General features: G+C 39.5%; 2 protein-coding genes across 2 annotated transcripts; both read right to left on the bottom strand.

Moving 5' to 3' along the window:
- Positions 1-36,651: 36,651 nt before the first annotated feature.
- Positions 36,652-105,134, bottom strand: ptgfrnb (prostaglandin F2 receptor inhibitor b). Its single transcript, XM_047355668.1, has 15 exons — positions 104,737-105,134; positions 97,730-97,842; positions 97,271-97,529; positions 89,046-89,453; positions 85,104-85,529; positions 71,524-71,670; positions 71,265-71,425; positions 71,002-71,122; positions 69,953-70,166; positions 69,688-69,875; positions 63,650-63,757; positions 41,465-41,651; positions 41,272-41,387; positions 41,122-41,172; positions 36,652-39,907 (listed from the first exon to the last, which is right to left on the bottom strand). The coding sequence occupies exons 1-15, from the start codon at positions 104,780-104,782 to the stop codon at positions 39,795-39,797; spliced, it is 2,658 nt and encodes an 885-aa protein (XP_047211624.1). The 5' UTR covers positions 104,783-105,134; the 3' UTR covers positions 36,652-39,794.
- A 4,778-nt stretch (positions 105,135-109,912) lies between these two features.
- On the bottom strand, positions 109,913-121,044 carry LOC124861904 (T-cell surface antigen CD2-like). The gene is made up of 8 exons (XM_047355871.1): positions 120,835-121,044; positions 117,277-117,549; positions 116,908-116,996; positions 116,338-116,512; positions 116,130-116,174; positions 115,001-115,078; positions 114,226-114,470; positions 109,913-114,065 (listed from the first exon to the last, which is right to left on the bottom strand). The coding sequence occupies exons 1-8, from the start codon at positions 120,953-120,955 to the stop codon at positions 113,976-113,978; spliced, it is 1,116 nt and encodes a 371-aa protein (XP_047211827.1). The 5' UTR covers positions 120,956-121,044; the 3' UTR covers positions 109,913-113,975.
- Positions 121,045-121,896: the final 852 nt, after the last annotated feature.

A 121,896-nucleotide genomic window follows, 5' to 3' on the forward strand; every position in this document is an offset into this window, starting at 1 on the left:
AAGTCCCACAGAATCTTAGCCCTATCATTGTCTTACACTATTCCTGCCACCTGGTTATGGCGTTCCATGTGAGCTTTACATGCCAGCATCTTGCACCCGGCAGTTCTGGACTGTTTCAGAGGCATCTTTGCACAGTCTTGTGCCACATCTTCAACCTATCAGTAGTAAGTGCCATGCAGGGGCTTGTGTTTCCCCGATGGTTCCTCCTGGTCCTTTGCTTGTACATTGGGTCTCTGCTGCCCAAGACATTATTTTAGTAGATTATCATTGGGGACCATCTTTGTGATATATTCCAGAATCTTTGAGGTGTCATGCTGGATGGTGGTTCTAACACTCACTAGACCTCGGCTTCTCACCTTCCTCTTAGCATACAGTCTCAGGGTGCTGTATGGTGGGTGAAACCTTCCATGCATTGTGAGGAGCTTCTACCTCTTGAGATCACTGGCTTCTATCTTCTTTGGGCATGTTAGTACTCCTCCGGGGTATCTGATGACTTACAGGGCATAGGTATTGATGGCTTGGACTTTGTTTATACCATTCGACTGGCTTCTCAGGTTGTAGCTACCTTACTCATGGCTTCATCAAGGCTGCTAATTGCCTGTGGGATCCTAAGGTATTTATAACTGTCTTCAACATCTGCAATTTTGTCTTCTGGAATTTCAACCCCTTCAGTAGGAATCACCTTGCCTCTCTTTGATACCATCTGACTACACTTATCTAATCTGAATGAAACAGATGTCCTTGTCTTATCTGCTGGTTAGATACAGGACAGAGCAATATCTTGGTATGCACCACACTTTATGGTAACTTTGTGTTGATGATTACTTGTACAAGTTCCTGACAGTACTGCAGATAGGTGCTGATTTACATCTTGGTCTGTAGATGGCGATAATCTTACACTGAATAAACAAAAATGTTTTCAGGATGATTTAGACTCCGTAAGACTGATTACTCCTATACAGAACAAAACTACAGACTGACAGTCCAGAGCTTTGCACTTGAGGATTGATTGGAAAATATAAGCCAATCTAGATCTTTTTTTTCCATTTCAGTTCAGACTTTAAACATCTTGTAAAATGCCGTAGAAAGAGAGACTAGGCTTTTTCCTTCACCCATCAAAAATTCATGGACATCTTTTTTTGTTGTGGTAAAAACACTGATTCGAAATGTAAGGAGGTTGCCGTGTCAATCAAATCTGCAGAGACAGCCTTCCCTGCTGAGGAAAACAAAAAAACATCACATTAAAAACAGTTGCATCCTTTAGCAACCCTGCAAGTTCCCAACGCTTCTGTTAGGATGACTGACAGACACAGGCAAACAGCTAAACACAACAATATTTTTACTGTGAGCCGATAGCTGTCGACTTCAGACAAATAAGACTTTGTATTACTGCTTAAGAAATAACTGTAAGGTCAGGAATAGATCCGTGAGGAGTCTTGCTTTATATTATTGTAAATGTCATACCTTAAAGGGGGGAGGGGGCAGAAGATATTTCTTGAGAGTTAGGAACCAATGCATCATTCTTCAAACAGAGCTGTGGCTTGAGGAGTTGCTGGCGACAGCAGATGGCAAAGGGAATCAAAGCCAGATGGAAAAATCACTCCCAACATGTTTATCATCATCAAGGAGTGAGCATGTATGTGTGTAAATGTGAGTGTTAGCGGAAAGATTTCCCCGGGGTTAATGAAAACGTGAATTTAAATTAGAAAAAAAAGGAAAAATATGGAAGTGCCGACAGTTATGTTGGTGCAGAATGAGGTTCTACATTGTACTCTGTTTAGGATCTCTACTAAGAGTCAGTTTTTGATGGAAACATGACATTTGGACATGTTTTACCCTAGATTGTAAAATAGTATGCCTACATGCAAAAATATCCTGGCTATCACTCTGTTAATATGTTATTTTGAATTTAAGTCTCTTATTTTATGCTTCAGCTTTCTATAATTATTGTATAATCCAGCCATATCCCATTAGAAAGCCCATTACAGCTTGTGATATACACCATTCTGGCCAAATGTTAAACGCTAAGGGATGCAACCAATTGTTATTTTCATTACTGACCCAAAATATTGCCACAAGAGAGCAAGATTTTCTTTAACTATGATACCTCCACCACCATGTCTCATGCTTGCAGTCAGGTTTTTACTTTTCCAAACAAAATGTGTCTTTTTTAAACCATCAAGGGATGCATGTTTAGATAATTGTCCCCAAAATGTTCTTTTTCAATGTCCTTTTTTCAAAATGTAACAGCATTGCCGTTTAAGGATTTACCTATTTTTTTTCTCTTCCTATCCCCTTGCACAACATTGCTACCTTCTAAAACAGTTTGTTGATATTATAGGGACTTCCTGATGGTATAAAGAAATGAAGTACATTAAAGTTCAGTGTTCTCTTGAAAATCAAAATTTTTACCAGGACTTTGGGCGGATATTACTGTACTTGTACCAGTCCACACTTCCACTTCCTGCCATTAATGAAGCTACTTCTGCCATTATTGTTGTGTGGTCTGTTTTATACATAGAAAAGCACCATTTGTTTTAAGAGTTTTGTTGAGGAACATCTCCTTTCTGGACAGAGCCAATAATGCTCTTGTTTTTATTTTGTGGAAAGGACCCCTGGCCTTCCTGGGCAGAGCCACTGACAGAGCTATTGCTCATATTAACTCTTTGTTCCTTTTTTGAGAAGGCCCTCATGCCAAGCCTGGTTCTGCTGGAGGTTGCTTCCTGATAAAAGAGAGTGGGTCCCTTCCACTGTTGCCACATGCATTTTTAGGATGATAGAAGGCTGCAAAGTCAGAGTCTTCATGCAATTGGCTGAGCTTCACTAGAAATACAACTTTTTCCAATTAGTAGAAACTGAATCTGACTGTGTGACTAGATTACATTGGAATAAATTGTTTTTAATTAAAATGACTTTGGAGTCAAGTCATTTAAGCAGTTCAAATTCACTGCAAATTCTATCTGAAATCATTGTGAGAAAAGAAACCAAGTTATGTAAAGTTCAGTTAATGTAGAATCCAAATCCATTCAGTCACATTTATTATTTATTGTTTGGATATACATCAATCTAAACTGGGCCCATAGAACAGCATTAGTTCTATTAAGTACAACTGTAAGAGGGTGGTGCATGCTACATTATTCAAATAACTGATTATAATAAATATGTTAGTATGAATTAGAGCAACAGTTTCATACGGTTTGGTTGGGATGGGATTTAAAACACAAACTGAAATCAGTAGCTTCATGTAAAGCAAAGCAAGGAATTTTCACACCAACAGACACAGATTTATTTGTAAAGAACTTCAGGAAGTCATCACTGCTTAAAGTGAACTGAATACGCAGACATTTTAAAAATCTTTATAATCTTATGTCTCTATTACTGCATTGTCACCATGGTAAAATGTGTGAGAAAGCATGAAGTGGACAGCGGAGAAGACAGTGCTGAGGAGACAGCACAGGTATTTTGGTTTGGTGTGTTTGACAGAGAAAAAAAGCCAAACACATGTCCTTGTGACCTCAGCAAATAAACCTCTGACAGATTGAAGCAGACACTGTGAGGTTCTCTCACAGTCTGAAGCAAAAGTGGAGAGAGGACTCAGAAGAGACTGAGACAAAAAAGGAGCATCCACACTGTAAACCTGGATAAGTTGATTGTACTTAAACCATTTGTCTCAAGTGATTGCCTTGGATGGTTTCATTTTTTGAGTGTAGAGAAAATTTATTTGCTCACATATAATCAACTTAAATATAAAATATTCAGAAATGAACCTTTCAAGGGAAACGCACTTAAATTATTTAAGTAATCAACAATAGTAACAAATTGTTCTTTCTACCTAAAAGTAAAATATTCAAAACTTAATATTATAATTTTAATACACATAAAATACACACACAAATATACAAAAAATATGAAAAATACCAATACATTAAATACTTTTTTGACAATGACCACACAATGCAGGACACTTTATATATTTTGTTGACATCCACATCAAAACATTTCATTAGCATCCATCTTCTTACTGGGTTGCAAGAAAGCTGGTGTCTATCTCCAGCAGTCTACAGACGAGAGGCGGGTACACCCTGGACATGTTGCCAGTCCATCACAGGGTAACACACACAGGACAAATAACCATATACATCTCAAAGTAATTTAGAGAGACCAATTAGTTTTTGGACTATGGCAGGAAGCAGAAGTACCCAGAGAGAACCCTCGCATGTACAGGGAGAACATGCAAACTCCAGACTCCTGGCCAGGAGTTGAACCCTGGACTTTCTTGTTTTCAAGAAATAGTGCAGTCCAAAACTCACCTCATTCAGGCAGATCATGAACTCCATCCTCTTCTGTTGGTGTTTCTTGGCTGTTGGCAAAAAACTGAAGGTGCGCGTTAATGCCACCAACTGATATGGAGTGTGGTTCATCATTGAGTAATATCAAAACTGTATGTCTATATGTACTATATAATCAAATTTATATGTTTACTCCCGCAGTTCCTTTGCAATTTGTCTATTATATTAAACTTTTGTTTAATCCTATTAAATTTTCTCCTCATAAATCTTCCTTTCTACTCATACTTCTGACGTTTCAATATAAAATGATCTGTTGTTTCATCCTCCTCTCAGTTGTCACATTTGTACTGCAGGCAAATGTCCGTTAAACGTGTCCAAACTTGGGAAAATAGTATTATGCAGCCGGATGAAAAATCTACTGTCCAAAAAGCATGCAAAGGCCTGACATTTCTCTGTGAAAATAAGAAAATACCACACCAGATAAGCCCAACTTGTTTTCCATAAGCTCTTCACATACTCAAACTGCTTAAGTACTGCAACAAAAGTTTTTATTAAGTAGTATTAACTCAAGAAAGAACCTTTGGGTTAACAGTGCACAGACATAAAAAACTAAAGTCAAACTTCTCTTCCCTTTGTGGATATAAATAAACATATCCTTTATTTTATTAATGAATTAATTCACTGCAAGCATCCCAGATAAAAAAAATCTTCAAAGATTACCAACCATGTTTACTATTTAAGCTTAAAATGATAGCTCACACCTTTTAAAGCAGGGTTATGTTGTTTGGTCATTAGCAGTTAAAAGCTTACCATAACTCCCTCAAATGTTTGCTTTGTAGAAATGTGGATTATTTATTCCCTTGGCTAAATCTAACAGCTAGTCAGACCTAAACAGATATCTACCAGATGAAAACAACTCTTTGAAGCTGTATTGGACAATGCCATGACATAAACAGTTAAACTGCAGCAATGTTTGCATTAGGGGGCTATTTACATTGAGAATCATCATGATAAATTGTACAGTTTACTTTTAGACAGCACTTCTTTTGTTCCTTGGCCAGGATACACTTAATACCATCTACAGTACATGTTTCACATGTCCTGTGACCACAAATGTTTTCAGTCTTTTAATTTAAAGATAACACATCCTTTTGATTTAAGATGCTCTACATCCTCTTTGATCTTTGCCCATCTTTAACTAACGGTTAGCATCAGCCGTCAGGAACAGCTAGCCATTATACAAAGTGCATACGGGAGCCAACTCCTCAGTAAAGAAAGTAGCATTCAGCTGTCCAAAACGTCCATGAAAGACACTAAAATTATGTTGACACCAAATCTGCTTATTAAGCTGTCTGCACGTAACTGTAATGGACGCTGTAGGAGAGAAGAAGATCATGTGTGTGAGAACATGTGAGTAAAGAACCAGTGGTGGAAAGTAGCACCCGCCACTGGCCAAATACAGGTACATTAATGAAGTGGCAGGTAGATTTGAGCAACACACAATGCAATTTGAACTGTAATAACTGCGTTCAGTTTGCACAACTGATCTGTCGGGGGCAGCAATACGCCTGAATGGCTGCTTGTCCGCTTTTTATGCCATTATAAGTAAAAGAAGACAAACCAAACAATAAATTTAGCAATGTGTCGCTACATTCCGGGTGTAAACAGGCAGCAGGAAACAAAAGTTGCACAACTTTTTTTAAACGAAAAATAGAAGAGAACAGACAATAGCAAGTTACACGACGGATTTATGCTTATGTTTAAAGAAAGCAGCCAGTCAATGTTTGTTCTTACTGTTGGCAGCATGTGCCCTTGAACAGCAAGACTTTATTTTAGGCACAAAAGATAAAAAAATGGACGCTATCAAGGACCACAAATCTTCTAAATGCCACAAGGAAGTGAATTGCATCGTTCAAGGAATTGCAGCTCTGGAGAAAACTGCTGACATGAGGCACAGTGCAGCCTAAAAACAGTCTAGCAAGAAAAGCTGAACGTACCGTTTAGGAGTGCTTACGCCATCGGTAAAAAAGGAAGACCCCTCAGCGATTACCAATAGCTCTGCAAGTGAATAATGCGTTTACTATTGAGCATTTCTCATAACCACGGTGTTAAACACAAAGAAAAATTGTGGTTGGTAAAATGTTTCAGTGGCTGGTGAAAAATGTTCAGCCACATTGGCCGATGAAGAAAGTTTTTAAATTCCAGCCCTGTAAAGAGCACCCTACATATGTTTAGAAATAAATGATTTCATTCATTTTACATGTTTTAATACAATCTACATTAACTCAGGGGTGTCCAATGCGCAGCCGGCAGGCTATTTACAGTCCACAACTGCAGTTCAGGAATGGTACGCATTTTCCCTGCCAGCACAGATAAATGGTAAATGGACTGAATTTATATAGCACCTTTCCAGTCATACAGACCACTCAAAGCACTTAACACTAGAGCCACATTCACCCAATTGCCCTCACATTCATAGACCGATACACAGATCGGTAGGCAACTTGAGGTTAAGTGCCTTGCCCAGGGGCACATTGACATACAGCAGGAGGAAACTGGAATCGAACCCACAACCTTCCGATTGCAAGACAACTACTCTTCCAACTGAGCCACAGGTTTTCAGAGATGTGATATAGATATTCTCAACAAGCAAAAAAAAGTAAGTCTTCTTGAAATGGAAAATGTCATGTCCACCACAAAACACTCTGCTTTTCCTTTTTTTGAATGTCCTAATCTTGCTGCTGAGAACTGACTTATTTTCTTTCCTAGACTAAGAAAACAAAAAACAACCAAATATATAACAAATTGTCTTTCCTTTATTAAGGCAAATGTACAAGACGCTTTTTATATTTTGGATAAGTCACAGATCTCTCTTCGACAAAGTCATACCTTGTTATTATTGCATATTTAATTTGAATCTAACTTTAAATGGACTAAAAAGAGAGAAAAGAGATTCAGTTATTTATTTTAGTGCAGTGCTCTGACTGTAAGGAGATCAGCTAATGTTAGCTTCATGCATGCATCACTCAGGCTGTGACTGGAGTTGCGCTGGGACCGGGCTGTAAGTGAGCGTGTTGGGACTGGAGAGGAGCCCACAGCAGCAACCACAGTTTAGTGAGAAGGCAACACACACATTAATGTCAGAGTCTCCAGAAGTCTCCAGTAACAAGAGAAAATGTCACTAGATTTGGTGGCTCTTTTTTTTAATCTGAAGATGAACTTTTAAAAAAAGTTGTCCACTGGAGGTAAGTTAGTAACTGGTCATTGCCTCTCAGCAGAACCCCACTTTAAAAAAATCTAAGCTTTCCCTTGAATGTTGACAAAGAGAGGACAAAGCAGGACATTTGCAGAAAAAAACTGTAAAAATAGCTAAATGGTTGAAGCTGGCAGGCTGCAATCTCTGCTTCTCTTTAAAAAATATATAATTTTGCTTTGGTTATAACTGACAGAAAAAAAGTCTAGTTTCTAAAATATCTGTGTCAGTGTGGACAGGACCTCAGGTAAACAGAGGTAACTAAGTGCATAAAGCATGTATGACCTTGGCCTTTGAGTTTCTCTTCGAGGCAGCACTTCATGGCTAACCCACCATACCACAGCCATCAATATAGCCACATGAAAATGAAAGAATCTTGGCAAACCATTGTCACTCAACATAGTCGGCTATTCCATGCACCGATGTAACCTGAAACTGCACAATGCAAAGAGGAAGCTGTTTATCACTTCAGCACAGCAATGCCGCTCAGCTCTCTGGCCTCTAGCTTGGGTGAGAGAAATAAAAGACATGTTCTGTGGTCAAATACAGTCATGTGGAATTATGGATGGGTAATAACATTTAAAGAAAAAAATCTATCTACATAAACAATATAAACTGAAGGAGGATGTTTTCCCTTTATAAACCTTAGACATTTAGCTTGGAGCTCCAGACCGTTGAAGTTGGAGTGAACATTATGGTGAGCATCCAAAGAGCTGCCTGAGGTCAGAAATAAGTTTTGTTGCTGCGTATGAGTTTGATAAGGGATTTAAAGAGGTCTTGACATATTTAGAAACCATTCATTTTAAAAAACAGAAATTATTTACAAGTGGAGGACATTCAAAACAACTACTAACATGCTCAGGTCTGGCCATCCATGCAGGTTCCCCCTAAATACTGAGAACAATATGCAAAAAGAGGTCTCCAGAAACCCTAAATCATATCATGGGACCTGCGAGGATGGATGACAGTGCATGTCAGAATAAGCTGCACAAATTTAGGTTTAATGGGAGGTGTGCATGGAGGAAACCGCTGCTCTCTAAAGAAAACATGAAGGCCAGGATAAAGTTTGTCAGAGAGAGGATAGCCAAAGGACCAGGATTTCTGGAAGAAGGTTCTTTGGACAGATGTGTTTAAATCATTTGGACACCAGAACAGGGGACATGCTGGCATTAACCAAAAACAGCAAGAACATCATACCAACTGTGAAGCATGGAGGTGGACGTTTGATGGTGTGGGAATGTTTTGCTGCAGCAAGACCTGGTCAGCTCACCATAATATCATTATATCCACCATTAAGTCTATTGTGTATCAGAGGATGTATGAGGAAAATGACCATCTGTAAAAAATTCAAGTTGAAGCAGAAATGTGCCCTGCAACATGACAATGACTCAAAACATACCCGTAAATCCAACAAGAAATGGTTAGAATAAAAAAATGGAAAGTCCTGGGTCCTTGTCAAAGTCCAGGTCTTGATCTCCCCCAGGGTGCTGTGGGGTGACTTGAAACCGACTGAACATGCAGGAAACCCAAACGTCTCACTGCTGAATGTGAGGAGTGGGACAAACTTTCTGACTGGTATCAAAGACTGGTAGGCGGCCACAGCAAGCATCTTAATGAGCTTTTTTATCTAAAGGGGAAAACACTAGCTATTATGGAGTGGGGAGTCCAAACTTTCTCCACAGCTAGAAATTTTGTTTTTGTTGATACTTTTTGTTTAAAAAGTAGAAGGTTCGAGTGGACTTGAATCATTTTCTTTCTTAGGAATAAAACAATAAGTTCGACATTGATATCTGAACATTATTTAATAAAGGACTGAATATTTCAAGGGGGTCGTAATTTTTTCACAGGTCTGTAAGTCCATGTTTCGGCTGGTTATTAGAAAAGGGCAAGTTTGGGTTTTACATGTTAGAAAAGAGACAGAGTATGGTATCGTCAAGCTGACTTGTAGAGGGATCCTGTGGTTATTTCAGCAGGACGTTATTAGACCTCCTTCTGCACGACCTACAGCAGGGTGACTTCATAGACATAAAGTGGGTTTGATTGACTGCCCTGCCTGCAGGCATCATGAAGAGTAGAATGAAACAGCAGCCACCCCAGAGAGTTGAGCCATGGAAATCTTCTCGTCAGCAAGTATGGATAGTTTCCTTTTGAAAAACCGCATCCGCAAAGACATTAAAGTCTTTCCTTTCTACTTGTTTCTTTTTTAAATTAAATTTCAAACTCTATAGCGACTTGCAGGTTTAGGCTATCCATTCTTTTTTGCATAAAAAAACTCTCCATCAGTTGCAGAAATAAAGGTTGTCAATGGAAGGAAGTTTCAGGAAGATGTCCAAACTAATAAACTTTAATATTGAATTTGTGCAAATTTTTTAATGAAGACTCAGAGAGAAAGAATGCAAACACTGCGATAGGAGGTTTCGGTCTATTGTTTCTCGCTTTCTCTGTTTCGACTTTTGAAACTTCGTCCTTTTCCTCAGTCTCTCTCTCAGTTACTTTAAATATAGTCATCTTATTGTCTGGGGAGCATCTGATCCTATCTCACACACCCTGACGTTAACACACACGCAGAAATATGCTGACACCAAATGCTAACGCAGCATTTTTCCAAGAGCCAGAAAAGGACTTGACAGATGGATGAGGGGGGATACATCAAATTCTTTTCCTCTTTCTTGTTTTTATGTTTTCGTCTTTAACCTCATAGCTGATACCTTGAACCAGCATCCAGAACTATTTCATAATATCTGCGTGGGTGTAGTTTTGATCCATTAAGCAGAAGAATTCCTCAAGCAGAAGGATGATCAGACCGATGGAGGTCTGGACAGAACCAATGAACTGAACACATTCTTCAATAGGTTCAGTTCAGAAACAAGCTTCACATCCTCCTCTCCTGCTCACAGCCAAACAGACATCCCACCTTCCTTTGACCCACAGCTGTCCAGTAACACCTCACATTTTTTATCTTCTACCTCAGCCCTAGACCCTTCTGCTTCTACATGTTTACCTTCAACCATATCAGAAGATGCTGATGCTTCCTTTGCTTCCCCCTTCCACCTGTGTGTCTCAAGAAGTCAAGTGAAGAGACAACTGGAGAGACTGAATAGGAATAAGGCTGCAGGTCCAGATCATGTCAGCCCTAGAGTCCTGAAGGCCTGTGCAGAGCAGCTCTGTGGGATTCTGCAGCACCTCTTCAACCTTAGCCTGGCCCAGAAAAAGGTTCCGGTGTTGTGGAAGACCTCCTGTCTTGTTCCGGTACCAAAGAAAACTCATCCATCAGTCCTCAATGACTATAGACCTGTTGCCCGGACATCCCACATCATGAAGGTCCTAGAGAGACTCCTGTTGGCCCACCTGAGTAAGCAAACAGTAAACCATCAGGACCCCCTTCAGTTTGCTTATCGCTGTGGAGTAGGAGTTGAAGATGCCATCATACACCTGCTTCAACAAACCCACTGTCATCTGGACAAAGCCAGCAGCACTGTGAGGATCATGTTCTTTGATTTCTCCAGTGCATTCAATACAATCCAACCTGATTTGCTTTGTCAGAAACTCCAGAAGACTCAGATGGAGGCCTCAACAATCTCCTGGATCAAAGACTACCTGACAAACAGACCACAGTTTGTGAGACTGAAGGGTTGTGAGTCTAACCAGGTAGTCAGCAGCACAGGAGTACCACAGGGGACTGTACTCTCACCATTCCTTTTCACTCTGTACACCTCAGACTTCCAGTACAAGACAGACTCTTGTCATCTGCAGAAATACTCGGATGATTCTGCAGTCGTGGGGTGGATCAGAGATGGACAAGAAGTTGATTACAGGAAGGTGGTGGACCGCTTTGTGGCATGGTGTGGAAACAATCATCTCATTTTGAACGTGACTAAAACAAAGGAGATGATTGTAGATTTTAAGAGAAACAGGAATAAGTCAAAAACTATTTCTATCATGGGAGAAGAAGTGGAGGTGGTGGAGGAGTAAAAATACCTCGGTGTTCATCTGGACAACAGACTAGAGTGGAGATGCAACTGTGAAGCCATCTACAAGAAGGGACAGAGCAGACTGTACTTCTTGAGGAAGCTTAGGTCCTTTGGTGTTTGCAGCAAGATGCTGCATATCTTCTATAAGTCTGTTGTGGAGAGTGTGATCTCTTCTACCATCATCTGCTGGGGAAGCAGCATCAGAACCAGGGACTTAAAAAAAACTCAACAAGCTAATAAAGAAGGCTGGCTCTGTTCTGGAGACTCCTCTGGAACCTCTGGAGATCATTGTGGAAAGAAGGATTCTTCATAATATGAAGAACATTATGGAGAACCCTGAGCATCCTCTTCATGAGACTGTCCTACAAAAACAGAGTGTCTTCAGTCAGAGGCTTCTTCAGATCTGCTGTAAGACGGAGCGCTACAGGAGATCCTTCCTGCTCACAGCCATCAGCATCTACAACGGCTCTTTGAGGAAACCTGCATAATATGAGCTACAACAACATTTAATTTCCCTTTGGGATGAATAAAGTATTTTTGAATTGAATTTAATTGAATTGAATTAAGAGCAAATTATTAAACCAACTGAATGTGAAAAGCTGTATAATGATGCAGTGCAAGATTCCCCTCCATAGAACTACAACTTTATTGTAGGGAAGGGGTTTGGTTACAGCTGTGATTCCCGGGGGCTACATTGTCTGTTGGGTTGGCTTCTGGTAGGCTCTTCCATGACAAATTGGTAAGGGAGAGGTCAGACTGAGAGAAATCCAACAATCTCAGTGAAAGTACACAGGGCCCATTGTTGAAGATACCCTCCTGGAGACAGAACAATGGGGTGAAATCCCTGACGAGTGCATGGCAGTCAGGCAAAGCGTTCAGAAGCCCTCTTCACAGGGCCCAGCATCAGTGGAGAGGAAAGTCAGGGTGAGGTGAATTGCAAGCCAGGTGGAGCGTTGTGGCATGGATATGCTGATAACTGCTGTAATTCTCTAGCTTTTGAAGAGCCATTGGGGGGTTGGGGCGATGCTCACAAGCCCCCAGTGGAGCACCATGGAATTTGAGCTTTCTTTAATGAGAAAGTTGCCTCCTTGTAACTTCAAGAAGTAAGAGGGAAAGCTCTGACTGTTATCCATGATTATGCACTGAACAGCATCTCAGATCATCCAGCCTTCTTTGACTGTACTGGAAAGGATACCATCTGGGGGACTTCAGCTACCTGGAAGGGCGTGATTCGGAGGAAAAGCCTCCTCAATCTAATAGCAGTGCTGTGTTGTTGATGGATAAAACCCATGTTCAAACACAAGGTGATTCATATGTGAACTTAGTACCAGGCTGCTTTGGGACAAAGGTTGAAGATTGATTTTTGTAATTCTTAATCATAAGACCCAGCATTGTTACATCTTGGACTTTCTGGTAAAGAGTGGGGCAAGCCTGTCAATTGATTGCCACCTTGAAGTGAGTTGGCAGTCATTGGCTGGGAGTGAACGCTGGCATGTTTTGCTGCCACTGCTCTCCGGGACTTTTGGATCATACTTTGGAAGATGTGGATGCCAAGAGAAGATTGCCTCTTTTTCTGGACAAAATTGACAAACCTGCCTTGAAATCTCTGAAAATTCAGTGTAACATATCTCTCAGATGCAGCTGAAGAATTGATCTGTTTTACTTAAACTGAAGGGCCCCTTGTAGTTACAAACCATGCAGAAAGAGCCCAGCCTGGGACTTTAACCCAAGACCTTTATGCTGCAACAGTGCTGCCACAACTTCACCACTGTGTAGCCTACTGAACAACCTTGATTTAAATCTAAAAGATACTAATTTAACTCTGTAACTAGAAAGGATTTGGCTAAAATATTAACAAAAGAACAATATTCAGGACTGAAATGGGTCTTGTTGTTGCATTTTTATAATAATTTGTTAATTTTTAAGCCATGCAGCTATGAAACTGATTTACGTTCAGATTAGTCTAAACTTTCACACCCTGCAGTGTTTTTATTATAAATGAGATTATCTGTAAAGTAATAAAACAAAAATCTAATTCCTGTTCTAAATCAATATAATTTCATCGCAGCACGTCTCCTCTGGTTCCTCCTCCCTGTGGAAACAAACATCTGCCTGTTTTTAATTTTTATTAGCTCAACTATTTGGGAGACAAAAGGCACTCAGGGGGAAAATTAATAGAGATAATGAAACAGAAATAAAATATTAGATAAATATTTTTTTAATCTATTGGGAAATCAAAGAGAGGCTGCACGTTGCGATTCAAAAAAAGAAAGAAAAGATAGAAAAACAGAGCATTTCAAGAAAAAAAGGTTGTTTTTCCTAAGTAAAACATAGCCAGAAACTGCAAGCAGCATATACCTTGCAGGGGGAGTCAACCTCCAAGGCATTAGTGAACTCTGTGGTGCACAAAGTGAAGATTACAGTCACAAAGATCAATGACAAAAAATGGAAGCTATAGTTTCACTTTAGAGCAGGACTGGATCCCTGCTAACCCTCCACGACCTCAGTCTGCGAGGTTAATCTAGTCATTCCTGGGTGCGCACAGTCATCTGGACAATTTGAGTGACGAAGGGCAGTCAGCTGCTGAATGTGGACGAGCTGACCTCAGTGACAGTGAATGTGTGTGGACCTAAATAACCTCACTGCACTGTTGGAGTGGTCATGTTCATGCTCTTCAAGGCAAAGAGTAAATGTCAAAACTTTGCATCCAATTTGAAAACGTTTGGGCCTGCTGTGGACTTCTCTCGATATAACTAGGAGATTTGTTAGTTTCTAGGTGCATATAGGCGTATGTTAACACAACGCCAGGATCGAAAGACATCAGCTTTTCCCAAAACACAGCAATAACCTAAGAAAAGCAACTGTTACTGTAGATGGTGCATTTTATTGCTTTTTTCATGTTTTTTCCCTTTTATTTTTTGACCTGTACAGCACTTTGGTCACTTTCGGTGTGTAAAGTGCTCTCTAAATAAATTTTCATTGGTTGATACAGCTGCAATATTATTCACACAAATGGAAACCATTTAAAACAGCTGCTAATCTTAACATCACAGGATCCCTTCACAAAATCAACCCAACACCTCAGAAAAGTTGCAAAAAACGTAAAAAGTTTATCTCAGACTCTACAGGCCTTACTTAACATCAAAGAAGAGATGTTTAGCTGAAAGGAACAGTATCACATTTGCCAAAAAAGAAACAAAGCACATCAGCACTAATACATAGTAACAACAGTTGAGCACGATGGTGGAGGGGTAATGATTTGAGCTTGTCCTGCAGACAGAGGATCTGAGCACAATGCAGTCATTGAGTCAGCTGTATACCAAAGTGTTCTAGTGTCAAGACATGCTATGAACATAAAATCAATTTTAGTTTCTAGGAGCTAAAAATTAGGGTGATGGTAAGGAGGCTTTCCAACATCAAAGACTTGGAGCTCAAACATAATTCATCAAAATTCCAGTGGAAACATTCAAAAAGCTGGTCAGCAATTACAAAAAGGGTTTGACGGCTGAAATGCTAATAAAGATATTTCCACTTACCACTTTCCTTCCTGATAAAGACAGGACCACACATGAACTAAAACCCAAGAAAAGATGGAAAGTGACTTAAAATAAACACCCAAACTGACCTTGCTTTTCTTTTTGTTTTAGTAAGAACATTTAAGACTAAAGCTACTTAAATTATGATAACATTTAGAATGTATTTTTATAATAAGCATACTGAGGAGCTATAAAAGCAATGTGGTTCACATGGTTCCAAAATGCTTCATTTCTGCTTTAAGAACCACCAACTGAGGCACTAATTACTGAATAACTACAGTCAAACTAAAAAACGCAGCCTTCTTTACACTATTTGCACCTTAACTACTGTTCTGACTGGATGTTGCCATGGTGTAGGCTTTTCTTCATGGGGTACCTTTAAGTGCAGCACCTGCAGGAAACATCTCAGTGATTCACACATCTTAGATGTTTAAATTTAGCATTCAGAGCCCTAATGAATCATTACCGGCAAAACACCACAGCTGCAGGGAGTGTTGAGGAAAAACATCCTCATCTCATCACCGGAGTTATGTTTAGAACAGGTCCTCCAGTCATGGAGGCAAGTTGTTGAAAAGTTGCAAACATCCAGCTGTGAGTGAGCTGAGACTGGTTTTACTGGGGGGGCTTCCAGTTAGAAGCGCGTGTGCAGTTGTCGCTCCTGGTTGGAAATTCACAGCTGGTTTGATGAGGGTTAGGAAGACATCTGTTCAGATATGCACAGAAAGCGGTTTGTGTTCTAAACCACAAAGAAGCTCACCTTTATGTCCACAGACCTGCAGGGGCTGTTCTTCGTGGGAATAGGCATCACGACCCAGCTTGTTTTGTCCTCGGCGAGGTCTCTAAGGACGTTGCACCACCAGAAATCATAAGGTGTCAAACCTGACACAATGGAAGGATGCTGCGACAGGTTAGAGCAGGCACCGGCACCATCCGCACAGTAAAACAAAGCTTTTTTTTTATTTCTTTAGAACATAGCTAGAGGACGTATTGATGCTGTGTTGGAGGAGATGACCCAGGAGAATAGGAGCTGCTCAGGTGGCACACAAAGAGGATGAAGGTTTGAATGAGAAAGGAGCTCAGAGTCTCCTGCACCCCCAGGCTCGGTTTGACTTTTACTCAGATGTGGGAGACCCAAAACACAAAATCTATCAGAGAGAGATCTCAGATGCTGCAGTGGATCAATTTGCAAAAAGTAGATAAAAGAAACTCATTAATTTCTCCTTATTAACGTGGAATAAATCCGTGCTAGTGAAACAGTTTCTGCAGAAGGAAAAAACAGAAAGGTTTTGTAAAACAGATGCAATAACACGATTATCAATTTCAGCATTCAGTCTTCGTTAGTTGGAGTCCATCAGCACCTCACGCCTGGATTTCACCACATTTTTCTCTGACTCTACCTTGAAAAGGTTCTTCAGATTTTGAGGGCATATCTTGTTCACGCCCCTCTTTGGGTTTTCTGTTAGAAATCACATGTAGAACACAACCAGATGGAAAACCCTGCAGCTCCTTAATTGTATTCAATGTGACAACGTGTTTACACAATGCTGTGGATTTCTTTTGTATCTTTCTCCTGATTGATACCTTTTGTATGATTAAATCCTTTATAAACTTTCGGCAAACTGTGCCTTTGGCTAAACGATGGAAACGAATAAATGTCAAGAAACTCCTACTTGGACAGCTGAAATTTATTTCAGGCTCATTGGATGGACTCAAGATGATTGAAAGGTCAAATTGAATCAAATGGTTGTTTAACAAAGTTTTGGTTTAAAGGTTTGAACATTTATGCAACCAGGTTTCTTTTTATCCACAAAAAAAAAAAAAAAAAATCGCTTTAATAATACAGGATATGTCGAATATGTGGAAAACGTGTTTTTTTGGCTCTTTACCATGGTTTATTTTATTGCATCAAAAACACTTAGTGGTATCTGAACTCATTTCTGCTGGAAGAGCTGTTTTTTAAAGTAGGACTGCAAGCTGGGTGAATAAAATCTTAATTCACTGAGCTGCTATCTAAAGTCTCTGGAACCAATTTAATGGAAAGCACCCCCAATTTAGATTCCTCTTCACTTCTTGGTTTGTTTGAGGAGAATTCGAGAAGCCTCCATAATCATCTTCAGGTTCTTAAATTGACACCTTTTCTTGATCTAACAGTATCGACCTTCATTGACCTCTTCGTAGGAAGAGGAGTGTGAGACTGGCTTCCAAAATATCCTTATCGATTTCTTTTACAAATAGTTCTCAGATATTTTCCAGTAAGAAACACATTTCAAGGCCACCTTAAAATAAATCAGGTTTTGTGAAGCTAGAAAATGTGTGGATTCTATCACTGGTTGGATCTTTTGCAGGCTTTACAAAGCTGATGTAAAAGCCAAAAATATTGACTACCTTATAGTTACCTTCCAGTAAACATGAGAAGAATAGACTTTAAACAGGAAAGTGTTCATTAGTTTAATGCAAAATTACTGGAAGTACATTTATATTTTAAGCAATATGAGAGTAACCAAACATTTATTCAAACAAAAAGGCCATTTAGTGAGAAAATTAACCAGGTTAAACCATTTCAAACAATGTGGTGAATTGTTAAATTAAATATGTGAGTATCTTCAACCTATTTCAATTATTTGTTCCAGTTTCCAAATAACTTGGATTATATAGGTAAAGAATGTGAGATGTTTTACACCTGGAAAGGTATGTATAACATATTAACAGTTTAAAAAGTAACACCTTTAAGAAATATGAAAAACATCTAATGAATACCTGACTAAGGAAAGGAGATATAAATAATTCCTCAGTTGATCCTTCAGGACAGCTTCCCTTCCCAGGGGAACTTACAGGGTATTTTCTTGGAAAATACAGGTTACCTTTGGTAAACTGACAGGGTACTTTCCTGCAACTTACTGGTCATTATAATGGAATTCACAGGTTACTTTGAAGAGTTTTACCATTTTTTGTAGTGAATTCTTACTGGTTAAATCCCGGGACTTATAGTTCAGTTGTACATTTCCATTTAAGTTTACTGTATATATATTATTTAAAATTATGTTTGGACTGTGATGGTGATCTGCTCCTCTTTTCCTGAAGCAATCTGTAATAAAATGAGGTATAGCTAAAGACTTTTGCTTATATGTTTCCCACCATGGGATGCAGTGGTAGTTACTAATTCTAACTATAGTCTTATTGTCAAGTAGTTCTTACGGCAATGATAAAAAGAGTTATAAAAAATAATGAGATATAACTTCATTGACTTGTTCTACCAGATGATAGAAATATTTGCGAAGCATGACTTAGCAATCATCCACAGTGCATTTGAAATTTCAGAGTAATTATGCAAATACTCTGAAACAAGTTGACTTTGCTGAAGAGTGGCACCCTGATGTGGCCACCATCCACCCTTAGACCCTGCGCTCCTCATTGTGTGATGAAATAGGAATGCATCAGACTGAGTGGAAAAATGGTTAATGCACGCTAGCCTCAGGCTGCAACTGAGCAACAACGCATCATTGTAACAAGCAGGATAATGATGGGCCACAATGATACTTATTGGTTCAGACTCTCTATATAGCTTTATATAATTTATGAACAGTGATCTGTATTGTGCAAACTGGAGCGGATTAAGTGTGTGTGCAAATAACGTGTTCAAACGTCAAAGATTTTTGCTTTTTAATGCTAAGCACTCAGTTTGAAGATTAAGTGAGCTGCACTACTTGTTTTATTACAACAAATAATGGTCAGAAATGCAAGGGAAGGGGCCGAAAGCCATCACAATTTAAGAATTTTAACTGTGCTTTTCTCTTATATAAGAGTTTAAGGTGGGTAAATAAATAAATAATTGCTACAAATATCAGACTGGTGATGGGTAGTAGAGGGACCAGCAAATAAACAGTGGTGACAGAAAAGTAGTCACAGTAGAAAGTCTCCTCTTAAAAAAATCTCTTGAATTTGAGTTCATAAAATAAAGATTTATATGATGATTTATTCAATGAGGAGGAGGAAGTCAGGAGAAACATTGTCTGAGCGTAAAGGCTTGGAGACTAAAACTGGGCCCCTACCCAGAGGTTTTAAGAACATTCTGTGGTGAGCCAACTCTGCCTGTAATTCACCACAGAGGGGAATGAACAGTGGAGACAAAAGGCTGTAATTTGAAAAAAGAAAACCTCTGGCATCATTCAGGTTGACATGGCAATTTCAGCTCCAGTTCTGACCAGCATTGTTAGAAATTGTGCAAGTCTTATTTTTCTCCACATAAGATTGTGCTTTACAGCACTACAGTATTGTAGCTGGCAACACATTATTCTGAGGATTCTCAGGAAGTCTGTAGTTAGGTTCCCCACGTGTGTTAGAAGCATGGGAAGCTAAAATACTCAGATAGCATCTGCAGTCAGATGTTTTCTCCTTTATTTGACTCACAAACAGGGAAAAAGGTAAATGTTCAGGCAATTATTAATGATAAAAATGCAGGAGGACAATTTGGCTATCATTTGATTTAATTTAAATGGGAGGGGAGTTTAGGGATTTGGGTATGTTCGAGTGAACAGTAGAGGCCTGTAGGCTGGGAGCCCCTGCTGGGGCCTGCATGGTGCCTGCTGTCCCGGGTGGGCTGGTGGGTCATGCCGCCAGGGATTGGCCGGGTTGTACCGGCTCCTGGGCTTGGCCTGTGTGGCTAGGGGTGCCATTGTGGCTGGGTTCGGAGGCTCAGTGCCTTGTGTCTCACCCTGTGCCTATTTGGTCTGGGGCAGCTGTTCCTGTGTCTTTCAGGCGACCTACTTCTGTGATGAATGTATGGCTGACCTGGGATAATGCTTTATGTCTGACTGCCTGGGACTGCTGTGGCCTTCCAGAGCCGGGTCCACCTGCCCTTTGCTGCTGTTAGGTGCTGTGGACTGCAGCACCGGTCTCGCCACACCCACATTAATGTGTATACATTATGTACATTAGCAGGTGACACTCTCACTCACATACACACTCAACACAAACACACCTATTTCTAAACATTTGCTTGGCGTAGCGTCATAAGTGCTTCATATTTTATAGGACTTCACTCAAAAGGTTGTTTTTGTAAAATTATTTATCCTCTACAAAAAGCAATGCAAAATCCAAGTGATTTATTCCTATTTCATACTTTTAAGAATGTAATGGTTTTCTGGCTTTCTATTTTGATGATTTGGGATCCTTAAACACCAACATCAAACGCAAGCGGTAGTTAATGCACTAAGAAATTAGTAATATATCTCAGATTATACATGTGAGGATACAGAGAGATGACTATTAAACAAAACACAGCAGAATCTTAAAATTCACCAAAGATTTTATGATTGTTAAAATAAGAGGGAGGAACTTTGACCCATTAAAATTCATGCACTAGTAAGTTGTATTTACACTGTGTAATGTGAAGTGTGAGCAGTAAGTGTAAATGAGGTGCATTCTTTAAGGGCTGTTCCTCTGTGACCGAGATTTGCTCATTCTGCCATGTTTGGATATAGAAACGAAGATGTGGGTCCCTGCTACAAGTGTAGAATCTGTAAAGTCATTCGGAGCTCCATCAATCTCTACATTTCACGGAAATATAAATCCTGGAAGTGGAGCGGGGTGGGGGCGGCAGAAAACATGTCACACTTCAAACACCGTGTTAATTGTCACATTTCACTGTAGCCCCCTCCCCTGGTGCAACCATCGGTGCCACCTTTACACATGGCACCGATGTTGAAGTCACTCTGACTCATAGAGAATTAACTCTGATCCCTGCAGCCATGGAATTACAGCTGGGATGTCAATACACATTATACACAGCGATTAGTGTGCATGTCTAAAACTTCTCACTGTTACTCCAAACTACGGTCACATGTCGAGGCTAAAACTGACAATGAACCAAGAAGCGCACAGTTAGGCAACAGTAAAACTGTAAATGATGACATTATAGCCATGACTGCTTCATCCTTGATGCAGAATCAAAGGGATTCACTGATTCTTCAGAGTATGTTGAGGAACATTTGGTCTACTTTAGATCTTGTAAGCCACACTGTAGAACCCTACTTGTCAAATTACCAGAGCCAACTCAAGGTGTATGGGGCCCTACAGATAATTTCATTGGGGTCCCTTCCAACTTCCATCACAGTTTGGCTGAGATCCCCTTTATATCGGACATATTAAAACGTTCCTTGGGGGCCCAGGTATGTTAATTTGCACCTGTCATGACAATCTGGCGCCACGTCAGGGGTCTCAAACTCTGGTCTTTGAGGGCCGATGTGCTGCAGCCTCTAGATGTGTTTCTGTGGTTAATCCGTGCAGCTGCAGCCTGGCTATCTACACTAAAACTAGTCTCTTCTTAAATCAGAAGCCTTTAGGCCAAAGGTTCTTTATCAAGCATTATTTCCCACGTTTCCTTTAAACCTGTCAGCGATCCCTGAGTTTTATTCACTACTGCTGTGTAAACACTATTTGCAGCATCGAAACGCAACAGTTGGCGCCGCCTCATCTTTCAGTGAGAGTCTCACTGGCTTTGTGCCACAGACACAAACAGAGAGAGGGGGGAGAGAGTGACAATGCAGAGAGTGATGACACCACTTATTTGTGTATACATGAGAGGATGTACTAGCTGGTGGAGAGATGGAGCAGTGACATGCTGTAGAGGCACAGCCATACAAGGAGATGCCCTGCAGGACGACTGGTCTGTCTCTGCAGTGATTTTGTGTAATATAAGCCAGTAATGACTTATCAATGACAGTGCATTCATATCTGTCATGTGCTTTTTTTGTCCAATTAAAATGTTATAGATCCTTAATGAAATACTAATATCAGACCGTTGAAGGTCATATTATCTCAACTGGATATACGCCCAGACTTTGACTGTGCACCCCATATGCTTCAGTTTGTTTTTCTTTGGAATTCAGAGGTGTTTTGACTGGTGTGCTTTGAATTATTGTCCTACTGCATAATTCAAATCTCATTGAGTTTAAGGTCACAGACTGGAAATTCTCCTTCAGGATTTTCTGCTAAAGAGCAGAACTAATGGTTATATCAATTACTTCAAGTCATCCAAAACAAGCTGCAAACACAAAACTAGCTGCAAACACCTAAATGATGCAAACACACAAACACAAAAAACAACTGCAAGTTATGAAGCAAATGCAAAGGAAAACGCTGTAAAAAGCAAAAACAACTAAAGTTCAATTCAATCACAACATGCGGGTTTCAATGAAGATTGCATTTCTCTATAATCTGTAATAGTAACATTAGTCACTGTAGCAAACTATTATAAATCAAAATCTCTGGAATGCTAATAGTAAGGGCGTAAATATGCTGCTGTTCATAGTAAGTGCAGTGCGCTGTGCTGCTATAAATGTTACTGTGTGACATTGTCACATTAAAGTTATCTGTGTGAAAAGATAAAAAAATAATTAAATAGAAAATAAAAACATAAATAAACTAAATACTAATAATGCTTGTATTATTGTATATGCAAGAATGTCTTATATACGTTTTTTCATGTATAAATTGATCCACTGGGATAATTATCTGATATGAGGGGTTGTGGCAGGAAAAGCACAGAGAGGGGAGAAATCTTGGCCTGTGTATGTTTCTTCTTATTCTTCCATATTTTTGTGTCTCTAAGTGTATTAGATCCTTACTGTGCATTTTAATGTTTAATGAATCGACTGAGTGAAAGTCTACAGAACATAAAAGTGACTAAAAATGATTGAACTGCTCCGAAGTTCATTTCTGATTTGGCAAGCCAGTGAACGCACCAGAGAGGGATCTGTAGAGAGGTGAGGTCAAATATCTCCCAACTAATAATACATCTCTCTCTCTCTCACACACACACACACACACACCTCCCAATTCATATAGGATTTTTCCTTCATCTACCCAACCTAGTCGTGTGTTAACATAGTTTCCATGGTGAGACGAAGGGGGCTGAGAGCGGTCGCTGCATTCCTGCGAGCGCACACACACATGAACATTTACTCTGAGGGGTCAGTTAACACTCTCTCAGCCCTCCCTGTCCAATAAGTGGCTGCCGCCGCCACTGTCACAATTAAAAGGAGACATTTTCAGTGTCCCTGAGGCCTCCGTCCTTCCAGTTCCACCACGACACTGTGGACCCAGGGTTAATTCACAAACAAACTGCAGAGCCTGTGTGCATGCAGCCCCAAGATGAGGGATTGTTTATTGCACTCCATAATTCATATGCTTTACGTCTGACAACATGCAGACAATTTCACCTCTTGAGTCTAAGCAGGACTTTCAGATAGGAAGCAGAGTAAAACCACATCAGCTGCAGCATTTTTATAATGGATGTAAACTGTGTAACGTCCACTTTTTACATCGACAAACGCAAGGTTCAAATGACGCATTTGCTAACCGTATCTTATAAATCTTTAGTGCCTTGCAAAAGTATTCATAGTCCTTAAACGTTTGTCTTGTTACAACCACAAAGCTCAATGATTTTGGAGAGATTTCTGTAATTAACTAACACAAATTGATGCATAGTTGTAAAGTGGAAGGAAAATTAGAAATGGTTTTCAATTTCTTTTGAAATTTAAATCTGAAACATTTGGTGTGTATTTGTATTCACCCCCGTTTACTCTGATACCTCAAAATAAAGTGCGACCGGTTACCTGGATGTTAGAGACCTCGTGATCCTCTACATTCCATTTGAGGAGATGCCCAATAGGGTTTAAGTCTGGAGACATGCTTGGCCAGTCCAGCAGCTTTACCCTCAGTTTCTTTGTAAGGCTGTGATCATTTTGGAAGAGTCTCTCTCTCTTTATCTATACACTATATAAAGAGCAATTAAAACAAAATTTCTAAAACCTAAAGTCACCGCTTGACCACAAGGGAGTAGAAAAGCTTAATTCGATCATAACAGAATTGTTAAATCAGTCTTATATTTCATTTTTATGTGTGTGTGTTTAGCTCGAAGATCATTCATTTCCATTTTGGCTTCACTTAAAACAATTTCAGTCTTAGCAGGAAATATGAAGGCTCAGAGAGTGCAGAAGAGTTTGCTATCTGGCTTATATTTCCTGTGTAAGTAACTAATGAGTGTTCATGCAACGAATTTTGACCTGCGGACCAGAAACGTGATCTTTGTGGACTGTGCTGAGCTCTGATTGTTGGTGACTAAGTGCTCTGGGAATTAGTCGATAAAAGCCAGACTGCAGACACACCTCCAATGAAATCTAAATGAAAGGCTTTGGACCTTTTCACACCCATGTTTCGCTCACAAGCATCATTTCATATGCATTTTTTTTTTTATCAAAGTGACCCACGTTTAATACAGAAGGAGTCTCAGCTTAAGTCAAGTCAAGTATATTTATATAGCGCTTTTCAGCAACAAGGCACTCAAGGCGCTGTACATATGGAAAAACATTACAATGATGATACAGAAAATCAAACAACAGAGGTGATTTAAAAAAAAAATAAAATAAAATAAAGTGAATATAATGATGGTTAAGAAAATGAAAGGAAAATTGGACTGAAAACGTAACTAATAATGTTTAGATGGTACAGTCAAAGGCCACTCTAAACAAATAAGTTTTTAATCTTGATTTAAAGCAATTTAGGGCTTTGCACTTTTACAGTTTTCTGGGAGTTTATACCAGATTAGTGGAGCATAAGAACTAAAAGCTGCTTCTCCATGTTTGGTTCTGGTTCTGGTTCTGCAGAGTAGATTTGAGCCAGAAGACCTGAGAGGTCTGGCTGGTTGATACACTGACAACAAGTCTGTAATGTATTTTGGTGCTAAGCCATTCAGTGATTTATAGACTAACAAAAGTATTTTAAAGTCTATTCTCTGAGCTACAGGGAGCCAGTGTAGGGACTTTAGAACCGGGGTGATGTGCTCCACTTTCTTAGTTCTAGTGAGGACGCGGGCAGCAGCGTTCTGGATCAACTGCAGCTGTCTGATCAACTTTTTAGGCAGACCTGTGAAGACACCGTTGCAGTAATAAATTCTACTAAAGATAAACGCATGAATTAGTTTTTCATGGTCCTGCTGAGACATTAGTCCTTTAATCCTGGAGATGTTCTTTAGGTGATAGAAGGCCGACCTTGTTATTGTCTTTATGTGCCTCTGAAGGTTCAGGTCTGAGTCCATCACTACACCCAGGTTTCGAGCCTGACTGGTGGTTTCTAGCTGTATTAACTGAAGCTATGTGCTAACTTTTAAATGCTCTTCCTTTGGTCCAAAGATTATTACTTCAGTTTTGTTTTGATTCAGTTGAAGAAAATTTTGGCCCATCCATGCATTGATTTCTTCTAAGCATTTACCCAGTGCTTGAATGGGTTCATGGTCACCTGGTGATATCGTAACGTATAGCTGAGTGTCGTCTGCATAGTTATGATAACTTACGTTGTTGTTTATTGAAATCTGAGTTAGGGGGAGCATGTAGATATTGAATAGGAGGGGCCCTAAGATGGACCCTTGGGGAACGCCACATGTGATTTTTGTGGTCTCTGATGTAAAGTTACCTACTGACACAAGAAAGTCCCTGTCCTCCAAGTAGGATTTAAACCAGTTGAGTGCTGTACCAGAAAGGCCGACCCAGTTTTCCAGGTGCTCTAATAAAATGGGGTGATCAACAGTGTCGAATGCTGCACTAAGGTCCAATAATACCAGCACTGTGGTTCTTCCACAGTCTGCATTTATACGGATGTCATTGAACACCTTGACAAGAGCAGTCTCTGCACTGTGGTGAGCAGGAAGTCTGACTGGAAGACATCGAACCGGTTGGTCGTTGTTAGGAAGTTGTTTAACTGTTGAAACACAGCTTTTTTAATAATCTTACTGATGAAGGGGAGGTTTGAATATAGGCCTGTAGTTCTGTAGTAGCAGCTTGTCCAAGTTGCTCTTTTTCAACAGAGGTTTCATAATTGCTGGGGGAAAACACCTGACAAAGGTTTATTTGTGTTAAATCAGATGTTATTACAGGCAAAGCTTTCTCAAGGAAAGCTGTGGGTAAAAGATCGAGACAGCAGGAAGAAGAGCTTAGTTGGTATACGATTTCTTCTAAGATTTTGTAGTTTATTTGGTGAAATTGGGAAATTTTGTCAAAATCAGTTCTAGTTGGAGACAACATTGGTACTGGAATTGATGTGGATGTGCTGACTGCCCCTCTGATCTTTTGGGTTTTTTCAGGAAAAGAATTTAGCAAATTCATTGCAGGCCCTGGTAGAATGGAGTTCAGATGCTACAGTTACAGGAGGGTTTGTTAACCTGTCGACCGTGGCAAATAATGCACGAGCATTATTAATGTTTTTGCTGATGATCTCAGAAAAGAAAGATTCCCTTGCATTTTTCAGTTGTAGGTTATATCTGTATAGTCTCTCTTTATAGATAATATAGTAAACCTGGAGTCCAGTCTTTCGCCACCTGCATTCAGCTTTTCAACACTCCTTTTTTTCACTTCTGACTGGTGGAGCACTTCTCCATGGAGACATTTTCTTCCCAGAAACGACTTTCACTTTAATTGGAACAATTAAATCAATGATGTCCGAGATTTTAGAATGAAAGTTATCTACCAGCTCATCTACAGTGTTAGAGGGCAAAGTGGAGGTTGAAGAGTAAATCTGGTTAAAGGTTTCAGCAGCAACGTCCTTAAAGATGCGTTTTCTAATCATGTCTCTTTGGCAAACTGAGTCATTGCAGATGATGCTTTCAAAAATAACAGAAAAGTGGTCAGATAGAGCAACATCAGTTACAGACACCTTGGAAATGTTTAGACCCTTAGTGATGACCAAGTCCAAAATATGTCCCTGTTTGTGTGTTTGCTGTTTAACATGTTGAGTCAAACCAAAATTTCTAAGAGTGTCACATAGATCTATTGCACTTCTGTCTTCAGGATTGTCCATATGAATGTTGAAGTCTCCCACAATAATTAAACAGTAATAATCAACACATATCACAGATAAAAGCTCATTAAAATCACTGATAAAGTTTGTTTTGGACTTAGGAGGCCTATAGATATTCAAGAACATGGTTCGGGCCGGGCTCTTTACCTGGAGAACCAATTATTCAAAAGAGTCAAATTTGCCCAGAAATACTTTTTTACACTCTAATAAATCTTTAAACAAAGTGGCCACCCCTCCACCTTTTCTTTGCTGTCTGCTCTCACAAAGAAAAATGTAGTTCGGAGGCGTCGCCTCTATCAGAATGGGAGCTTCATTAAATTCATGTAACCATGTTTCTGTTAAAAACATAACATCAAGATCGTGGTCAGTAATGAAGTAATTGATTAAAATTGATTTTCCTGACAGAGATCTAATGTTCAATAAAGCCAGTTTATATGACTTAGTTGCTGATATTAACTCTGTGTCTGGTTGTACCTGTCAGTTTATGGCTTTCGTTGATTGTTTATTACTGTCTCTTATCCTTTTGGCTTTGCTCTTTCTGTCACGTATAAACACAGAGATTTTACAACTATCTCCTATTAGGGGCCCGAGTTTTTCCTGGACATGCTCATTTCTGATAGAGTTACCACTGGGGCCCAGACTGTATCACAGATAAATGATTTGAAGCTTCTGATTAGGAGGAGATAGATTAGGAGGTGGTGGAGGTCTGTGGCATTTGGAAGATATTGGTTTAGTAGCAGGGCCTCGGCCACGGGGGGTGTTGAATGGAGAAGAGGTCAGAGCCATTTGGGTCCCGATTTTAAGAGCTCCTTTCATGTTATCAGAATCCTGTAAAGCAAAAAGCGGGCTCAGTGGGGAGATGGGAGAGTTCTGTGCGGTCTGGGTCTGGGTTTTGAGGTACGGGGGTATAACGGGGGGGTCCACCTCTCCTGTGGATTTCGACAGGGAGACCTTTTGTGATGACCTCTCTTTCTCAGCCAACTGGCTGATTGTTTCTGCTGGAGCTGTTGGAGGCAGCATTATCATTGTTGTTGATACTCCATGTTCTCTGCTGAAGGTCGAAGCTGCTGGTGAATTATTTACTGAATAGAAAAGATTAGATGTGAGACGTCTGGATCCTGGCTTGTTCAAACGGAAACCATCTTGCTTGAAGAGTTGTCTTTTTTCCCAAAAAATATTGAAGTTGTCGATGAAGTTCACAGGTGTGGTGGCACATGTTTTTTCAACCACTTATTAATCATCAGAAGTCTGGAAAAAATCTCATCTCCACAGAAAATCGGTGCAAAGGGTCCACTGAGAAACACCTTGATATTGAGACCTCCAACAATATTCAGAAGACGAGTGAAATCCTCCTTCAGTCTTTCTGATTTTTTCTTAGCCACGTCATCCATGGCTCCACAGTGTATAATAAGGTTTTCTAGAGACGGGCGCTTTTCTGTGATTGCAAGAATATTCTCTGAGATATCAGACACCACGTTACTGGTACCAATCATAAAGTCTGTGTTTTTCTTGTTGCAGAAGTTTTTAATCCCATCCACAGCTTTGTTGCCCACTATTAGGGTTCTTGGTCCGGTGGGGCGCTTTTTCTCTGGCAGCTTAGGAGAAGACTGTTTAGAATGAAGGTTGTTCTCAAACCTTTTATTGTTAGATGCTTAGATAAGTACTTTAGTGTTCAAGTCTCACCAGAGGTTATGGGGAATTTGGAGCTACTGTGGGTGAATCTGAGTTAATTACAACCAGGATCGATGGACCAGTAAGCCGCTGTGGGTGCAGAAAGAAGAGTGAGATGGTGCAAAGAAGCAGAATCAGAATCAACATGACGATGACCCAAACATCCCAGTAAATCCACCAAGAATTGGTTGAGAATGAACAAAGAGAAAGTTTTCCTGGGTTGTGTCAAAGCCCAGATCCTGGACTGGGGTGAACTGAAATGGGCTGTATATGCAGGAAACCCATGAAAAACCGATAGATGGCTACAAGAAGCATCTCACTGAATTAAAGGGGGTAAAAATAGGTATTAGGGAGTAGGTTGTCCCAACTTTTTGCTACGTTAGAAACTCATTTTTGGATTTTTTGATTAAGGAGTAAAACATGATTAATGTTGTTCTTTAATTTGACCAAATTACTCTCTTTTCCAGGTATATATATAAAAATATAATTATACATCAATATCTGAATATGTTTTGACTCCATTCTGCAAAGACTGCTGGGCTCGGTCCGCTTTCTATGGATATGAAACACAAAAATGTTTGGGGAAATAGGCTTGTCAAAAGATCTGTCCTGGAAAGAGACTGAGCTAAACACACAATGCTGGGTCAGGAGTAGTTTCTATGGACAAAGAAACAAGTTAATGGCATTAAAATTGCAAATAATACATAAATGGAGAGGAGCAAAACAGCTTTGGCCCAGAAACAGTTTTCCACAAAAGACATATCGGAAATAAAACCACTAAAAACATGTCATGTATCAGTAGAACACATTAAACTAACCCATATGGTTTGAGACAATGGAAAGGTACAGAAACCTGATTTTACCATTTGTATTTTGATGTGCAATATATCTGGGATTTAAGCCGAATGGCATAAACACCTGGTTTCATTACCAATTAGTTATTCATTTCTCCCATCTGAAGACGCTACATCTGAGATGTTAACAGCGTGTTTGGTGTGGAGCACAGGAGGTTTACAGGCAACGACATGTTGTGCTGGAGATGCTTTTGACATCAGCGCTGATTAAAATGAAAACCAGAAAACGTGTTGCCTCTGGTGGGCTCTGGGGAGCACGCCCTGCTTACTCGCTTCCATGTGCTGCTAAATTTTTCAATTTTTCCATCTTTTTTTTTTTTTTTTGTCTGTTGTTTTGTATGTGAAGCATCCCTCAAAGTGTGACACAATGAAGCCAAAGTGAGGCAACACCTCCAAAGCAGCAGTACAGTGAGGCAAAGATGGAGGTCTCTCCCGTGATGGTTGTTTATTCTGATCATGTGCCTCTCGAATTCAATTAAAGAAGATAATGCTTTCAGTTGTGACAAGGCCGCATTAACAAATGATCCATGAACACGCACACGCAGAGACAAGAAAATGGGTCAAATGGACCCTGAGAGAGAACCAGTGCATGTCAGAAAAAGCCTGCAGCCAATCAAAAAAGGAGCTTTCATTCCTGTTAGCTCAACATGAGATGAAGATGAGAGAAAAAAAGAGGTGGATGGAAAGAGGTGTAAAAATTAAAACTTAGGAAGGTGGTCGGGGATTCAGCTCATCTGCATTTTAATCAAGAGGGAGAGCGACAGAAGGAGCAGCGAGTGAAACAGGAGAAAAGAAGAAGCACTGATCAAAAAAGAGGGGTGACAGAGAATAAACATAAAAATAGAAATCCCACAGGACCAAAATGATGGGAGACAGTTAGAAACAGAGACATATAGCCGTGGTCTAAATGTTTTACTATAAAACTTTAATCCTGCCTCCAGTTTTTCAAGTAGCATTTTTCCAGTAATTTCTCCAGTGTGCCAAGAGAAGGAAACTAAACCGGGGCCCATGCCTCACAAGTCTGTGAAAACGAGCAGTGATGAGGACCACATCAGATCATGAGGAAGAAAAAAGGCCAACGTGGGTCAGCTGAACAGCTTCCTAAATAACCTGTCTGTTCACACTGGAAATGAGTTCTGGCTGCACCGAACAGATTTTACTTAAAATAAATATTTTAAAATGAATCCTTGTGTAGTACAAAAACATCATTCTGTTTAATTACCAGTTGGGGGCGACATTTTGTGCTCATTAATTATTTCTGTTAGATTTAGAGTTCAACAGAACTGTATTCTTTAAAATGTTGCTTAAATGCACAACAGAGTCTTTAACTGTTATCTGGTTACAAAAGAACAGGGGGGAAATATGGGTTGCTAAAATTAATGAATAATAGAAAGTGGAAGAAAAGAAGAAGAAAAAACAAAGAATGGTCAAAATGACAAAGACTTAGCCAATGATGAGCATGAGAACGGTTAAAACCAAAAGATTTGTGAAGCCAAGGTATCGGCTGAATCCCCCTTTAAACTCCAATGTTTGACATAAATGAAGAAATAAATGATTAACATATGCTAAAGAAGTTAGCCAAAGACACATTAAGTGGCCTAAAGAGAGATGGTGGAGCATAATATGAACTGATAAAAGCAAAATGTTTTTTCTGGTCTAGTCCCAAACCCTGAATTCAAGCAACAGTACACTGTGAAGCACGGTGGCTCAGTTATCATGGTATGAGGATGTTTCCCATATTATGTCTGACCTATTTATCCTATACCACAGATCAGTTTGAAGAGGTCCTGTTGGCAAATGCTAAGGACAAAGTGGGCGTTTCAACAGGACAACCAAACACACAAGTAAGTGAGCAGCATCTTGGTCACCATTAAAAATGCTGTTTCTGAGGCAAACTGAGAAATTTAGTGGATCTGTGGAATGTAGGCCAATCATTCTGGGCTGGAATACCCGTCCACAGGTACCAGAAGCTGGTTGACTCCCTCCAGAGATGTGAAGCAGCTCTCAGAAGCAGTGGCTATACAACTAAATGTTAGCTGAGTGGGAAAAGCAAAATATTTAGTATATATAGTAGATGTTTGAGATTATAAAGAACTACGCTGACACCACTATTTTTACCAGCCCATCAAAATCAAATAAATAAATGTTCTGAGTGTAATGATCAATATGTTAGACTGTTTAGTTAGCAGATCAAATACCTGTGTCTTTTTCAGTAGATTTGATCATGTAACACAATCTTACTTTTAACTTTTTATGTAAATAATGTGGAATTGTGTTATTTTACAACAACCCCCCACTAATAGGAACAAAGGCACAATTGCCACCAGCAAGACTCAACATTTAAGCAACAATGACAGTATTGCCAAGTATATATATATATATATATATATATATATATATATATATATAGATATATAAATATGCTCAAAAAAATAAAGGGAACACTTAAACAGCACAATATAACTCCAAGTAAATCAAACTTCTGTGAAATCAAACTGTCCACTTAGGAAGCAACACTGATTGACAATCAATTTCACATGTTGTTGTGCAACTGGAATAGACAACAGGGGAAATCTTTGGCGATTAGCAAGACACACTCAAAGGAGTGGTTCTGCAGGTGGGGACCACAGACCACTTCTCTCGTGGTAGCATGAGACGGACTCTACAACCCACACAAGTGGCTCAGGTAGTGCAGCTCATCCAGGGTGGTACATCAATATGAGCTGTGGCAAGAAGGTTTGCTGTGTCTGTCAGCGTAGTGTCCAGAGCCTGGAGGCTCTACCAGGAGACAGGCCAGTACACCAGGAGACGTGGAGGAGGCCATAGGAGGGCAACAACCCAGCAGCAGGACCGCTACCTCCACCTTTGTGTAAGGAGGAACAGGAGGAGCACTGCCAGAGCCCTGCAAAATGACCTCCAGCAGGCCACAAATGTGCATGTGTCTGCACAAACTGTTAGAAAACGACACCATGAGGATGGTATGAGGGCCCGACGTCCACAAATCGGGGTTGTGCTCACAGCCCAACACCGTGCAGGATGCTTGGCATTTGCCAGAGAACACCAGGATTGGCAAATTCACCACTGGCGCCCTGTGCTCTTCACAGATGAAAGCAAGTTCACACTGAGCACATGTGACAGACGTGACAGTCTGGAGACACCGTGGAGAGCGATCTGCTGCCTGCAACATCCTTCAGCATGACCGGTTTGGCAGTGGGTCAGTAATGGTGATGGGTGGCATTTCTTTGGAGGGCCGCAAAGCCCTCCATGTACTCGCCAGAGGTAGCCTGACTGCCATTAGGTACCGAGATGAGATCCTCAGACCCCTTGTGAGACCATATGCTGGTGCGGTTGGTCCTGGGTTCCTCCTAATGCAGGACAATCCTAGACCTCATGTGTGTCAGCAGTTCCTGCAAGATGAAGACATTGAAGCTATGGACTGGCCCGCCCGTTCTCCAGACCTGAATCCGATTGAGCACATCTGGGACATCATGTCTCGCTCCATCCACCAATGTCACGTTGCACCACAGACTGTCCAGGAGTTGGCGGATGCTTTAGTCCAGGTCTGGGAGGAGATCCCTCAGGAGACCATCCGCTGTCTCATCAGGAGCATGCCCAGGCGTTGTAGGGAGGTCATACAGGCAAGTGGAGGCCACACACAATACTGAGCCTCATTTTGACTTGTTTTAAGGACATTACATCAAAGTTGGATCAGCCTGTAGTGTGTTTTTCCACTTTAATTGTGTGTGTGACTCCAAATCCAGGCCTCCATTGGTTAATAAATCTGATTTCCATTGATGATTTTTGTGTGATTTTGTTGTCAGCACATTCAACTTTGTACAGAACAAAGTATTCAATGAGAATATTTAATTTATTCAGATCTAGAATGTGTTATTTGAGTGTTCCCTTTATTTTTTTTGAGCAGTGTATTTATGTAGAGGGAGAAAAACATTTTTGGATTAAAAATGAGGCAAAAACAAAAAGTGGATCATTGACTTAAACTTGGCATAATAACTAAAGCAAACCCAGTTACTCAATCAGCTCAAACACAACTTCCACGGAAACCCACGAACAACTTCTAAGTAAACTTTCATCCAGCAACAGCACAGCAAAGGAATGTGTAAACATTTGCCCTCTTTTCTAAGTAGTATCAGTAGCACAGTCTTTTGGCAATGTCAGAGCCGCTACAGTGGATATAAAAACTCTACAGATCTTTTCAAATGACAAGTTCTTGTGATGTTGCAAATGCGACACCGATAAATCCAAAACGAATGACAAAACGGAGACAAACTAGATAAGGAACAACATTAAAGCTTTCTTTCAAACAGTAAAGCTTACGCTTCGGCATTATGACTATCCAATCCTAAATACATTTTGCAAAAACACATTATTAGTCTTCAAAAGTATGTGGGGAATGTTATAGTCTCACGAAATTACGGTTTAAAGTAGGAATAATTCTTAGAAATTTATGTTTTGGCTGAAAATCGCCGCGCTATCCACAGTACAGCACAGTGGTGGCAGTAACATGCTTTGGAGCAGTTTTTCTTCAGCTGGGACTTGGGCTATGAGCAGTTCGAAATATCAGTGAATGTCGGAGCAAAACATTCAGGCTACGTCTTTCAGTTCAACAACAACCCAAACCATACATCAAAATCGACAAAAGAACAGCTTCACCAGAAGGCGATCACGTTCCGGAGACGCCAGCGACAGCTCTGTCCAGTGATCTGAGGAGGGCGTTGCACAGGAAATTGAACCCGAGCTTCAACTTTCTGGTGATTATAATCAAACACTTCAAATTTGGTTTCATTGCCCCACTGGAGATGTCTCCAGAATGTTGTCTTCAGAATGTTTAAATCCAATGAGGGCAGTCAGACGTATTTGACCCCGAGTGCTTTGAAAAACTGCAATCTGGCTTTTTATGTCGCTTTTGCAGCGATGGCTTCTTCCTCACCAAGCGGCCCTTCAGCTTATGCTAGTACAGGTCTTGTTTCACTGTGGATCGTGACATAAGCTTCAGTCAGCATGTTCACAAGTTCTGCTTCTTTTCCCCCAGGGGCTGATTCACATTTTTAACACCTAAACGTTAATTTCTGGGACACAGAACCCATCTCCTTCCAGAACCTGATGCCTGGACATCTTCATGGTGTTTCTAGAATTGTTTGAACACATGAATGTGGAACCTACAGGGATCTGGATCCGGACGAACAGGACTCTTTGACGTCCAGAATTCTCTTCCTGATATCTTGGCTGGTTTCTTTGGATTTTCCTATGATGTCAAACAAGGAAGCAGCATGTTTGAGGTGTTGCCTTAAAATACATCCACAGGGGTGCCTCCAATTACCTCTATTGTTACTCCAAAGCTCAGAAAGCCATGGCATCATCATCACTGTTTAAAGGCATAGTATTTCAGTGTATACAGGTCCTTCTCAAAAAATTAGCATATTGTGATAGAGTTCATTATTTTCTATAATGTAATGATAAAAATTTAACATTCATATATTTTAGATTCATTGCACACTAACTGAAATATTTCAGGTCTTTTATTGTCTTAATACGGATGATTTTGGCATACAGCTCATGAAAACCCAAAATTCCTATCTCACAAAATTAGCATATTTCATCCGACCAATAAAAAAAAAGTGTTTTTAATACAAAAAACGTCAACCTTCAAATAATCATGTACAGTTATGCACTCAATACTTGGTCGGGAATCCTTTTGCAGAAATGACTGCTTCAATGCGGCGTGGCATGGAGGCAATCAGCCTGTGGCACTGCTGAGGTCTTATGGAGGCCCAGGATGCTTCAATAGCGGCCTTTAGCTCATCCAGAGTGTTGGGTCTTGAGTCTCTCAACGTTCTCTTCACAATATCCCACAGATTCTCTATGGGGTTCAGGTCAGGAGAGTTGGCAGGCCAATTGAGCACAGTGATACCATGGTCAGTAAACCATTTACCAGTGGTTTTGGCACTGTGAGCAGGTGCCAGGTCGTGCTGAAAAATGAAATCTTCATCTCCATAAATCTTTTCAGCAGATGGAAGCATGAAGTGCTCCAAAATCTCCTGATAGCTAGCTGCATTGACCCTGCCCTTGATAAAACACAGTGGACCAACACCAGCAGCTGACACGGCACCCCAGACCATCACTGACTGTGGGTACTTGATACTGGACTTCTGGCATTTTGGCATTTCCTTCTCTCCAGTCTTCCTCCAGACTCTGGCACCTTGATTTCCGAATGACATGCAGAATTTGCTTTCATCCGAAAAAAGTACTTTGGACCACTGAGCAACAGTCCAGTGCTGCTTCTCTGTAGCCCAGGTCTGGGGAATGCGGCACCTGTAGCCCATTTCCTGCACACGCCTGTGCACGGTGGCTCTGGATGTTTCTACTCCAGACTCAGTCCACTGCTTCCGCAGGTCCCCCAAGGTCTGGAATCGGCCCTTCTCCACAATCTTCCTCAGGGTCTGGTCACCTCTTCTCGTTGTGCAGCGTTTTCTGCCACACATTTTCCTTCCCACAGACTTCCCACTGAGGTGCCTTGATGCAGCACTCTGGGAACAGCCTATTCGTTCAGAAATTTCTTTCTGTGTCTTACCCTCTTGCTTGAGGGTGTCAATAGTGGCCTTCTGGACAGCAGTCAGGTCGGCAGTCTTACCCATGATTGGGGTTTGGAGTGATGAACCAGGCTGGGAGTTTTAAAGGCCTCAGGAATCTTTTGCAGGTGTTTAGAGTTAACTCGTTGATTCAGATGATTAGGTTCATAGCTCGTTTAGAGACCCTTTTAATGATATGCTAATTTTGTGAGATAGGAATTTTGGGTTTTCATGAGCTGTATGCCAAAATCATCCGTATTAAGACAATAAAAGACCTAAAATATTTCAGTTAGTGTGCAATGAATCTAAAATATATGAATGTTAAATTTTCATCATGACATTATGGAAAATAATGAACTTTATCACAATATGCTAATTTTTTGAGAAGGACCTGTATAACCCTTTGAATTTGAGGAAATTATGAACCAAAGTCCTCTAAATAAATTATTTCATATTTTTCTGCCATTTAGCAAATATAAATAATTTTAGTAATCATAACTGACCTGAAGCAGGGAAAGTTTAGTCTGGTTTAACGTCACAGTGAGGAAAGAAGGTTATGAGTCTTTTTATACAGTCTATACATCCGATTTTAACTGTAGTTACACTTTAAACAGGAGAGTCAATAAAAAAAATCCAGATGTACATATCACAAATCTATTTATTTAAAAAAATCATGATTTATCATATTACCTGCTAGAAAAACAGAAAAGACAATATGGAAGCCTTCCTTGGACAAGTGTGCTTCAATGCTACTTTGTGTGGTCTAAAGTTGGGAAGTTTTGGCACAAAGCACGATTGTCCACCTGCATGTTGACGATGGTACACCTAATCCTGAAAACTAAGAGAGCAGCAAGAAGCACACCACACATCTGCAGTGTGTTTCAAGTGAACTTCCAGGTAATAAAAATCATCATCAGGCCAAAAAAAACAACTGTGTCCAATATTTCTCCAGTTTCATTCCTTGGAGAAGGATGTTAGGAACTGATGCAGAGATCCAGGCTCCATTTGGTTTTCCAAAATCAACTTTCTCCGTCTTGGATCCGGGTCAAATCCAGCCTTTCAAGACGTTTGGCAGAATATTCTTACTGTGTTGTGGTTGGAATAACACTTCTAATGGATAATGGCAAAAAAAAAAAAAATCTATAATTTCCTTATCTTGCAGTGTTGTACAGCTCTGAACTGTAACCTGATTTATTGCTCTGAAAGATTTGATTATAATTCACCTAAAACAATTCCTTCAATCAATGTCCTTTCCCTGCCCATTTAGTTCAGGAGGAAACGGTTTGGATCCTGGTGGTTTGGACTGAAACTCCATCATTCAATGTTGTTGGTGGAGCTGTGAGAGCGTGTTCACACACCATTCAACATGATATCCCAATCACAAGTTCATTCAACTGCTAATAATAATAATTAAAAAAAACCCAGAAAGCACACTCTCAGCAGATTTTGTTTTATAAACTGACTTTCAACCAACTGGCTAATGCATTTTCCTTATTTGCTCTTATCTCAAAAGATTTATCACAAAACATTTATTTCACCTTTTCCAAAGCAAAGAATCACTCCATGCCAACTAAACAAGATGTTAATGTTTATGTCATCAATTTATGAGACTTTAATACATACATATTTTTGGTTTTTAACTAATTAAATAATAATTAGAAATTTTGCCAAGTTGTATGATTTTATTTGAAAGAATGTTTCTGAAATAAAATCTGTTATAATGAACAGTAATGGTAAGATTAGCTTGGCATGGAAATCACAACAGTAGAAAATGAACATGTTAAATGATTTAAGAAAATCTTACCAAGGTAAAACTTTTCCAAATCCAAAAATGATTTCTGGTTAGCTTTCCAACTAGTTACCATTGCTAAAGTAAAAAATTGTTTTTCTAAATATATGTTTTTGGACAGATTAAAGCAGGATATAGCCTAGCATGGAGTGGGATATAGCCTAGCATGGAGCAGGATATAGCCTAGCATGGAGCGGGATATAGCCTAGCATGGAGCAGGATATAGCCTAGCATGGAGCGGGATATAGCCTAGCATGGAGCTGGATACAGCCTAGCATGGAGCTGGATATAGCTTAGCATGGAGCTGGATATAACCTAGCATGGAGCGGGATATAGCCTAGCATGAAGTGGGATTTAGGCTGTAGCTTAAAGTAGGATGAGGCCTAGCTTCAAATTGGATAAACCATACCTCAAATTGGTATATAATCCTGCTTTAAGTGGGATATATATATAGCTTAGTTTAGCATGACGTCAAAAAATACTAGCCGAGGTAAAAAGTTCTAGTTTTGAAAAGCAAAACTTTCCCAGTTTTGTATGTGTTGATTACAAAAACTAAAATGAGGACCAAAAGTGATTTTTTGGTCACAAAACAAAACTAGGTAGTCCATAGACAATAATATATATCTTAGCAAGCAAAGTTAGCATTTTCCCCACTTCCTGTCTCGGTGCTAAACTAATCCAGGTTAAGCACATTTGAAAAAAACTGTAAAAAGTTTTTTTAAACATTTAAAGCAGATAAACATGCAAAATTACGAACTATGATTAATGCAAACCAAAAAAGCAATTGAGTTACTTGTGTCATCCTGATTTATCATCATCATGTGCTTGCGCTAGCTAACTTTGCAGCAGCCAGTTTTTACATTTTGAGTAGCGGGCTTTTAATGGGAAAGGAGAAAGATTTATGTCACTTATGAAAAACATCATACTGTTACTAAACAGTACATGCAACCCTTTGTCACACAGCACTCACACACTGTACAAAACACACACAAGACTCAGGCAAAAAAAACATCTGGATACATTTCTGAATACTTATAAAAGAGAAGTGCTTTCTGCCGCCACTGGTAGCGACAGTTCAAGTGTCAGTCCGGAAATCTGAACTAACCACACTCAACAAATATTGGCACCGTGTACAGTATATCTCACACACAAACACACCAACTGCATATCTTTTTGTAAAGCTTAAAAATGTCTCTTTAATGTCACTTTAAAATCTCTTAATTTTCAAAAAAAACCCAAAAACGTCTTGACAATAAAGTTAGTTATTTTCCTTTTGTTAAAATAGGAACACTCTGGGGTGGTAGACCAATGCTTCTCATTTGGAAACCACATGAAGCACTTTTAATTTTAATGGTTACTCCTCAAACCTATCTATGGCAGAAGGAAGGCTCAGGCTTAAAACTGAAAAAGGATAAATCCAGGTTCAATAATCCTGAAGAAAATGCCCAGCCTCGGACAGTTTTGTGGTTCACTGATGCACCGATGAACCAATTAGCTATCACATTTTAAAAAAGGTACTTGTACTTGCAATGAGCCTTGGCATCTGAGAAAGCAATGAAAAAACATAATCCAGCCTGAGTGCTTCATTTGTTATTCCTAGAGGCTAGAGAGGCAGCTGATCTCTGTAGATGTCTTTAGTCCCTGCGGGCAGTGACATCTCAGAAGCTCTGGATTCCTCAGAGTTTCTCATATGGACAGAAATCCTATTGAGAAAACAAATATATTCAAAAAAGAAACAGAAGTCTGAAAGGCTATTTCTCCATTGGCTAGCGTGAAGATCCCCTGCACCTCCACTGCAGAGCTGAGAAGTCCCCAAGCACCTTTTTAAAAGCACTGTGATCGGTCGGTCAGGCTTCCAAAAGACAGATTCACTCCCAACGCCCATCGGCGGCAAACAGGTGGGTGTCCCAGAAGTCGTCGACGGGCGTGTGTCTGTTTTGCGTGTGGTGCTTTTTGTGGGCGCTGCAGCTTGTGGGTGCAGGGGAAAGTGTTTGTCAGTCCATCTCGAGGTCCATTAGTTTGTTGCGTGAGCGGGGAGTGTGTGCCGTGTTGCGGCAGCAGCACTGGGCGCAAATCAGACCCAGGACCAAAGAGAAGATGCCCACACCTGAAAACAGACGATATGATAAAACAAAGTTCTTCTGTTTAGGTTTAAGGTTACTTCATTAAACAAGCAGAAACTAGAGCATTGATATAATTAAAATACAATTACAAATATACAGCAAATACCTACAGCAACAACCACTGAATTTGATGTTTAAATTCAATGAGGGCAGTAAGTGCAACAAGAGTATCCTAACTAAGTGTGATGTGCTACTGAAGTGGAGACGAGTGCCAAAGAGATTCGGTCAGCCTGCAGTCTAAGATGTGAGCAACAGTGAGCGAAATGATCTGAGCTCGTCTCCCTTTCAACCAGATTCTGTTGCATTTTTCAGCTGTTGGCTGCATTTATATTTTCCTCAGGCTGCCGTAATACTTCAGCTGCCCAACTTATACTGACTCATTAGAATAGTTTCTTTACATTGCGAAAGCAACCAGTCAGATTTGTATGAACTGGTACTTACGCAAGACAAAAATAACGTTTGGGAAAACATAGATAAAGAGTTCTGTTTAAGATTTAGCAAATACTGTGAAAACTCAGCAATAAAAAGAATAAATAAAAACCAGTGAATGATTAAATTATAAATATGGGAATAAAGACAAAATAAGAAAAAATAGAAATACATACAATTATAATAACCATTTTGACTAAAATATGTAAACAATCTATAGCAAAAATTTGGATATTGCAAAATATAAAAGTAAAAAAAAAAACAATTGTAAAAGAATTAATGTAAAATGCAAATTTTAACATCTTTATATAAGAAGCAAACTCAAACAGGCAATATATTTTTTATTAATTTAAACTTTTTAAAGCTTTATTTGCATTTATATTTTCTTTAATTCCCCCCTCTAATCTTTTTAAAACGTTAACATTTCTTTTTAATCCCATGATTGTTTTATGATAAATCTTAGATTCTTAATACCAAAAGTAGAAATGTTTTTAACTTATTTCAGTTTTATTTAAAATTTTAGAATTGTTGGAATATTACTTACTAAGATATTTTTATAAATAATAACTCCCATAATTTTAATAATGTTATATTATTTTATAATCGACATTACAGAATGGTCTGCAGCAACTATTAACCAATGAACAAATCATCCTAATCTGGTCAGTAAAACATACTGGATTTGACAACTGATTGCTAAAAATGATTTAAGCATTATTTTAAAAGGAAAAAAACATGAAATGTCTCTGATATTTAGTGATCTTATTACCCAGAGAGGCCGAGGCACCGTAAAGGAGAGGTAGCTTTAAGGAGTCCCAGACTGCAAGAGAAGAGAGAGAAACCGGGCTTTTTATGTTATGCTGCACATTTCTTAAAGGCAAAAACAAGACTATGCAATTTGCTTTTAATGTGTCTTAACCTGCAAATTTGACAGAGAGGAAGACCCTGCTGGAAGTCAGCTCTCTAGTTTGACTCCAGTCTCCTGTTGCCAACCTGTACCACGGAGTGACTACGCAGTGGTACTCACCGCTGTCACTGGAAAGCACAGAACACACTATTAGAATCCAAAACTGAGACTAAGGGCAGAATAATCCTCATAATCACCCACTCACCTGTCCTGAGTGCCAAAAATGTTCAGCAAGTAGGTGTTCTTGTCTTTGCGCTCTATCGAAACGTCACTGGATGAGTTGCGGTTCATTTTCCTCACGAGGCCAAAGCGGTCCAGGCTGGCCACCTGACTCATGGTCTGTCCGCCGCGCAGCCGGGTGAAGAACCAGCTCACGTCATACGCTAGGTCCTCTGCAGGGACAAGCAAAGCACAACGGAAAAAGAAAAACCGTTGGTGACGAGAAGAACTGCTCTGGTTTTCAGGAGAAAAGCTGTAGTTTTTGTGTATTCATTAGTCTTTGTGTTAAGCTGCTCTCAACCAGCGATGGGTTGATAATATCACCACCCAGAAAACAGGATTAAAATTTAGCGTTCAAGCTGAATGCTAAACTTTATTTCTTTTAGTAGCCATCAAGCATTTGGGACAACTTGAATCTTTTACATACTCCCCCCTTTGTTAAACCATTGATTAATGGTGATTTCCAATATATTTAATTTTAAACTTTATTCACCTGATTATTGACAGAGTAGAACCTGTATGATGACATGAAGCGGGCTAAAAGATCCAGCATTTAGTCATGAGTTCACACCTCCCATCAGTTATAGTAAATCTGATCAACTAGAAATAAGGTTCAGCTGTCCTTGGAGGATTTTCCTGACAGATACTGATTTGCATCCTTCAGCTAAAGCCAGAGTTTGCAGAAGGTTAAGAAAAGGATTGAAAGTTTATTGATGGGGCGACAGTGGTAGATGTCCGGTCACTGGTGGGTTGCCAGTTTGAAGCCTCACTCTGTCTGTCACAGTCGTTGTGTCCTTGGGCAAGACCTGCCATGCCTGCTAATGGTGGTGGTCAGAGGTCTCGGTGGCACCAATTGTATGGCAGCCTCACTTCTGTTTGCCCCAGGGCATAAGTGGCTACAATGTACAGGGGTTGGACAATGAAACTGAAACACTTGTCATTTTAGTGTGGGAGGTTTCATGGCTAAATTGGACCAGCCTGGTAGCCAGTCTTCATTGATTGCACATTGCACCAGTAAGAGCAGAGTGTGAAGGTTCAATTAGCAGGGTAAGAGCACAGTTTTGCTCAAAATATTGAAATGCACACAACATTATGGGTGACATACCAGAGTTCAAAAGAGGACAAATTGTTGGTGCACGTCTTGCTGGCGCATCTGTGACCAAGACAGCAAGTCTTTGTGATGTATCAAGAGCCACGGTATCCAGGGTAATGTCAGCATACCACCAAGAAGGATGAACCACATCCAACAGGATTAACTGTGGACGCAAGAGGAAGCTGTCTGAAAGGGATGTTCGGGTTCTAACCCGGATTGTATCCAAACAACATAAAACCACGGCTGCCCAAATCACAGCAGAATTAAATGTGCACCTCAACTCTCCTGTTTCCACCAGAACTGTCCGTCAGGAGCTCCACAGGGTCAATATACACGGCCGGGCTGCTATAGCCAAACCTTTGGTCACTCATGCCAATGCCAAACGTCGGTTTCAATGGTGCAAGGAGCACAAATCTTGGGCTGTGGACAATGTGAAACATGTATTGTTCTCTGATGAGTCCACCTTTACTGTTTTCCCCACATTGGGGAGAGTTACGGTGTGGAGAAGCCCCAAAGAAGCGTACCACCCAGACTGTTGCATGCCCAGAGTAAGCATGGGGGTGGATCAGTGATGGTTTGGGATGCCATATCATGGCATTCCCTTGGCCCAATACTTGTGCTAGATGGGCGCGTCACTGCCAAGAACTACTGAACCATTCTTGAGGACCATGTGCATCCAATGGTTCAAACATTGTATCCTGAAGGCGGTGCCGTGTATCAGGATGACAATGCACCAATACACACAGCAAGACTGGTGAAAGATTGGTTTGATGAACATGAAAGTGAAGTTGAACATCTCCCATGGCCTGCACAGTCACCAGATCTAAATATTATTAAGCCACTTTGGGGTGTTTTGGAGGAGCGAGTCAGGAAACGTTTTCCTCCACCAGTATCACGTAGTGACCTGACCACTATCCTGCAAGAAGAATGGCTTAAAATCCCTCTGACCACTGTGCTGGACTTGTATATGTCATTCCCAAGACGAATTGACGCTGTATTGGCCGCAAAAGGAGGCCCTACACCATACTAATAAATTATTGTGGTCTAAAACCAGGTGTTTCATTGTAGCCTACCCCTGTCAGTGTGTGAATATGTGTGTGAATGGGTGAATGACTGATTGTAGTGTTTTGGGTCCCAGGGGACTTGATAAAGCGCTTTACAAGTGCAGGCCATTCACCATTTTATTGTTGTACAAAGATTTCAGAAACAAATCCCAGCATTATATGTAAACATAATCACAATGCAGAGAGGCATCAATAATTGGAGACAACATATGACGACAGTGATATTACAGAAAGAGGACTTTTCTCCAAAAATGATGGAAAGACCTGATTGAAACTGGTCGGGCAGGCTGCCAAGAGGCCGTGAGCAACAACAAAGAAGCTGGAGGTTGTACTAGTTGTGCTCTACATAGATGTATCTGCTGTATTGTACACATGTCTGAACTAAGGAATAGGATTTCAAAACAAAAGAAAACATCCAAGTTTAACACATTACTCTAAAAAGAATCTTAAAAAGCACAGTACGTTCTTTGTCTTCGCCACCATGCTTGTTGTTTCTATCGTCTCCAGGTACGTCCCGCCCACGGGTGACGTCAACCAAGTATTACGTGATGCCCGAGTTAAACCATGGTTTGCGCCCTGGGCACTTTTTTTTTTTTTTTTTTGGTGGAAACAACACTGGTTTTACCGGAACAGGCTCTGAATCCGGTTTTCAGTTTAGATGTACAGGATTTATGTCAATTTACGTTTTGAAATGACTCTTAAGGTATTTAAACTAAAGAATGCAAACAATAAAGCCTGTTTAAAGTGTCTCAACATACGCTATTTTAATGATTTTACTGTCTCTGCTTAGCTTTTCAGTAGTATAAACAATCACATTTGAGTCAAACATTTACACAACGGTCTACTACTCCTCTTTCTTCAATGTAAACTGGTCCTAACTTGCTGAAATTCTGCTAAAAAACATCAAAAATTACCACATTAACCAGCTGCTCCTTATACTATAAAGAAGACGGAGTTGCATGTGGATCACAAGAACCATGACAGCCATGACAATAGAGAGAAAAAAGGAGAAATGAATTTGAAAGAATTTGTCATATTAGGTGTACTCTCTGGAAAGCGGGTGTGAGTGAGCTCATCATTTCCAAGAGCCAGAGGTAGGAAGGGAAACGGAGAGCGCAAGATAGACGGGAGCCCAAACTACTCATTAGTCTGTCAGGGAGAGAGGGACTATTAGCACAGCACCTCCTCCATGCACACATATACAGAATAAAACCCCACGGAGCCTGAGTCATCCTCTGTCATTCGGGTGACAAATAGGCGAAACGGTGGAAAAAAAATTATCATAAAAGGAACAATTGCCAACAACAATCCAGGAAAAATAAAACCTGACAAAATGATCATGAAAAACAATTATGAAAGAAGACAGAGATGGAGAAACGAGGGGGAGGAAGAACGAGTACAGAGGAAGGGACAGATTGAATGTAATGAAGAGAAAGACGGAGTAGAGGAGGGGATTCACCCAGAGCAGAATAATAAATCACACTGCAATTTTTCTCCTCTCTCCTCGCCCTCTCTCTTTCATAATGGTTTTAATATTCAAGAGCGACATCATTAAAAATCAGGAGTAGCAGCAGCTGCAATAACCGCCTATTTGTCTCGCTGCGTGGCAGCAGACCCGAGGAGCAAAGGGTCTTCCAACATGACCATCTTCTAAAAGTTCCAACAAACCAAAAAAAGTTTTGCGATTTGCTCATTAGAAGCTAATCTACTCAAACAAAAATATTCCACAATCTGCCGGTTGTCTGGGTGGGAATCTCAGCATAGGAAAGGTCACATGAGATCAACATCTTCAATCCGATGGGAGACAAACGGAAAAAGAAGTGAGCACTCGATACAAACATGGTCAGAAGGAGAGGATGCATGAGGGCATGCCAGATGGACCACAGCAGGAGGACCGATCCTTACTGATGACGGCTCATATCGACCCACAGAACCAACTCCATTTTCTTCAGGTCATCATCAATGAAATCTATCCTCATTGATAATTCTTTACATTTAATTAAATACTTTTCCATACTCAAATTTCCAGAATTTTTCAAAGACAAAAGCAAAGTTATACTGGTATTTCTCCAGTGTTCAGGCTGGTCAGGATGGATGGATGGTCAAATTCAAAGATGGACAAACAGGTGGATGTACAGATGGGTAAAAACGCAAATGGATAAATGAAACAAGTCAAATAATGGAGGGACACATGGACAGAAGAAAAGAAGAAATGATGGAGGACTGGATGAAAGGTCAAATTGATGGATGGCCAACAAATATATGAGGTAGACGGACCAATTAATGGACACATGTCTGAACAGACGTCAGGACAAAGGTATGGGAAGTAAAATCTGAAAATCCAACATTTATCCAGGCTAAATTCAATATTTTTCCAGATTCTGCTGGAACCCAAACCAACCAGTCTCATTTAAAGCCGAGGCTGACCGTCATATAGCTGCTGAGCTTCTGCTTTGTTTTAGAACTTCTAACTGTTTTTCTTAGAGAAACAAAACCAACCTCTGGTCATTAATCTAATCCAGCCTCTTCACAAGAGGGCGCAAACCATCCATCTTCCTCAGCTGCTCCATAGCACCAATTTATTATGAACAATACCACTGAGGTACTTGCCCAGGTACATTCAAAAAGTTTTAGGTTTAGATGTACAACAAGCCTGGTTAACATGAGCCCAAGAAAGGCCTTGTTTCCAGCTTTAGACTCTTAAGTCTAAATGTGCCATTTTCTGTCAGAGCCTGCCCGATTAATCCAAAAGGAGAAGCTCCAATAACATTTAAAACAAATCAAACTAAAAGTTCATACTACACCTCTTGCCTGAGGAATACAACAAAAACTTAGCTGGAATTGTTGGAATCCGACTAATTTGTTGGCTACAGTGATGAAAGTGGTGATGGAGATGCGTTGGGACAGCACAGAGAGGGGGCACAGTTTTCCTCCATAGAGGCCAGTAGCCAAGCGCTCCATCCAACCAAGGAGGAGGAAACAAGAGGCGACACTAAGAGGGGAGGTGAAGGAGGTCAACTGACCAACACACACACACACACACACACCCCTCCAGAGCAAATGAAGAGGAGCGCTCTGACACCATCAAGTTCCTCAAAGCTACGCTGAAGAACATTGCATAAAAATAAAGCGACCCACTTTATGAAATGCAGTGAAGGACAAGTGAGCTAACATTGTCTTACCCAAACTTCTTCTTTTATACTAATAATCTGCTGCTTAAGTATGTTTTTTTTGCTTCACATTTTTCAATAAAAACTTTCAGTTGTTAATCATATTTTACGGTGGTTATACAAATAAAACTAAGCAAAAAGATCCATCTGGAAATTCCAGTTTACGGTTAGCCTCTCTACTGGTCTTCATCACAAATAACAGAAGATGCCACTTCTTGACCTCTTGAAAGTCAAAACACCGACCAAAGCCCAGTGTGGACGAGTTGGAACAAACACTCAACAGCCACTTTGCTAGGTGCACTTTGCTAATACTATGTTGGGCCCATTTTCCCCCAGAATGACCTTAACAGTTTGTTGCATAGATTTAAAAAGGTGTCAGAAGATTTTGGTTCATATTGACATGATTGTATTTAATGGTGTTAATTTTCCACCACCTCCCAAAGGTGCTCTGCTGGTTTGACTCTGGGGACTATGAAGGCCACTGGAGTACAGTGACGTCTTTGTCATGTTCAAGAAACCAGTTTGAGGATTATGTTAGCTTTTTGACATGTTTCATTATCCTCCTGTAAGCAGCCATCAGAAGATGGGGACAATGTGGTCATAAAGGGATGGACATGGTCAGCCAGCATACTTAGATAGGCTGTGGTGTTAAAAGCATGCATCGCCACCAGGCTGAACTGTCAATGCAAGGCACGATGGATCCATGCTTTCATGTTGTACAGGTCCTTCTCAAAATATTAGCATATTGTGATAAAGTTAATTATTTTCCATAATGTCATGATGAAAATTTAACATTCATATATTTTAGATTCATTGCACACTAACTGAAATATTTCAGGTCTTTTATTGTCTTAATACGGATGATTGTGGCATACAGCTCATGAAAACCCAAAATTCCTATCTCACAAAATTAGCATATTTAATCCGACCAATAAAAGAAAAGTGTTTTTAATACAAAAAACGTCAACCTTCAAATAATCATGTACAGTTATGCACTCAATACTTGGTCGGGAATCCTTTGGCAGAAATGACTGCTTCAATGCAGCGTGGCATGGAGGCAATCAGCCTGTGGTACTTCTGAGGTCTTATGGAGGCCCAGGATGCTTCGATAGCGGCCTTTAGCTCATCCAGAGTGTTGGGTCTTGAGTCTCTCAACGTTCTCTTCACAATATCCCACAGATTCTCTATGGGGTTCAGGTCAGGAGAGTTGGCAGGCCAATTGAGCACAGTGATACCATGGTCAGTAAACCATTTACCAGTGGTTTTGGCACTGTGAGCAGGTGCCAGGTCGTGCTGAAAAATGAAATCTTCATCTCCATAAAGCTTTTCAGCAGATGGAAGCATGAAGTGCTCCAAAATCTCCTGATAGCTAGCTGCATTGACCCTGCCCTTGATAAAACACAGTGGACCAACACCAGCAGCTGACACGGCACCCCAGACCATCACTGACTGTGGGTACTTGACACTGGACTTCTGGCATTTTGGCATTTCCTTCTCCCCAGTCTTCCTCCAGACTCTGGCACCTTGATTTCTGAATGACATGCAGAATTTGCTTTCATCTGAAAAAAGTACTTTGGACCACTGAGCAACAGTCCAGTGCTGCTTCTCTGTAGCCCAGGTCAGGCGCTTCTGCCGCTGTTTCTGGTTCAAAAGTGGCTTGACCTGGGGAATGCGGCACCTGTAGCCCATTTCCTGCACACGCCTGTGCACGGTGGCTCTGGATGTTTCTACTCCAGACTCAGTCCACTGCTTCCGCAGGTCCCCCAAGGTCTGGAATCGGCCCTTCTCCACAATCTTCCTCAGAGTCCGGTCACCTCTTCTCGTTGTGCAGCGTTTTCTGCCACACTTTTTCCTTCCCACTGACTTCCCACTGAGGTGCCTTGATACAGCACTCTGGGAACAGCCTATTCGTTCAGAAATTTCTTTCTGTGTCTTACCCTCTTGCTTGAGGGTGTCAATAGTGGCTTTCTGGACAGCAGTCAGGTCGGCAGTCTTACCCATGATTGGGGCTTTGAGTGATGAACCAGGCTGGGAGTTTTAAAGGCCTCAGGAATCTTTTGCAGGTGTTTAGAGTTAACTCGTTGATTCAGATGATTAGGTTCATAGCTCGTTTAGAGACCCCTTTAATGATATGCTAATTTTGTGAGATAGGAATTTTGGGTTTTCATGAGCTGTATGCCAAAATCATCCGTATTAAGACAATAAAAGACCTGAAATATTTCAGTTAGTGTGCAATGAATCTAAAATATATGAATGTAAAATTTTCATCATGACATTATGGAAAATAATGAACTTTATCACAATATGCTAATATTTTGAGAAGGACCTGTATATGCCAGTTTCAGACATAACCATCTGAATGCTGCGGCTGAAATGAAAACTCACTGAACAAGGGAACATTTTTAGGCCATCGTCCAAGTTTGATGACAGGTGTGATCTTCTGCAGCCCCTTTCTTGCCTATTCCGATGCTCAGGTTTGGTCTTCATCATGTCTAGATGCCTAAATGCAGAGTTGCAGCCATTTGATCGTCTTATTTTATATTTCTGCCAGTGAGTTTAATAGTTGAGGAACCTTAAAGAGTGAAGCCAAACAAAACGTTATAGTATGGTTTTTAAAATTCAGCTTAGTTCTTTATTGTTATTGTTTTCCACCAGGAATTAAAAGGCTGAACCAAATCCTTAAAAGCCCCAAATTTTTGTCATATTTCAACCATGATCACTTTATGTAAACTTCTGAACCTAAATAAAAAAGAAAGTAAGTACTGTTCTTACTGTACATACAAAATACCGTTAATTAGAATTTTTGCTGTTGATTCAGGTTCTGCGACGCTTTCCCGCCCAGTTTTCACTGCTTACTGGTCACACTAGATAATTTCTGATGGTTTATGTGAGAAATAATGGGCAAACTTTCTCCTAATTATATCATTTAACTGCTCCGCTAACAGTAAAAAGCATTTGCCTTCTGACGATTTTACCAGCGAGGTTAGTTTCCGACTTTGTCCCCAAATGATCAAAGAGACATTTTGCATAATTCCCAGGACTGACGTGTGAACTCCAGTTGCTCGTGTCAGTGACGACACCGATATTCGAGTTATTATTAGAAAGCTTCTGCCTTCTCACCGTAACTTTCTTTGTTCTTGCCGGCGAACCAAACTGAGAGTGAGGGGAGGGGATTGAAAGAGCTTACAATGTCAGAGGAGATTATTTGGTTTAATACGCAGCTATAAATCAACAGTGAATGCAACATCTCAGGCTGGAGAGCATGCATCACGAAAAAAAACACCCCCACCCCTTCTCCTTATGGGAGGTGCAATATCTGAACCCCACACAGCTGTTCCTTCCCTCTGTCGGACCTTTCCACCATCCTCTGTGCACTCATGATTTTCCATCTCAGCAGTCATTTAATAAGCTCCAAACTGCAACAATAAGCCAGGACAAACTTAAATTATTGGTTTATTTCTGCACAAATGCATGCAAATGTTTTAACGTTTAAAGCATCCAAAGTGGCCTTTTTGAGGTAGCACCATATGCAATGTGTAAAATATTTTGCAGCAGGAATCCAACCATATCACGTAATAGCTGCTCTGCAGTCAGACATGTTACATGTCAACATAAAAGGGCACAGCATGCTCAGAAAAAAAGGATCGCTATCTGAACATCTCCCTGAAGCACTCGTTTCTCAGGCTTCACACAACTGCTTCCATCACGTTTCATGTGTGCAACTCGGTGCAACAGAGAAAAAAAGGGAGGGAGAGCTGGTCCACAAGATGTAATCATCCCTCACGTCGGGATCTGCAAGAAAACAACCCGGCATGCAGCCCTAGACAGCTGGCCTCTAGTGCCACTCGTGTAATCTCTGTTGGCTTTAAACGTAGGCTTCAGATTTGCTAAAACGGCCCCATATTTCAGCCCAAGTTTAACTGGTGCAGCAGCTTCATTAAGCAGGAAGAGGAGGGGGGGCTCTCTGTTGAGAATCTACACTGAATCTCTAATAGAAAATTTGGCTAATAAAACTAAAATGGCCGTCGGTGGAAATGAAGACAGTCTGATTGGATTTCTTTGGATTAATCCCTTGAGGAGGGTCTGAGGAGTTTAAAACTGCCTGACACACCAGCACAAAAGAATGTCAATTTCCACTACTGCATCTAATGAACCCATGTGTGTGTGTGTGTGTTTGTGTTCTCCGCTCCATAAAGCAGGACAGTGCTGGTAGAGTAGAATACTAAACACTATAAAAACACCATTTAGCTCCACAGAAACAAAGCCTCTGGGAAAGTGAGTTTCCCTCGTTACTCGCAGCATGCTTAATGAGAACCCCAGCAAATGAAGGCAAACTTTGCTTCATATTTCGGATATTTAGCATCCGGCAGCCCTTTTAACAAATCACTTCATTGATGTGGGTTTCACGAGGCAAAGACCTACATTTTTAGATTTCCCAAAATGCTGACAAGCTTTTGAAAATCTAGCTTTTAAATTGTTTCTCTTCAAAAAAAGGTCTCATTAGCAGGATAAGAGTTTCATTATTCAATTTTTTCAGGGAAGAAACGAATAAAAAAAACCAGAATAATCAACATTTCTTTCAAGTTAAGATTTCTTATGTTTTCTGTCACACTTATATCTTACCACAGCATCTCAAACAGAATAAAGCCTCGACTTTGACTAGGCCATCTCAAAACCCTTCAGATGTTTGTGGTTCTATTTAATATACAATTAATAAGGAAGGCAATGCAAAAAAGGGGCGCAGTGCAAGAGGTTGAGCAACCCTGGTTGACTTGGTTTGGGGGCCTGACTTCTATGATTTCTGAAAGTTTGGTTGCTTTCTGACATCAGAGTCACAGATCTTGGAGAATTTCAAATAATCATCTCCGGTTTAAATTCAGGATTTTGACATGATGGACATTCAGTATTTAACCTGAAATATTTGAGTAAAAAGTAAATAAGATCCCTTGTTTGGTCTAAGATTAAAGAGTCCAATGAAGCAGCAGCTGCTGAATGATGCTGTTTAGGAGGTCAGAAAAACTCGTTCTGCTTAGAGAAACGGATTATTAATTTAAGTGAGCTGCTTTATTTTGGCTAAAGGATAAAATCCAGCTGGCCGCTGGAAGTGGAGAGGAGAGCAGAGAGTCTTTGCAGATGAAAGGTCCAAACCCAAAGGTTGGATCATGCTGCAGAAAACTACCATTCAATGATAAACGTGAGACTCTTGCTTGAACATCCTCACATTTTTCTGTAACATTGCTCTCTAAAGAGGCGAGCTTTAATAGTCCTGTATGCTTCCACAATGGTTCACCTTTCTGCTTTGAACACTTCATTTAAAAAGCACAGTGTTTCCATTCTGCTGCCACTGAAACTGGCCTTTTAAAAAGGCTGCATCTCCATCTCCCTGTTCTGTTTAACTCAAACAACTAATGGAGTGAAAATGAGTGTGGTGCTTCGCCGCTGCTAACGACTACATTTTCAATTTGCGCTTTATTGTCACTTCTCTTTTTTCACTCTTGGTTTGATGCTTTTATACTCTTCATCTGTGTTTCTCTTTAAGGTTGGTTGCTGGCAGATGTGTGGTACTTTTATCTTCTCTATAAAACCATGGGGAGCCATTTGATGTTTGCAGTCTAAATCCTTTCTTTGATTTTGTTAAAAACACAAACTAAAATCTTCCAGGAGACATGACTACAAATTAATTTTTAAATACTAAATACAAGTAAAGCATGACTTTATATGGGAATTTTAAATCAGAACTTTTTTTTAACAGATAGCTACTTTGTAAACTGTAATCCGGCTTTTTAAGTTGCTAATGGAGTAACGGCTTCTTCCTCTCTGAGCGGCCTTTCAGCCTATGTTGGTACAGGACTCATTGCACCATTAAGGGACACAATGACCTTGATTTTTTGGCTGGTTTCTTCAGATTTTTTCATTTTGTTACACAAGGAAGCAGAGTGTTTACACTCTCCCACATGTAAACCTCTGAATGTAAGGAAAATGCCATTTAAAATAGAAATAAATGTGGTCATCTTAACACACCCAAAATAGCAACAGTCAATAGTAGTTAGCAACTGAACTATTTTTCTAATCCCACCAACTAGAACTTGATCCAATCGTCCCCAAGTCCGAGTTCTGACTTGTCTGGCAAAGTGAACATGGCTTAAATTGCATTAATCTTAACATTTGAATTCTAATCTCTGTTGTGGCTTTAAAACTAGATTTATTTGGTCTACGCAAAACATTGAAAGCACCAGGGTTTTAAAATTGAAATTCAAGTTGCTGACAAAGAAAGACAGATTTTCCTGAATCTTTTCTATTCTGATCCAGATTCAAATTCTTGCTTTCTTTAGTCCATTTCAAATATAAACGGTTTTACAGTAAAGTTGTAAAGTTATCAAACTTTAAACAGATTGATGCTGTTTTTGATGCTGACCCAAGTGAAATAAACATCTTTACAGGTAAAGTGCAATATTAAAGCACATCAGCAACTTCTTTCTCCAGTCAAAGCAGACACACTGGTGGCCTTCACAGCATAGCATGAGCAAATATTAAACCTACAAACTGTAACATGAACTGACAGTTCTCGAATTAATTCAGGTCAAGCTTTTATTCCCAGCTGTTCTTGGTTCAGTGGGAACCGTTAATGGAGTGAGAATCATTTTCTGTCATCCGTTCTCACCACTTCAACCCTCTCTTCCCTCCCCACTTCAAATTCACTCCTCTCCCCTCTTTCTTATGTCTCCGGTTAGAAAACGGTACGATGTTCTCGAGCCTCTCTACTCCCCATTTACTGCCTCCTCTTTTCACTCTCTTTCCCTTGAATGCTCTCACTAGGTCTCTTTCCTTTCCTCCAACTTACCCCAACCTTCTCTCCAACTTGCCATATATTCTTCCTCTACCTCGTTCAGTCTCCTCGACTGGCTAACGGAGCGTGAGATTGGCTAATTAACGGCTGCCTGGCGGCCTTGCAAAGAAAGCTGGGTAATTTGGAGAGACTGAATGTGGAGAGAGGAGTGGAGGAGCTAAAAGAGGAGAGAAGGAGGCATTGGTATATCTATTACATCACATCACATCAACCTTCAACTTTTTATGTGTTCCATTTATTCGTCTCTATGTTTTCTAAAGTACTTCTTCTTCTTCAACTCACAAATGCTTTGATGCCATCTGTATAAAAGTATTATCTTATGCTGTATTTAAAGATGGGATCCTTAAAAAGCCAACTCACCAACAATGATTAATGCACATTTGCAATAAATACCAACAAGGGATTCATTTAATGAAAACTATCATTATGAGCTCCGGACGTGAATGCGACTGCTTTAAACTAATACATTATATCTACTTTTGAGACTCTTATTTTGAAGTCAGAAAGGAAGTAGTTCGAGTTGCCCTGGTTCGCTGATGAAGTCGACTATGAAAAGATTTCTCATTGGGCTAGCTGTAGCTCTGGGTTACATGAGAACCGAAGATGCCTTCATCATGGTTATAACTGTTTGTAGCAGCATTTAAAGCACTTGGAAAACATGGTAACGGACAATTTGTTCTCCCAGGGCTGCAGGAAACTAGTTCTTGACATATCAATTGCTGTGAAATCTGAAGTAGGAGGGGTCAATGCTCTCAAGCTTGCTGCTGTGGGAGGGGCCTATTAAGACCTCCAAGGAGTTCTGGACCCAAGTTTCTTGTAAAGTATGAAATATCGTCTTCTTGCCTCCTTACATAACGGAACAGAAGTCTCTGTTATTGAGGAGCATGTAAAGGCCTTTGGTCCTTGATGCAGCCGTCCAGGGTTCTACTCCTGATCTCAGGTCCTTTGCTGAATGCATTCCCCTTTCGTTTTCTGAGCCTTTTCTTGTATTAACAACTGTGGAAAACACCCATACGCATCAGAAAATCCTTAGAAAACTAGATCTGAACAATTTGAAAGCACAAAAAATACTTTAATGGATGGTTTGATATTTACGAAACCTTCATTATGGTTTTGGAAAAATACTTTTTTCAATGTTATTTTCCACAGAAAACAACGTAATAAAGATTTCAGTTGATAAAATACAACTGAATAAATTACACATCAGACTTTATGTAGGTAGTTTATATATAAAATACAACTACGACAAATCAACTAAAGGTAAGAAATTGTTTACAGATAGTAAAAGTTACAAGGAATGAAATAGCAAGTACTCAATTAGGGGAATAAATTCAATCAAAACTGACAAGACCTGGGCCCAAAGTTGGTTTTTAATTCTGTAAGAAACCGAGAAAGCAGGAATATGCTGTGTTGCAAAATAAAAAAAGACAAATAAAAACTGTACTTTTATTGTTTGAAATAAAAATGGTTTTCCAGCTACAACCGTTTGCGAAAATGCTTTTACAGGAGACCTTTGGTACACACACACAGAGCTTTGAATGCTGAGCCAACATGGTTGAATGCTGGGAACTGAGATCCCAGAATTAACCACAAGTTCTCTCCAAAACTGCCCCCCTTTCTCTTGGAAGCATACCTTATCACATTTTATATTTGGATACAGACCAAACAAACCCTAAGTCCAAATATGTGGTACTATAGATCCTTTAGATGCTTGATAATGGTTACTATCAAATATTTGTTCTACCTCTCCTCTGTTCCTCGTATAGCTGCTGCTGCTTTCTTTGTAGGCTAAGAAAAAACAACATTAAGTCTGTGTCTAAAACCCAGCAAGCAACAAAGCCTTATTTCTTCCCAGGAGGAACAGGGTGGTATGCTGTTATTTTTACAAAAGAATTTCTGAGTGGGAAAAAAACTGTCACAGTGTCAGAGGCAGTGCTTCAAAACCGAGAAAAAAAATGCATCTCTAATGGTGATGTCATCCCCCCACCGCTGATTTCAAGTGTGCAGCGTTTGACAGGCTTCTAAGGCTGCAACAGATGCCATTCATTCCACTCTGCAATGATTGTTGTGGGTCCGCGTGTGGCTGCATGCTGAGAAACTCAAAGTAAAAACTACTGGAAAGATGAAAGATGGCAGCATTGTGATTATATATACCATTTATTGCACATAGGTCCCACTTAAATGTTTCAGATCATCAAAAAATCTTATCAGACAAAGATACGCTGAGTTAATACAAAGTGCAGTTTTCAAATGAAGATTTCACTTATTAAAGAGAAAAAAAAGCTATCCAAAGCAGCTACTCCCAGGCCTGATTGCTGCCAGATGTGTAGAAAAATCACTTAGGCAGAACCTGTCTGACAACATGAAGTAGGCTAAGAGATCTCAAAAAGCAACACATCATGCATGATCTAAAGAAATGCCTCAACAGATAAACAAATTTATTGAGATCTATCATTCTAAAGCTTTGGGACTCCGAAGAATCACAGTGAGAGTCATTATCCACAAATGTAGAAAACATGGAACAGTGGTGAACCTTCCCAGGAGTGGCCGACCTACCACACTTACTCCAAGAGAGCATCAACGACTCCACGAAGAACCCAGAACATCTAAAGCTCTGCAGGGCAAACTTTCCTCAGTTAAGGTCAGAGTTCATGATTCAAAAGAAAGAGACATGGCAAAAACAGCCTCCATGGGGGATTTCCAAGGAAATCTAAAATTCAGTGAACTCGCGAGACAAAAGTTGAACTCTTATGAAGTTATACGCCGGATGTGGCCGGATTTACAACTGACACCGAATTTCAGAAAAACGACTTCATACCCACAGTCAAACGTGGTGGTGGTGGTGTTGTGATGATCTGTAGCTACAGCACCGGGTGGCTATTAAAATCACTGCACAGTCTGTGCATCAGTTTGTGATCCGAAACAGACCAATAAGTCCACCCCTAAAACCAGTTTGGTTTGGATAGTGTTTTTCTCTTAATAAACCCAATAATTTGAAAGATGCTATCTTTGTCGGTTATTACCCTAATTGTGTTACATTAGACACATATAACACAGTAAACAAAATCTGTATTCTGTAGAGAATCTGCACAAAAGCCAGCTTTAATTTTCAAGGAGAGAATATCAAATCCTCAGTTAATGAGTCCTTATGACACATTTGTCTACATTTCACTCAGTGTGCAGACTTCTCTAGACAGAAGGCCATGGACGTAATGGATGTAAGTAGCGGCCAAAGCTAATAATCATGTCTTACCTTCTTTCAGGCACCCACACAACACAGGATTCAAGAAAAGCACCAGCTGCTGTGTGGGGGCATCAGTCTGCAGAAGTGCTAAGTAGAAATTAACAAGATATAGGCCTAAAAGGCTCACAGAGGGATTTATACCTGAATAATAAACTAGTCGCTTGGAAGAAGGTGATTTCTTCTGCTGCTGGGATGGTTCGGAATAACAACTATAATATCCCAGGGCATTTATATCTACGACAAAATTCACTTACGACAGTTTAATCCTATTTGGGATGGAAGCAAACACTCACATCTAAGGGTCTATTTAGAGCTGCCAATTAGAATGTTACGATTTGTATTGGCGGTTTTAAATGTACATGAAGGACTTAGAGGGGCTGAGCCGCTATTTTCCTTTCCCGTTAACGGAGTTGCTAAATCCGCCGTCTGTCCATTCTTTTAAAACCAATTCAGCCACATTGTAGGCATTGAGATAGAGAATAAAGTCTGGGAATTCAAATATTTTCTCCATTTTCTTTTTTATGCTTCTCCAGACCTAGAAAGCCCCAGACAGTGCATGATGTTGTATGATGAATACAGCGCAGTAATGTTTTAACCTCTCAGGAGCATTTAGGTACAACTCCTGCTGAATTTAGAGATTTAATTTTCCCAATATTGCCCCACTAAAATACCTACATACAGTAAATATGAAGAACGGCATAAAGAAGTCGCTGCTAATGCAATGAGTTTTGAAGGTTCTGCCATTTGAAAGACATAAATGCCACTAAAGTCCAACCAACTGTCCAACAACAACAAGAAAATAGGTAAATCTCTAATATTTCTAACCTAACTCTGTGAAGTAAGGTATTAAACAGCTAAACTGATCAAATTGCGAGCAATCTCAGAGGGCAGAAGCTTTGCATACTTCCAATCCTGCAAATTAAAGACATTTCACACATTCTAACAGAATCTCGATATTAAAGAACTTCTTGTAATACTAAATCATGTAATGACCTTCGGTATGCCACACAGAGCAATCTATTTCCTCATGAGCGGTTTATCACTTTAATAACAAAGAGCTGAATCAAACCTGTGACAATGAATCACACGAGGTATTCACACAAGATATTCTATGAGTCTTTTTCAAAAAGGCTCGTAAAGACAAGCTCAGACACGAGGGAGGAGGAACGTTCTGCAAACTTATTCACTTCGTTACTGTTGCTCAACCTCCCTTCAGGCTCCCTTCTTGTCATGTCTCCTGAACAATGACTTTTAAAGTCAAAGACCTACATGCAGTATGCTGACACGTAATATTCCAAGTACAGCTTTATGGTGTAAGATGGTGCCACACCCATCAACAGGACGTTTGTTAGCTGATAAGGATAAGAACAACTTAGAACAGAAAGCCAGGTGGCTGTCTAAGCTTAACAAATGTAAATGCCACGCCTTTGTTGACCGACATTAGTCCATTCTAGTTTCCTCGTAGGTCGCATGACCTCACCTTTAATTGACACACCCCCTTGTGATTGTGTGTCATTTAGTGTCTCTCCAATACACCTCCGGTACTCCTTGAACTGTATCACTCACATGTATTTTATTGGGATTTTATGTGACGGACCAAGACAAAGTAGAGCACAATTGTGAAGTGGAAGGTGGTTTAAAACGTGTTTTATGAATAAAGTCTGAAAAGTGCGGCAGGCATTTGTATTTGGCTCTCCTGAGTCAACACTTTGTAAAACCACCTTCTGCTGCAGCTTTGCACATCTACAAACTGAACTTTTACCCCTTCAGTCAAATTGACCCAGATTCTCATATAGAATTAGGCCTAAGCTTTTCTAACTCATTTATATATTTTGATCTAAACCAGTCCATTGTCTATGTGGCTGTATGTTTAGCGTTGTTGTTCTGATGGAAGAAGGACCTCCGCCCAAGCCTCAAGTCCTCTGCAGCCTCTAACAGGATTGTCCTTCAGGATTGTCCTGTATTTAGCTCTATTTATCTTTCTATCAACTCTGACCAGCTTCCCTGTTCTGCATTAGAAAAACATCCCCAACATGTTCCCAGAGGAGTGCATGTTTGCTAGTAGTGCAAAAACGTCATCTGACCAGAGCACCTTTCTCCACATGTTTGCTGTGTCCTCTACATGGCTTGTGACTAACAGCAAATGTAACTTCCTATGGCTTTCAGATGTGACCAGACTATCACCACTCTTCTATAAAAGGCTGGATTTGTGGAGTCCACAACTAATATTTATTCTATCAACACCTGGGCTGTAGATCTCCGCAGCTCCTCTAGAGTATCCATGAGTCTCTTAGCTGCTTTGCTGTACTCTTTTTGAAAATTAGATGACATCAGAAGGAAACTTGCAGCGCTAGATTTGTTTTAGGGGTAAAAGATTAAAAGAGGCTGAATATAAATGCATAACAAATAAAATCTTGATTAAATACAATGAAGTTTGCAGTCCACTGACAAAATGTGGTTTACTTTTGCAAGGCGCGGTACAATCAGTTTTCTCAACAAAATCATAAGGAAGCATCTTCCTGGAGCATTTTCGAATTTATTCGGTAGCCATCAAAGATTAAAATGAACTACATTTTTCAGCTGTTTCTGTATGCATTCACTGGGGGGGGACTGGGGTAACTTGGATATGAATTTGCTCTGTTGGGTAAACTATGATGGCACCATTTCCATTGTTTGGGCTCAGCACTGAAGCCTCCTCACTAAACTGTAAACTAATCTTAAAATGCTTTTCTAGAAAATCTCCTATTTCCTATTTCAAAGTACTCAAATTCTTGTGTTTTCTTATTATAACTACAATTACACATGAGTTTCAATGAATTTTTCTTATTCTAAGTTGTAAAATGATGAAAGATTCAAACAGTCCAAAGGATATTTCATCATTAATAAGCTAGTTTCATAAATTATAAACATGTGCACTGTTTATTTGACATCAATAATAATCCCTTTGGATAAATACACTATAAATAAAGATGCAGCTGTGAATTTGCTAATAGCTGCAGAATGAAGCTCTTTGACTAACATACTGAGCCAGTTTGAATGAAAATAAACAGATAAAAGCATGCATGAGATTCACAGTTGTTAAATAATTTCAACGATACAGAAAATAGATGTTTCTTGTTGAATGAGGAGATTTTCTGGGTGAATGAATAATTTATTTATAAATAGACTAAGTCTAAAAGCACAGTCAAGACATAAAATCATTAGACATAAAATAATCATTCAAGAGCATGCATGAGAAAGTGGCACCCTGATATTAATATTATGAACAAGGAGAGAATAAATGAAGATTAGATCAATTTACTGGTGTTTGATCACACCCTGCTTTACATATATGAGCACTGATACTGGGAGTATTAAACAGCTGAACGAGCCCTGGCCACAACATGCCATATAACATGTAAGCATTAGAAGCACCAGGAACCAAATGTTTGCACGTTTATTTTTAGTTCACTGCAGGATACAGTCAGTCTCAGTTTAGCATCTTCAATGGTTTAGCATCTTCAATGGTTTAGCATCTTCAATGGTTTAGCATCTTCAATGGTTTAGCATCTTCAATGACTGAAACAAGACAGAGCTGGACTTTACAAGTAAGTTAGTGGATCTACTGAAGAGGCCAAATGCTTGGCAAATGTTTGGGAATATTTTAAGTGAAGCTAATTTTAGAATTTTAATTTTACTGGAATTTATATAAAATCGATTAGCAGTCAGCCTATATTACATCTGTGTAGTGATGTCTGTTTTCCTTTCAGATTCACAAAACAGTGAAAAACAACAGCATTTACAGAGCATGACTAATTGTTCTAAGTTTTACAACATGCAGATTTGTTGAAATAGCCACTTTTAGAGGCCAAATATTTTAAAAGGTTTACCTGAAAGAATGAGATTTTTTTTTTCTATCACATTAGTTTTTTTTTAGGTTACATCTCAAGTTTCTATGTGGTAAAAACTAAAGAATGATAGACCATTTCTCTGTACCATCATGGGACATTATATGAACTGTGGTCTACACTACTAATACAGAAAGTAAAATATTAATAATGGAGATCTTATTAACAAATTTTGCCTAAACCTAAATGTATGTGAATAATCCTGAACTAATATGTAAGCAAATTTGTTTGGTTGAAATAACTTTGTGTTTCTTAATATTTTCTGTAATAGTTATTAATTAACTTATATGTTTTTGTAATTTATCATTATTTTTATTTCATTATTTCTATTTCATAATTTGTCTTTAATTGCTTTTATTATTTCTATTATTATTACTATATTTTTTATTTTATTAGCTGTTCAAATTTGTGTTTTTTTATTATTGCAGCTCTTATTCATCTCCATTTTTTCTTCATATTCTATATTTAAATAAATATTTAGAATTTGTTTTCAGGGTGAATTTAATAAGAAGATATTACTGCACTAAAACTCCAATCCTTAATAATCATGATTTCATAATTGAACATAATAATTGTCATCGTAAATACTGAGCAGCCCTTTCATTACTGGCTGTCAGAATGATATGAATTTATCTGGCAAAATAAGTCTAAGCTATAATTACAGTATGCAGATGTGAAGGTGAGTTATTTAAGCTAAACATAATGTTGGGGTTATATTTCAGACTCTTATTTTGAAGTAAGGCAGGAAGTAATCCTTGAGTTGTTGTTCTGCTCACTAATAAACATGTTGTTGGTTACAGAGGCACTGGAGAAGCCTCCAACACTTTAGGTTAGGTAAAAAAACAAGACACAAATTAGCAGCACATTAGCAGCTATTAGCTAACCGTTAGCTGCTAATGATGCTAACTTCAGCATCTTCTTCTGTGCTTCCTATTTGCACCTCAATGAAAGCAGTTTTAACACTTTATTTTTTTAGCAGTAGGATCACTTTAGAGTTAGACATGCAAAAAATGCAACATATGGACTGGAATATTGCAGACTGATTATAACTGATTTAAAAAGCAAAAGTGTATTCCTAGTTCCCCCCCCCCAAAAATTGCTAAAATCATGACACAGGGTTATGAACCCACTACACCTGTTTACTTCTGGCAGCAGCAAATGTAAAGTTTCCAGGTTGTGGTTTTAAAATAAAAGCCCTCCGGTTAAAATGGCTACCCTCCCCCCTTTTTCTTTCCAACATTAAACACACAAATATCACAACGTCTACTCAGCGGTGAGCAGCAAAGCTGACTTCCCTTCCACGGTGCAGCTGTCTGTGCACACACTTTAAAAGCAGCAACCCACTAACCCCCGGAACATGTGTTTTGCTAGTGCAGGCAAATAAAACAGCACATGCATTCAACTTAACAGAGGTTCACAGGTGCAACGAAGACTGTTTGCTTATACATATTAAAAAAGAAGTAAACAGTATTTACCCAAGTATGCGTTTGCAAAACTAAGTGTTTTTTTTTTTACAGCTGATATGAGGAGGAATAAAAAAAGCAAATCCTTAGCTAGAGGTAAAAGAAGGAGGAAATAAAGAGCAATGATGACAGATGGCAGGGGGCAGTGGGGAGTTGAGCATGATGCCATGTGAGGAAGAAGTGATGAGGAAGAGAAGATAGATACTTTAAAGGTTAAACAGAAGGCTGTATCTCAGATGGTTTCCAAAGCAGGACTCTGTAGGCTTCAATACATTTCTATTCTATTGTGAATTTCTAGCAGCTGACTGTTCATTTGCTCCTCCTCAACCTGCAGCAAATCCTACTGACATACAGCGCCCTGCACACCTATTGTCACTTATGGTGGTGAGGTGTAAAAAGCCTTACAAATAATGTTTTTAACTTTAATTTGATCTCATACTCAATAGTTAGCCGACATTGACCTTTGGAGTCACACAAGTAGTTTTGATATAGTAGAAATCTCCCGACTTATAAACATTAACAAACATCTGTTTGCTACAACAAATAAAAACACTAGACGGATGAACTGACAGATGTTTGGATGAATGGACAGAAGGATAATTGTCAAATGATTGCACTGACAGATGGACAAGATGATTGATGAACTACCTTTAGGGAATGTCATAGGGAATAGGTCTGGAAATACATCTTTTGTTTATTCAGACCTAGGAAATATTGAATCAAATTCCAGACTTTTCCAGACATCTCTGAGAACCTTCTCATAAAACCTTGTCACCTTCAACAGCCATCTCAGATTTGACTGTCTATGGTTCAGCTTTAACACAAACGTGGAAGAAACATGAAGAAGTTTAAACTGTTTTCATTTATCAGCTATCAGCAGAGGGAAAACAGAGATGTTTGTTGCTCTGAAACACTAACAAATTGCACTGCTATCAACTACAACTGCACTCTCGTTACTCCTAAATGCTCTTTCACCCTGTTCAGATTCATCTTCTAACCTCTGATTAAACCAGTCTGCAGTAACAGCAAACAGAAGGTAAAAACACAGTTGAGATAAACATGTTATCACCTTCAGCACAGTCATAAAACTGCTTTTCAAGCTCCTTAATACACTCTCCCACAAAAAGTGAAACACCGTTGAGCAGAATGTATTGCTAGTGTACAGGCAGGAGTCCCATCATTGTTATGTGCACAGCTGCTGACAGGTTGGCAGGTGAGGAGCTCAGAGGTAATGAGTGGAAATGCTTCTGAGTGTTTATGTGCTTGGAATAGGCGGCATTTGTAGCCGAGCGTGTGAAAAAAAAAAAACAACTTGCAAAACAAGATGAAAACGCTGTTTCTGATTAATGAGTGTGCAGAAGGAACAGCTCTGTGTGTTCAACCTGTCTGAGTGTGTGCTGTACCGCTTTTTGGTGAGGATCCAGAGACGGTGAGAAAGCACTCCATCTTGGCCGTTTCCCACGGATAAACACTGCTGGCGTCGGAGCGGATGGTGATGGAGAAGGACGGGCCTGCAACAACAAGCGCATCATTTCCAGTGAGCTTTATATTTCACAACGGGCTCTGCACATCAGAGGAAGTGATCAAAAAGACTCATTTAAACACATAATTTTTTTAAACCCACGTGGAACTTCAATGCGTGCCCTTGAGGGGAAACAGCAGATTTCAGAGTAAACACTGTTTTAAAAAGGCACGGGCGGTGATTTCTCTGATATTTAGAGGAAAAGGCGGAGAAAATAGCAGAATTGAGCTTTAAACCTAACACTTGGAACCAACACATTCAGTTAGACGCCTTAAATGTTGCAAAAACCTGCAAACTCTCAGCTTTTTAAAGGTTTGGTCTCTGTTTTACTCATGTTTAAATGTAAATTATTTAATACAATTTTCTTTTTGCATGCCATGTTCTTCAAGTGGATACTCCCAGTGGAAGGAGGAAAAGAGAGTGCAGCCAAATCCGCCCAGTTGTACATTGAAATGTGTTAAAAGCAGCACTGATTTTCAATGCTTTAAAACAAAAAGGCTGTAATGTTGTGAGAAGCTTATATTTCTGTTTGTTCAGTCTTTTCTGCTGGATTTGAGGGACCTCACATGTCATCAAGTTATTATTATTATTATTTTATCAGAAGGAGGAGGTCAGGCAGCAATCTGGTACATTTTGTTCCTTCATTTCCCTAAAAGGTGCCGTTTCTTATCTTGCTATGCATGCTATCTAAAATGCATTTTCATGGCGACAAACAAAAACAAATTCCTGTCTATGAAGTATGTGCATCACTGATGATTGTTTTGGGCCCAAGGGTAAAAAACTTCACTGAGTCCTGACGTTCGACTGACCATCTTGGGATGAAGGTTCAAGGGACTATGTGCAGTCTATTTGTGCCTTCCAGTGGTTAGATATGGCATGACAAGCTCCCTTGTCATCTTAGCAACTTTAAGCATTCTGCCTGCTGAGGTGAGTGAGTCTTCATTAGTACCGCCAGAGCTTCTACATCTTGTAGCATGAGATTCAATGTTTGTATTGGGTCATGGCATCGACATTTGAGTAGCATTTCCCCAATTATTTTCATGTTTCTATCAAAAATCTACACACTGTTAAAATGTCAGGCTTTATTCATGTAAAATCACGAGCTCATTATAAAACAAATCCAAAGCTGTTTTCATATATAATATGGAATGTATCCTGCAAAATTCAGCTAATAACTTAACTTTTGCCAAAGTCTGATTCTAATGTATAAATTGCCTAAGAGGAACTGTAAACAAGTTATCTTTGCTTTCAGGGTACCAAGACACTCTTCTTTCAAGTCATTAGGAAGCTAAACTAATGATGTCAGTCATCTAAACTGCTTGCACCGAAGGTGATCTAAAAATTTCCAGGAGTGAACCTGTTTCTAAATTAGGAAATCACAACCAGAGTCTTGGAAAATAAACGTTTTCACATCTTGTCATATTACAATGCCACACTTTAAGGTATTTTGTTGGAATTTTACGTTATATTCCAGGATTGCTTCTTTTTGCTTTCTTTCTTATTGAAATGCACAACTATTCAAATAAAATTACTTTATTGTTGTAGAACAGATTCACTTTTTTTTTTCCCTCATGACACAGATTGAAAAATGTATATAAAAATATCGTCATTTCAATCCAATTAGATAGAGAGATTGAAAGTCTAACACATACATTACAATTCAATCCTATTCATAAAACAGGGCAGTTTATTGGTCAGGTTTTGTACCTTAGGGAACCCAGCCGATCGCCTCAAGTCACTGATGTGCAGCAATCACTGCTCCTGAATGAGCATTCAGCGACAGTGGACAAATGACTGCATTGAGCTGTTGACTTTGCAACAATCCCTCATACTAAGCATGCACGTGTTGGTGGAAAGGAAAACACAGAACCTAGTCCGAGTATGAGCAGGCATCTAATAGATGCTCCATCAGAGCTGTTGATCTCTGCAGCTCCTCCAAAGTTACCATAGCCCTCTGAATAATGCTCCCCTGACCTGGCAAGTTAGTTTTCATACAATAGACAGTCCAACTTGTTTCATAACCTAACCCTGCTTTACACCTCTCCAAAACTTTCTCTATGACCTTTTGCTGCGTTCTTTGGTCTTCGTGATGCCGCTTGTTCACTAATGTTCTCAGCAGACCATTTTATAATTAGGGGACTTCTGAAAATAATTGAAATGGAATGAAATTTTGTTAGGTGCATGACAGGAAAGGAGGATGAATTCAAAAGCAGGGAACACTTGTCAATGTTTTCCTCCCACCTCACATAAAATGCATATAAAATGCAAAATAAAAGACACATAAATGCTAATTTTGAACACATAAAAATCCAGAAAATAAGGATACTGTTTTGTGCTACAAAGACAGCTTTCGCTGTGGTCAATTATGGTTCTGCCAAATCATATAGAAGCTAAAATATTGAACAAAAAACGTGTTGGCGAGACTTTGCATTGCCGTAAAGGAACCCTGCACAGGCAGGAACACGACAGCACCTCTGAAACATTCAGCATACAGCTGGAAGAATGGAGTCGAAACGCTCACACAGGGACGACTGAACGAGCTGAGCTTCCATCCCCTAAGGCAAGTATATCAGGGCTCCTAAACTGCTCGGATTCAAGCTTTCTTGCTGTTCGTGTGGGTGAGTTTGTGTGTAAGGGGGGTTTCTTATGTGGGGTCAACTTAAAATATTCAACTTGGACACACACTTGAAAGATCCCACACAGATTTAAGTAAGAAGAGAAAGAAAAAGAAAGCAGCGGTGCAGATCTACGCAGCTGGCTGATTGGCCAAAGGGCTTCACTTTGAAGATGTCCCAGAGAGAGCGAGGAGGAGAGGTAGAATGAGATGGAATGGGTGAGAGTGAAAGGATGGGCAACAAAGATTCAGGGGGACAAAATGATGAGATGAAGCTTAAGGCTCCTGCTTTCCCCAGAGACAGACAAAAAGATGTTCCTCGATTTATCATCTGGTTTTCCACGTGTTTTATACCATGCTGTCATCTTCCTCTTTCAGCATCATTACTCCACTCCTACAGCCTTTAAGCATCTTTGCTTCCTCCAAATCTCTAAGATAATTCAAAATGTGGCATCCGATGTGTAGGAACAAATCTGGGACACAAATTGCTCCAAAACAGTTCTGACAGGGAGCACAGATATCAAGAACTTGTCCTTTTCAGTCATTCAAACAAAAGTCAGGTTTCTGTTGACGTTGTTTCTGCTTCACCCATTTGTTTTAAACTTTGTTTTACCTCAGGTTTTACCAAAAGTAGCCAATCTAACCCCTTTAATCTACATCTTTAGGTATGCAATCCCTCTTAATCCAGGTATTCTGTTGGTTTCAGACCAGCAGCGTCTAAGAAATGTAAATCCACCCACTCTGCATGAAATTCTCCAAACGACTTTACATAGAAGGCAGAGTAAAGCAGAGTGAAGATTATTAGTTGTCCAACTGAAGTAATTTCCTCATCTGTCTTCTCAACTTGGACAGAATTCAGCTAAATGTGTGCAAACCAACTTTTGCACCTAAAACCTTAAAATGTAAGGTTATATGGATTAGAAACGTTGTTCCAAAGATCATTTCAGACAAAGACATTCAGATGCTTTCCTAGTTTTGAGGAATGCCTGGATTTTGTTAGAACCTGGAGCTCTTTGTGGAGACTTTTGTTCTCTGGTCACTTCTGCAGCTGCCAAGTTTTTGGCTGCAGAGACAACAACTGCAACCTGACGCATGAACAGGTGCAGGTAGCTGTTGGCATGCAATTATGTTTAGTATGCAAGGACTGTTGTGGCTGAAGCAATTGCAAAACATTTTAAATGGCTTTGAATGTTTCTCCTTACTCTATATTATTATTATTTGATAATTTAGGTAAACAAACTGAGCTTTAATTTTTTTTTATCAGATATATCTTTATGCTCTCTTTCTTGCATCTCATCGCCTCACAGATGGAGTCTTTTAATTTTGACACCTGACCTTAAAGTTTTGATTTATTCGTTTTTCTTTCTTTACTCCCTTTAGCGCAATTATTTCCAGTTTTTATCTCCTGACATGAATTAAAATATTTTCATCCCCCTCTCCCCTTCATCTTTTCCCTCAATGTTCTCCTATACTCTTCTGATTATCTTCCCACCAACATATCTTTCCCGTCCTTTTTCCACCTCATCCACTCCATCACTTCTTCGTCTCCCATCCAGTTTCGTCTTTTAGTTTCCAACTTCCCAGTCAGATCAAAGACAATAAGTAGGCCAGTGGCAGTGGTGGGCGTCAAAGGGCTTTAGGTGTGTGTGTGCTTTTGTTGCACATTATTAAGGACTTCATTTTACTCATCATTAACACAGGGTGGGTGGGGGATGTGTGTTTATAATGTGTCTGAAAACAGAGAGAAAGGAGCTGCTTCCAGCTTTCTTTCAGCAGTTCACTCACTAATGATGAGAGGACTTTTATGAAAGCAAATAAAATCACTGAAAGGCTGCAAAATGGCTTTGAATAATTGATGAATATAGCAGCACAGAGGAAAATATTTTGTCGAAATTATACATTCTATTATATTTTATTAAGTGTGATAACTCATGTCGGGACATCAGATAAGTGAAATTTAATGGAAAAAGAGCTTTAAGAACGGCCAAAGTTTCCAAGCAGCCGGTGAGCAGATGGTGCTTATCTTTGGCGCTGTTTTTCTGCTTTAAAGTGAAATGTGATTTTCTTTTAACCATTTCAAAGACTAAACGATGCTTCTCTCAACATATCTTACCATACAATCTCAAACTTAACCTTCTAAGGGGGATTTTCATAACCTGCATTGCAATTACTTCCAGGAGATGGTAAATACTTGTCGCAGTCTTAATGTTGTAACAGCGCTGGTCTTTAGAAAATAAATGTTTTGCTCCGACCAAATATTATGCAAACTGCTTCTATAAAATGTGGACAGACTAAGCCAGTGGAGAAGAAAAATATTTGCAGATTAATGTGCAAAACCCTTTTTTCCAAGGACATTATGAATTACGATGTGCCTCAGTGACTCAGATTTAACAAATATAACCCTAACCCCCTATGACCACGTCCAGGCATGAAATCTCCACTAACTTCTTAATTCCAGCTCATGAACCATTCAGTTACAGGTGGATCATAAAAAATATGATAATATTAAAAGTGAAACTCATTTTTTATGAAGACGCCACCAGAAGCTGACAAAGACCAACCACAAACTGCTCAGAAACCATAGCAACCAACCTTGCTTACTTTGTTTGACCGTTTTCTACAGTTTTTTATCAAAATGGCTTTTAATCTGCTGGTTTTGTACTAATTAGGACAAAAAAATAAGGAATTGATTTTTTTGTTTTTATCTGGATAAAACTAAACCTATGCCCTTTTCTTTCCTCCCTCCAAGCATCAAAATGGTATCAAGCATTTTTCTTGATATCGGCATTGGCTTTGGAATTTTAGCATCCCTACAATCCTAGTTGCTTGTGCACATTTTCCACCAAAATGTTTCTTTCCACTAAACTTTCCACAGATATGCTGTGATCCAGGTAGCAGCCAGCTGCTTAACCAACAATCTTTTTTTTATTTTCCTACTTGGGGAGGGTGTCTGCTAGACAAATGTCAAGTCAGCAGTTGTGTTCATGCTCGTGAATGCCAAAAAAAAAACAACAAAAAAAAACAACATTGCATAAAGCAACATTTCTATAGAAAAACTCCTGTTTTAACTGGTCTTATGTAATATTCTAATTTGCTGAAAAACGTAATTTTGTGTTTTCATTAGCTGAACACTAATCCTTTAAATTAACAGCAATAAATGCTTAATCATAAGCATATAAAAGAAATATTTCAGTCTGTGTGGAATTCATCTAAATAATGATGGCATTATACTAGAAGTTAATGAGATGAACATGTAAAACTGAAAATAAAAAAAAGAAACGTTAAGAAGAAACATTTGGACGCACCGTTTTCTTTAAAGTCGATGCTGACTTTGTTTGACTCTGACCTGGCGGCGACCGTCCAGGACTGCTCAGCCTGCTGTTTGGTGAAGGCGGTGACGTTGCACCAGTAGTAACCTTTGTCAGACAGCTGCACGCCCGCCAGGCGGAACTGGAACTCTGCTGCACCGGTTTTGGACAGAACCAGATTGTCGCTGTTGGAACAGGTTGAGGAACAATTTTAAAACAAACTCAGGCTGCGTTGGTTGAAAAAGCGGTATAAGGTGTGTACCTCCTTTCTGGATTCGAGTGCTGCACCACGTTATCAGGGCTGAGAGACATGATGGTTTTCACGGTTTCTCCCAGCTTTTCCTCTGATTGGATGTTCACCGCGAAGCCGATCCAGTCGCCGATGTTCTCAGTGACAACAGTGCAGCTCATCTCAAAGGTAGCCCCGCCCACTGAAGCTTTACGAATGGTTTTGGCTGCGACGTTTAGAGTGGGGCCTAAAAAAACACAAGCAGCTGTTACATTACAACAACAGCTTATCAATTCATAATATTTTTCTTGAAAAAGGCTCTTTTTGCAGACTTGACTTTCCAGAGTTTTCAGTTGTTTATGTTTATTTTACAATTTAAAATCCTCATGAAATTATGGTGGATATTTCTATAACAGGCAGGCTATGGATAGATGGAAAAAAGGATAGAAGGAAAAGAGCAAGAACAAAAGGAAGAAGGGGAGGAATGCAGACAGACAGAAAGAAACACAAGAAAGAACAACAATAAGACAATGTGATAGGGGAATAAAGTAAAGTACCCTTATTTCCATTTTCTATTCTTCTCCAGACCCAGAAAATCCTGAAATCAAATTCCAGACGTTTGCAGACTACATAGGAATCTTGCCGTATTTCCTAAAACTACTACTGACACAGAGAGTTTAAAATGTGATTACATCACGGCTCAATTAGATTATCTGGGGTCACCAAGTTCTAGGCGGACAGGAAGTAAATGTGTGCGTGCATTGTGGGTAAGAATCTGAGACAACAAGTGGCCTTTTGTGGGATTTCTCTGTGAAGTCTGGCAACTATATCTACAAATCGCAGCTAAATCTAAAGAAATAGTAGTATTTTGATTCATTTCTTCTAAACAAGCAAAGCTAATGTCTGCTTCTCCAAACTGCAGAAACAAAATTCACTTTTTGGTCTTTGAATCAGATGTGCTCCGGATTTGATCTGCGGCCAATAAGTCAAACAAAAGAACAGCCTTGCCTTTGCAGTTTGAGCTCCCAAACAGATTTGGTTCATTAAAGTTGATGCAAGGTGGCATTCTGAAGCCTGCTTACTCTTGGTGTCCCACCGTACAGTCAGCGGTGAGCTTTTGTACTCGGCGGCCTTCACCACATCCCCCTGGCTGCTAACTGTCCAGGCAGAGACGGTGCACCCATACTGGCCCATGTCGATCTTCTGCAGAGGGACAAAACAAAGGTCCTTTTAATATAATCGCCCTCAATTCTACATTTTCGAATTTTACCATTATTTAAAATTGCCGGTAGCACCTCAGGAGAAAACAAATGTCGTATAGCTGCTGCGATGTTTATTTTCTTACCTGCGTGCGGAGAAATCGCAGTTTGAACGTGTTGGGTGAGACTCTGCTCAGACCCAGCACTCCGCTGTCCAGCCTGTCTTTGTACGCCGAATCTGACAACAGGTTGCCGTAGCCATCCAAGGAGCCAATGAGCTTTGAGGAATGAGCATTGGTCCCCTCATCTATAAGTGATTGGACAATTTTAAAATCAATAAGTGCACCTAGACCGAGTTTTTTTGCACAAGTTTCTCCACTTAAAAAAAAAAAAACTGTGTAGTACCAGGAAGACTGATGTGCTCCCAACTGACACCCAGTATGCCCCCTGGAGGTAACTGGGAGACGTTGGTCACGTCACAAGAGAGCTCTATGGGTTCGCCTGTCTTCTGGGGCTTCATGGAGGCTTCAAGGGTCAGCGTGAAGTTTGGTTCTGTGGAGAATAAAAAAAAAGTCAAGTTTGTGTTTCAATTTTAAATGACTGCACTTTAAAAAAGGCACAGATGAACCATAACATTAGTTAAACAGATGTAAAAAGGATGAAGAAAGTTTTGAGAATCAAGTTTATTTATTGAACAGACGGGGGCCTCAGTACGGTGAAGGAGAAGAACACACAAAATCCTGGCAGCTACTCCCCATGTTGGTCACTGCCTTGGTCACACACTGCTGTGGGACAGCATCAATGGGGTTGAGGTCAGGGCTGCATCCTACTCCTTCCCCTAATGTTAAGTGTTGCATTTGGTCTCTGATAAACCCAGCTCTGTGACAGTGAGCGTTGACAACCGGAGGACCGAGCTCAGCTCCGAAAACTGTAGTCTTGGGATTACCACTGGTTGTAGAATCTCATCTTGATACATCTCCGCATTGAGATGGCCTCCAATGATGACGAGACCCATTCTTTCAGTGAGCCATGTTCCACCCCACACCATCACTCTGCAAGTTTTCCATGGCTTCAACCAACAAATACATTTTCCTCACAAACTGCCAAGAGAAACATTGTTATAGTAAAGAAATAATTGACCAAACACAAACTTCCTGATACTTTTTCCCTACTTGTCAAGATAGCAGTTTTATTTAGGGGCAAGTTGAGCTTCAGCAAAATCCATATTTTCTGACTCTCAGGGCCCTATATGGAGTGCATTTTATGGTCATGTTGTCAACTAGGCTGAAATTTAATTCAAGCTAGAAACCTGAGGGGGTGCCACTCCAACCTGGTAACAACCAGACTCCCTGTGCTTCCTTCAGAGCAGCGGATCTTCCCTTCGATCGGACATGGCAGCGTTTTGTCATTTTACGCCAGTCCAACATCACCCTACGAATGCAAATTGATTCCTGGCGGGGATTTTTTTTTTTAATTAGTTGGTGTCAGGCTTAAATAGAGCTGACTGTCTGAGCCAGAGGACATAAATAGACCTGAAGTAACACAGTTAGCTGTGCGAGAAGAGGTGTGTATCGCAGCGTTAATAGTGAAGTGTGTGTGGGCGGTGAGGCAGGTCTTCACAGCCAGACATCCAGATTGCAGCTTTACACGTCAATGAGCAAGAAACACACACCATGATCTCCACTGAAACACACGGTGTGTATGTATATACAGTACACACACCACTGCAGAAAGGGGGGGGCATGACAAAAACCAGCTTTGCCACATCAGGTACATGTCACTAAACACACACAGAACAAAGCTATAAATACAAGCGTACCAGTGTGAGTTTGGCACAGGTTAGTGGTGTGGAAGATGTCAGTTGGACGTCACACACGCACACACTGACTCATGCACTGTCACCATCTGCTCTGAAACACACACACACACACACACACACACACACACACACTTTGATCAATGAGAATGTGTGAGGCTTCTCTGCCAATGAGCCATGCACCCCTCTCACACACGCTGAAACCTTGCCTTATTTAGCTAAGATGCACGAAAATCCGACGCTGCTTCGGGACCTCGGATCTTAAATCATCTCAAACTGGTTTTCTTAAACAACACTGCGCTCCAGAGGCCTCCACAGAGACCAGATCTCAATCTATTAGAGCACCATTGTGATCTGGTGGAACAGGAGATTCACGTCAGAGATGCTCAGCCGACACATCTGCAGCAGTTGCATGATTCTTTTATGTCAATATGGACCCAAATCTCTGAGGATTGTCTCCAACAACTTGTTCAATCTATGCCACAAAGAATTAAGACAGTTCTGAATGGAAAAGGGGGTCCAACTCGGTACTAGCAAGTAGGGATGGGCAGTCATCATCATGTTGATCTTTAACAGTGAAAACAAACTATTCGATCATGTTGGCCAATTGTTTATTTTGCTGTTTGACACATTTTTCCTGTTGGTTCTATGAGAGTTTCAGTAAATATAGGTTGTTGTTATTTGTGCATTTGAGCAGCTGTTTTGCTTGTGGGGCTCTGACTGCATATGAAATATTTGGACACCAATTTAAGTTCATACTTGCCAGGTGTATCTAATAATGTGGGCAGTGGGTGTAGATACAAAAAAGAGAAAACCAGCACACTATTTACATGACCAAAACACTTTAAATAGTAAAATATGGTTTAGATTTAATCGAAAATAAGAAAAGGAAATGTAGATAAAAAACTTCTAAAAATCAGCTTGACATTACTTAAAGGAAAATGTGGGAAAAAACCAAAACTATAAACCAATTGAACTAATAATGGACTGTAATTTATCATGGTTTTAAACTATTAATGACATGATCAGATCGCTGAAAAGCTCATGATTTCACCACTTTTACAACGGTCCCTGTGGGATCGCATGATTAACTAGGGGATAATTAGCTGAGAGATGAGGACCAAATTTACTCTCTTCAAGTATTTTTCCATAATCTGCTCAGCCTACTGGGATGAAATGAAAATCTGCAACTGGTAAATCCGTTCTACCTGCTGGAGTTATACTGGATTAAATCAGTCGTATTTCAATGAAGTCTACTGTCCAAACTGGGGATCCAAACAACAACGAAAATACAAAATTTTACGAAAATAATGAGCAAATAATTTTAATCATACGAGAGATCTTGACATTTTTTTCAAATTATTTATCTTCACAATTTAATAAGAATACTAAACTATAACAAATACTCTATGGTTAAATATATGGGTACAAACAGTTTGGTTTCTGGGTATGAAGTGGAATCAGGCCAGGGCAAAATGGCAATTTGTGGGTTTGAGACGGGAATATAAATCAGCAATGGAGCATTCAAATTTGAAAATTCAAACTTATCCAGGCCTGGAATGTACTGAAATCCAACTCACACTTTTCCAGACAGTGTAGCAACTCTAAATATCAACATTTTATAATCTCCTGCTCATGTGTCACCTCCTAACAGAACAGAAACAAGTGTTTTGACAGTTGTGGTCTCTCTGAGCCAGGGATCCTTTCTCAGGAGCTAGCCTGGGGCAGGCTGTTACCAGTAGACCCTGTAATTAGTAGCTCGCTGGAAACATTTGTTTGCGGTGATCATCAGGTTTTCACAACAAGATTGTCTTTTTGTTTTTTTTAAACAGGAAGATTTGTCCCCCAGGGAAAATTTGGCCTGCATACACAGCTGACTGACAGCTTATAGAGGACTAAAGGTCTCTGTACAACCTTAGGAAACCCCCCAGGGGTATGGCGCAGAGTTTTAGTGGGTTTGAAGCCTTTAAAACCAAAACGCGACCTATGCCTGGTTTCAATGTGTTCATACTCTCATAGATTGGTGAGATAAACAGAAGAAGTGTAGCGTTAAGCAGTCGGGTTTAAATGTTTGTTCAGGAGGTGTGATGCGGGATTTTCACTGGAATGTGTTTGCCTTTTATTCTGCCTTTTCTTCTCCGCCCCGGCTCATTTACAGGTGGGCTGCCTGCCATTGTAATAACATTGTTATCACTGCAAAGAAGATAGAGCGGTACCCTGTAAGCTTTGCACCGACTGTTGTTGAGCTTTGTTGGGATTTGAGCAGTTTCACAGAGAAGTGCACTCATCCAAACCGAGCAAAGGCACAACAGACAATCGGGTTTCACCGCCGTGTGCAAGCCATCCACACCTCTGCATGAGTGTGTGTGACATAGTAACAGTTATAAAAAAAAATTTGCTGGCCGAGTCCTTCCTGCTGTCTGCTAAGACACAACGCGTCTCCAAGGATGAAGAGGAGGAATGGGCTGACCCTCATTGAACAGATGAATGCCAAACACAAAGAGATCCCCCACAAAAACAACACAGGTATTCAATCCCACCGAGAGCTGTGGGCTTACATTTTACCTGACATTTCCTAAATTAAATATTGATCCTTACTAATTTCAAATCCACTGAAATGCTAAATCGTATATACTCTAAACCAAAGACATGTAAAGACAGCTCCAAGACCTGGTGAGAAGAAAGTGGAAATCGGCCAATATTTATTTCACATGGACAAACTGCCACAAATGAGAGATGGATGTGTTTTAGCAGGATAGATAGGCGCTAAACCGTATGAAAACGTAACTTTAAAACCACATGCCTCTAGCCAAGAAAGACATTCTAAATTCAGCTGACTGAACTCTAACTGAAGGATACATTTTCACTGAGTTCAGGAAACTGCAGGAAAGAAAAGGTCACACAGCTAATCCTAAATGAAATCAAATTAGGTAACTAATTTCATAAATGCACGCATTTGAGCAGATTTACTTTACCCATAAACTTTACAATACAAACCTTCTGATTCCAGGTGGATTAAGTTAATTTTATTATCAAGTAACTGCATCATCTGCATAAAATGTGACTGACTAGAGCTGCATTAAACCAAGCCAAGATTTCTAAAATCCTCTTGTGTAGCAATTTAAACTGCTGTGTGATGGCCCCCACGCAACAAAGAGACGTTTTAAACAAAATGAAACATTATTAAAGTATACTGGAAGCAGATCAGGCAGCAACTGATGGTTTCTGGATGTAATCCCACTTCGTTAAGTGTGTTTGGGGAATCCTGTTTTTATTCAAAGGCTAATGAAAAAAAAAAGCTATTATGTGAGGATAAGGTAACAACAAAGTAAAGCAAAAAATAAAACCGCTGCACATTTTTGTCCAGTACAAACACTACCCCGCATTTTAAGTTCATGGCTTTTAATAGACAGCAGTTGTAAAATGGCGGAAAAGTGTCAACTCCATAACAAAGTCTCTGCTTTTTGTGATATTTGAAAAGTTTGCTTTGGATTTGCTTAACACCTAAACAGAGACAGGTGGCACCGTCTAGAATTTGCAGGTCAACTGGTGGACACCATCTCTCTGGGGTTTGAGCAACAAGGTCATCGAAAACACCTACCACAGAGAAAAAAGGGGTTGCCACCTCACAGAGGGGTTGAATCACCTTCAATAACTCTTCTCGGGTTGAAGAGGAGTAGGTAAGGGTCACCACTCATACTGAGGTCCTTATTGTCTCGAGGCAGAAGGTGAAAAAGGCAGCAGAGATACAGTATTTCAGCTCCGATTTTCCTCTGAGCTCTCTCTTAATTTTAACAGATCTGCATGTTCTGATGCAAACACAACAGCTCACTGACAAAAATGCAACATTTTGTTGACTCTCACAAACCAGTTTTTCATGCAGCGAAATCTTCAAAAGGAGATGAGAAAGCAGTCGGTGCTGAAGCGCTCCCCTAACAGGGCCTGCAATCAAATTCCTTTCAACCGCCGCAGACAGAGAGCAAAATGCTGCAACTCTAGAAGCATGCAGGCACCTGCCTGTTTTCAACTCTATGACATACAAGCCAGAGGTATGGGGTAAGAACGCTGTCAAAAACAATGTGTATGTAAAGACAGAAATGTGTGCATATTAGTCAATAGTTGTGCATAAGTAAAATCCAAAAGAGGTATTGTATATTTTCTCTATAAGAATACAAAATAAAATGTTACAGCTTCAAGAAATTACAAAGACAAAGTTCAAGTTTACAGTGGTGGTTTATTCTTTATGAATACAATATGCTATAACAGTTTGTGAATACGATTTCTTTTCTATGAGAATACGAATTTACATCAGCGACTTGGCATCACGTGATCTCAGGCTGGTTAGTGGAGCACAGAGTTAGTCGATTCGCGTTGCGCATGCGCTGTCACACTCCTCACCGCCAGTAGACGTAGTGCCAGAATGGGAGATAATTCAGTCTAAAAGTAATATTAGGAACAGAGGGGAGATAGTTGGAATCAAGGGTATTATAAATAAAGCATTGTTCTTATTTTCATGAAATACTAAACTAAAACATAGAATATAGTGGGTGGAGTTATACAATGATGTACAGTAGGTGGCGGTATGCACCTCTGAATTTGTTGCGAACCGCTAGCAGAAGAAGAAGAAGCAGCAGCACTAGCGCCAAGATGACGGACCAAGAAACTACGGTACAAAGCCAGGTAATGTTAAAAGGTTTATACATGTCTTAATGCCATTAATATATGCTCTTGTTCCATCATCTTGGCACTAGGGCTGCTGTTTCTTCTTCTTCTTCTCTTCTTCTGCTAGCAGTTTGCAACAAATTCAGAGGTGCATACTGCCACCTATTGTACATCACTGTATAACTCTACCCACTATATTGTATTTTAGTTTTGTATTTCATAAAAATAAGAACAATGCCTTATTTATAATACCCTTGATCCCAACTATCTCCCCTCTGTTCCTAATATTACTTTTAGACTGAATTATCTCCCATTCTGGCACTACGTCTACTGGCGGTGAGGAGCGTGGCAGCGCATGCGCAACGCGAATCAACTAACTCTGTGCTCCACTAACCAGCCTGAGATCACGTGATGCCAAGTCGCTGATGTAAATTCGTATTCTCATAGAAAAGAAATCGTATTCACAAACTGTTATAGCATATTGTATTCATAAAGAATAAACCACAACTGTAAACTTGAACTTTGTCTTTGTAATTTCTTGAAGCTGTAATATTTTATTTTGTATTCTTATAGAGGAAATATACAATACCTCTTTTGGATTTTATTTATGCACAACTATTGACTAATATGCACACATTTCCATCTTTACATACACATTGTTTTTGACAGCGTTCTTACCCCATACAGAGGGCTGCAGAAAAACTCAAACGTGTTCATTAACTCTGACTTTTATCATAGGTGAAGGATTAAAGAATATGACAACATTTTTGTAACACGTTCACATTTTTGGTTTTCCATATTTTTTACAAAAAACAGGAGTGAAAAAAATATAATGCAGTCAACATTCAACTTCCTGGTTGAACTCTGACCTGCACATTCAGCAGCTGTAAACAAACATAAATACACTTGTGCAACTACACATCGTTATGTGCCCTGCAGGAGCCAAAGGAACCAAGGATACTAAACAAACACATGTACAAAGTAAGCAAACACAGCTACAGTGTGTTGCGGTCCCTGCGTTAAAATACACAGGCTGAACTACATAGATGGACTCCATTTACTAATTAGGTGACTTCAGAAGGCAGTTAGTGGCACTGGAGTTTATTTAGGTGCATCAGAATAAAGAAAGATGAATACAAATGCTTGATGCGATTCCTTCTGTTTTTAAACACCATTCAACCCTATTTTCAACTCTAAACTGGTAGCTTTGAAACTGTTTTGACTCAATGGTGTTGCCCAAGAGGCTCAGGTCCCATGTTAAAGTTACTCAACAGAAGCTACGGTGAAAAGAAATATGTGCCTAAAATGAACTACAGGTTTTAATCATGGCAATGTGTTTGTGACCGAAATGTTGTGTGCTATATTTAGCAAGTTTCATAGTGGGTTGGACACCCGTCTTTTGGTTTCAAAACAAAAATATTTACAATGATCTGGTTTTTTTTAAGTCTAATTTCTTTTATTTTTAACAGAGAAGCCATAATTATCCAAAAAAATAGCATTTGCAGGTTTATTCTTTACAGAGCAACAGAGCATAACAAGGTAATATTAGCTGGTTAATTAGTCAGGCCATCTGCTCCGGTGGCCAGCCTGCAGTTGGTTTCTAAACAGATTCACTGTCTATAGCTTCCAAACTTTTAAAACAGTCCTCCCTTATTAAAAGTTGCAGGCACTCCCTTAGTTTTCACCACATCAGATTACATGTTTTTCAGGACCAGACATTTTTCCAATGAGCAAAATAAAAAATATATATATATAAAATTATTTTGTTGCAGCAGTAACCGTGCCTACATGCTTGTGGTGCAGTTTTTTTTTTTTTTTTTTCCAATTATTTAAATTCATATATTTTTTGCAGTTAGGTTTTGATAAACCATTATATAAATAAAGTGTCTTCACCTCTTCTTTAAATATTGATATATGTGTGAGATGATATTGCCCAACCTTGATGCACATCATGCTCAGATTTTTATTTGTAAAATGAAAAAACAAAAAAAACAAAGCAAAACCTTTCATGATTTTCCTCTAGCTTCACAAATATGCACTACTTTGTGTTGAGCTATCCCATTAAATCCCAATAAAGCACATTAAAGTTTGCGGTTGTGACTTGACAAGATGTAGAAAAGCATAAGCGGTGTGAAAGATTTTTCCTGTGCATGAATTCTTGCCTGCCTTTTTAAATGAAATGTGTCCCTTCTGACAATAACCCCAGCTGACACAACACGCTCACATGGGGAGGCATAGCCAAGGGTGTGAGAGGATGAATGTATTCGTGCATGCATGTGTGTGTGTGTTCCTGCCAAGGGGGACCTCCTAAACAAGTTCTCCACCTCTTTCTGGAAGGCCGTGCTCGTATCAAAGCATCGCGCCAAAGAAGGGACATCAGCAGAACAGGAAGTGACTGGTTGAGAGACTCTCAAACACAGTTTGGTCTAATACACAAGACCATCGTGGACAAAATATACAGGGAATTAGAAGTGGTGCTTCAGTGTTGTATGTGTTTGGGCCGAAGTATGAAGGAATGTGCACCCTGAGGCTAAAATTTAAGAGGTTCTCCCCTCAGTATGTGGGACACACAGAAAGCTGTGTCTGAAGCATGGATGTGGAATTTACTCTGAAGGAACCAAACTACTTTAACCCCTCACAGAGCCTGCAGACATATTCATGCATGCATGCAAAAAAAAAAACTGACCAAAATGATGTTGATGGTGCCATTTGATATTTCAAGTTGGTGCGGGTGCACCCGGAAAGCCCGGATGATATTTCTAAATGCAGCACAGATCCTCAAGGCTCGAGAAATCTTCTGGGTACGAAGAAGAGGATGCTGTTATTCTAACTAAGGGCTCCTGCTGACATACTACACAGAGTGGTTTTAATAAAATGTTTGTGTTTAATGACTGGATATGCTAGCCGCTGGCATTTCTGAAATTACTCCAAACCCTCCGAACCAAGTTTAAAAAGGAGAACAAATGAGTTAAAATGCAACCAACATGGCTTCATGCTGAATGGTGTTAAAGCTACTAGCCAGAATTTACTGTAAAATCAACCAAACTCACCTTAGATACAGTTTGTCATCTACAGAACAATGATTCATGGTCAGTTTATAGTTTTGTTTGGCTAGTTTGCTTTTAAATTCTTTAATTCAAAAGTAAGCTTCCATTCACAAAAGCATCTGGTGACATCACAAAAGGCAGCCAATTTGCATATTTGTTTTTCCTCTTTTTTCCAGCTGTTTGGAATAAAATTTCTCCATCAAAGTAGACAACTTTTATTCTTTTTTTTTTTGCAGCACTAGAGGCCTTTATTTTTCATTTTTGACAGTAGGTGGGAAAGAGGGCAAAGTGAGGGGCAGACATCCAGCAAAGGTCGCGGGGTCCGGGACCTGAACCTCTGACAGTTGCATCTAGGACTATAGCCTCTGCCCATGATTGCACGCTTAACCCCTACACCACCAGCACCGCGCCCAGACTACTAGTATTCTGAATAGCTGCAGCAAAATGATTGAGCCGTATGTAAAAACCCTGCAAGAGTTTAAGGAAAATTTGGCTCAGATTCCCACATTCCCACATCTAGCATTTTCCAAGAAAAGCAGAAGTTAAAAGCTAAACTGTTCAGCCTTGCTGTCATCTGCTGAAAGTCTTGCTTTCTCCCACAGGCATCTTAACATGCCATAGAAAATAGAGCTTCATCGCCATGCTTCCTCAGACGACAAAAACAACTTACTTAGACTGAAAATGGCTAACTTCGGGTCTTCACTCATTCACAGCTGCCAGACCTCCTTAAAACCGTTTCTAGTGCTCAACACATTCAAGCTCTGAAAAGCGTAACCGACCCTGTGTGGTTTCGAGTTCTGTGGGCTTATATTGGTTTAAATTGAGTCTTTCTGTTTAGCTGCTACACCAAAAGCTATTTTATTTTATTTATTAATAAAATTGAGCTTTCTATGAGAAGCTTTGAGTATTTTCACAAACTGTCTTAAGCTCAAGTTTTTAACTTGTTTCATTTATCTGATTTAGTGAACTTTAGCAGACTTTTATTCCACCAGTTTCATTGGAGAATATGAAAGATTAATAGTTTCACAGGGTTTTAATAAATATTTAATTCCAGGGAAGATATAAAAAAGCTACAAAATAGTGAGAAAAGAACTATAGACTAAAACTACACCCAGCACAACTGAGCAAGAAATACAATAACCCACTTTTGATTATGACTGTATTAATGAGAAGCAAACATTCAGCCCTCAACAGTTATAATGTTGGAAGCAAAAACAAATGAACAGGTATATAAAATAAAGCAACTTCTAAAATGTGCAAATTGTGATGCCTGGACAACTGGGTCAATGCGTCTCCAAAACTACAGTTCTTGTTGGATTTTCCCAGCCTGCAGCCTGAAACAATGTCCACTTAAGGCAGATGAGGAGCAAAAATAAAAACAAAACAACAACAACAACAAAAAAAACACACTTTAGCTCAAATAGCTGGAAAAAATAAATCCTGTTGATTTGTATGAAAGAAAAGTGTTATCTTTTAGCAGTTAAATGACCGCACCCAGTTTGCATTTACGGTTCCAGAATTGTTTAACAAACAAAAACGACTACAAATTGTAGATTTTGCACCATTAGCCCCAAGTCAAACTAATAATCTGTTAGATTTTATAGAAAAACAAGCCTGAGACATGGAGGTTCTTATGACCTGCAAGGCTTCCAGCATGACTTACTGACAGCATAGGTTTCCAGCAGAGACAGAGTCTCAAAACTGAAAAAAACATTAAATCATACAATTCCTTAATTTAAAGTCCTGCAGGTCAGCTGGCTGAAAGAAGGCTACAAGACATTCCCGTTGCCAAGAAGAAACACAAATATGGCTGTCCGTAAAAATTTCCAGTTGCAAAAAACACCCAAAAGTCACTCATGGTGTTGAAACCACGAGAGCCCACAGCTCTAAAGCTATGAGCAGAACAGACAGCCAGACTATTTCACTCGCTAATATCAGCTTGTTATATGTGTGTTAGCTTTAAATCTCCAATTTAAAACTATGGTATTTTTACTGAAAGTTATCATACTGTGAAAATCACACACCAGTAATTCCCCACCTTATGCCTCATAGGATCTTTAGAGGTCTAGCAGAGTCCAAAACCCAACTGGTCAGAGCTAATTAACCAACATTAAAGCACAATGGTGGAGGGGTGATGATGTGGGTTTTTTTGGCTACCACAGACACTGGGCACTTTGCAATAATTAGGTCAGAAAGTATTTACTAGTCCAATGTGATCCCATCAAAAACCTACAGATGAAAACTGGTCCAAACTGGGTAATCAGTGGGAAAACAATCCTAAATAGAGCAAGAAATCAGACAGAATAGCTGAAAGTCCCACTTGTTTAGGCCCAACCGGACAAATACACCAACTATAAAAAGTGAGGTGGTGGAGGGGTAATAAGGTGAGTTTGTTTGGCAGACAAAGGACCTGGACACCTTGCAGTTACTAAAAACAATGATAAACTCTTCTGTATACAAAAGTACAAAGATAAATGTGAGACCATCTGTCTGAAGCCAAAGCTCGGCCCAGGCTGGGTCATCGACAGGAAATGATCCGAACATCGGAAAATCTTAAACAGAACGGCTAAAACACACAACTGTTCAAAGCCAATCTAGCTACGTTTTGCAGCCAGATTCATAATAACAATTAGAAAAGAAATAAAATGGCGTAAATAATAACATCAACCTAATTTGCACAGCTTTATAGGTAAATAACATGTTGCCAGAGTGTCCACAAAGCATAATTTTCCTGGTTTCCTTTTGACGTCAGCGTTATCTGGCATCCAAATTCATCCAAATTCCATGGAGAGGAAATATGAGATGTTTTTGATCTGAGCTGACAATACTGCAGCCAAGAAGCACAAAAAACAAACTGGACTGCATAAATATAGTTTTGTTCTCTTCAGGCCAGGCGCTTCACCCAAATGAGACAGAGACAAAAAGACTAATGCCACTTTGCTAAAATAATAGGGTAAAAGTTAACACGAGAATTCCCCAAACCAGTAAACGTGGTAAAGTAGCCGAGTTGAGAAGAGTGATTATGTAAGAAGCATTTCTTCATTAAAGTCAGATTATTCTGTTATTTTATAGTCTGCTGTGATGCCGAAAGGTTGACAAGAGGAAGTGATACCACAGACAGGTTTGTATTGACTTGTGTGATACACACAAGTCAATACAAACCTGAGTTTATAATCATTTCTTTTTAGGGCTTGGCATTGTCAACGATGCTGTTGGTGTAATAACTAAGAAATGTATTTCTTTTTAGTCCCTGAGTTGATCATGAACTCCTCCTTAACATTCTAGACTGGAACGTGAGGCCAGCTGTCCAGCAGTTGAAGAATGGTTCAAACTGGGCAAATCTACAATGGTTGAAAAAGAAAGGTTGTTGTACTGAACCGGTCAAAGTCTAGACCTCAACCTGACCGAAAGGCTGAGGTGGGAAACTATTGTCTGCAAATGTCAGTGAACTGAAAAAATGTTGTGGGACAAAATTTGTCAAAAGCATTTTGTTTTCCATTGAAGCTCTCTTCTCCAAAAGACATTATAAAAAAGCCTTGAAATACAACTTGAATGATGATCTTATTATTTCTATTGTGCATATTTAATTCCATCAACTAATTGCCCTCACACATTATCTTGCCAGAAAGCCGTTACTTCGTGTAAAAAGAAAAGAAAATACAGCCTAATGTTGGAATTCAAACAGAAAGAATGAAATCTGAAACAAGAAACCTCCAGACAGTGAGACCACCCTCCATGCTGGTAATTGATTGCTGCGTCGACTGTGTTTGACATCGCTGCTCTTGAAGGCAGGATCAGAGCATCGCACGCACACACTGTCATACACATTAACAGCTCACCCAGAGGTAGCAGACAGCAGGAAAGCCATGACTAATCAATCGTCCGCGCAGCGGGAGTCGACAGGGTGACTGGAGGATTAAAGAGTTTCCCCTTGAGATTCTACAGTCGCATGCAGCTCTGTTGCACATCCACATACTAAGAAACAGTACGGATGCAACATGCATCGACCCCTTTGAAGTTACTGTACGCTTGCTTCAATGTGACCTCCATCTTTTATATGAAACAGAAAATAAACAGTGAGATAACCTTAGAATAACTGATGGAAATAATGATCGTAGTCTCACCAATGACCACAGCAATACCATGAAAGCTCTGAGTCTGTGCCATAATTTAAAGCCCACAAATCAAGCTGTGCATCTCATTAAATATTAATTTTGCTCTAGGATTCTGAAGCTAAGAGAGAAACACTTTCAGAATACATTCATTAGCACAATTTTCAGATCATTTGCGGAGGTCCTTAATTCTCTTCCTGATATCTTGGTTTACTTCGTTAGACTTTGCCCATGTCACACAACAAAGCAGTGCATTTGAGGTGTTGCCTTAAAATACATCCATAGGTGTACTTGTTGACATAATCTCCTTTCCCATATCGTTTACAGCAGTAAAAATATGGCACTTACTGGTTTCTGAGACTTTCACAGTCACAGGGTTGGACATCTTCTCAGCCGCCAGGTGCCACCTCCCTCCTCCTCCAGTGCTGCGTCCTCCTTTCTCGATAAAGGCTCGGACCCGGCAGGTGTAAATCCCTCCGTCCTCGCCGCTTACCCCCCTCACCCCTAGCCTGTACTCCCCGCCTCCGGTCCTCTCCAGGGTCGCCTGCCCTCGCTTTTCCTGCGCTCCGTTCGAAGATGTGTTGGAGATAACCAACCCACTGTGGTCCATAGTGATGATTTCACGGCCATCAGCCAGCCAGGTCATTTCCAGGGAGAGCACTGGCAGGTTGTCAGCAAAAACGTAGCAGAAAAGGGTCAGCATGTTTCCGGGAGAAAGTAGCACAGAAGGGGAGGACGAAGAGGAAGATGAAGCTTTCACGTTGAGGAAATGGCCTTAGGACAAAAGACAACAACAGAATCCATTTTAAAGTTGCACAAAACTGATTTTTTTTGCACACAGATGAAATTAAGCAATGCACTGATTAGCAAGTGTTAAGATAAGCAGTCAAAGGACAAGGTGAAAAACAATATAATAACTTCACAATCTTTAGGTTTTAACAAGTAAAAGATGGAAACATTCTGCTTATACTTTTTTCCAATCAAATGCTACATACACTGCTAGCATTATGAAAGTGCAGGTCACTGGGCTGAGTAGGTTGCATAGTGCTAAAAAAGGAGGCTCTTTGCCAGCATTATGGTAGCCGTGTGGCTAGCTGAGCGAGTAGCATAGTGGTAAATTAACATTTTAGCTGGACCTGTTTTCTAGCATTATGATTGTCGAGCTACTGAGTAGCAACCTTCTCCTAAATTAAGTAAAATTTTAGGAGGCTCTCTGCTACGGTAGCTGAGTCAGTTGCTGATATGCTAGCTGAGTGGCTAGCATAAATCTCAATTCAGTTGGAGAATATGTGCTCTCCTTCCTAGCGTCATTGAAGCTGTTGCTTGTTGAGTGAATAGCATAGCAATAAACCAGTTATATTTTAGAAGCCCAGAAGTAGCTGAGTGACTATCATGGTGATTTGCTTAGTGCAAAATCATTTCTAAACAGCTTTCTTTGCCATGGTAGTGGATTTGCTACATTTCTGGAGGCTTACTTTGCTAGCATTATGGTAGCTTTGTCTCTAGCTAGCTTAGTGCTAAACTGAGTTACTTTTAAGGAGGCTTTTTGTTAACATCATGGAAGCTAGATGGCTAGCACGGTGCCTAAATCAGATTTTATGAGGCTGTCCTTGCTAACATTATGATGGCTAAATCAAAACTATACTGCAAACTTCAATTCTACTTGTTTGTCAAGTAATTTTACGAAACAAAAATGACGAGACTTGATCTTTGAATCTGCTTTAAAAATAGAGCAAAATATCCAACTGGGAACCAAAGGAAGAAGGGCAGACTTTCCCCTTCCCTAGACATTCTTTCAGTAAAGATGCTAAAGATGACATTTACAGTCCTATCCAATGATTAAAAAAGGGCAGGTATATTAAAAATGTCAGTCTTTCCCATGTATCAGGGGTTTAAATATCGTCTCCGGTAGCAACATCAACAGAGGTAATCTGTGTGGTGTCTGGAAAAGGACAAAAGGGACAAAGCAGACTCTGTTTGTCTTTTCTCATCCTTTTTACCAAAGCCAGTAAATCAATACGAAGTGACTGGGGCACAATGGTTGCGAGTCCCAGACCTGTGTGTGCTGTTCATGTTTGGTTTCATTACAAACCCCTGGGTGCTCTCCAGCACTTAAGAGGATATGGTAACCTAGAGAGATAGAAGATATGGTCTCCACAGCAACTTCAATGAATGACCGAGTCTAGCAGGGCCTCTGTGTAGACAGGATAAGGCAGACAGAAGGCCAGTTTAGGGTCATGAACCTCCTGGGAGAGAGCAAGATGGAGAGTAGAGAGAGACTCGATGAAGAGGATCCCTTAAAAACAAAGAGCCACACAGTAGGCGGAGAACTCTCCCACGTCCCTTGCTCTTCTCACACTTCTTGTCTTCCAATATAACCACATTTCCGACTCATTAGTACAAAAATCCCTTCCTACACATGGCAACCTTAAATGAAGAGCAGGATCTGAAGAATAGAGATCATGGTAACACATGTGCCTCATTCTGAGGATTTTTAAAGACATCATTTGAAGACAAGATACCAGCCAGCTTTGATCTGTTTTAAGTAACAGAACTAAAAGGTATTCAGATTTTAAGCGAAGGACAAATGGAGTCCAGGGAGTGCAAAAAAGCACAGAGCATCAAGGGACCGACCTGTAGGAATTGATTTTTTTCCACTAGGCAATCGGGCTTGTGAGCAATGGACACTACGAGTCACCTTTTTCTAGATGAAATGCCATTTGACACAGAATGATTCTGCACAACGCCATTCAAGCTTGTTACAAATTAACTCTCCCTTTCTTTGAGCTCCTTCAGTACTCTTCTTTCACCCCACAGAGAAACAATATGAGGATCCCTTGCATTAACGCCAACATATGGTGCTCTAACAATCCCAGCAAATAGATTACTTCTACACTGAGCAGCAGGGAGCCAAAATTAACAACAAGGTGGAAGTATGAGAAAAATACAGAACTTTCTTCAACTAGATTATTACTGCATTTACAGCTCTGGACAAACAAAGCTGTAGTGAAGGACAAAGTTAATCATATATAGATACTTTGTTTTTCTTACAAAATTAGAAGAAAAAAAAACACAGTGCCTTGCAGGAATACCCACAACTTTCACATTTTCTCATTTAATTAACGCACAAATATGCATATTTTTTTAGGGATGCACGGATATGAAAATATGGACCCCAATAACTGATATTTATTGACATATATATAATATATATACCCTTTCGACACTATGATAATCAACTCATGTTAATACCAATATCTCATGCATCCCTAGTTTTTAAAAGGATTTCTCTAATAAAAATCTGAAAAGTGTGGTGTTCATTTGTGTTTAGCATCTATGAGTCAATAATTTTCTGACTTGTTCCTGACTGCAACTGCACCTATAAGTCTTTAGGGGATGTTTGACCATATGTCTTTGCAAACTAGCGCAGGTTCAGGCAGTTTGGACAGAGAGTGCAAGTGAACATCAAAACGTTTTGCCTTTCTTTAGTCTTCTTCATTGGATTTAGGAAAGGATTTTGACTGGGCAATTCTAACACAGAATGACGCATTGACCATTAAACCTCTCTATTGTACCTGTTGCTGTCTGTTTAGAAAAGTTCTCCTGTCTGCCCCAATGTCCAGTTTTTTGCAATTTCCAACTGGTTTTCTATCAGGGTTGACCTGTATTTAGCTTTATCCATCTTCTAATTTCTCTGATTTTTGCACAACTACTGACTGTTCTTAAACCCAAGCTGTGGATCTCTATAGCTCCTTCAGAGGGACCATTATTATTTAATTTGCTTTCCACTTCACAATTATTCACTACTGTGTGCTGCTTTGTCTCACAAAAGCCCAATAAAATACATTAAGGTTTGTGGTTGTAACATGACAAAATGTAAAAGTTCTAAGGTTTTGAACACTTGAATGCATTATGCATGCAAAATTTAAATATCTGAAAGAAATGCATCTAAATTATACAAGTAAAAATTGCCTCAAAAGAGCAAACTGATGATACTCACGGCATTTCTCTGTTGTGCAGAAACAGGCATCTTTTCTTTTCACACATTTCTCCCATTTGTTAAAGCCTGCTGCTTATATTACCCACATGCAGCCTGACTGCCAACATTTGGGAATGAAATTCTAACACAAATTGTTTCTAATGTAACCTAAAGCCTGAAGCTGTGATTAGGAAGCAGTTGCAAAGCTCACTTTTTAAACAAGAAACCATTTCAGATTCCATACTCAGTAGTTTACTGATAAAAAGACAGATTTAAAAACATCACAAGGCAAACATGGGATATTTTCTTACCTGTAGGAGTGACAGTAACTGTCCCCATCTCTTTTGTGATCTCCACAATCTTTGTCCACTTCCCTCCACTTTCATGCGTCCATTCAGTCCCGTTACATTCATAAGTTCCTTGATCAGACGTGGTGACTCTGGAAATCACCAGCTCGAACAAGCCAATCCTGCCAGGAACCAACCGAAGGCCGCCGTCCAAGTAACGGCGAGTGAACTTCGAACCTGTGACGACGTCTCCCTGAGGACCAAACGTGAGAATTTCCTCAGAAGCGGTGCCCTTTTTCACCAACCAGGTGATGGACAGGTAGGTGGGGTAGTTCAGTTCCCGAGTGACGTTGCAGGAGAGTGTGAGGTCGTTTCCCTCTAGAACGACTGGAGGTGGAGTCTGGGGGGACACCTTGAGGGTTTTGGGTATAACTAATGAGAAAAACAGAAAGACAACATTTTATAAATAATGAGACGATTGGTAACAAGATAAAATACACCAAAACACATAGTGCAAGCAAAAAGGTCATCTTCCATGGTCTTCCTAACACTCTGACCAGCTTCCATGACCCAGAGCATGATGCTGCCATCACCACGTTCCAACATGTGGCTGATTTCTTCAGGCTTTTAGTTTTCCTCTACACAACCCTTAACATTCAGTTTTGGAACCTTCCTTACGTGTTTCCTGGTTCCCCTACATGGCCTGAGGCAAATTAGAAACACCAAGTCTTACGGCTTTCATCTTGACACTCTTCCAGCGGTTACAGCTACACATCTCTCTTGTTGACAGATTATCCCAACTAAGCTGTGATGACCCCTTTTTGATGGGTTTTTCCACCATTATAACTTATACCTTTTACCACATTATGGGAAAATATAAAGACATTTACAATTGAACCCCTTCTGGGTTAATTGAATTGTCATGCCTCTTTTGAATTTTATTTTTGCTAAGGGTGTATTTAAGCAAACGATAACAGGTATTTCAGAAGTAAAACGTTTCTAGAAACATGTGTATGTTTGTTATGTACTTTGAAACTGAAGTTTAAAATGCAATTTTATACAAAAGAAAAAAAACACAGGTAAGAAAAATATTGATGTAAAATAATTCTATGGCAATCTCACAAATCAATTTTTGTGTCCCTAAGGGCAACGTGGAAGAATCTATTCACAAAGTGCTTTATACAAATAATAAAAATTGATTAGATTCATTCTGCTGCATTTTTTTTAGCGTTCCTGGCTCAGATAATACTTCCCCTTAAAAAATGTGTTCCAATTTTCATATAAAAAGGTTTTTTGTCCTAAAAAAAATTTAAAATGAAGTATAGTTAAAAACAGAGAGAAACCACTAGGGTAAACCTGGCATTTAAGCAGTACTTCAGGTAAAACTTTAAAAGAAACTACATAAAATGTTCATTATATTCTAGATGAAACATGAGCTTCAGGTCAAGCTAAACTAAAGGTTAATAACTGACCATTCAGCCATTAAAGTGACACATTAACTGGGTGGAGCAACAAAATCAAACTGTGATGATGACGACCACACAGATTTTTACATCATTAAACAGCTCTCCTTTAAACTTAAGGTGATTTAAATTTACCTTGTGGGAAAGGACAATGAATGAAGAAATAGTTAAAGTTTTGCTGGTAAATTTACAAACTGTAAATTGAACAAGGCCACTGCCTAAAGCAAAAACAAAGTAAACCAACAGCTTCAGGTTTAGGCAGTAAATTTCTGATTGCATGTGTAACATGAAACACACCCAGGGGAGTGTTCAGGTAACCCAATAAACTCTCCCTTTCACTGTCAAACAAGAGAGTCAGTTCTCATGCTTTTATTGTTTGGAATCTGAAGCTAAATGTGACGTCGGAGCAGGTTTCAACAAGGCGGCCTTTACCTCTGCTGAGTCCATTTTCTTACTGAAACCAAGAACATGACTCACTGTGAGGAGTCTAAAATAAAAACTGGGGGTGTTTTTCCTTTATGACGGTTTTCAGTTGAATCCACATCTCATCTTTTCACAACAGGGAAGGTGAAGGAACAGATGGATGTGTCGATGATCAGAATGGGAGCAGCGGGGATATGGGGGGGTTAATAATGCTGAATGGTAACCTCACAGTAGGGTTTGTATGTCTGCACACAGGTTCTGCTTCATTATCTCCACCAACATATTTAGATATTTAACATACTATGTTACAAATACAGAAGCAAATCACTTATCTGAACCCGATCCTCTTTTGTTTATTTAACACTAACAAAACTACGTCATATCTAATTTAGAGAAGTCAGTAAAACTATCTTTTAGTGAGAGCATTTTCTCATTTATGGCTGTTTTCAGTATTCCTGGCAATTTTCAGTGAAGAAGAATCAAAGCCATTTCTGAAAATGGGGGCCTAGAACTGGGTCACTTTCACTTTGAGAGTTTTCATCTTCAACCAGACATGCTTCGACATGTCTGGTTTTAAAAAGGACATACATTTAATGCATTAATCACAGAACGCATTGTTTGCTTCACAAAAAGACAACTGTTAAACTGAAGTATGTCAAATGAATGTGAAAGCAGTTATTGACAACAGAAAAAAAGATAGTTTGTTGTCCCAGGGTTATTAAACAACTTGTAATCTTGGATTTGGGTGAAAAAACAACTCAAAGCGGAGAAGAGTCGACAGCCAGACCACTGAGGTAACTGCGGGTCCTGTTTCTGAGAATAAACTTTGCAAAGTAGCAATTGCTCTCTTTTACTGGTAATTAGCTAGAAGTAGCATAATGTTTTCTAATGTGTCATATGATGACATGTAGCATAAGCCTCACTTTTAAAAGTGCCAAACAGCATGTTTTTAGAGACTTACTGTGGAAAGATGGAAAGATTGCCTATTGAATCTTTACAAGTGAAACTCAAAGTATGTTTTGCAAAATCACTGCATGGCTCCCTAATATGAATGATTACTGTGAGAGCTAATGGGACAGAAACAAGGGCTAAATCCTTGAGAGATCAGGGTAACAATACCTGCACAAATTGCAACCAATATCTGAATGCTTACAGAATATTACTGTTTTCAATAACAGTTTGGGTCACAAGAGGTCATTTCCCAACTCTGGTAAATAAATGGAAGACTGGGCTCACCAACAACCACTATTAAATGCCTGGAAAATCATGCCTTTTTGTTTGGAGACTGTTAATTCTCCAAACCCCTGGGGCCTTAGTCCTCAACGCAGGCTGTTGTGGGTCTGAATCCCAGCCCGCGGACGTTTACTGCATACCCTACCCCCATTATTAAAAAAATGGAAAAACGAAGGCCGCTTGTGCCTAAAAAATACCTTTAACCTTTCTTTTAAATACAAACTTCTCAATTTTGGACACTAAAAGTCAATTAACTAAGGTGGGCTCACCAAAACTGGAATCTATGCATTTGAAAGTAAACCTTCCGTGCTCTGGGAACGTAATCTCTCTGGAAGGTTTTTAGTCAGTATTTCTCTATACTTCTTTACATCAGATTTTTTTCTAATGCCCTTTGTGAGGAACAGGAATGTAATGAGTGTTATCCACTTAAATAAAAATGTTGAGTTAATTTTCTATTAGCTTACTAAGCTTTGTTTCACCAAATTGTACGTTTCTGGAAAGGGCTTTTAAACCTCTTCCATTGGAAAACAAGCCTATTATTCCAACCCTATGAAGGGTTGGATGTGAGATTCGTCTCTAAATTTGTCCAGTTTTAAGCCAATTCCAGTCCTGTTGAAAATGTGCCCAACAAGAGGCAGATGGCTGAGAATAACAAGTACATAGTTGTGCATTGTTGGAATTACACTGATGGCACATTTACATCCCATAAGACAGAGTGCTTTGGATGGATTCAGTTTGAAAACCAAAGGAAAAAAAGTTCACTTTAGATTTTCTGAAGTCCAACTGATCAACTCATCAATTAAACTTAATGTAGACTCATTTGATAATTTAGTGATCGCAATAGAAAGTCGTACTTTCAAACATGACTCCTTGTGCTGAAGATAACTTTTAATGTTATCTGACAACTTTAATACCTGTGCCATCTTGAATCTGACAAGAAATGGAGATCTTACACAATTTCCGTTTCAAAATTCCTGATATTTCATCAACTTGAGAAAGCAATGCTGTCTAGCAGGAAACTAGTTTGATAACAATTTCATTATATGAGAAAAATGAGCCCCTTGGCTTGTTTCTGTCTGATGATCCTTTTTTAAATCCTTCTATTTTGAGATAAAACATGAACATTAACGTCTGGAACCTGTAATCCAATCAGGTGTTGGAAGAGTTTGTAGTTTCTGATTGAAGCTCATGAGCAGGACAAAATATGAGCCTTATTAAGCATAAAGCTTTAGTTATATGCCTTCAGCATCAACAAAAAATTCATCTTCTGAATTTGGCACCAAAATGTTCATTATGTTTTGGGAATCAAACTTGATATTGGAAAAATCACTTTAGCAGTAGTCAAAGATGGTAATGATATATAAGCTTTAAAAGGGAGTCATAAGATGTATCTGTTTAGATGTTTGAGGCATTTTAAAACTGCAAAAGACAGCAGGTCATCAGTAGAGACCAGTTAGAAGTGCCCAGTGATAGGAAAGTAGAGCTGCACTGAGCTGAGTATCTATGGAAAATAACAAGGGTGGAGCAAATAATTGTGTTTTGCTCTGTCAATTAAAATTAGCCTAAAATCCTTTTTCCAACCCCTCAGCAAACTTCACTTCGCTTGTTCTTACATAACCAAACCTCCTCAGGGTAGCAATGGTAGCATTGTGTGTTTGAATCTGACAAGGGTAAAACACAAGCTTCCACTAGTAATCTAATTCATCAAGGCCAAAAGACAAGTATCTTTTGCAGACATCGTCTCCTACCTACACTGAAATCGCTGCACTTGCTAATGCATATGCTTTGCATGTATGCGATGAGCTCTCCCTGCATATAAACATGGCTGCCTTGTTAATTCAGGTCTAAATTTAACAAGGTGTCTGGGGAGCTGTGCTGGGAAGCAGAGAGCAGCTGAACATGATAGTGCATTATGGAGATAACTAACCTGTTGTCTGATTACGCTCTACATCACTTCATCTCTTAAAATTTGGGTTTCCAAGCCAGAAAGCGCCCCGTTCTCCTCCCCCACAAGAGGGCTTTTTGCTTCTTTAGAGAAAATAAACCTATTGAGCTGTGAGGGATTTTGTTTTCAGGCCTGGGTTACCAAACAGAGATCATGTTCCCAATTACCATCAAAACAAATCCACTTAAAACCAAGGGGAAACTGCTGAATAAATGTTTTGTGGTGAGAAAATGACAAACTATGAAAATGAACGCTAAAATAGTCAACTTCGTTAGTGATCTAAGCTTCTGACCAGTTCATTGCAGTTTATCTAAAAAGTTAAAGGCGAAATGCAGCATTAACATGATGCAGGACGAAACGTCTATCCTAAAGTTGACCTAAAATTGTACAAAAGAAAAGCAAGATGCAGTCTAAATGTTGCATTAAAGTAATGCTCTCATGGTGTTTTATATAATTTTATTTTTAAAATTGTAATTTTACATGTAAGGAAAGGTCTGATTACTTACTATTGCGTTGCTAGATCTGCTCAACTGTCTGCTATTTTTGCAGAATGTTCATCCTTTAACTGCTTAACCTGTTGTACAAGTTCAACTAAAACTGTGCAGGAATGATGAGTAAAATATTCAGTCTCAAAGAACTTGATTATTTATTGATTCATCCATTGTCTCCCCTCTTATCCGAGATGCTAGCAGATAAACACTCTCCAGCTCAATCCGAGAGGTTCCCGGGCCAGAAAGGTTATAACAGCAGGTTTTGGGTTCCCCCCCAGACAGAAATGCCTGGAAAAGCCTTGAAAGGAAGATGCATACGTGAGTCCAAACTGCACCGGGAATAAATTTGTGCTGAGAATGCAGACTAAGACAAGGGGTGGCTGAAAATAAATGCCCGCCACACTTGTCAGATTTCCACCAGGGAAAACTTTGTGTTGGTCTATCACATAAAATCCCAATACATACTGTAGTTGCAACGTAATAAAATGTGAAAAGGTTCGAGAGCTATGAATACTTTTCTCTATGGCCTCATGGAAGAACAAATGACTTCATGGTGATGTTTATGGAGAACTTGTCCCAACTTTGTGTTTGAGCCTAAAATGTGCTCCATCGTAAACCTTGCTAAAGGAAATAATGTGCAGCTCAAAATATGCTGCCCTGTAGCCAACATTTTGCCGTCGGATGAGGAAGTACGAGTTGATCTGTGGGATCAGGCAGGGTGAGATCATATCAATCCATCTTTGAGTTGCAAATAGTAATCAAAAAAAAAAAAAAAAAGTACTTTCCACGGGGTAAATGTTACTGAACCGGATTGTTGCCATCGTACACTGGTTGGTAATACTTCCTCTCAGTTGCACTGGTGTTGAACAGCAGTTCCCTTTATAATAAATACAAATAAACTGGGGCCAATCTGCTTTATCATCTTCTCGTTTTTTGAGAAGCAACTTCCCAAAATCTCTTTAAACATGAAAAATAACTTTTTACTACTTCCTCTATATTCGTTTTTAGGTAAATATCATTAAATAAATTAGCTGTTTTACATTAAAGCGTAAATCTTATCAGAAGTGAGTTGCCTTTCCCAGGTTGCTTTTATATTTCTGCACTTTAAGCTCAAAGTTGCACTTTCATCTCAATGACACCTTTTACAGAAGCTGTAGCTCTCAAGCACACCCAAACAAAAACTGCACAATTTTAACTAAATTTTTGACTAAAGACTTGGTTGGAGTCCAATACCAGCTTAAACATCTGCAAGTCTTAAGAAAATAACAGGCCGCCATGTTATGTGATGGCCTACACGTTTCAGGGCCGAGACCGCTGACTTGACAGATATCTAGCAGACAGTCAGTGACAGGGTAAGCCACAAAATATCACTGCTAAAGAAGCTGGCTGCTCACAGAGAGCTGTATGCAAGTATGATAATGTTAAGTTTAGTGGAAGGAAAAAGTCTGTTAGATGATGTACACAAGCAGCAGATATAACCAAAGCTAACCAAAGTTTGTGAACATGGAGGGATGGCTTTAGATATTATGGAGGGACAAAATTGCTAGTCGCACCAACCAGTACAAACTGGTATTGAATAACTTTTGTTTTAGGTGATGTCAGGGGGGCTGACTGATCTTTAATGACCTACTCTTAAACATTTATTAATATCTTTATAACTAAAGCAAAGCAGCACTAACGTAGCACAAACGTTTGTTAGTCTTACAGAACTTGGGGCAGATAAACACCAGAGCTAGCACTATTACATCAACCTGGGCTTCCTGAAAAACTCAGCAGAACCACAGGCTGAGCGTCTGTATGCCACACTTCACTGATGCAGAAATTCATGCAAAAGGAGCCCCACCAAGTACTGAATGGCTACACTGTAGAGTACAAGGACATACGTCTTCGAAGTCAAATAATGCTTTTCTATTGTTGTTATGTAATATTTTCAATTAACTGAGACACAGAGTATAGCTGTAAGCCAAATAATTAAGATAAATCACTATAATGAAGTTAATAAAAAAAAAGAAACTTTTTAATGCTACTGTAATTAATTGAAAAGAACCTGAGTGCACTTAAGTGATGTTACTTTTTTTTTAAAATGAAGCAATATTTAAAAAAATTGAAGCTGCTCAGCTGTTGTGAAGGCGAAATACTTTATTTGTAGATTAGATGATGTGCATTTCTACCATTTTACATGCTTGAGAGAAACTTACGCAAAGCTACTTACAGAGCTTACTGTATGACACAGCTTCGTCCAAAATCTACAACACCTTTTCAGCCACACAGCGTCATTTATATTCTCTCCAAATCTCCATCTCCCTGGCTCTAATTTGACACAAGCCAAGTACTCCCACCTGACATCTGCTCCCCACCACCAGAGGGTGTGTGCCGAGTGTCTGTATGCAAGCCAGTAATTGTCTAAAACCAGCACTCGGTGTGTGTGTGTGTGTGTGTGCAGGAAGATATAAATAGATGGTTAGTGGAGCTTTACTAAGGAGTGGAGAAAGCTGCTAAATGAACCAACACAGCCATATGAGGAAGAAAACAATCACTGTGAAAAGCCTATTGTGAAACATGGTGGTGGCAGCATCGTGATGTGGGAATGCTTTGACAGGGGAGTTGGTTGGTCAGAGTTGATTGGAAAAATGCTGCTGTCACAACCACAGCGAAGCACAGCTACATTTGATCTCCCATCTCTTGCCTTCTTACCTTTGAGCTGGACCTGAGCCTCGTAGTTGCCGCTGATGACCGAGTCTGTGCTGGTCGTTCGGCACAAGTAGAAACCAGAGTCCTGCGACTTCACCTCGGCGATCTTCAGCTCCGCCTCGTTGTCCTGCAGCCGCACCACCGAGATGTCGCCGGACGCGACACGCTTGCTGAGCGAAGGGTCTGAGAAACTGGAATCGAATGTGGAGACCATTTTAATCTTTGGTCCTTTTGCATCCCTGGACATCTCCCACTCGAAATCCTGCAGGGCAAAGGGGGGTGAACGGTGATCTTTAGTCTTCATCAAATAAAAAATGGCTGGTACCCTTTAACCAATCACAAAGATTGAAACGATTTTCAAGTCTGTCCACACGATGAATCCTGCATCATCATTGCAGTTGATTATTTCAATGGAGGAAAGACCTCAGAAGATCAAAATTATCGTAATCGCCAGGCCATTACCTGCTCACTAGGTCCTTCATAGTCGTTGACGTCACACCTTATAGAGACCGGCTGACCTTCCACTCTGATTAACGGACCAGGAGACACCGTCACCACACGGGCCGAGCACCCACCTGGAAGCACAGGCAAAATAAAGATCATTTCTTCAGGTATACTTCCTTTATATTTTTAGATTTTGTTGCATAGCAACCATGATATTGGGATTTTAAAATTGATGTGTGAATATATTAACGAGGCAGTGAACAATGTTTAGACACATTTGTTTGGACAAGCTACCAGCATAAATGGTCGTAAAAAGGCCTCAAAGTGTCTCCCTGCACGTCTCAGGTGGAGTTTTGTAATTCAGAGGTAGGCGGATGATGTTTTTGAGACTAATACTCTGTTTCAACATGTACAACAGAAACCAAGACTCACGCGTTTATGGCATGTTGTGACCTGAGCGAAACAGTGACAACGACTCATAAGGATATGATGCAGAAGTTAGCCAAACCTGAATCATTCTTTCTACGCAGCATTGCGTGGAAGCCTGGATACTCCCTCATTTTGTTCTACTTTCCCTCTAAGGACCCAGATTTGGCTGTAATATTTTAAGGTGGCCTTGATTACAAGATCTCCAGGCTTTATGTGCTTGTATTTGACCTTTGGTTGCATTTCTCTGATCTGGTTCCATTGTAGAAAAAAACTGGAGGTAGTTTAAACTTCTACACAATTCAGCCTAAATCTTAATGGCCAAGTTTTATGCCATACACTCACCGGCCCCTTTATTAAGTACACCTTGCTGGACACCTTTTGCCTACACAGCAGCTGGTGATTTGGTGGTTGAGAATCCAGCATGCAATGCTCCTCTTCCACAACTTCCCAAATGTGCTCTATTGGGGATCTTCTGACTGTGGAGGCCATTGGACTACATTATCATGTTCAAGATACCAGTTGGAGATGATTTGAGCTTTGTAACACAGTGCATTATTTTGCTGGACATAGCTGTCAGAAGATGGGCCCACTATGGTCATGAAAATATGGTGAACATCAATACTTAAGCAGCAGGTGTCATTTAAACAATGCTCTGTTGATACTAAAAGGGCCCAACGTGTACCAGTTGATTCAAAGCAGGATGGATCCATGCTTCCATGTTGTTTACACCAAATTCTGATCCTACCATCTGAAGGTTGCAGCTAAATTGGAAAATCAAACAGACCAGCCTGCCCATTCTCCTCCTGCATCAACAGGGCATTTTCTGTTTTGAAAACCCTCAGCCCAGCTTATCTCGCACCAACAACCATGTGTCGCTCAAGGTCCCTTAAATTACCTTTCTTTCCTATTTTGATTCTTCAAAGCATCTTCCCCATGTCTAGATGCCTAAATGCACTGAGTTGCTGACATCTGATTGACCTTATTGGTTTATAGTTGAAAATTAAATCAGTTTTGGTTTAAAATGCCCACATAAAGAGGGCATTATGTGGGCTTATGTGGTGATATAGTCAGTCAAAACTGGAGAGATCATCTCTACTGGAGTTTATGGAAGGGGGCCAGCTGTTATTTCTGTGAGCCTGCAGAGTGTGGGCTTCTTCTGCCTTCAAGGTATCAAGATGCTGTATAATAAAATAAGAAACCTGCTGGGGGTGCCCCATAGCTGAATCGTCTTTAACTTGTAACTCTTTAACCACTGAAAGTTAACATGTGGGTTTCTGAGAAAGCAGCCTGCCTACTGCGTGATTCACACTGGGAAGGAAGCAAATCCTGCAACACTTGGTGGGTTGTGATGTTAAACAATCACAGCAAAAAACCTTTCCAGTGACCTGCTTTTTAAAATATATGGAGTTCAGGCAAAGTCACTCAAACTGATTTTTAACAGCAATTTTAAACCTGAGACCTTGAGCTTGGTTCTCCTGAATGTTGAACACCGGTGAGATCCAGAGATCTGTCTACAACATTCAAGTAAAAGATTGTAGCAGCTTTTGAATGTAGCAAGGGATTTAAAGAGGCCTCAAAAGAAGTTCAAATCTGTCATTCCACTGTACAGTACATAGTCTAAAGGTGGAGGACACTTAAAAGAACTTCCAACATACCCATTCCAGCAAGTTCATCCTGTGAGCAGGCTGCAAGATGCTAAAAGAAGACTCAAAAACTCTAAAATCCTAAAATAATCATCACAGGGACCTACAGCAGCTTCTTGATGCTGTTGATATGAGCATGCATGCCTGTGCAATCAGAAAGGGGCTGCACAAGTGTAACTTTTATAGGAGGTGTGGGACGAGGAAACCTTTTCTCTCTAAGAAAAACATGAAAAAGAGTCTTAAACTGAAATAATTGGACTCCAGAACTGGGGGCATGTTTGGCATAAACTAAATGCAGCATTCCAGGAAAACAACCTCATTCCAACTGTGAAGAATGGAGGTGGGGGTGTTATGGTTTGCTGCAGCAAATAAATCTTCACTCTAACTTATAGGACTACATGGTCAGATGAAACCACACTGGTGCTTTTAGGCCACATTTCAAAAGTTTAACACAGAAATAGTCCAGCATCAAAACAATACCATATCCACAGAAATGCAAGGTGGTGACAGCATTGTGGTCTAGGGTTACATTTATTCAGCAGGAACAAGTATTTTGGTCAGGGTGGGTGAAATCAAGGATCTGAGAAGTGACCAGAAGAGGCCTGTGGAGATGAGATGTCTTCACAACTTGAGGAGATTTGGACATTTTTGGTGTGTCGACTGTTCATTTTCGCTGGAACTCAATTTTTTCCCCAACCTTTTACAGGGAACCGTGTCCCTGGTTTTCGCAGGCATGACCCTGACCTCTGTATGGTGTTCATGGTGCAGATCCACAGACACGTTTCCTCTTTTATCTATTCATATCTGAATTTTCCCTTTTGATCTGAACTGTAAAGCCAAAAAGGAAGTCAATGATTTACTTTCCATTGAAATCATGTGTTAAAGCAAATTTCCTGCATCTTTATCTAGTTCAAGCTCAAATTTATTATGTAGAGTTTTAATCGAGGTACAGTGACAGGTCCAAATTAGGTTTATATTTCTGATTTTAACTGAAGGTTACAGTTACATCAGACTGCTTCTTGGCCTTAAAATTCTCAAAGCCTATTTTCATTAAGCTCGCTTTCTAACTTGTTCTGACAAAAACTGCTTGCTCTACTTTAGCGAATCTTACTGTGAACTGTGCCGCTGGTCTGACCCCAGGGTCATTAAATAAACATAAACAGGGTTGTAAAACCAAGCCAACCATATTATAAACACCTACATTTGAAAACATGCATGTTATAGATTCCTGCAGCTCTACGAGTGCAAAAACCTGATTCCTATTGGTTTCTGTAGACATTTTAACTGAAACTTGGTCAATATTAGTATTTCTTATGCTGATTCTGGGAGAAAAAGTGAGAAAACATGACAGGATCATCAAAATCTGTTTGTTACAGCCTGGATTCAGGCCGTGAGTGACTAAAAATCTGTGCCGATACACTCAGCATGTTTCAGGAGGGAAATTTTACCGTCTGGCAAGGAATTAAAGCAGAAGTCTGACTAACAGGCTTCTTCTTTCTCATGTGAATCTGACTGTATGCATGATATGCTGGCAACCACAAACAGAAACCATCTCATGAGCCAGCATAGGCAAAGAACACGCAGATTAAACACTGTTCACATTATTAAACTTTACATGCTCCAGATCACAGTTGTGGATTCTGCAGGATCTGATACACGCATATGTACAGAAAAGCAAACCGCATGCGTGCTGGCGACATCCGATCATCTTCCCCTGAACTAATTTAAGCCAACTTCCCCCAACCCACGCATGCAAATACATTGGAGAACCCCCTGTGGCCCTCACTGTAATGCTTATCAACATATGGCAACTTCAGCACTCAGGTAGACCAGGGAACAAGTCCCAGTTTGTCACCTTTAGGAAAAACCGGCTGCACGACTGGATTCCAACCAGTGTGAATAAATGATACTGTTCAGCATGTGGGCCAGCTCAGTTAGACTAATAGCTAGCTAAGGGGGCCCTGTCCCCTTACTCTTGATAAATTGGTCTCAAGGAAAATGCAGTCCAATAGGCAAGTGAAAGGTTAGACAGAGAAAAGAACCAAAAACAGGGAGAATATAACAATTACGCATGTCTCACTTTTGACAGTATAGCAACTGAATGTGTAAAAGTGCAGTTTTAACAAGCGTGAAGCTATAATCTCAAATTGTTAGGAGATATTTCCCCAATTTCTGTCTTAAGATTAACTCCCACTGTTATGCTGATGACCTTGTAACTTCAGTAGTTGATGAGTTTATCACCTGACCTCGGTAACTTAAAGCACAACATGGATATTACTTTCGCACATTTTCTTAGTGTGCCCTTACTGACTCCTCTATGACAAAATTCACACTTTATTTTTAATTCAGCATCATTTAAATACACCCAAAACCACAAAAAATTTGTTATTTTTCATTTTCCTTAAGTCAGATTAAATCATTTAACCAAGAATTCAGCATGTCTTGCATTCAGTGCCACTACACTATTAATTCAATTTAAAAATGTTCTTTGTAGCTTATTTCTCTGTCTTGGAGTGATGCTTGTTCCAAGACTAAATATTTTGCTTTATTTCAAGTGTTTTCATTTACATTTTTGATTCAGTATCTTCTAACATGAATTTCAATCAAAAGTGATTTTTTTTCTCCACTGTACTGTACAGTTTTAGTTCACTTCTTCAAAATCTCAAAATCCACAAATGTTTGCAGCCCCTGGCAGCAACAAATTAGGCTACAGGTTTAAAAAGCATTAAATGTAATACCCTTTCTTTAAATTTAGTGCATGTGGAAAATGACTTGAAGGTAATACAGGGGTTGGACAATGTGGGAGGTTTCATGGCTAAATTGGACCAGACTGGTAGCCAGTCTTCATTGATTGCACATTGCACCAGTAAGAGCAGAGTGTGAAGGTTCAATTAGCAGGGTAAGAGCACAGTTTTGCTCAAAATATTGAGATGCACACAACATTAAGGGTGACATACCAGGGTTCAAAAGAGGACAAATTGTTGGTGCACGTCTTGCTGGCAAATCTGTGACCAAGACAGCAAGTCTTTGTGATGTATCAAGAGCCACGGTATTCAGGGTAATGTCAGCATACCACCAAGAAGGATGAACCACATCCAACAGGATTAACTGTGGACGCAAGAGGAAGCTGTCTGAAAGGGATGTTTGGGTGCTAACCCGGATTGTATCCAAAAAACATAAAACCACGGCTGCCTAAATCACGGCAGAATTAAATGTGCACCTCGACTCTCCTGTTTCCACCAGAACTGTCCGTCGGGAGCTCCACAGGGTCAATATACACTGCCGGGCTGCTTTAGCCAAACCTTTGGTCCCTCATGCCAATGCCAAACGTCGGTTTCAATGGTGCAAGGAGCGCAAATCTTGGGCTGTGGACATTGTGAAACATGTATTGTTCTCTGATGAGTCCACCTTTACTGTGTGGAGAAGCCCCAAAGAAGCGTACCACCCAGACTGTTGCATGCCCAGAGTGAAGCATGGGGGTGGATCAGTGATGGTTTGGGCTGCCATATCATGGCATTCCCTTGGCCCAATACTTGTGCTAGATGGGCGCGTCACTGCCAAGGACTACTGAACCATTCTTGAGGACCATGTGCATCCAATGGTTCAAACATTGTATCCTGAAGGCGGTGCCGTGTATCAGGATGAAGATGCACCAATACACACAGCAAGACTGGTGAAATATTGGTTTGATGAACATGAAAGTGAAGTTGAACATCTCCCATGGCCTGCACAGTCACCAGATCTAAATATTATTGAGCCACTTTGGGGTGTTTTGGAGGAGCAAGTCAGGAAACGTTTTCCACCACCAGTATCACGTAGTGACCTGGCCACTATCCTGCAAGAGGAATGGCTTAAAATCCCTCTGACCACTGTGCAGGACTTGTATATGTCATTCCCAAGATGCATTGACGCTGTATTGGCCGCAAAAGGAGGCCCTACACCATACTAATAAATTATTGTGGTCTAAAACCAGGTGTTTCAGTTTCATTGTCCAACCCCTGTACATATGCCTGCCATGGTTTAATTATTCATCTAACATCTTTCAGACATGTATGTGTGCAACCAAACAAGTAAATAAACAAAACATATTTAATAAAAAAAACTTTTCCAATGTCTAACGGTTGACAGTACAATAAAGAAATGTTTAAAAATGTAGTTTAAATGGTTTTGGACCAATAATCTGTCACTAACAACAGAAATCACCCACTTTTCTGCCTTCACACGAAGCATACACTTTGCTGATGACTCTGTAATTTCTGTAGGTGACAAGTTTATCACCTGACTTTGGTTAATTAAAGCACAGGCTGGCTATTAATTCCTGATAATATCTTTACCAGGCTTATTACCTTGTTAATATGATCAAAAGCAAGAAAAAGTAATATTACTGTAATGTTTGTTTCCGTTATTAGTAACATGAATTCAAAGGCTAATGGGATCATTTCACACGGTGTGATAAATTACAGCACCAAACTCCATTTAAGAATATTGCCGTTTTAGATTACTTTCCTATATTAACACACTGCTTGAACTGAACTAAAACTTAATGTTTAGGTTTTGTGTTCTCACTCTTGTTTTCAATTCGGGTACAACAAACTCAGCAAACAACGATAAAACATAAGCAATTTTCACTGTAATTTAGTTGCAGTCTGTGAGTTTTCCCCCCAAAATCTCAAGCAGATACAAGCAGCTAGCAGCAGGTAACAGTGGGGGAAGTTTAAAATTCATAAAATGAAAGGTTCTATTACACTTTTAATGTATGCCGAATCGTCTGGTGGACTGTAATTATGCTGGTTGTATTTTAATTAGTTTATTGCTAACGAATAAGCCGGGCGAAATAGGAAGAAGTATTTAAATTCGCAGATTCCAAAGGGGGGTTCCGAATGACCTCCAGTCTGGCGCAAGCCTTCGGAGTTAATCAGTCATCAACAATTAACAAAAAAAAAAAATTCTTACCGATGAATAAAAGACCAAAGGCGAGTGCAAGGAAACCGAGATCCATGTTCACCTCTCACCTACTCCGCTTTCCTCCTTTTTCCCCCCACGTCCTTTGTCCTGCGTTGGGACAAGAAACACAAATCCCCCCGTGGATGGAGGGTCAAATCCTGATAAAACTCTTGGCGGTCAGTCCGCTGCGCCCCGCACACAGCCCGAGCGGAACCGCAAAACCCCAAAAACAGGCGCACACCGGCGATTTCTAATCCTGAGGAATGTAATCCCAGAGAGAGCGTTCCCACGATTTTCCACGCTCTGACATGACTGAGTTGCTTTAACAAGTGTGGAAACGAAGCCAACACATCCACAGACTAAGGCTGATTGGGAAGGAGGGACAGAGAGAGAAAGAGGGAGAGTGTGGCCGGAAGTTAGGTGAAAATGGAGGAAGCAGAGAGCTCCCAGGTGGAGGTTGTGACAGTTTTCATGACACAACAGAAATTATTACTCAGAGATCATATGATGATGATAAATCACTGTTATGGATCATAACATTATGTGTTGGGATCAAAACGAAAAACAAGAAAAGATTAATAATACCAGATAAAATAACAAGTGATCGTGAAGATTCTCACAGATAAAACTGATATTAAAGTGAAGTTAAAATATAAACGTGTTTATGCATTATTATGTTTTTTGTTGTAATAATGCTTCTTGGCAATGAATCTTATGCCGTCAGAAAGCCTGTTAATTTCCTTAAATGGGGGCCACATTTCTAAAGAAAACGCATCAGTCAATGCCAAACAGCTTTTGGTAGGGGCAGTGTGGTGCTGTGGGCCAGCGTCTTCATCACTTGAAAAACCACGCTTGTCATCACTGGAGGAGATGCTAATGTAGAGAGATTTCAAGCTGAAATTCATCAATCGGTGGCGTTCCCATATCTCCACTTTTATGGACGGAACAGCTATTATATAAGATGTCATTGGCCTTGTAAGTTTAACAAATACACTGTTAAACTGCCAATATGTCTTGTTTCTTCAAACCTCAGTTATCCAATTCAAAAAACAACCCTAACTAAGACTCATCAGCAGAATAAGCTAATGTTTAATGGGTTCAACCCACATTTTGAACTCTGCTGGCCACAAATGCAATTTCCTCACAATTGTGGCACAAATTAAAGGGAAATAAACATGTCTTTAAATGTTATAAGATTTATTGTCAAGAAGTGTTTTTACAACAAAGAAATAATCAACCAAAAACAAATTTCCTTATGTTTTGTGCTGCGTTCAGTTATGTGAGTAGCCAGTACAGTGGCACTGAATGCAAAATGAGCTTCTACAACTCTAGCTGTTCTGCAGAAAACATTGTAGGGCCTTGAAAATATTCCTAATTAGAGATGCACAGAGAAATGGGCTGGTGACCAGAATTAGACCGTTTTAGCATACCTCAGAGCTGTCTATGAAGGTAGCAGTAAGAACCAATTCAAAGAGAGACTGTATTTCTTTTCACATTTGGAGATGCATCTACTGTTCATTTGAGCTGACAGAGAGAGCAAGATTTTATGTAGCTAACAGGAAGACTGAACAGAGTACACCAATCTTGTTTTGTTTTATCCTTTTGGGCTTTCATCTCTGTCTATAATAGGGCATGCTGGGTTGTAAAATGTTAACAGCAGAGTTCAGCTAAGGATATATAAACTATATGTACAGTGAGTTTGGCTGATTTTACAGAAATGTTTGGCTAACAGCTATAAAGCAGAATGATAGGAAGATGGGAGTCTGTTGTCCAAGCCATACTTTCATGTTTCTTTTTCTCTTTGGACCGCCCTTTTTACCAATGACAATGCACTCTTGTTGTCAGTTCCTGTCCTGTGGTTAGGCCCACGCTGCGAATTTATACAGAACCACTGTATAGGCCAAAGTTCATGCCTAAGTAAGTCTCCTTAAAAGCGAAGGAGGAGTTTAGTGTTGCAACCTGAGGGTCAAAGGTCGCTTATCCTATTTATCAAGTGTGTATTTTGTGTGTGGATCTGGTTTCTACATCTTAACATCTGCTGCCACACAGCAAACACAAAGATTGGGCCCCTTTTTGGGTACTCTGGTGTCAGTAATCTAGTAGGTCATGCATTCCTAGCAATATATCTGATTGTACTTTGCCTTTCTTTTATGCACATACTTTCAAAATAGGACACTCAAAGCAATAAACCAAATCTGAAATGTATTTCTGAAAACCAATAGCTTCCTATGTGAAAACAGATTAAAACGAAATGAGGCAAAGCTGAACATTTCATTCATAAGATACATCTGACACACCTGTGCCATGGTTTTGTGCACCAGAAGTCACAGCTGACATGGAGTTAGATTGCCACTTTCTGGCTACATACAAGCTGTGCAACAGTCAAGGCTGATCATTCTCTTTATTTGATTTGTCTTCCAACATTTTCCACCAGTAGTGAGTCTGGACTGCAGACAAGACACTGTATTACCAGCACAATTATTCTTAAAAGCCACTCCTTTGTGATGCATGCATAAAGTGGTCAACGTAACATAGAGACATATTCGTTGTCATCTTCCGCTTTATCCGGGATCAGGTTGCGGGGGCAGCAGACTTAGTAGAGACGCCCAGACTTCCCTCTCCCCAGACACCTTCTTCAGCTCGTCCAGTGGGAGCCCAAGGTGTTCCCAGGCCAGCCAAGAGACATAGTCCCTCCAGCGTGTCCAGGGCTGTTCCCTGAGCCTCCTCCGAGTGGGACGTGCCTGGAACACTTCCCGAGGAAGGCGTCCAGGAGGCATCCGGTATAGATGCCCGAGCCACCTCAACTGGCTCCTCTCGATGTGGAGGAGCAGCGGCTCTACTCAGAGCCCCTCCCGGATGGCCGAGCTCCTCACCCTATCTCTAAGGGAGTGCCCGGCCACACTACGGAGGAAGCTCATTTCAGCCGCTTGTATCCGGGATCTCGTTCTTTCGGTCATGACCCAAAGTTCATGGCCATAGGTGAGAACAGGAACATAGACCAACCGGTAAATAGAGAGCTTTACTTTACAGTGCCCCCATTACTGCGGCAACCGCACCAATCTGTCTGTTGATCTCCCGCTCCATTCTCCCCTCACTTGTAAACAAGACCCCAAGATACTTCAACTCCTCCACTTGAGGCAGGAACTCCTCTCCAACCTGAAGAAGGAAAGCCATATAGAGACGTCTCTAGATAAAACCAAAAAACTGCAGCAAACAAAGCTCTGAAATCACAATTACTAATCTGCATTAAATCAATTAAGTACAGATCCAGCAGTATATCCTGGGTGCATTATGTCATGAGCATTTGTTCCTGTTTTAATTAGTTTCAGTGGACAGTTAAAAGCAGTTTTGTTTTGTTTTTAAATGAACCAACAGCGCCATCATGTGGGTCTAAAGCAACAGCAGATGTTTAGGGCTGTTCTCCTGCTGGAGATGAACCTCCACCCCAGTCTCAAGTCTCTTGCAGGCTATTTTCTTCCAGTACTGACTTGTAGTTATCTACATTCATCTTCCCAACAAATCTAAACAGCTTTCCAGTTTGTGTTAAACAAAAACTAATTTGAAATTATTTATTGTACTGATACATCTGGAATGTACCAATGTTTATTTATGATGGGGAGTCAGTGTCCCAACTTTTCCCTCAATTAGAGAACACATGTTTGTTCGTCTATTTTGTTTCATGATTAAAATATGGCTAATTTCTTGTCAGGCCAAGTCAGAGGAAACCTTAAGCGCCTTGCATTGCAATCAGTCGTCCACCCTTTCACACACACATTCACACACTGACAGTGGTAAGCCACATTGTGGCCACAGCTGCTCTGCTGCAAACAGACAGAAGTGGGGCTGCCATACAATCGGCGCCACCGGGCCCTTTGACCCCCATCGGTAGGCAAGGCGGGTGAAGTGTCTTGCCTAAGGACACAATGCCTGAGATGGACGTCCAAACATACTTCTAGTCATTGTAGCCAATCTTTGTCTCGTCCGGTCATAAAACGTTTCCCTAGACGGCATTTGTCTGTGTGCCCAGCTGGAGATTTTAGATGAAGGTTGGGTTGAAGGCGTGAGCTTTGGAGAAGGCACTTCTTTCCTGGTCTGCACCCTGTGATTCCAGGCAGTTGTGAAACATGCTTCATTGGTTGAGAGTGATACTTGTGTTCTGTCACGTTAAAGCATATTTTAGAACTGTCAGCACCATAATTTAAAAGATTTATGTCAATGTATGTGTGTATTACACAAAATCTGCTATAAACCTAAACTTGTGCACAAAAGTCTTGTTTTTAAGAATCATTGATGTGAACTACGTATATAAGCTGCATGTTCAAGGCTCAATCATTTTGGACAGGACAATTAGATTTTATTAATCTTTTAATAGATCTGCAAGGTTAAAGTGCAGGGGCAACCTGAAACCAGGCCAGTTCCAGCTCTTAACACATTTGGTTTCAACTTACACGTACAGAGGAAACCAAAAAAACTAAGCGTATCTGACGGTTTGTGGGTTTTCACCATCTGACAAACGTGTCAATTTGCACTTAATATTTGTTAAGAGGAGAAATATATATTAGACAGTCCAAACACTAAAACAAAATACACTTCTGCTTCATACGGTGGACATGCAGAGGAGGAGATAATGCATGATGTGTGGTCATGTCTTAAATACATTCATATTCATAAAATCTTGGCTCTTTCTCCTCTGTCAGCCAGGACTAGTCAGTTATTAGTCAGGTTATGCTCAATAGCCAAGCCAGGGCTACACTTATAAATGTGTGTTGGCCTTACAGTTAAAAAAAAAAACCAAAAAACCCTGACATAATAGAATCCCTGATGTTTTGTAGGAATGCAAGGGAAGAAACACACTTAACCCCAAGTTGAGTGTTTCTACCCTTGTATTAAGTTGCTTCAGCTCAAACTAACAACCACTAGAGGGGGAGAGTGCTCCAAGGTCCTCAGTCCTTATGTTTCAAAATGATTGCTCCTGCCAAGATAGAAATGTATCAACAACAGGATATTGACTTACATAAAACCTTACATCTGAAAGGTCCCCCTTTGTACACAGACTCCGGTTTATTCTTACATTTTGGACCTTTCTCAAAAGTCTGTTTGTGGAACAAAAAATACACCGCTGATCTAAAAGCAGAAACATGATTTTCTCTATATTAATCATAGTTTGTCATACATTTTTTAAAGATTTTTTTTCAGCACTAGAGGCCTTTATTTTTCTTTTTTTTTTTAAATAGATGGTCACGCACTCAACCCATACACCACCAGCGCTGCTTTTGTCATTAAAATGAACAAAACCATCATCTGCCAGGATCTTAAAGATAAGCATAAAAAATTATGTTTTGTCCATCAGGCTTTCCTCAAGTGATCAAAACATAAAAGTGTTATGCTATGCAGATGATGTTCCTTTTATACATCTATTGATAGTTAGATATTTACATTCTGACATTAAATTGAATAAAAAAATTAAATCTCAGTTAAATTAAACCCTCAGAGGTGAACAAAACTGTGGTTGCATGAAGTCACCATGCTAATCAAGACTCCATAAATGAATAAAACTTGCAAACAACTTGCAAACAACAACAAAAAAACCTGAAACAATGGATATTTGAATTCATAAAGCAAAATGGGGCACACTTGAAATTAAAACTACTCTGCTGGCTAAGATTTTGGCCATGAGACTTTTCTCAAGTAAAAATAAAGGCAGTGTCATGTTATGCAGATGACTCTTTACACATCTAATGGCAATTAGATATTCAAAATGTGTCTTTAAAATGTAGAAAACTCCCATCCTTCAGCATGAAAAACACTTTTGCCTTTCTTTGGATAAGCATAAAATGACAAAATAAACATCTAAATTATCTTCAAGAAGGAAGATAAATATTTAAGTTTCAGATAAGCCACTAACCTCTAGAAGACAATTGCACTGTCCTTTAACCACTGATCTTTGAGTATGGCCTCAAGGCAAAACTGTTTGAGTGTTTTTACTAAGAGGTGTGAAAATAATGAAGCAATATCACTGGTGTCTAGTGTGTGGGTGTAGAGATACATGTGCAGTGCAGCTGCATTAAACCTGACACACTAAATGTGACTAATTCTTTCCATGTTACCTGATCATTTTAAGAAGATCAGAATGCATGACTAGTAAGAAAATGTGTATGGTGGTAAAAGTTTGAGCTCCAAGTGCAGGAAAACATTTCCATGTTGCCATAAAGCATGATAGCGATCTTGCACTCAGCATGCTGTGTGTGAGCGCACAGAGCAGTAAACCACAAACACATTTTCAGCAAAAATGCACAGGATATGGTGAAGGATGCAGACACGTCTTCCATCATTTGGTTGCACACTCAATCTAAAATGCACCCTGCTGCACATGTCTGAAAAAGGGTTGAATCACATTTTCTTATTTTTGTATTTTAAGAATAAATTGTACTGCATCATTGTACAGCATACAATGATGCACACACAGTACATAGAACAATGGCAATACAGATAAATAATTAACTTAATGAGACCCTTTTTTCTTTGTATATAATAAAATGCATCATCAAGAAAAGCAGATTTCATACATTTCATCATGTGGAGAAACTGGGAAGAACTTTACAAATAAGTAGATTTTCATTATACAAACTGTTACCATCGTACATTAAAACAAGCCTGAAGTTCAGTAAACTGCACCTTCATGCATTGAATAACAATCGTCCCTGCACCAAAAACAGCTTTTAAATGTAACACAGAAGCAGATGAAAAACAGATAAATTTACACAGTTTGGCTAAATGGAACTGTACACTTTTACTATACCTGAAGGCATCAAATCAATTTACATGAGACAAAAACTCATAACAAGTTATTTTAATGCAACAGTTTAGTTTCTCTGAATGCAAATCTAAAGTAATCGTAAAATCCAAAACGTCAAACTCAATTAACTTTTCCCGAAGAATTATTCTACAAATCAATGACGATTTTTAATCAAAATCAAAAGTGATTTTGGCACCCTATCTCTACTGTCCTAGGTCCTGTGTTATGGTGTACTACTGACACCCGGATGCATACTAAACACAGAAGATGGTCTATGATAGACTGTTGGAGTGAAACCAGTTTGTCTTAAAGTGAACAGAATTTATTAGTAATCTGACAAAAAAATTTACATACATAAAGAAAATCACACATAGTTTGATGCAGCAATTGAAAACTGTGTCAACAAAATATATCTCGCATTGCTACTTCTATCTATCCCAGCAGTTTTCTTTTCATGTTCACCTAGAAAATAAAAAAGCAAGACATTTATACTAGACATAGTCCAGCATGAGATTCTCATGGTTTAAAAACAAACATTTAAAACAAAAAAATATATATAACATGATAAATTCAGTTTTAAATAGAACCAAAAAGCAAAAATTATTCCCAATGCTGTGATCTAACATATTAAGTTTTAATAATGTTACTTATGTCATTCATTACTCTTATTTTAGTTTGACACATAGACTTAATTGACAGATACAAAGCCTCTCTGAAGGGGTTAGGCAACACTCTTATTTCTTGGTTTCAGAACTATCCTTCCAACAGGCCTCAATATGTACAGGCAGATGCTTTAATATCTAAGCTGATTAAAATTTTAAAAGGTGTTGTGCAAGGGTCAGTCTTTGGACTAATGCTTTTCATCATTTACGTTAAAGATCTTGCTTCAAATGTTCACCTCTATGCAGATGATACAGTAATTTACTGTCCTGGCAGCACACAACCAGCGGTACTCAGTAAACCTCAAAATTCCTGCAATTTTATGTTTTTAACAAACTGTTTTTATTTTTCTATTTTACATAAATTATTTATTGCTCATGCACTGACCAGATAGCTTTATTCTCAATTTCTTTGTATTTGTGACGATGATAATAAAGGAAAATTCACTCTGTGACGTAAACCTTGTTTTTAATCCAGACAAATTCAACCTCATGTTATTTTCAAATTCAAGACTGAATTTAATAATTTGCAGACAGGTTCAGAGATTGAGATTGTCTCTCAGTACAAATGTCTTGGTATTCCTAATGAAGACTTAAACCACACAGCCAACAAGTATTAAATAAATTAAAATTAAAACTAGTCTTTTACTCTCAAAATCGGCCCCATTTCTCTTTTAAAAACCAAGAAAAGGCGAATTTACGTTACTTTTACATCTGTAAGGATTTGTGGTGACAGTCTATCAGGGTGCTTAGATTTATAACAAGTCTCAAAATTCTTACTCACCACTTTCTATGTGAGAAGGTGGGCTGGTCTCCTCTGTCCACCAGAAGACTAAACTACTGGTATATCCTGATTTAGAAATGTGGCTCCATTTGCTGGGAATCACTTCTTGGGTCTCCAGCATCTGATCGATCTATATACTTTTAAATAGTTTTTAAAAGACTTGGAAATAGCAATATCTTGTGGTAGAACCGTTTATAATATGTTCTGACTTTAATTGATGTGATGATGTTTTATGTGCTGCTTTCTTGGTAAGGACCCTCTTGTAAAAGTGATTTCTTTATTCTTGATGAGTGTTTTCTGTTCAAACGAAGGTGAAATAACAATAAAATGAAGGAAAATATAAAATAAACTCCTAGATTTAGCAACAGTAGTTTTCTTGTGCTTATTGTACAGAATATTATGCTGTTTTGCCATTTTTGTTTATATAGAGTAGCAAAAGAAGAAAAAGGTGATATTTGCTGGTTAAATAATCATGCTAAGGTAGTCAGCCTGCCATCTACTCCTTAACTAAGTTAACCTTTAGAAGATTGATGGGTGGCCATTGTTTTTAGTTTATTTATTTAAACGTTACTTACTGCCTTGATTGAAAACATAAGAAAATGCCATAGCTAACCTTCATATAGCCCACTGAGAGGTAGCGCCCAGCAACATGTGGGGGAGGGGTAGCATGGTTACTCAACACAGCTGGAGAACATTCCAGCAACTTTGAAACATTCTCGTTCAGAGGACCTCAAACAGCAGGAACAATGCAATGTTTAGTGGTTTTAAAACCATACAGTTTGTTAACTTTGTTATACCTTGATACCCATAACTGGCCTATGCCTAATAAATTCTCTGCATTTTAATATAAGTCAGAAAGAATTTGAAAAATTCCTGTTTGAGTTCAGCTTTAAAATTTTTCAAAGATTAGGAATGTTGTAGTTTGTTCATGGAAACCAGGAAACCAGGAAAAACGGTCTGTGTCTGAAAAATAAAATGTCTCCTTAAATTCTCTAAACCCAGATTACTTTTAATCTATTTGTCCTTTGGGAACTTTCTTCCTGGGCTGAGGAAGAGGAGGAGGCTTCTCGTCATCAGCGTCATTGGCAGGTTTTTGCTCCTAAAGGAAATGAAAAACAGAAAAATCCTCACATCAACATCTGAAATGTTTTCTTTTAGAAGTGAATGAATGCCAGTAAAAGTTTCATATATGTTAACAATCAGATAAAGTCAGTCCAGGAGCATTTAATGAACGCTTAAGGAACCAAGCAGGCTCCTACCTGTACGGCTCGCCGTGGACTGGGCTCAGGTTGCCCGTTGGGTTCAGGGGCTCTAGGTCGAGGTTGTCGGTTCTGCTTAGAGCGGCTTTGTCGAGGGCCGGTGTTGCCTGGTGCCTGCTGCTGTTGCTGCTGCTGTTGGTGACGATGGTGATGATGAGGAGGAGGATGATCAGGAAGAGGAGGAAGATGGTGATGGTGATTTTGCTGCTGTGTAGTGGTCCAGTCCAAACGAAACTCCTCCTCATCTGTTAAAAAAATATGGACAGGCAGAAGTCAAAACAGGAGAATCTCATTGATTTTTAGGAAATAAATTAAACTTATGCATAAATTCAACTGGAGCATAGATTTGATATTTGCTCTTTTAACTTCTAACTTGGGATCTTGATTGACTTTCTCAGATTCATCTAATTCTTTAGTGTGTCCCAATCAGATCTGGAAAGTTAGTTTTAATTATCTTGGTTCCACTATGATTATTTTACTCTAAATCAGTAAACAAGAGTCAAACATTTCAAAGCACAGTTTGGGATACTGGTACATGTATTGTAAACAGAAGAAAACATGTTCATGTTTTAGAAATATTGCAAATAATTTGACCATAAAATAGAAATGGCCCAACAGTGAGCCTTGGGGTGCTCCAGAAGTTTTATTCAGGTAACTTGATAAGAGTTCTCGGTGCTGGTGTTTTACGGGTGATTAAATTAGTTACAACTGCTTTTAACAGCCTTTATAATCAAGACTGTTAACATGACTGACCAAAAAATATAAAGAACATTACCCTTCAGACGCAGCTTCCTTTTTCGTTTACTTTGGACAAAGCAAACAATGACGATGATAATCAGCAATATAACAATACCTGATAAAGATGATAAGAAATTATATCAGAGGTGCAGATCTAAAAAAAATTAAACAACAACAAGATAATTGCAGCAGGAAGAATATTTCAACAAAATAACCAGTTGCACAATTTTTGGTACCCCAAATGATCCCTTTAAAGTAAACATAACTGGATAATTTTTCTCAGAGTTTTCAATCAGTAATAAACATGCCTTTTCCCTGGGGTATAAAAATGGTGTGAATCAGAGATCGATTTGTTTAAGACACTGGCCACTAGGCTGGTTGACAACCCATATTTATAATGCCCCCATCCACAGTTAAGATCACTGTAAAGGCACTGCAGCAAGGAGTGGTATCTTGGAGCCACCAAGTCTCCATAACAACCATCAGACGCTACATCCCAGGTAATTGTTTGGGAGGCATGCAAGGAAAAAGCATTTTTCTGTCCTAACATCACAAACATAGAGTTTGCTAAACTCCACCAGGACTATAACTGCCGGACCTTGTTCAGATGAGACTAAATAAACATTCTGGGTTACATCAGGACATTTACATTTTTGTGCCCAAATTCACACACAAATGGTTCAGCAGACAATTAAATCAGCCTTTTTCCATAGTTATCTCCAGTTCTAAATCGTTTACGAGATCTGCGAGGTGAACTGATGACAAGAAAACATAAGAGAGGATCCAAGACTTCGGATGATTTAGAGAGATTGTCCAATGTTTAAAGATCCTTCTCTTTGTACACTCCAACATTGAGAAATCTTATAGGAGAAGACTTAGTCCTGTCCTACTAAAGAAAGGGGATTGTACCTTTTGTACCTGTATCAGCAGCAGGAGTACTAACAGGTGTGGGACGAGTGATTTTGTTTAAATCTTCACTGAATAAATGTACTTAAATCAAAGCCTGGATTTTTCTGTATTTCTCAGGGTAAAATTATCCAGCATCAATAAAAGATACATGTATTATCATTTTTTACACATCTCTTTCAGAAGTGAAGCATCTGTACAATTTCATGCAGTACATATTTATAAACAGTAACTTATTTTAAAGCAATCTGAAAACATACCTGCTCCGCCACCTACAAACACCCAGATACTTATTCCAAACAGCCCTTCAAAAACAATGCATAAAAGTTTTAATAAAATAGTTACTTTGCAAATGTAAAACATTTAAAAATCAAAGCTGTTCAACTGGGAGTTCATACATGTGCATTTTATTTAAACATTTAATTAATTTAATGATGTAATTTTTAGCCGCGACCACAACATACTGACCTATTTTAGCACAATTATGAGTGACCGACTCGCTGGTTTCACTACTGGCTTTGTTGGAAACTTTGCAAACAAATTTGTCGGCTTTAGTGTCTGCAGCTTTCATGTTAAAAACATACTTTTTTTCCTTCACCACCTTTTCATTCTGAAGCCATTCGTACTCCACATTGCCAGGTTGCTAGAGGAAAATAAAAATGAAAGACTGACTGCAAACTCTTAATTAGGACAGGTAGGTCAAGTAAAACTAGAGTCAAACTGTTCACGACAATTTCAAAGTTAAAATGTTTTTATGTTGCAAAAGGCATATATGAAGAAAAAATCTGAGTAGGATGAAAATTTACCATATTGTAATAATTTCCTCTGGCCATATGAGATAGAAAGAGGTGGTTTAACAGATTATTTATGACTTAACAGCAGAGCATTTAAAAAAGTTTAGGAATAATGAATGTAAACAATGATTCTAGAAAATATCACGACACAGTCTTGATGAGCGTTTAGAGTCCACTTGGGTTTTCAGGAAGCAATGAAAGTCTAGTTTAGTTTAGTTAAAAAGGTGTAAAAAATAGTTCTTACCTTGTCAGAAACCTTATCAGGAATGCATTTAAACTCCACATCATTTGGATTCTTACATGTTGCATCTACTTTAGGCTTCTTCACAGGATCTGATCAGGTTTGATTAGATCAAAGACACAAGACGTTATTGAGAAAATATTAAAATAAAGAAACCAGCAAGCTGCTGATGTTCTGCACATGTTTAAGATCTTCTGGTGCATCAACACACTGAACTCTCACAGTTTTATAAGCTATCGTGAATTTAATCTTGGACATCTTCAATGAGGAAATAAAGAAAAAAATCAAGCAGAAGCTTTTAGTTATGTATAGAAATGATTAGTGAAGAATACAAAGAGACACTTGTGAAACTAAAAGACATTTTGTACCTACCCAGTACACATAAATTTGTGCTCTTCATGGTCCGTGATTTTCCACTTTGATCATAAACCTCAGGGATGTAAACTCCTGCTTGGTCCTTCTTCAGATTTGTCAGTTCGAGGGATCCATCTGCATTAACATTACTTTTTGCCATAAGTACATTTGCTTGTTTTTGATGAAATATTGTTACGTCTTCAAACTTCCACTTCAGAGTATCAGTAGGTTTCAGTTTGTATCCCAGAGGAACTTTGAAGTTTCGGCCCATTGCAGCATACTGGTCACAAACTTTGGATCAGAAAAAAAGGGACAAAAGAAGAGCAGGATTCTTAGAAGATGGACATTTTATCGACATCGGTCACATCACAGTCTAACAAGTCTGAAGGAGAATATGTTGTTCTGACTATTTAAAAAAATTAATGGATGTAGAATTATAAGTGTGTGGAAAAAAACGATCGAGTAAATCCAGTTACTCTGGATGTGACATGAACTTCCAGAACAACAGATGATCAAGCCTGTCCCACCAGGTAGAGCTGCTGTTTGACACAGAACAACATAGCACTACAGGTAGTCTTTGTAAATAACCACAGGAAACCAGAACAGTTCCAGAACCTAATGCTAACACCAGGATGCATAACCTCTTCAACCACCGACATTCAAAAGTAATCCTGCACTTTGACCTCCTTCCGTAGTCACCTCAGTGTATGTTACTGGCTTGTTTTTTGTAACAGACGAACACAAAGTAGTGCAGAACTGTGAAGTAGGACAAAAATGAAACCAGATATTTACGTACACCGCATAAAAAACACAGAACCACTTGTTCTCACTGTTTGGCATCAGGTCCACCTAAACTTTTCCCATTTTAGGTCACTTAGGATTAACAGAATATTTTCTATTGCTCAATGTTAAAATAAACTGTACATAGTTTTCAAATTTATTTGGATACAAAAGCTTAACAAATGCAGAATACACTTGTAATCAGGCCACTGAGTCAATACTTAGTAGCACCACCTTCTGCTGGAGTTAAGCTGCAAGTGGGTTTGTCCTTAGCAGCTTTCTAGAGACACAACAGCTTTTTGCAACCTCTAACAGGGTTCTGTGTGCAGAAAAGGGAGATACACTAATAATTCCTGCATTATGTTGTGTTTCTCGGTAGTGCATATGATCCAAAGCCCACAAGTCAAAATGAAACTCTACAGCCTTGTGCACAGAATCTCACCATTTAACTGTGTTGCTGCTGACAGATGATGTGTGTTGCATCCTGTTTTCTCTGTCCTGACCACAGTACTCAGCAGCGCACACTCCCACACGGTTCTGTTTCACTCTTAAAGTCAAGCTTGAACTCCCTCACGGTGGGTGACTACAGCCTATCAGCTGCGTAGCGATTTACTTAATTTTGTTAAATTAGAAATGATGCTTGTCTGGTGGATGGAAACTTTTCTCAGTCACGGCAGAAGTTCTAAGGAACAGAACTGTTATGCAATTATCAAATAACTTTGAACGGGTTTCATTCTCTGTGAAGTAAAAACCCGCTGTGAATAAACTGTTACCTGAATCCCCGTTTCATAAACAACGTCATTAAATCTCTAAAAAGCTGTGGAACTCGCTTAACTAATTAAGAACATGGTTCCTCTTAGAGGTCTTTTGACTTCTTAGACCAGAAGAATAAAATACAATCTTCTGACAAAGTGCTTTCTCAATATTTCATTAAAAACCACAATCCTCCCCATCTGTGACCAAAATAGTTATTAGTCGCTGCTTCTCACCGCAAAGCTGAACTGACTGCCACAAACAAGAACAGCCTCTGAATCAGCTGACTGGCAAGGTGTGTTTGATGTTTAGCTACCAAGAAAAATCTAATTCAGATGCAACAGACATGTCGGTCTCAGTAAGGGAGAACTTATTTTCTTTGTAACTCCAAGAAGAGACAACAGCAACACCAAATGGGTCACTGCAAAGAAAATGAAGCAGGATCTTGTCTGAAAACTTTTATAGCTGAAGTGTTGAGACACTGGATGTTGGTTTTCCGTTTTTTTTTTTTTTTTTATCTCAAATCAAACTGAGGATTCAAAGTTATGAAATCCATGACCTTTAAAGGAGCAACAGTTCGGTTAGATGATCCAACCCACGTTCCTCTATGATTACCAGAAATATTTTGTTTCTTTTGTGTCTAAATGTAGCTGTAGTCAGGCTGGTTTGAGCTGCTTTAACTGTTATTAGTCAGTTCTTCAGGTTTAATAGAAAGGAACTCATTTTTACCTTCTTACTGTGTTTCTTTTACCTGCTGTTTCTGCCCTTCATAGTACTTGGTTAAATTAGATTAAATTGATGGAATTATTTTTATTAATATTTAATTATAATGGATTTTTTTTATGTTTGCTTTAGATTGGCAAACTTATATCAGGAAACTGACACTGTTGCTAAATATTGCTATGAGGATATTATGATTCACCCACATCTCCTGACTTTTCGTCTTTGTCACTCTGTTCCCACAGCTCTTTGTAGGCTTTAGCATTTTGATCACTAAAAATACTCCTGAAATTTGAGCATCAAGGGCATAGATTGCACATAAAATATCATATTCTTATAACAGATATTACATTCAAGCTGCCCTTTGTGATTGCAATATAAGATGTATTGATATTATTGAAGCAATGATTGCAATTCATGCACAAAATGTATTATATAATGTTAAATCTTTAAATATTTCTGCTAAAGATTGCACATTATAAAAATGGGATGGTTTTATATTATTATTATTTATTTTTAAGTTTTTAACTTTTTTTTAAAGCTGAACTCTTTAAATAGGTTTGTATTCAGCCTTTTATTTGAACATAATTGGTTCTTCTGTCCTGCATGTTCTCGCAACTTCTGCAGGTCACCTCCACGTTTCTGCTTCTGCACGTCTTCCTGTTTGTCCTCTGCAACCTCCTTTTAGGTCAACGCCACCACGCCAGCAGCACCTTTTTCTGACTACTATTTTACCGCTCCTCTAACTCTGATTCTCTCATTGTTGCCACTTTTATCTCCAGACAATTCAGACCAATTTGTATTATAAAAAGCAACAACTACAGCATGAGGGAAGCATGTAATCTAAAAAACCTGAACAAATATAGATGGAAGGTCTCGTGTGGCAGTGAATCCTCACCCTTCCTTCTCTGGTCTCTAAGGGTGCAATATTACACCATAGAAGCTCTAATTTTACCATTATGGTCAAAAATCAGGGCAGAAATCATTTAATTTGCTTACTTTAAATACTTGAGAGGTAAAACTTTGTCTTTAAAAAAAATTATCTAATTTTCTATCATTTAAACGCAGTAAAATATTGCATAAAAGTTTGGTCCGTTTACTAGAAAACCTAAAAGCATGGGAATAACCTGTATTTTAGACACATAACAGAGCAAATATCTTCTGCTGAAAACATGATGTGAAAGAGGTTAGAGAGAGAACAAAAACTAGAACTTCTAACAGAATCTAGTCATAAAATTCACAGTCATCCTACATTATCCCTTAAATCAGTATTAAATATTCTCCTTCAAACACTGAAAAGTGATTTCTTTAATAGTTCAGTACCTTGGGAGGCAACGGAGGTGACGGCGAAGCAGCAGAGCAAAAACACAGAGGCTGCAGGCATCGATGCCATCTTCATTGTCGTCCTCCTCATATTTGGCTGAAAAGAAGAACTTTCCATCATCGAGGTTATTTCCTGTCACAGCAGCACATAGCTCTCTTGTCAGAGCGCACTGAGCGAGCTTATGGTTTTGAAAGGAAGTGATCCAAGAGGCCCCCATCGACTTTTAAAGCAGTAAGAAAATAGAGAGCGAGTTGAAAATGTCATTTTTAGAACACGGGGAGGCGACCAACTTTATTACTGTTTCCCCGCTGACTAAATATAATTAACGTGCAACAGCTTTAAGAAGATCATCGAAACTGTCACCAAAAGCAAACGCTGCTCGAGGGATGCCTGGCAGCATTTTAGTTTTTAAAATGTTGATTTGAAGGTATTCAAACCACCCTCTTCAGTGTTATTGAAATGCAGTAGAATATATTGTGTTGTGTTGATCTTGTGTTGATGAAAATTGGTTCCAAAACCTAAAGCATATTTAAGCATATTTGCTCTGCAGATCCATCAGGTTGAAAGATCAGAGCAGCACCATCTTTAACCCCCTAATATCTCACATAAACTGAGTCGAAACGAAGTCCAAACCGAGTCGCTTTAAGCTAATATGTCTGTGATCCTAAACGAACAGTAGGCTAATGATGGCAGCCATACTGGCAGCAGCTAGAAGTGATAAGCTTGTGGTTTTCAGGACCAAACGACCCAGCAGCTGTAATTTATATTGCAAGTTTTCTTGTCATTAAGTATTCAGAAGTAAACTTTAACTATATCAATCTTATGTACCCTTTTTCATGAGTTAGTAATATTGAAAATGCAGTGTTTACTAGTTTAGTCCAACAAGTATGCAAAAACTCACAACAGAATCTACAGTGTCCTTGTTAATTCAGCAAAGATTTGGCAAAAATGGAAAAAGCTCTGTGTGGAAACGAAGTATGCCCTGGCTGTTTTTGATTTAGGAGCTAAGAAGCAGGAGGTACACTAAATTTGTGGATTGAAGTGTGTTTTTTTTTTGTGTT

Source organism: Girardinichthys multiradiatus, chromosome 24, assembly GCF_021462225.1.
Source record: "Girardinichthys multiradiatus isolate DD_20200921_A chromosome 24, DD_fGirMul_XY1, whole genome shotgun sequence".
Lineage (NCBI taxonomy): Eukaryota > Metazoa > Chordata > Actinopteri > Cyprinodontiformes > Goodeidae > Girardinichthys > Girardinichthys multiradiatus.

Excerpts from the sequence above, each read along its gene's own strand:
- ptgfrnb (XM_047355668.1), bottom strand. The coding sequence starts at position 104,782 with ATGGATCTCGGTTTCCTTGCACTCGCCTTTGGTCTTTTATTCATCG. Across the intron at positions 89,454-97,270 it reads GGCTCAGGTCCAGCTCAAAG|TTATACCCAAAACCCTCAAG; the intron begins GTAAGAAGGCAA and ends TTTTCTCATTAG. Across the intron at positions 63,758-69,687 it reads CATCGACTTTAAAGAAAACG|GCCCGTCCTTCTCCATCACC; the intron begins GTGCGTCCAAAT and ends TTGTTGTTGCAG.
- LOC124861904 (XM_047355871.1), bottom strand. The coding sequence starts at position 120,955 with ATGATGGAAAGTTCTTCTTTTCAGCCAAATATGAGGAGGACGACAATG. Across the intron at positions 116,513-116,907 it reads CTGATAAGGTTTCTGACAAG|CAACCTGGCAATGTGGAGTA; the intron begins GTAAGAACTATT and ends ATTTTCCTCTAG. Across the intron at positions 114,066-114,225 it reads GTCCACGGCGAGCCGTACAG|GAGCAAAAACCTGCCAATGA; the intron begins GTAGGAGCCTGC and ends CATTTCCTTTAG.